This window comes from Triturus cristatus, chromosome 7 (genome assembly GCF_964204655.1).
Source record: "Triturus cristatus chromosome 7, aTriCri1.1, whole genome shotgun sequence".
Lineage (NCBI taxonomy): Eukaryota > Metazoa > Chordata > Amphibia > Caudata > Salamandridae > Triturus > Triturus cristatus.
The window spans coordinates 1,563,062,922-1,563,207,100 of record NC_140590.1 but is presented as its reverse complement, the minus strand read 5'-3'; the positions used below and the strand labels follow the sequence as shown (position 1 = coordinate 1,563,207,100).

Sequence of the window (144,179 nt, the reverse complement as noted above, 5' to 3'; positions counted from 1 at the left end):
TATTCTGTATTATTTAAAATGTTTTACTATGTTTTCACAAACTAACCTATTAGATCCCGTTTAATCTTAATTTCCATGATCAGCCAATGTGAAGTTTATCACTTCATTCCACCCCTTTTGTACCTCCAAAACGGACACACCCGTGTCTCTCTCGCACCTCCCTAAGACATCGAGCATTATCTAAATCAACAAGCATTTTTCAAACGCCCCCAGTGTTTAACCGCAGCGTCCTTCGCTTCCTCGGATCTTAATAGCGACACCCGTAGCTGTCTCCCCCCCCCTCGCCAACCATTACCCAAGCGATTATCACCTCAAAGTATTTCAGGCGCCCTACGCGTCTTTCATACAGGCATTATTTAACCCCTTTACTCACGCGCTGAATTGCCGAGGCATCGATCTCGCCTCTACTCACGCGCTCATCGCGCTGAAATGCCGAGGCATCGATCTCGCCGCCCTCACCATGAATCTCGGCTCTCCCGCGGCGGATACCGTCGAAATATTATTTAAACTGCCTCTGGCTCCCCACTCGAGGCAACATCGACCCGCCTTCTCCCGGTGCGGTCTCCCTTCTAACGCGACCGCACCGGGAAGAACAACAATTCCAGGATGCCTCCCATTAGAGGAAAGGCCCCTAAGGTTTCACCACTTTCACCGTTTGAGCTCTTTTAAAGCTCAAACGACGATTCCACTCAACTACGAAGAGCCTTTTCACCTCTATCTATCAACATTTAACCCCACATTTTGGACGCAAGTACCTACCTGTTACTATTTTTAACCCCGACTCCATCTTCATAACTTTATTTAAAAAAAAAAAAAAAAGGAGACACAGTGTCTCATAACCAACCTGACCTAGACTCTTTAGTACAAAATAAAGTAGAGGACATAATTAATATGGCAATAGGCAAATTGATGGGGTCGCTCGATGAAACCATCAATAAAAAATTAGAATCTCTTTCCAATAATCAACCTGGATGCTCTTACTGGCCCCAATCCTATAACAGAAAAAGAACATCAAGCGATTTACCCCTAAAAAAATCCAAAAAATCTAAAAGGGTCTCAGAGGATCTACCGGATAACGCCGGTGATAGAGCGAGTGTACCAGACACTGTGGATGGGCAAGAAAGAGGCCCCACTGTCCCCATATCTAGCGATTCTGAAGATGATGAAACCTACGAGCCTGAAATAGACCTATCATGCTCTACTGAGTTTGAATCTGACTGTGAAGATTCATCCACAGCCAAACAAAAAAACTCAAATGAAGGCTCCAAGACCTCTGGATCAAAGATGGAAATCCTCGACCCCTTTGGGGACATGATGTTTGACCCCCTCTTAATAAGACACCCATTATCACCTGAATGGACCCCCTCCCACCACGTTGCCGACTATATCACCTTCTGGCTCAGAAGGGAGATTCCTAAAGAAGTAAGATCACGCTTACGCTCAGAATGCCCCCGACCTTCCCTCCCAGACAAAATTACTACCACACCAGAACTCGATGCAAAAGTGGTCTCATTTATTAATAAGGTAGGTAGAGATCCAAGAAGAGGCCTAGACAGAGGCCTGAAATCCTGCCAGGATAGACTCCTGGATATTACTGGTCCCCTTACAAAGATATTTGAAATGGCAGAGACGGCCTACTTGAACGACTCTCAGGTCGACCCCAAAGAATTACGTGAATGGGTGCAAAGAGCTGTGTGTCTCCTTGGCAACGCCTATACGGCATTTTCAAATGAAAGAAGAAAGAGCATCTTTATAAAACCTGACCCTAAATTCATTGAACTTGCCAATAAAGAAGGAGGTCCTTCTTCACAAGGACAACTCTTTGGCGACGATTTTATTAAAGAAATGGCAAAATATGTCGGAGTTTTCAACTCAATACAAAAATCACAAAAAGATATAAGAAAATTCTTTCATGACCGAATTATTGCAAGGGCCGGGGGCGAACAAGGGGTCGGTTCCCCGGCCGAGGTGCACCTTCTTCCAGACCCTATATGGCACGAGGAAATAGGAGTTTCCATCAACCCTTCACATCCTACTCCAACTTCTACCCCCCAAGGCAGAGAGGGCGCTTTCGCAACTCCAGAGGCGACAGGAGACAAAGAGGCTTCTCTTCAGGTATGCTATTCAAAAGACCATTCAGATTCCCCCATAAAGGTGGGTGGGAGGTCAGCCCTATTCTCTGGAAAATAGAAACTCGTGACCCAAGATCCCTGGGTATTACAAACAGTCAAAGGCTACAGAATAGAATTTTCACACACCCCCTTCCAACACAAACCCCCAAGAGAAATCTCTTTCTCACAAGATCACTCAAAATTGGTAACCAAAGAGGTTCAAGACCTTTTATCCAAAGGCGCCATCAAAGAGACTACAGATTTAAATCAGGGATTTATCAGCAATATCTTCTTGGTAGAGAAAAAGAACAAAGAAATGAGGCCAGTAATAAACCTAAAAGAATTGAACGAATGGGTAGTCTACCGTCACTTCAAAATGGAGGGTATATACCTCCTAAGGGACATCTTAAGAAAAGGGGATTGGTTAACAAGACTAGACCTAAAAGACGCCTACCTCACTATTCCCATTTGTCTCCCACATCAAAAATATCTTCGTTTTACATGGCTAAACAAAACTTGAGAGTTTTCAAGCCTCCCATTCGATCTCTCTTCAGCACCCTGGTGCTTCACAAAGATTCTCCGACCAGTAGCAGCCTGGCTCAGAGCCAAAGGTGTAAGATTAATAATTTACCTCGACGACATACTTATAATGGGTCAGTCAAAGGACTTAGTATCCCTACACACCCAATGGGCAATAGAAATTCTACAAAAACTAGGATTTGTAATAAATATAAAAAAATCATGCTAACACCATCACAAGATACACAATTCCTAGGCTTCATCGTGGACACCCTCCAGACAGAATTACATCTCCCCAGAGACAAACTAAAAAAAATACGAAAAGAAATAAAAAAGATCCTATCAGAGAAGTCTATATCTCTAAAAAACGTAGCCAGAATACTAGGGCTCCTGTCCGCAACCATCCAAGCCATCTTTCCGGGCCCACTTTACTATCGGGCCCTCCAAAGACTAAAGAAAAGATGTCTGCACAAGAATCACTCATACTCTCAAATGCTGTCTTTAGACCAAGAATCGAGAGAGGAACTAGAATGGTGGCCCAAGAACGCACAAGCCTGGAATGGAAGGGCAATCTTCGGAGAAAATCCAGAACTGGTAATAGATTCAGATGCGAGCCTAGAGGGTTGGGGAGCGATATGCGGAAACTCTTCCACAGGAGGTCTATGGTCAGATCAAGAGAGAAACATGCACATCAACTGTCTGGAACTCCTAGCGGGCTCCTTTGCAGTCCGGAGTTTCACTCAAGAGAGAATAAAATGTTGTGTGATGCTTCGCATGGACAACATTTCAGCAGTCCAATATGTGAGCAAGATGGGCGGACCACACTCAAAAGACTTGGCAAACCTGGCAAAGGAATTTTGGGGATACTGCTTGGAAAAAGGAATCTCGGTTGTAGCCCAACACATTCCTGGTCTGAGCAATGGAGTAGCAGATTGGTTCTCCAGGAACTTCAGAGACTCCAGCAATTGGAGATTGAACAGACAAGTCTTGCTACACATCCAACACCTATGGGGTCCCTTCAATTTAGATCTGTTTGCAGATAGACTCAATACTCAACTAACACATTTTTTCAGCTGGAAACCAGATCCTCTAGCTGCTGGCATAGACGCTTTCCTTCAGGATTGGAGAGGTCAGAAACCATATGCATTTCCCCCGTTCGTCATGCTACCCAGATTTCTATTACAAGTCCGGAGACTCAAAGAAACCGTAGTCCTAATAACTCCACTATGGAAATCCCAAACTTGGTTCCCCATAGTGCTGGAAATGTCAATAGACTTTCCCCTTCTCCGACCCTGTTAGACCTGTCAGCCCTTTGGGTGGTCCCTCCTCATCATTATTTATTTTGTCCCACTTTTGCCTCAAACCCTGTTAGTATTTTTCCTTTTTGGGAACCACCAGACTTTTTAGTATTGATGCAGATTCAGGGAGCCATTTTATCTACCCCTGGAACTTCTGTCTGAGGGCCTGGAGCACAAAATGGAGGCCACCTGTGACATCATCAGAACCCACTGGATCCTACTAGAACCTTCTGCAACATTCTGGAACCCTGTGACAGTTGGAGGCGGTTTAGAATGTTGGGAAGCTAAGTCAGAGTTGACAGTTGGAGCTGGCAGTTGGCACCTGACTGGTGAAGAGAGAGCAGCAGAAACCTGAAGGAGGAAGGAGTGAGGCAGCAGGGGTGGAAACTTGTGCCTGGAGTGGGGTCCATAAACCCACCCTTGATACTAGTCCCTACTGACTGAGCCCAGCCTGGAGCCCTGTGTGGGAGAAAGCAAGAAAAACCATCTTAAGGACCTGGACAGCAGGAACAGGCCTTAAAAGTAAAGAACAGCAAGTTCCTGACCTGGTTACTGGTAACTTCCTGAAGTCCGACGTCGAGAAGCCTGGAGACCTGGAGCCCGAGGTGGAGAAGCGGCGCTGACTGGAAAGCAGACGTCGTACCCGGAGCCGCCAGAGGTCGAGAGAGGGCGCCGACGGAGGTCGTAGAGAGTACCAGAGGTCGAGGAGGAAGTCACCCGAGGTCGAGTGTGCGGCGTCGACGGGGGAGTGAAGTCCGCCCTCCGGAGTCGCCGGAGACCGAGGGGAAGCGTGCCGGAGGTCGGGAGTGGAGATCGCACTCCGGAGTCGCCGGAACCTGAAGAGAATCGTGCCGGAGGTCGGGAGTGGAGGTCGCACTCCGGAGTCGCCGGAACCCGAGGAAAGGAGCACCGGAGGTCGGGAGTGGAGATCGCACTCCGGAGCCGCCCGAAGTCGACATCGAGCCAAGATTGCCCGACGTCATCGAACCGGAGGTCGACATCGAGCCGAGGCCGCCGACATCGAACCGGAGCCGCCCGAGGTCGACACCGAGCCAAGACTGCCCGACGTCATCGAACCGGAGGTCGACATCGAGCCGAGGCCGCCGACATCGAACCGGAGCCGCCTACCGACGTCGTCAAGAACTGACATTGCGCCGAGGCCGCCGACATCGAACCGGAGCCGCCTCACGGCGTCGACACGACTCCAGCGGCGTCGGAGCTTCATAAAAAGGGCAGTAAGTGGAATAGAGGGCGCCTAAGGCCCTGTGAAGCCCTAAGAGACCATCCTAGAGGCTAGAGAGGTGCTGGAACCAGCTTGAGTGTGCCAGGGGTGAGCTGAGACTAATACAGAGGGGTTGTGTAGTGTGGGAGAGCCAGATCTCTAGATTCCCCCTTGATCTACCTCAGTTTAGGCCTCAGCCTTGTCCAAGCCAGGGAGTATACCCCTCAGGCCATCCAAATCTCTACAAGCTGGGATTGGGTCAAATCATCCCATAGTACCTCAGGAATGTGAACTGATTTTCAAGTGTCACTGTTGGCTTTTATTATTTATTGAGAGCACTGTATTTATTGTATTCATCCTATTTATTGCCTCACAGTATTTATTACCTCACAGTATTTATTGTTTCCCAGTATTTATTGTCGCACAATATTTATTGTCTCGCAGTATTTATTGCCTCATAATATTTAATTGCCTGTTATGTAATGCACTTATATTTATGCCTTGATTATTTATGATCTACCTTATTTATTGAATCGTTGAAGTATTATTTATTTGATGTACCCTTCCACAGGAAAAGCCTTGTGTACTGTGATTGTATTATTATTTATTTAATCAGCAACTAAGAGAAAAGAAGATAAAGAGATATATTTTCAGTATAATTTTTAAGGTGTAGTGTCGTTTTTGGAACGGATGCACGCATGGTTATTGTGTGGGTATGTCGTATGCTTAACACGGTGCCTTCCTTACCGCTCGAGCCAAGCTACCACAGCGTGTCTGGGAGAACACCACCACCACCCTTCCGGTGTGGGAGTGGGTTTTTCTAACATGATTGGTGTTCAGCGGTGGGATTGAGCTGTGCCTACGTATACTCGACAATAACTGTGGGTAGTCCATAGGCCTACACCGGGAGTTTTCTCAAAGCGGCCTTCCTAATTGTGAGTTTTTGTTTTTCCAAATTTACTCTGGTGGTGGGAGGAGGTATTATCAAAGGTACCCCCCTGCATTGCTTCTGTAAAAACCTGTCTTCTGTTCTGAGTGGGCAAAATGGAATTTGTCTTAGAAAATGTGGAAAGTTATACTGTGGCCCAACTCAGAGAGTTCTGTCAGAGAGAGGGGGTGTACTGTCCCCCAGGTGCCAAGAAGGCTGAACTCCAGACCAGCTTGAGGGCTTGGGGGAAGGCACGACGAGAGAGTAAGGCTGAGCAGGAAGACAGGGATGGAGAGCCTGACAGCGAGGGGGCTGGGATGTACCAACCTGAAGTGGGGAACCTAGTAGCGGGGCCCAGAACCATTTCCAGGAAGGGCAGCACTGTCTCTAGCGGTGGCTTATCTGAAGTGGAGTTAACAGACCGGAGGGAGAAAAGACAGCTCACATGGGACTTAGCAAGGCTGGAGAAAGAGAAGGAGGAACAGAGAATGGCTCACGAGTTAAGGCTGAAAGAGATAGATCTTCAGATCATAAGAGTCGGGGCACACCCTGTTTCTAATGGTGGCAGCGAAGAAAGAGAGTTCACTAGGGGACCCAAACCCTACTTGCCGAAGGACATAGTAGCTAGCTATGGGGCGGGTGACGATATCACCAAGTGGCTAGCGGCCTATGAGGTCTCGTTAAGGGCCCATGGGGTTCCAGAGAAGTACTGGGGAGGGGGATTGTACAAGTACATGCCTCCAGCTGGTAGGGATGCATTATTGGCCCTAGAGGAGGATGAGCAGACCCACTACCCCACCATGAAAGTGGCGCTCATAAGAAAGTTTGGACTAACACCCGAAAAGTACAGACAGAAGTTCCGGGGTAGTCACAAACTGGGCACACAGAATTGGGTGGACTTCCTGGACTATGCAAAGAAGGCACTAGAGGGTTGGATACAGGGCAGTGAAGTGAGGAACTACGAGGGGTTGTTTGATTTAGTACTGAAGGAACACCTGCTCGAAAAATGTTTCCCTGAACTGCGTCAACACCTGGTGGATAGCAAGCTGACCAGTCCCCGGAAGCTTGCTGAGGAGGCGGACATCTGGGCTAGTACCCGGGTGTCCACAAGGGGGACCGGAGGGGATACTCAAAAGGCCGGACAGGGCGCCCCCCAGAAGAAAGAGGGAGGGGAAAAGAAAAAGGAGTTCTCCAAAGGCCCCCAAAATAATTTCCAAGGAAAGGGAACAGGATTCACCCCTAGGGCTAACCCACCCAGAAACCCTAATCCTGGCCAGAGTCAGCAGCCAAGGGTTGTCCATTGCTTCGAGTGCGGTGGCGTTGGACACTATAAGGGAGATGCGAAGTGCCCGAAACGACCACCCCCTCCCATTGGAGGAAAGACCCCCGGAGTAGCTAGTGCAGTGCTCGGGGAGGAGATGCCCTTAACTAAGGGAAGGGAGTGGGCGGGTGTCACTTTAGTGTCCCTGGGAGAACGGGAGATGGTTCCTAAGATCCAGGTGCCCGCAAATACCGTAAAGTATGGGCAGTGGGTCACCATCAACGGCCAAAGAGGGGAGGCTCTGAGAGACACAGGAGCCAGTATGACTATGGTACGTAGCCAACTGGTGTCTCCAGAGCAGGTAATTCCCGATGTACTCCACCCAGCCGCGATGGCTGACGGCAGAACAGGCCACTATCCAGTGGCCGAGGTTCCCTTTGAATGGGAGGGGGTTGCAGGTTCACTTCGAGTTGCCGTAAGCCCTGCCGTGCCAGTTGATTGTCTGCTGGGGAATGACATGGAGCACAATGCTTGGAAGGAGGTGGAATACCGGACTCATACTGAGATGCTGGGTACACCTGACTGGGCCTGTGTGAGCACAGGGTCCGCGACTACCCGGAGAGGGAGTTCGTTCAGGCTGGAGCCTGGAACAAAGGCCCAGCCAGCTGCCAGTCAAGGGAAGAACCGAGGACAGGAGGAGCCTGCCTCGGCGTCCTCACCCCGTAGGACGGATAGGCCACCGGAGGTGGTGGACCAGGAGTCTGCGGTGGGGGATGTTACCAAACTGGAGGACCTACCCATCCCGGCCGAGTGGCACGTGGAGGGAGGCCCGACCAGGGAGGAATTCTGCCAGGGCCAGGAGGAGTGCCCTACCCTTGAGGGACTGAGGCGACAGGCCAAAGCCCAGGCAGCAGGGAACGTTGAAGGGAACTACAGTGTTTACTGGGAGGATGGCCTCCTCTACAGTGAACCCAAGGCACCCCTACATGGATCGTCACGAGCCTTGGTAGTCCCTCAACGTTATCGAGCCTTCCTTCTGGAGTTGGCTCACGAGATTCCATTGGCAGGACACCTGGGGCAAGACAAGACCTTTGCCCGTCTTGTCCCACACTTTTATTGGCCTCAAATGAAAGTGTCGTCCGATACCTACTGCCGGACATGTGTGTCTTGCCAAGCCAGTGGGAAAACAGGGGTGAAGCTGAAAGCTCCCCTGGAACCACTTCCTGTCGTTAGCACCCCCTTTGAAAGGGTGGGCATCGACATTGTGGGTCCGTTAGATCCGCCAACGTCAGCTGGTCACAGGTTTATCCTGGTTCTGGTGGATCATGCCACACAGTACCCAGAGGCAATACCTCTGAGGACCATAACAGCACCTGTTGTGGCTAGGGCCCTGATGGGAATCTTTACCCGAGTGGGTTTTCCCAAGGAAGTTGTGTCCGACAGGGGGACCAACTTCATGTCAGCGTACATGCGGGCCATGTGGAAGGAGTGTGGAGTGACCTACCGGTTCACCACTCCTTACCACCCCCAGACCAATGGTCTGGTGGAGAGGTTTAACAAAACCTTGAAAGGCATGATCAGAAGTCTGCCTGAAAGCCTGCGGAGGAAATGGGACGTCCTCCTACCCTGTTTATTGTTTTCCTACAGGGAAGTGCCGCAGAAGGGAGTGGGCTTCAGCCCCTTCGAGCTTTTGTATGGGCACCCTGTACGTGGACCTTTCAACCTGGTGAGAGACGGATGGGAAAGAACTCCCAGAAAGCTTCCCCAGGATGTGGTGAGCTACATGCTGGCCTTCCGGAGCCAAATAGCTAAGTTGTGGAAGCAAGCTTCGGACAACTTGGAAGCCAGCCAAGCAGTAATGAAGGCGTGGTATGACCACAACGCTCACCCGGTGGAATTGGAGCCTGGCCAGAAGGTGTGGGTGATCGAACCGGGAGAGCTTAGCGCCCTCCAGGATCGCTGGTCAGGACCCTTTGAGGTGTTGGAGAAGAAGGGTAAGGCTACCTACTTGGTGGATCTTAAAACCCCTCGTCAGCCCCTACGGGTGCTGCATGCCAACCGCCTCAAACCCCACCACGAGAGGCCCGAAGTCATCTTGATGATGGTGACTGACGGAGGAGAGGACGTGGAAAGCGAGCCTCTCCCCGATTTATTTGCGTCTCAAGAGAAGGATGGGTCGGTGGAGGGAGTGATTCTCTCCCCCTCCCTAACTCCTGAACAGCAAGAGGACTGCCGCCAGGTCCTGGGACAGTACTCTTCGTTGTTCTCCCTTGTTCCGGGTAGGACTCACCTGTGCGTCCATGACGTGGACACAGGAGACAGCCCACCTGTGAAGTCCAAGATCTACCGGATGTCAGACAAGGTGAAGGCCAGCATTCACAGTGAAGTCACTAAGATGCTGGAGCTAGGAGTAATCGAACCTTCCAGCAGCCCCTGGTCCAGTCCGGTGGTGTTAGTACCAAAAGCCGCACCACCGGGTGGCCAACCGAAACTGAGGTTCTGTGTGGACTACCGGGGACTGAATTCAGTAACCAAAACTGATGCTCATCCGATCCCGAGGGCGGATGAATTGATTGACCGGCTGGGAGCTGCCCAATATCTAAGTACCTTTGACCTTACTTCGGGGTACTGGCAGATCTCTCTGACTGATGGAGCAAGGGAAAGGTCAGCCTTCTCCACGCCCAATGGCCACTACCAGTTCTGTGTGATGCCCTTTGGGCTCAAGAACGCACCTGCCACGTTTCAGCGCCTGGTAAACCAGATCCACGCCGGAATGGAGAGTTTCTCTGCTGCTTATCTGGATGACATAGCCGTCTTCAGTAACAGCTGGGAGGATCACTTGCGTCACCTGCAAGCTGTTCTCCAGGCCCTGAGACAAGCTGGATTGACGATCAAGGCCAGCAAGTGCCAGATCGGGCAGGGGTCGGTAGTGTACCTTGGACACTTGGTGGGTAGGGGAGCGGTGCAACCCCTCCAGGCGAAAATCGAGGCTATTATGGCCTGGGAACCCCCCAAGACTCAGACTGAGGTCCGAGCTTTTCTGGGCCTCACGGGATATTACCGCCGCTTCGTGAAGGGGTACGGTACCATTGTAGCCCCCCTCACGGAGCTCACGTCCAAGAAACAACCTCGACGGGTAGTCTGGACGGAGGCTTGTCAGCAGGCCTTTGTGAGACTGAAGAAAGCCATGTGCGAGGCCCCGGTCTTAAGGGCCCCAGACTTTTCCAAGGAGTTCATTGTCCAGACGGATGCATCAGAACATGGCATTGGGGCAGTGTTATCGCAACTCAATGAAGAGGGTCTGGATCAACCCGTGGTCTTCCTATCCCGGAGACTACTTCCCAGGGAACAGAAGTGGAGTGCAATAGAGCGTGAAGCCTTTGCAGTGGTATGGGCTCTGAAGAAGTTGCGGCAATACCTGTTTGGCTCGCACTTCCTAGTTCAGACCGACCACAGACCCCTTCGTTGGCTGATGCAGATGAAGGGGGAGAATCCCAAGTTGTTGAGGTGGTCTATCTCCCTACAGGGAATGGACTTTCAGGTGGAACATCGGCCTGGAGTGGACCACGCCAATGCAGACGGTCTCTCAAGGTATTTCCGCCTTAGTGATGAGAACTCCCAAGGGGTTGGGTAGCTCTCCCCACTTTCAGCTGGGGGGGACGCGTGTTAGACCTGTCAGCCCTTTGGGTGGTCCCTCCTCATCATTATTTATTTTGTCCCACTTTTGCCTCAAACCCTGTTAGTATTTTTCCTTTTTGGGAACCACCAGACTTTTTAGTATTGATGCAGATTCAGGGAGCCATTTTATCTACCCCTGCAACTTCTGTCTGAGGGCCTGGAGCACAAAATGGAGGCCACCTGTGACATCATCAGAACCCACTGGAACCTACTAGAACCTTCTGCAACATTCTGGAACCCTGTGACAGTTGGAGGCGGTTTAGAATGTTGGGAAGCTAAGTCAGAGTTGACAGTTGGAGCTGGCAGTTGGCACCTGACTGGTGAAGAGAGAGCAGCAGAAACCTGAAGGAGGAAGGAGTGAGGCAGCAGGGGTGGAAACTTGTGCCTGGAGTGGGGTCCATAAACCCACCCTTGATACTAGTCCCTACTGACTGAGCCCAGCCTGGAGCCCTGTGTGGGAGAAAGCAAGAAAAACCATCTTAAGGACCTGGACAGCAGGAACAGGCCTTAAAAGTAAAGAACAGCAAGTTCCTGACCTGGTTACTGGTAACTTCCTGAAGTCCGACGTCGAGAAGCCTGGAGACCTGGAGCCCGAGGTGGAGAAGCGGCGCTGACTGGAAAGCAGACGTCGTACCCGGAGCCGCCAGAGGTCGAGAGAGATTGCGCCGACGGAGGTCGTAGAGAGTACCAGAGGTCGAGGAGGAAGTCACCCGAGGTCGAGTGTGCGGCGTCGACGGGGGAGTGAAGTCCGCCCTCCGGAGTCGCCGGAGACCGAGGGGAAGCGTGCCGGAGGTCGGGAGTGGAGATCGCACTCCGGAGTCGCCGGAACCTGAAGAGAATCGTGCCGGAGGTCGGGAGTGGAGGTCGCACTCCGGAGTCGCCGGAACCCGAGGAAAGGAGCACCGGAGGTCGGGAGTGGAGATCGCACTCCGGAGCCGCCCGAAGTCGACATCGAGCCAAGATTGCCCGACGTCATCGAACCGGAGGTCGACATCGAGCCGAGGCCGCCTACATCGAACCGGAGCCGCCCGAGGTCGACACCGAGCCAAGACTGCCCAACGTCATCGAACCGGAGGTCGACATCGAGCCGAGGCCGCCGACATCGAACCGGAGCCGCCTACCGACGTCGTCAAGAACTGACATTGCGCCGAGGCCGCCGACATCGAACCGGAGCCGCCTCACGGCGTCGACACGACTCCAGCGGCGTCGGAGCTTCATAAAAAGGGCAGTAAGTGGAATAGAGGGCGCCTAAGGCCCTGTAAAGCCCTAAGAGACCATCCTAGAGGCTAGAGAGGTGCTGGAACCAGCTTGAGTGTGCCAGGGGTGAGCTGAGACTAATACAGAGGGGTTGTGTAGTGTGGGAGAGCCAGATCTCTAGATTCCCCCTTGATCTACCTCAGTTTAGGCCTCAGCCTTGTCCAAGCCAGGGAGTATACCCCTCAGGCCATCCAAATCTCTACAAGCTGGGATTGGGTCAAATCATCCCATAGTACCTCAGGAATGTGAACTGATTTTCAAGTGTCACTGTTGGCTTTTATTATTTATTGAGAGCACTGTATTTATTGTATTCATCCTATTTATTGCCTCACAGTATTTATTGCCTCACAGTATTTATTGTTTCCCAGTATTTATTGTTGCACAATATTTATTGTCTCGCAGTATTTATTGCCTCATAATATTTAATTGCCTGTTATGTAATGCACTTATATTTATGCCTTGATTATTTATGATCTACCTTATTTATTGAATCGTTGAAGTATTATTTATTTGATGTACCCTTCCACAGGAAAAGCCTTGTGTACTGTGATTGTATTATTATTTATTTAATCAGCAACTAAGAGAAAAGAAGATAAAGAGATATATTTTCAGTATAATTTTTAAGGTGTAGTGTCGTTTTTGGAACGGATGCACGCATGGTTATTGTGTGGGTATGTCGTATGCTTAACACGGTGCCTTCCTTACCGCTCGAGCCAAGCTACCACAGCGTGTCTGGGAGAACACCACCACCCCCCTTCCGGTGTGGGAGTGGGTTTTTCTAACAGACCCCATTTCAGAACTCTCCTCCTAGGCCCTCGAGGGGAAATACACCCCCTCCTCGAACAGGGATCCCTCACACTGATAGCATAGAAGATTTCCGGAGACAATGGGAAATCCCTGGCCTTTCGTCAGATGCTTTCAGACTCATTTCTGAATCCTGGGCCTCAGGCACTAGAAAAGCTTATAGACTGGCATGGAATAAATGGATTTGCCGGTGTCTTCAATGGGGTATCAATCCCATTTCAACAGATGTAGTTCACGTGATTAACTACCTCTCCGAACTCTTTGAGTCAGGCTTGTCATATAGAACTATTAACGTCTACAGATCAACAATTTCTGCAGGCCACTGCCTCATAAACGGCCTCCCTGTCGCACAAAATTCTTTAACAAAGAAAATTATGAGAAGCATTAGGGTTCTCGAACCCCCCATAACCAAATACTCTTCCCTTTGGGACGTTAAATTAATTCTTCAAGTCTTAGAAAGCTGGGGTGACAATCAGACCTTACCTCTTAAAAAACTCTCCTATAAACTCACGACCCTCCTTTGCTTAGTTTCTTTTAGATGAACATCCGATGATAAAGCTCTGGACGTCACCAGTAGTGCATACCAACCTGAAGGAGTATGTTTCTACATTAAAAGAAGAACTAACACCCTTTCCTCGACCATCTTCTACCCTTATTTTCTGGGAATCCCAAGATTGTGTGTGGTGCAATGCCTAATAGAATATGAAAAGAGAACCAATATTATAAGAAACAATGTGTCTCAACTATTAATTTCTCACATAAACCCGTTTCTTCCCCCACCTTGTCTAGATGGGTGAAAGACGTAATGTATGAACGAGGGGTAAACACTTCTATTTTTGGGGCTCACTCCCTTAGAGGTGCTTCTGCCTCCAAAGCTTTTATCCTAAGCGGAAGTTTACAAGATATCTTAAAGGCGGCCGACTGGTCCAATGAAAGCATGTTCAAAACTTGTTATTTCAAACCTACATCTAATGCAATTGATAATGTATTAAATGCACTTTGAATTTGCATAATATTGGTCTCCGTGTCGTGCCATAAAATGTAGATTTTCCACAGCCTGATGAGCAGAACATCTGGATTTTATTAAGGGCACGGAGGCTAAGATTATCCCACCACTTTTTCCCACCCAGGTGGATTAATCTATCTTATATTTTTTATTTCAGAATGACGGAGATTCTATTTGGAAACTTCCTCCTGCTGACTCGTTCTTTTGCTCTTCAGAGATTAGTTTGAAATTTACCTTGTTCGCAGCGCACATAAAAGAAGGAAGATGGCTGTCTGTCGCTGGACTACATTAATGTTCAGAATGTTTTCAATGCTCTAAATTCTTCTCTATTGTTGCTGCTGTGTGAGCTGGCAATAAAAGGAGATTGCATAATCTTAGCCTCCGTGTCCTTAATAAAATCCAGATTTTCTGCTCATCAGGCTGTGGAAAATCTACATTGTTTTCTACCCAAATTAACCCTAAAAAACACATAGCTCTAATATATACCTTGCAGTTTGCATGCAGCTCTTTGATGACAGTCAATAACTCAATATTATATATTAGGATTTTGACTTATAAACAAGTTACAAAAGTAGCTCTCTTACAGAAACAGTAACACACTGATCTATTTACATAATATGCGCTTTGTTATCTGCATAGTACACGTTCTTAGCAGCAGGCATTTTTACCCTCTGCGCTACCTTAGTGTGAGTCAAAACTTCCATTAGACAAACCTCCGGTCTCTTTCGAGAAAGACGATTAATCACCAGACTTATCTTGACATTTTAATTGATGCCTGAAGAATGCTGGAGGCCAGGAACGCAGCAGCTGGGGCTTCCAAAATGATAATATACATTTTAAAAAATGACGCCCCCAAGTCAACGCCCGGTGTGGTGGCACCGATCGCACCACCCTAGAGCCGGCCCTGATTACGTGAGCATCAACACAAGAGGGGCTTTAGCTCCACTCAACATCTTTTCATTGGTCAGAAGTTGTCTGTTTCCACAAAAAAATACTTGCCCTCTGGACAGCATTTTGTGTATTTATCCAGCTGCCGAACTTGAAATTTCGGTGTCCCCAATTGACATTGTAAAGCTACTAAAGTATCATAGATAACTTTTCTTTGTTATTTTTATCTGGCAGAAGCACAGATGGGAGGAGGGCAATAATTAAGGTATATTGAGTTTTAGGACTGGCTCAACAATGCAGCTATCACCTGGCCTTTTAGCCTGCCCCAATCCTAGTCTACAGTTTATCGATTCAACATAATTATATATCCAGTCCCATACTATCTACTTGTAATGCTCATTGCTTCATATTACCAATACAACATTCCAAGCCAGATGTTGTAGTTACAAGGATGATTTCAAGACACAACTCAGTGAAGTAACTACTTTATTGGAGCGCAGAGACAGCGTTGACCACCTCACAGAAGTCAGCTCACAACTGGCATTTCCCCATACCATAGCAACCCTAGAACCATAAGAGAACCTTACATTTAAAGCCACAGAACATAAAAAGGGCTCTAGTATTGTAATCTAATAATCTAAGATTACAACACATCCTCCTTTCTTCATCTTATTTACAAATACTACCATTGAAATATCATGCTAAACTATTGTGTAACATATACAACAGACCTAGTAATAGTAATAAAATACTATCATAACCATAAGCCATTAATAAACAGAATACCCTAAGAAAAGATCTTTGGAGGTTCATTCAGACGTAACCTTGTAAATCCTAAGAAAAAACCTTAATTCCCATAAATACAGTGAACTCCTAAGAATCCCCACAAACATAATCTTGTAGGTATCTAGGAGTACATCTCGGTCTTTGAGGTCTTATTCTATTAACGATATTATCGCCACACCCACTCAGGGATGTGCTAGAAGAACCACCACTCGCCTCATCATCACTCATGAGAAAATGAGGATTAAAGTTCCCTTCTTCTTCACTCCTCTCATTCTCCTCACCCAATCTATTTTTTTTGTAGAGCGCTACTCTTCTAAGATTCCAACTTTCTCCATTATACAGTGTTACATGTCTGCTGTGAACCATCTTCACTTTATATGGACCACGAAATTTAGTAAACCCAGTACCCACACGACCAGGTTTAACTTTGACCCATTCATTAGGTTTTATCTTTACACTACATGTAGGAACTTCCCTATCTCCTCCCTTGTCCCAACTAAGATTTGCCAAACCTATCCTACCCTTCAACCATGCTGGAACCAATTTGGTGCCTGCAGAGCGTCCTCTCATTACCGTAAATGGTATTTTCCCAGAAACCGTATTTTCTGTTGTGCGGTATGCCCATACCAATTCATTCACCATCTTTTGTACGTCACCTCTACTTGCTACGGCCATTTGGATCACTCCTTTTATCATACGGTTTGCCCTCTCAACCATGCCATTTCCCTGTGGGTTATATAAAGATGTTCTTGTGTGTAGAATCCCACATGACTTCAAAAATGCGGTCATTTCACTCGAAGTTAACTGTGTGCCATTGTCTGTGATTAATTTGACAGGATAACCCTCTTCTCTAAAAATCTCTGATAAAACTAAAATAGTGCTTCTGGTAGTGATTTCTCTGACAAATTTTACAATCAACCATTTTGACGTGACATCCACCAAAACTACAAAGGAACAGTGGTCCCATTCAATTCGAGTAAATTAAAGTGCCACAATTAGTTCAATGAAAAATTGGGTTTTATGTTTGAAGACAATGCAGAAATAACTAGAAAATTACAGTAAATAGTGTGAAAAGTAAACCAGTGAGTGAGTTGGTGGCAGGGTAATAGGAAATCAGCCGATTTCCGGTACCCAGGCAAGTGATTTAAAAGGTGACTTTTTGGTGCTCAAAGGTAATTGTTAACAAAAAGTCAGTAAAACATTTCATACTCCGACATTTCAATTTTGCAATACACTGGAGTTTAGAAATGGTTGTCGACGACGTTTCGATCCCTTAACGAGTAGTGGGATCTCTTCAGGACAAGAGAATGATAATTAATTGCCTGGGAGGTAGCCTAGTGGGGAGGGGGAGAAAAATAACAATATGCAAAGTTAGGAAGAGAGCATAGGAAGAGTAAAGGAAGGCGAAGGGAGAGTGGCTTAAGGTAATATGCGAGAAGAGAGGAAAGTTAAGGGGGTGGTGCAGAGAAATAATTCAAATGGTGGTCGAAACTTACAGTGCCCGGAACGGGAAGAAGATGACCCAATTAAGTAGTATATGATGCGCAGCCGCGTCAAAACCAACACTAGACGGTCTTAGTGTTGTAGTCCGGAATACGTGGAATGAGGTATAGGCGGGAATTAGAGCCTGTAGGGGAGAGGGAGAGTCAAGGCGGGGGAGGAATGCGGGAGCGCAGGGTGCAAGTGAAGGAGAGTTGGGCAAAGGCTTACCAGAGATATGGCGAGACACTGATTAGATGAAGCGCCCCGTCAGAAACGTCTCAGACCGGGGCTCGACGGATGTCGCAATTCCGTGTGGGCGGAAAAGTGAGCCTGCAGGGGAATTGGAGGGTTAGGAGGAGGTGAGGAAGTGCCATGAATGTGTGGATAGGGGGAGAAAAAAGCGGGCTAGGGCTTACCAGGGGAGCGGTGAAGTAATGGGAGAGGTAATTTGGTCCGTAAATTGCGAGTCAGGTCTGTGTTGGAAAACGATGGGAATTCCGAGGCAGCCCGACCGGGCTTGTCGATGTGTTCGGAAACCTACATCCTGTGGGGAGAAGGAAGGGATAGTGAGCAAGGAGGGGGTGGGGGGTGGAGTGATGGAAACGGGACATGAGGAAATAAACTCACCGTGGGGCGGTAGTCCGGGAAATATAAGCGTAGAAGAATGTTGATAGTTACGATGCAAGCCGTATAATAACGCGATAACCTGTGAAAGGGAGGGAGGGAATTGAGTGAGGATGGGCGAGTAAAATAGGGGAAGAGGAAGTGAACGAGCGAGTGTGTCTCACCTGAGGAGCTTGCGAGGATCCGGCTAAGCGTCAGGGTGCGGGCTGTGTGAATGGAGCCTCAATGGGACGGAAGTGCACTGGGAATTAGAACCGCCCAGTAATCGACAGCGAAGAGGGCCAAGGTGGGGTGGGATGAACGTATCCCTTTAGTTCACCAATCTCGTCTGAAAATATGCCACCCATGCTTTCAACAATTGCTTCCGTGGTAACTTCATCCACAACCATCCACAACCATCACCTACTGGCTTGCTCTAGGATTTATAATAATATGTAAATCATATTGGTGTGCCCATCCTAAAATTGGTGGACCACTGCGAGCAACATAAACTTTACCCTTCACACTCCTTCCCTGAAAGGATATGTCAGAGATCATGTATCCGATGATGTCTATCTTTTCCCCTTGATACCCTCCTGGATTGATATCCTTTGGAAATAATTTTACACCTGTCCAATTTTTCCCAAATATGACTTGTGGAATAATAGTCCAAAATGAACCCGAATCTACCATAAGTTCTGTATCTTTTCCCCCTATCTGAAATATAGCCTTAGGTCTCATCCTCCTCCCAGGTGTCATTGTTAATTCGTCTTCCTCTACACACAATATCTTGTTTACTCTTTTTTCTTCACAAGTTGGCACAACATTATCTAAAACAGTTTGCACTACCGCCACTTTAGATCTATTAATAGATTTACACATTTTGTAAAAATGCCCTTTACGTCCGCACTTTTTGCACTCTTTACCTATAGCATAACACCTTTTATAATCAGCTGTATGATATGTACTCCCACATCTGGTACACATTCTTTCCTGCATCTTGTTGTGTTCTTGGTTTCCCTCCACATTGTTACCTGTTTTCCTAAAGGAAAATGGCTTCTTCTCCCCTGACTCATTACTCTTGTTGTTACTTAATGCTGCAACCTCTTCCTGGACTACACTAGCTGTGGTAAATTTAAATTACCTAGACTTAATTTATGCGGTAAAATTCAATAAGAATAACTCAGTAAAAATAAGAGGCAGAATCCGTGGTATTTGAGGTTCTAAAAGGGAATTTATTCCTTACAAAGGAATTATGTTTCGAACCAGGCAATCGGGTTCCGTCACCACGAAGGTTCAGGAAGGGATCGGCAATACATTATTGACAGGTTATCATATTTATAGTAAATGCATTACAGTAAAGACAGATGTAGGAGGCGTAACGGCTGATAGGAAAGATAAGAATACGCATACGTAATAAAAAAGGCGTTACAATAGGCGTGCATAAAGGCGTATACTAGAAACGTCATTGTGATGATGACACAGGTGGGTGGATCCATAAGAGAATACTGCAATGTCAGCAGAAATACATGGCAGAGATGCGCGCGCAGCCGCATGACGTGTGATTGACGTGTAACTAGAGGGTGAAGGGGACTTGACACTTAGCCCTACATGAGGAGACAGAAGTCTGGGATGTCAGAACAACCTAATCCCAAATCGTATCTAATATCTTGTGTTAAAGGAACTATATTATCTGGAAGGGAAGGTTTCTCAGGCAGAGGCTATTCTATACTGACTGCTAGTGCGTGTACAAGCGTCTACGTGTCTACATGAGATGCGAGGGGCATGGGCCTACCATGGAAACGAAAGCTATGAATTACTTGCACAGAGACAGTGAGGCCGGGCCCTTTGCTCTGTAGCTGGAAGAATGTTTACCTAAACTACTAGACAGGAATGCATTTCTCGAGGAGCGGAGCAGATAACTTGAAGGCTGAATACAGTTTTGGCAGGCAACAGGCCGGGCCAGGCACCGTTAGCCGCGCAGGAAGTAAGACAAAGGTCATGGATACAGATGCAGGTCCAGGCTGGAGCATTCAGAGGCAGAAGGCAGGAAAAAGCTTGATGGCAGAATTCAGGGCCTACCTTGCCAGAGCTGGAAAACGTGAAAAGTACACCATATAAAGACGGTGGCAAGGCATACTTAGGAACGGAATATCTGACCCATTCATGGCAGATCTGAAAGAGGACATGTTAACGTTGGACGCATATGTATTTGCGTCTTCATAGCTTGAAGTGGAGGGAACATACATGTACTTGTAGCATGTAAATGGAGCCGTTGGGGTCTAAGATAGGGGACACGATTGACCATAAAATTCATATTTCCTCATTCCCTCCTTGTCCCCTACGGACCCTTCATGAAATATCGATCCTCAGGAATCCATCAATCTGTTCATGTAACATCATTTGCTCTTCTTTCTTCTTCCGGGATTTTGAATGAGAACTTCAACGTGGAATACATGATGTGGCACACAGGCCGCAAATCGCTGGTCCACATTGTAGACACAGGCAGCAACTGAATATTATGAGAAGGCCAATACCTAGGAAGGATAGGATCCTCCATCCCCAGGCTGACAACACGCTCCAGAACCAACCGGACCATGTCCAGGTGCCTGGATTCTGATGTATCTGGCTTGCAATCTTGTGAAGACGAGTTATGGCTTTATATACGGATGGTGCGTTTTCTGGAATGAAAACACAACAACTCGATCCGATGACCCTACAGGCTCCGCCCCTATCGGCTAGGATGACGTCAAGGACAAGACGATTTTGAAGAACAACAATCCGCATCGCAGACTGCTCCTCTGTTAAGTTGCCTAGGGCGGAAGTAGTTTCATTCACTACTGCTTCAAGGGTTCTGGTTAATCTACGTATCAGTTTACTATTTGAGACAACACCTATGTAAGAAAAGAGACCTTTATTGAAGTCTGTATATTGTTCCCATGCTGTTTCAGTGTAGTCAACAATCGGGATATCTCTCTGGGATCTATTGTGTACTAGATGGGTATTTCTATGATAATCAGGAGGGGCTAGGAAAACAGGTGGCAGAAGGAATGCAATGTAACAGGTACCATCCCAATCTAGAGGTAAGCGTATATATGCGGTATGACCACAAATGAAGTAGGAATGACGGGAAGCTCTAAATGTAGACTTGCCTTGATCACTGAATTCGATCACAGTGGTACATTTACTATGACCCATGGGTACTGAACCATTCTTTCTTACACATAATTCACCTTTGACTGGTAATACGGACATAGCAGGCAAGACTAGTGCAGTTTCAGATTCAACATTCAGAATCATGAGGTTAAGTGTAAAATTACCTAATCCATATACTTCATTTTCTAGATCAGTTCCTGTTCTTTTGGGAAGTCCCTCCTTGTTAGGGTAACAGGTTTTAAGCAAAACTAAGTTCAGGTTTCCCCATACCCAGTTGCTCTGGTAAACTACAGAATTTGAATCTAAAGAATTAATCAAACTAAACCATGCGCCACAGGAACCATTGTGTGTGAACGGGTACGGAAAGAGAGGCAGAACTCCTTTGTATTTCTGATAGGGAGGGAGTCGGCCACATATCCAACAATTTGTAGCATTGCTGGCCTGATGGGAGTGATGTAACATACTAATGAATGTGTTGTTGCGCAGCGCAAGTCTATAGGGCAACTCATGTGAAGGTAATTCGCTAAAAGAATGTTCGGCAGTATCATTGTAAGCAGAATGAGCACGCTTGAAAATAGGATAGTACATGTGCAACAGTATACTTGCAGCAATAATCAAAAGACTTAGAAAAAACATAATTAATAATGTCGCTATACAGTGACTATGAAGTGATTTACAATATGCACGTTTCTTGAGCTGTTTCTGTCTATCTCTCTCTCGATTTCGGTCTAGAGGATACATGTCAGAGACTAATTCAACCGATTCACCTTGGAGAGGACTTAAACAATCGAATTGTCTGACTTGTTAGACCTTAGTTTCAGTTTATAGTTTTGTGATTCGGTTTTCTCAACCAGGGGGAGTTTTGAGTCAGTCTGTGGAAGGGGGCAGGGCTGAGAGTTCAGATCAGACGGTAGTCCATGAAATTTCTTGATATGGCTCGAGTGTAGCCAACCCTTGCGACCCTCGACCTTCACTGCTGTCCTCGTGGTCAGAAGTACCAGTTTTGGCGTTTGCCAGCGAGGCTCCAACGGGCTCCTCCTGTCGAAATTTCTTATGAAGACAAGGTCTCCAGGAACCACTTCATGGGGTTTCACCTCGGTGTTGTCGGGAAAGGCTGCAGCTACCTGTGAACGGCAAGATTGTAGTGCAGACATCAAGGAAGCAAGGTAATCTGTCAGCATATTACAATCAACATCAGTGATTTTACGAGGTATAGGCGTCCCCCACATATTTGGTGGCCTACCGAAGACCACCTCGTACGGGGATAGCCCTGTGCGAGAATGTGCTACCATTCTCATGTAAAATAGTGCAACTGGTAAGGCTACTATCCAGTCGACACCTTTCTCTCTACAGATTTTTGAAAGTCGAATTTTCAGAGTCTGATTATGACGCTCCACGAGACCTGCTGCCTCGGGAAGTCGGACACAGTGGAATTTCCATTGATAGCCTAACAAGAGTGAAATGTGTTTCATCAGCTCGGATGAGAACGGTTGGCCGTTATCTGAGTACACGATACGGGGCAAACCATACCGTGGGAAGAATTCACGAACTAACTGTTTGGCAGTAGTCGGGGCAGTGTAATCTGAGACGGGATATGCCTCTGTCCAACGGGAAAGAGCACATACAACTACGAGGACATATTTGAATCCTCGACAACGTTCCATCTGGATATAATCCATCTGGAGGACTTCAAAAGGGTGATCGGGAGGTTGAAATCCACCCTGCTCTACAGGTACGCCTTTACCTGGGTTGAACTGACAACAAATCATACAAGTTCGGACTTTCTGTTTGGCTGCAGCTCGTAAGTGTTTATTAAACCAAATGTTTTGAATACTGTCTAACATAGCTTTTTCTCCTAGATGTGCTGGACTATGTATTGTGTTAATGATAACTTGAACCATGGAGTCGGGGAGAAACCATATAGATTTTCCCTTCGTCATCCATCCCTGATCTGTTTGGATCCCTCCTAATTCAGTCCATTTCTTTATTTCTTCTGGTGTAGCATGTGTCTGTATGTCAATTACATCAAGGGCGGGATCCTTAACTGTCATGCAGTGTGTCGGTGTCGGAACTATTGTCTTTGTCAAGTCAGTTGCGTGATTCCGATTCTGAGCTGTCTGTTTAGCTGTTCGGTCTGCTAGATCGTTACCCTGGGAAATAATATCGGTGACTTTTGTATGGGCCTTACACTTCATGATAGATATCGAAGTAGGTAGATGTATTGCATCTAATAGAGCTTGAATGAGGGGACCGTGTTGAATGTTGGCACCGTGAGAAGTCAGATAACCTCTCTCTCGCCAAAGGACTCCGAAGTCATGGACAACTCCGAATGCATAACGTGAATCTGTATATATGTTAACTTTTTTATTTTTGGCTTGAATACAGGCTTGTGTCAGAGCGATGAGCTCTGCTGCTTGAGCTGATAATGTGTCAATACAATTTGTTTCAATGACTTCAGTGTCTGTTGTGACTGCATAAGCGGCCACTAACTCTCCTGTACTTGTTCTCATACATGAACCATCTACATGAAATGTCAGGTCTGGATCTGATAATGGAATGTCTGTCAAGTCTTGTCTGGGTTTCGTCGTAATAGTAATGACTTCAATGCAATCATGTGCCAATGGGTCTGTTCCACTTAATGGCAAAAGTGTGGCAGGATTTAATGTACTGCAACGTCTGATTTCTATGTGTGGCTGAAACAATGTTAGTTCATAACCCGTCAGTCGTGCTATAGTCAAGTGTTGTGTTTGTGTCCGGTTCAAGAGAACCTCTACTGCGTGTGGTACTTGTACTGTCAATTGATGTCCTAATACTATGGAATCGCTTTGTCTGATCGCTAAAGCTGTCGCTGCGACTGATTTCAGGCACGCAGGCAGAGCCTGAGCTACGGGATCTAATGTGCTAGAAAAGTAAGCACATGGTTTGTGTGATCCTGCTTGTTCCTGAGTGAGTACTGACAAGGCAGTACCTTCGCGTTCTGTAACAAAAAGTGTAAAAGGCTTACTGTAACATGGTGTCGCTAAAACAGGTGCTTGGCATAAGGCTTTCTTTAAGTCTTCAAAAGCTTGTGTATGTTCTGGAGTCCAAGGGAGGACAGTCGATGTCGCTGCCTCCTGGGTTGTCAACTGAATGAGTGGTTTTGCTAAAAATGCGTATTGGGGAATCCACTGCCTACAGTACGAAGTGAGGCCTATGAAGGCCCGTACCTCCTTTTGTGTCTTGGGTGGTGGCATGTTTACAATTAACTGGATGCGGTCAGGTGTGATCTGTCTCCCCCCCTTGGACAGCAAGTGCCCAAGGTACACAACTTGCTGGACACAGAATTGTAGCTTCAAAGGGGACACCTTGTGCCCCTTGTCGGCCAGAAAATGTAAAACCGTTAGTGATGCTTTTTCACATTCGGGTTCGCTTCGGGCGGTGATCAGCAGATCATCGACATACTGAAGCAGTGCGGTGTTAATAGGCATGTGGATACTGTCAAGTTGTCTTTTCAGTGCTTGGCTATAGATGCTAGGACTTTCTGTGAATCCTTGAGGTGCGCGTGCAAATTTAAAGCTTCGTCCATTTAAACAGAATCCGAACAAATATTGGCTTTCCGGATCGATTGGGACGCTAAAGAAGGCGTTCTTGAGGTCAATTACAGTGAAGAACGTTGCTTCTGAGTCAATAGCTGTCAGTAATGAAGAGATATCTGGGACCACAGGGTATTGTGGTACAATGCATTTATTCAATTCGCGCAGATCAATAACTAATCGATATACTGGGGGTGCTTTTGGATCAGTTCGTTTAAGAATCGGAATGATCGGAGAATTACATACATTGGAGTCGGTTTCCACAACCACTCCTTGCGCGATGAGCTCGTCAATGATTTGCAGTAAAGCCACTACAGCATCTGGAGGTAACTTGTATTGTCGCATTCGTGGTAATACCACTCCTGCTTTGAGTGTGACTCGATATGGTGTAATGTGCATACAACATACATCAGTGGGGCCTTGTGCCCATAAATGTGCAGGTAGATTCTGTAACCGGGGATCCATGTCTCTTGACACGTAGTGACCTTTAAAGTCACGCAAAAATAGTCGTACTCCGTCCGGAGAACAACATATTATAGCTCCTAGAGCTTTCAGTGTCTTTATACCTAACAAGTTTTCTGGACATGATTTAGTAAGCAATAAATCTGTAGTCCGCGTCAATGGACCAACTGTAAGTGGAAGCGGTTGTGATACTTCGTTAATAGTAGGCTTTCCTGAAAAACCAAGGGAAATATTTTGTGAGCCTGAGAGGGGTGCCCCTGGAACCTCGTCGTGACTTATAGTTGTTCTGCTTGCCCCTGTATCAATTAAAAACTTTCTGTCTTTCCCTAATACTTGACTCTGTACATAAGGACCCTCTTGATCTACGGGAACCTCAATAAGGGGTAAGCCAACTTCCCTCTCTAGGCTATTTCATGTGTATCGCTGATAATCTGGATAGTCATTTTGTGCATACTGGTACATCTGTTGTGTCGTGTTTTGTGTTGCGGCAATAGGCTGTGACTGTGGTACCGCTACGGTCTGTTGTGCAGCTTGCATAGGCTGTACATTCTGAGGTGTTTGTTGTTGGATCTGATCCTGTCTAGGTGGACGTGGTCTCTCCTTGGTTTTACCCGTAGAGATATTATGTTTCAGAACTGCACAATCGTTTATATAATGACCTGGCTGTTTACAATAGTTGCATGTCCCTTTAACGGGAACCGCTGAATTACTGGACTGTGTCGCACCCTTTTTATGACCGTCAGCTGGAACTGACTGGGCGACGAGCATTTTCATTTTTGTGTCTTTCATACGTCTTTGTTCGTGTTCTTGTTCTTCTCTAATTCTATTCTGGTGATACTGTAACATTTGTAACATTTGTGACGGAGTGTTAGCTTGCCAAGTGCTCTCAACTTTTAATACTCTGTTTTTAACCTGGGTCAGGGAATCCTCGACTAGTTTTGTTACAAAAAGATGTGGATATGAATCGCTACTTGCTTTCAGGCCGCTATTAATACCAAAACATTTTTCAAATCGGGAATAGAAATCACTAGTGTCTTCATCGGGTTTCTGTTTGCAAGCTGATATTGCTCCCCAGTCTTCCTTTTTCGTAGTTAATAAACGTGGCAATACTTGTACTAATAATCCTGGTAATGCTTTAGTTTTGTCTCCAAGCCCTACGCCTGCAGTTCGGGCATTTTCTTCGTTTTCTAATGCTGTCCAATCAATCTTTTGTTCTCCCACCTCCCACTCTTTTTCTTTGAGTTTCTCGTAAATACCGGCAGGCAATAATACTTTCAATATTTTCATAATGTCAGGATAGGTATAATCACCCATGAGTAACATGTCCTTTATTTCACGGTGAAAACCTGCTGGATCTTTGTCATGGCTGGGCACTAATTTTTTCATTTCCAATAGTTCTATTTTAGTTATAGGCGTGTACACAAACACGCGTCTAAAAGTATTATCATCATTCCTAACTGGGTGTACTTCGCGTAAGGGATTCTGTCTGTCTATGTAATACATTTTTCTTTCCATGGAGGGAGCTGAATCATGTTCTGGACACAAAAAGGCACTATATCTGTGTCGGTATTCTAGAATTTCTTTAATTAGATCGGTACCCATACCTCTCCATTTATTCGTGAGTAATTCTATCAGTATATCAGGTAGGGGACCAGGATCGGAGTGTTCGTTTTTATACAATATAAGGAGGTGTTGTATCATGTATATACCAGCTAAACGCTGTTCGTCTGGTGTGAGATTCAGAAACGTGTGTGCTAGCGCATCATCACTGTATTTTTCAGAACTGTCAGCCCATTGTACTGCTGACCTGGCTAATTCTTGTTCATCCATAGAATCGAGCACATGGTACCCCCTTCGTTCTCGAAGTAATTTATCAGTAGCCTGGAATAAGTGTTCAGGGGTCCTTGGATGTGAGATAGCTGCTTGAAAAGTTCTGTTACATTCTGGACGTATCGGACGTATTGCATTATTAAAAGATCTTCCCTTACCTACATAAGCTATCATTTCTCTAGCTGGTAATTCTAATTGTCCTGTGTTCATTTCTGACTGTTCCTCCTCCTCTCCCTCTGATTCAGTTTTATCTGCCTCTAATCTTCTTTCATGTATTCGTTCTACTTCTTTTCTGATGTTTCGGTGCATAACCTCTATACTCTTCTGTTTATCATGTTTTCCGTCTGCTATATTCTGACCCCATCTGGTAAGTACTTGCATTTCCTCCGGATCTACCTCAGGCCTATCTCTGTTTCTGATCAAGCAGTTTATAAAGAAGCGTAACAATAATTTTTGCATGTCCACTTTCTGGTATTCCATGGCCTCGCCAATACTTTCAGGACCTTGCCCTGTTTGGATAAAGTGATATATTTTGTCTAGATGACCAATCATTCCTGGTAGCGTCACTAGATAGGTCGAAACTCGTCGTAAACGTACTGATGATAGCAACATTCTGTCGTGTTTACCGGGCACTGGATCATATCTACAATCTGTAAGAGGCTCATTAAATATATTGTGATTAGCTGTTTGGGGTGTACGTTGGTGTGCTAAATCCCTATAAGTCAACCTAGGTGCTGGCGGTGGCGTGGAAAAACCTCCTGTCGCACCTCCTGTCGCACCTCCTGAGGTGCCAAGTCCAAAAGGATTTGTTGGATGTAGGGTAGAGAGTGTAGATGCAGGAAGGACTGTAGAAACTGGTGGAACGTTTAGAACGTGAGGAGGAGTTTGTTGCTGCGGAGGTGGGGGCAGATGATCTTGGGGTTGAGCGTTGTCAACAGGTGGTGCGCGTGGCTGCGCACCATTAGCATATTCGGGGGCGGCATCATCTAAATAGGAAGAAAGGAAAATGTCCTTTGCGGTCTTGGGATGTACTTTAATCGGGAGTAATGGAGGTGGCAGATCTTTTGGTACCTCCAGGGTGGCCTTAGGCAAACCCTCGGCCAGAAGAGGATACATACCATTCATAAGAGTGTTTCGTTGTCTGTCTACTTGTTCTGTTTTTACTCGGATACCTTCGTCAATTAATATGTTTTCTCGGGCTTTGTCTGAATTCTCTCTACTTTTCTCTTCTTTTCTGAACGCTTTCTCTGCGCGTCTATGAGATTCTTTACGCCATAGTTCAATGGCATCTTTCTGTGACTGTCTGGCTTTCTTTTTCCATAATACTTCTTCTACTCTTATGATGCAATCTGCATCCCATGTCCCAGCAGCGGGCCATCTCTGACTCTCTGCTAAATCCTTGGTATAGTCCACCCATAAATCAAGATATAATACGGCATCTAGGCCATGTTTGTGGTACATAAAGTACCCTGGAGTGTCCCTAGGTGGAATGGGAACGGCTTCTTCGAGTATCCCTTTTCTAGTTTTTATCTGTCTTAATTTCGAGAATAACGGCATCTTGAACCTTGCTACTTGATTCTTACTCGGACTTTTAACACTTGGACTTGAACACAATTAATACAATAAACACAATAATGAAGATCGAACAATCACTCATACCACGACATTTAAAACATATCAAAACATTTTAGAACGAACAATAATAATTAGAATAAAACTAGTTAACTGCATAATACTAGATATACTGCTAAACAGTACAGATACACTGCTGAAACAGTGCAGACCAGGTCTGTGTACCCAAACCCGTCTTGACCGGCACAAACCAATGTGCACGTCTAGATGCGTCCCCAGCAACGGTACTCACCGGGAAGCACGGAACGGAACAGAAGGCCTCGGAAGTCTGGACTGGACTAGACCAAACTGGACTGGACTCGACTCGTGACTTGCATACTTCGGAACTTCGGAATCTGGTGGGCCTCTGTATACCTCGGATCTTGCTCTCTCAGCTAGGCTCTGGTCGGGATTCTCCGCACTCCTCACCGCCTCGTCTGGGTGTTGATCGCAGCCTCAGTCGCCCCCGTTGGCCTGAGGGAGATACAGGAAATCCTGCGGGTACGCGTAGTTGTCCGTCCGGCTGTGGCAGGAGACCGGGTCTGCAACGCACCTCCGGCGCTTGGGGTGTGAGAGGTGTCCCTCTACGGGCACCAATTATGTGGTAAATTTAAATTACCTAGACTTAATTTATGCGGTAAAATTCAATAAGAATAACTCAGTAAAAATAAGAGGCAGAATCCGTGGTATTTGAGGTTATAAAAGGGAATTTATTCCTTATAAAGGAATTATGGTTCGAACCAGGCAATCGGGTTCCGTCACCACGAAGGTTCAGGAAGGGATCGGCAATACATTATTGACAGGTTATCATATTTATAGTAAATGCATTACAGTAAAGACAGATGTAGGAGGCGTAACGGCTGATAGGAAAGATAAGAATACGCATACGTAATAAAAAAGGCGTTACAATAGGCGTGCATAAAGGCATATACCAGAAACGTCATTGTGATGATGACACAGGTGGGTGGATCCATAAGAGAATCCTGCAATGTCAGCAGAAATACATGGCAGAGATGCGCGCGCAGCCGCATGACGTGTGATTGACGTGTAACTAGAGGGTGAAGGGGACTTGACACTTAGCCCTACATGAGGAGACAGAAGTCTGGGATGTCAGAACAACCTAATCCCAAATCGTATCTAATATCTTGTGTTAAAGGAACTATATTATCTGGAAGGGAAGGTTTCTCAGGCAGAGGCTATTCTATATTGACTGCTAGTGCGTGTACAAGCGTCTACGTGTCTACATGAGATGCGAGGGGCATGGGCCTACCATGGAAACGAAAGCTATGAATTACTTGCACAGAGACAGTGAGGCCGGGCCCTTTGCTCTGTAGCTGGAAGAATGTTTACCTAAACTACTAGACAGGAATGCATTTCTCGAGGAGCGGAGCAGATAACTTGAAGGCTGAATACAGTTTTGGCAGGCAACAGGCCGGGCCAGGCACCGTTAGCCGCGCAGGAAGTAAGACAAAGGTCATGGATACAGATGCAGGTCCAGGCTGGAGCATTCAGAGGCAGAAGGCAGGAAAAAGCTCGATGGCAGAATTCAGGGCCTACCTTGCCAGAGCTGGAAAACGTGAAAAGTACACCATATAAAGACGGTGGCAAGGCATACTTAGGAACGGAATATCTGACCCATTCATGGCAGATCTGAAAGAGGACATGTTAACGTTGGACGCATATGTATTTGCGTCTTCATAGCTTGAAGTGGAGGGAACATACATGTACTTGTAGCATGTACATGGAGCCGTTGGGGTCTAAGATAGGGGACACGATTGACCATAAAATTCATATTATACACATAGTATTCTCTTTTTTTTTCCATCTCTTTCATGCACGTTTCTGATTGTTCTACTACTTTAGCTATATCTATTGCATTACTTAACGTGGGATTTTTTGCAGCCCAGAGTCTCTCTTGCATTTTCTTATTTCGGCATTGTACTATGAGTTGATCTCTTATCATCTCCTCCCTCATCGCTCCGAAGTGACATTTAAGAGACAATTCACGTAATCTTGTAACAAATTGGTCTATGCTTTCTTCATATTTTTGAGGCTGTGTATAGAACTTGTGTCTACACATCACTATGTTTACTTCCTTTGAATACTGTTTCCTTAACCTTTCCTTCGCTTCTGTATAAACATTAGCTATTACTCTCTCTTCACCATCCGTACCTACGGGTAAATATCTAAACGCATGTTGACCCTCTTTCCCTAGAGTACTTAAGAGTAGTGCTTTCTTCCTTTCTGCATTGAAATCCTTACCATCCAATGCTATGATATAGTTCTCAAAAATTTCTATCCATTCGTCCCATTCAATAGGAGGGTCACCAGGTTGCTGTAAAAACAAAGGTGGTGGTATGACATTGGTGCTTTCCATGGTGTACACACTAACGTACTTAATGCCTTTATATAGTTGTTAAATTATACACCCTATAAATATATTCCTTTGCCAATGTTAATACATGCTACATTAAATCACATGTAATACAATTTGTACATAAATACAGCCTTGACTCGATTATCTAATGCCTAAAAGCGATGTTAGTATCTCTGTATTCCGAGATAGTACGGTGGTTGTGTGCTTCAGAGCGAACAGTTCATGCTTCCTGTACTGTTGTGAGCTTCAAAACGAACTGTCAATTAGTTCATCTTTACCTGTGCCTTGCTTGTAAACCTAATCGTAACTCACACGCTGGCACCACCGTTCACAATCAATGTTTCCCGGTTTCTATGGAAACCGCTGTCGACCAACAATATGTCCGCCGATGACGCATACACGCCGGTGCGCGCTGACGCTGCTCACGCAACGTTGTTCATTGCGCTGGTCACACTCGTTGCGGTCGTCTCGTTGGTTCGGACTGCGTCACGATGCTCTTCCTTCAGTCATCGCCGCCGAACTGGATCGCGTCACACCGGCTTCACCACACTCTGTCGCTGCCGAACTTGTTCGTGTCACTCTGGTTTCATCATGCTCCGGGCATGCGACTAGTAGAGTGGTGGGTTGAACACTCTTTGTTTATTTCCAAAACAAAAGTTGCGCATGTATCCGTACTGGTCAGCTCCGCTTGCACGTGTATCCGTACTAATCAGTTGCACCGTAAACCAATTTTCTCACAGTTTTCTTTTACACAATTAAGTTTTTCCAAAATACTTTACCAAGATAACGTCCTCCTTTGTCAGGTACTACACCGAACGTGATCAAGTGTTGCACCTCTCGATGAGTACAACCGTCATGTGGAAAGAATTCATAACCTTGGTTCCTCCGTTCCTCTGTTTCAATACCTTCTTACTGTTGCTTATATCTCTCCAATACTTTCTTACTGCTGCTTCTTACTTCTCGTTTTTTGCACGCAAATTGGGTTCTTTTGAGTCTCAAAAACAATCTTCACTCTGCGCTCCTCTTCGTTTTCAGAAGTCCTTTTCTCTTTAATAAGTTTCAAATCGTCGCCATTTGTTGTAGTTACAAGGATGATTACAACACCAGACAGATTGACATTGCCAGTGCTTGTTTTTAGTACTGGCGCCTATGTCACTTTCTCCAGCAGTTGGTGATTGTAACTCAAAGAGAAGAGTCAGAAAACTCTTCTGACTAGGAGCACGGCGCTCTCTGCTGGCTAATACTGTTAACTACATTAGCACGGCTTAATTCTGATCAAAAGTTCTCAGGCCCGTAGACATGACTAGTCCCTTTTCCATCTTCATGTTTTCTCAGAGCTGCGTCGCCCTGTAATGACGTCACACCTGTCTTTGCAAGGATGCTTTTGCAGACTGGGTTGTAGTTCGATAGTTCTGTTACGAGCCCGGGTTGAAATTTCATACAGTGGCGGCATGGGAGCCACCAGGGACGAAGAGCATGAACATGATTGCCGTGACGAGGAGGCAGGTGCTGAAGAGAACGGACAGGGGCAGCCTGCGGTGAGTGAACAGCAGCCGGTGGAGAGCTAGTGTGTGAATGGAGAAGATAAAAGTGAGGACAGAGTGAGAGACAGTTCAGGTGTGTTGAGAGGTGTGAGGGGGGATGACATAATGGGAGGAAGATGGAACAGGTAGTGAGAAAGGGACGAGAGGAGAGGGAGCAGTCGATGGTAGTGTTACTTTGTTAAGACAAGAATGGTGTAATAGAGAGTCCAGGATCGGGATGGGTGAAAAGAGAAGCTTCGCGTGGATGAAAGGATGGGTTGGATGAAAGATGCCAAACAAGTAAAGGATGCAGAACGAGAAAATGATTGAAAAGTCGGCATAAGTGAGGAGGGAGATACTGAAAGAAGAAACCGATGGCAGGGGTTGAGAGGAGAAACTGCTGGCAAGTTTTGAGAGGTAAAAGGTAAGTGAAGGTTTGAGAGGTAGTAGAGAAGTGAGGGGAGATTAAAAGAAGACGAAAACAATTAGGGGAAAGACGAAAAGAGAAATAGCGAAGCAAAGTCTGACAAGTGGGCTGATTGTAGCTTACTGGAAAGCAAGAGAAAATTAAAGGGTTTCGGGAGAGTAAAAAGTAACACAGATGATGCAAATAGAAGAGAGAAGTAAGATGACAAAAAGCAGATCAAGGAGAAAGTAACTTATAAAATGAGAAGGATGCAGTAAAGTTGGGAGACCAACCCTACAGCTTTTGAAGGCGTCATGTGTTTTAACCAGTGCTTTAAGTGGGAAAAAAACTGGGGGTGCTCTAAAAGGGGCGTGGTTAATGTCTTGAAGGGGCGTGGCCTATCCGAGTAGGGGCGTGGTCTAAATCAAAATAACTAGCACTGTGTGCTTAAGAAAATCATGAGTACCGGCACTTCTCCGTGTTCTCCCATTGAGTACCGGGACTTCTCCTTGTGTTAAGAGAGTACCGGTACTCCTAGTGGCATGCTGTGGTCAGTCTCTAGGTTATGGGTGCTTGACAGTTAATGTCGAGTGGATTCCGGCGTTAGGTTGCGGCTGCAGCCCTACACTCCGAGCCGGCATTTGATAAGATAGCGCCTTAGGCGGAGAGAAATTTGGCGCCCTTGCTAATAGAGACTAAAATGCGGCAGCAGGGGGTCCTTTTTGAGTTGAGCTAAGCAGTGACTGCCCCCTGAACCCAAACGCCTCGGGACCTCCCCAGCTCACCTAAATCACCGATAGTTTAGCTGCCTCACGGTGATGTGTATCAGCAGGGGTGAGACGGTGAAAGGAGCGCGAAGAAAGGGACAATGAGGTGTTAAAACAGGCCGGCCCTGCTCACACCCTGACAGCGCAACAGGACAGGAAGACACCTGTGTTTTTCTAAGCTAGAGGTCTCGACATTGGAACTGTCGCGCTGTGAGTTATAGGGAAAGTTTGCAGATCCGTTGTCTGTCAGAGTGCCTTGAAAAAAAAAAAAGTCTGCTTTCACGTAAAACTTCTGCTTCTCATGTTAATGCCCTCGGGCTAAGTTCACGCTATATATAGTTACAACAAACGCTAATTACACCCTGCAGCTATGGGCAGAACTTGGCCAAAGGCACTTTGAACATTGAAGAAGAAAATGTTGATAGTGTACAAGGCTGCCTTGAAGCCACGCACCCAGACACGCACCTCCCAGGCTCACCCCTATCAATTTGGTGAGTACCAGCACTTCTCTTTTTCCATTTAAAGCGCTGCCTAACAGTGCAGCAACAGTGGGCAGAGTCTGAGCACCGGCAGTTTTTTTTTGGCCCTCAAAACGGGTCCGAAAAAAAATAAATAAAGAACGGACTACCTTTAGTAGCCACGAAAATAGAGCCCGATAGAGACCCGTTTCGAGGGCCCCAAAAAAAAACTGCCGGTGCTCAGACCCGGACAGACCCGGCCCACTTAAAGCCCTGGTTTTAACCTACCAGCTGTTCTGGACCGCCTCAGGAGGTTTGACTATCTGGATTATTTTACTACTCGAAGGCTATGCAGAGGCGTTGAAAACTCTAGGGAGTGATTACCAAGCCGTTCTTTTTAAGGCGGCCTTGACTTTATATCTCATTCATTTTAGTGCTTAATCAACGATTCCCAGGATTATTTTATTATATAACAGCTATTGTGGGAGCAGATCTTATCATGGTCAGCAAATGCAAATTTGTTTGGCTGGAGATTTCAATGCTAGGTTACTTAGTTGTACAGTTGGGAAAGAGCCAGTGGCTCTTACAAGAACAGGCTTGAGAGCCAATGAGTTGGAGGTCTTGCTCACCTCCTCCCATATGCATAATGTGGTAGAGGGAGCTGGGCCAGGTATTCAGGGGTTGCCTACTTTTAGGGGAAGGAATAGTTCCTCAGTAATTGACTGTATCTTTATTTCCTGAACTCTAGCAAACTTCCTGCTATTTGACACCATCATTATTAGCAATTTGAACAATCACAATCCGATTAAAATGAAGTGCCTCCTAGAGAATTCCCCCAAGTTGTACCTAGCCTCAGCAATCTATTGCCAACCATGGACAACCTCAGACTGTACTGGTAATTGTGTGACCCGCCCTCCAAATCCCTGGTTAAAGTAGTAGCTGAGAATATGTTATGGGGTGTTTACTGGAGGACACTGAAAAAAAGGGCGACAGTCACCAGTTTCATGGATTTCTGTTATAGGATGAGGCAGTCCCTCACAAAACCTATTAAACCAGTGTATCAGCCCCCACGGTGGTTTGATCTGCTCTTTGGCCAATTGCCTTCTGCATAGAGCTCTTAATAAGCACCCTTGTGATGGCGCACATGTGACCACCCTGCAAAAGCATTATAAACTAGTCACAAGTAAGAGATGGAAGGTAGTCATTACCCAGCAGTGGATCACACTAGCAGACACTGCCAAGACTAAAGATAGTATGACCTATTGTGGAGGTGTATCAAACATGAGATCTCTAGATCAGGTTGGCACATCCCTCAGTTGCCATATAAAAAGTGAGGAATGGGTGGCATATTTTGATAATATCTATGCAGAGAGCGACTCTAATTGTGGCCAGTTAGCCCAAAAGTATCCACCCCCATTTTTATCTGTCTCCTTGCAGGAAGTTATGGTTGCTATTCAGGAGAGTGTGGGGGTCAAAGCACTAGTGCCGTATGGTGTTCTCATTGACATAATTACATGTATTATGAACCTTTGGACCCCACTGATGATTAACATCTACAATAGCTTGAGTCACAATTACAACCATCCAGGTCACCTCAGTCATCGTCCTAGTTTTCAAGAAAAGGAGCCTTTCTGAACCTAAATGCTACCACCCTAACTCATTGATTGACATCCCCGCCAAACTTCTGGGCAGTGTCCTGTACAATAGAATATTGAAGTGGTTTAACAACAACATTTTGGCTTCTGCCAGTTTGGCTTCTGTAATGGCATATGCATGGTTGAACAATGTCTCAAAATACACCTAATTATTGGGAAATATACTGTGGCAAAATAGTCTACATTACACCGTACTTTATGGACTTGTTGATGACCTTCGACTGTGTCTACCGGTAAAAGCTGTGGCAACTCCGCATCGAGTTTGGAATGGATTCAACACATTCATTAATATCTTTACACAGAGGTACAAAAGTCTGAGGTAGGTTTGATAACAATGGGGAATGAATTTAGCACAGGAAGGAGGAGAGGGTCCGCCTAGGGTGCGTGCTTACTCCGCTGCTATTCATTTTGCGCATAAATAACCTTAGCGCAGAGCTCACTAAGTGTGCCTTGAAGTACCAATAATAAATGGCGTCCCCCTTCCCGCGTTACTCTATGCAGATCATTCTGTGTTAATTCATCGCACTTCCAGAGCCCTATGTCTAGTCCATTCATTTGTGCATATTATGCTGAACATGACTTGTTGGCTAATGTTGCCAAGTCTTTTATAATGTCTCGTGGCCCGAAGCGCAGGCGATTTTCATCTATCACAGTAGGTTTGAATACCTTGTTAAGTACTAGCACTTTCTCTTACTTGGGGGTCACCTTTAGTTCCACTGGCTCAAGATCTCCCCATATTCCACAGAGCAGGGCTAAGCTATCGAGAGCAGTAGGCTCACTCCTCAGTTAACCATCTCCACCAGGGAGTAGGGCGCTCACATCCCTGCAACAAATATTTTCTGCCCTGTGTGTACCTATTGCAATTTACGGGGCAGAAATCTGGGTAATTAATGTCCCAAAGACACTTCAGAGGAAAGAAAAACGATTTTGCAGGAGAATTTTGACAGTCCCTGCATCAACTTCCCATTTTATTTGTCACAAGGAGTTGGGCCTAACTTATTTAAGTGAACGAATTCGCACCCGCCCACCCCTTCCTGTGGCTATTCATTTTGAGCATGGAAAAAGCCTAATTTACAAGGAATATAATCTCTGATTGCGTGGTCTGTGACAAAGGCCCTTCCATCCCATGGTTGGCGTACATGAAAAAATCTTTGGAAAGGATTGGTTTAACCAACATCTTCTCTGATATAACGCCACACCCTGCTCTAGGCTGGAAGCAAGTGCAAGCCTTATTGCTAGAACAGTTTCAAGTTAAGTGCAGAAGTCCTGAAACTTAATGTTATGAGTTATCTGCACTTCAATTCTGGATTCATTCACTCCAGTTACTTGTCAGTGGGAGCACTCCCTATTATTTCGTTTTAGAGCTATTACAAAGAAATGCCCCTATGTTTTCGGCTTGAGTACCAACATAAGCTTGACTCCAGAGTATGCCCATGTAAAAATGTCTCTAAACAATCAATGCTCCATTTTATCTTTTTCTGTGATTATTATACATTTTATACCAAAAAGGTTTTAGTACCTATTATGAGGCTTATACATTTTCGAAATTGCTTCCAGCCCTTCTGCTTTTTACAAGAATTTTAGGATGATGAAATTTGCCATTATGTAAATTTGTTTCTTCGAGCAGCAGTACATTCTAGGAGGACTGTGCACTTTGATTAGTCAAGCATGATTGACTTTTTAACCATTTGTTTTTATTGGATGATTTTATGTATTTTACCTGTGTTTTCATCGATATGGTGGGTCATTTGACTGGTTTTATTCTTGTGTGCATTTGTATACTTTTATGGCTGTTTTTCAGATGAATAAAGTTGATTCTGATCCTGAAGTGAGAAGATGAGTGGAAAAGATATGAAAAGAGACAAGTGAATGAAGGGAAGTTGGTAAAGCCAGGCAAGAAAGGGATAGGAGCTGGGAGGACGATTGGGAGAAAATATGTGCAAGGAGATGTGGGGATGAGATGAAAGGAAAGCAGTAATATGGGGAAATAAAGGGTGGGTAATGGTAAAAGGCAGGGAGGGTGTCAAGTTTTAAAGATGAATGTGACTTTGTGTTGAGAGAGGATGAAAGGGGGAGTCATCCAAGAGGAAATTTAAAGGTGGGAGGCAGAAGACCTGAATAAGAGTGCAGAAAAAGAGAGATGAGATGTGTTAGAAAAGGGGATTGGTGGCACAGAATTAATAATTACAGGAAGGAAGGTGAATTTCCAATGGGAAAGAAGAGTAGATTGGGAAAGTGCGTGAAAGGTGAGTGGATATCATCCAAGGAAAGCGTGAAAAGTGATCTTCAATTTTGATAGCTTCCAGCATAGAACTCCCCCTAATGTTATTTTTGCCTATAATTCCAGTCATGATGTTAATGTTGGGCAATTTAGTAGACTGCAATCTATAAGCCTCTTGATAACACTTGTTGTCAATTATATATTGTTTCATGATTCACTACACCCTAAAGATCTGAAGATAAAATAGTTTTTTGTGTAGAATCTTGATACATGGCTAATGATCACAGTTCTTTCAACTTCATTTTAGAGGCCAAACCACCGAGTGAGTTTGCTTGCAATTGCTGTCCTTCCCCAAGGCTATTTAGCTATTAAGGCCCCCTTGTTCTTGGCAGGGTCAGTTACCTTTATTTATGCTCAGTGACATTGGCATAATGCAGCTCTACTATAGAGAGTGCTTCCTCATGAAAGTGAGAATATCCTGAAGACCGAAGTCTGACCAGCGGAGTCCTTTCAATCTGTACTTTACTGCCATACGTCGGTTCACTGGAATTATGCTGCAGGGGAGGACTAAATTATTTGACAATTTACCAAAATTGTGCGGCTAGAGAAGGCAAATTATGCAGTGTAATGCGAAACATTTGATCAAAGAATTATCTCATTATGTTATCATTTTTACATGTTAACACTGTGGGCAAGGTTTTATCCTTTTAGTACCAATCTGACACCCAAATATAGCAATAAGCAACACAAAGATGACCAGTCAACCTTTGTGAAGGGCCTTCACCTGCGCATCAACCCATGCTGCTGCCTTTTTAATACCTTGATCTAGAATTTTGTTGTTGTTAACCCCTTCAGTGCCCGCCCCTTTCCCCGCCCAGTGCCGGCCGTTGCATTAGCGGGCGGGGTCTATGACGAGCTGGACTCGTCATGGGCACAGCGCCACCGCGGCCCATGACGAGTCCAGCTCGTCATGGGCACTGAAGGGGTTCAAATCTGCAGGTTATGCTGCACATTTTGGATTATGTGGCAATGTGATATATTCATAATTATGCAAAAACACTACAGTTGCACAGTTGCTTAATTCCAGCAGCGGTCATACCTAATGTCATTTCTGTCTACATTGCTCGTTTCTGTGTTCCTAGTGTTTGTGTCTTGTGTGTTCTTTGTCTTGATTTTCCGGTGTCTGTGTCTGCATCTCTTAAACCAGGTCTGTATGTCTTACGATCTCAGAATCTACCTGTCTGACCCAGAGTATGTTTAAGTCTCTGCAGCTTAGTTCCATTATTCTTGTCCTGTTCTTATTAGCCTCCTGTGTCTTTTTGTTTCTTTATGCAAGCTCACAGTTCTGTGTTTCTCTGTTCTCTTCTCTCTGTCTCACCATACATTGGTCAACACCTTACCAGGTGGTTATCCATTGCTGTCGAAGCTCATGCCTTGCTATTTGCCAAATTGTATGCTTCCAAGAGACTGGCAGTCCATTTATGCTTGATAAAACAATAAACTTATTTTCCATTGAGTTTGTCTGGTCTCAGGATGTGTGCCTATGAAGTTCTTCACTTTACATTGTTACCTTCTACCTGGGTGTGCTTTGCAAATATTACTTTACTTACCGAGTGCAAGAAGTAGCTATGTTTTTCCATTTAACAAGGTTAAACTAGCCACCACTCTATTAGCTTCTGCTTGCAAGGTAACTACTGACAGCGGTGACCAGATTTATACAGTTCAGTTCATACATTTTGTAGAAACCTTAGCAAAATCAAACGAGCAGTACCCATCTTGGCCCTTTTTACGTTAGATTTTCACTAGAGCTGTTATTCAATTGATTAATTAATTTCAACAGCAACTATTACTGTGTAACGTACTTAACAAATCAGTCGCCAATTGGCACTTTGAAAGACTTTTACGCCTCTTAAAAATATGCCTTTTGATTAGCCATATAATATGCGGTACTGCAGTTTGATTTAAAAAAAAAGTGTATAAGTTTTGATAACGCTTTGCTATGTATGTAATGGTTCTAATTAACTGAAATAAGAGGGTTGATTAATAAAACTGAAGCTATTCTAGGGATATAATCTCTTGGTTTGATTTACCAGTGATGTTGGATTCTCTGTTTTTAAGATGATGCAAATTGCAGCAACGCTGATTAATGTTTTTCTTGATTGAAATGCACATGTGCACCCATTACACCTACGTACTCCCTCGGGGTTCAAACGTCATCCCTCTTCTGTCCTTTCCCAGCCTACTGCTATTACAACCACTCAGAACACTTTACACTGTCACCATATTGCATAACCAAGATAACCAGCACATATACCTTATTTTCACCCTCACACTCTTTCTCCGACTCTGCCCCTTCGCCGCTCTTTGTTAGTCACAAAAACGTCTGCCAATTAATTTAAGGAATGCCTTCAAGCAAAATGGGCTAGTTGTTGTGTGCTTTAAACCCCCACCCACCCCTATCCAAATGGCTGGCTATAAAAAACTTTTTGTTGATCTCTAGCATCCACTCTGTTTTAGTGGTTGGAAATTCATCAAACCAGCAATCAGTAGTTGGTTATCTATTGTATTTTGGTACTCTTTTTATATAAGGTGTATGTAAAGCACAAGCATGACCAGAATTGACAATTGCAGCTCTATAGAGCACAGAGAACATATTCAAACCCATAAGAGTTGCAGCTAAGTTGGATGCTCATAAAATATTAAATGCTTTTCCGTTCTTGGAGAGTACACATGTGGAGAGAATGTTATCAGCACGGGTCTTTCTTAGATGTATGGAATCATCGTGCCTGGACACAAATAAGCAACCCATAAAAAATAAAATGTCACCACCCCTTGGGATCCTATATGTAAGCCCAACTGGGAAAACTATTCAAGATATAGGCAAAGCACGAAAGTTGTTGAAATTATTGCTAAAATTGTATTAGGTAGGCGATTGCAGTTCAAAGCCAAACCTTTATGAGGTTTGCCATATATATAGGATTCATTGTTCATTGGGTTGGGGTGATTTGTTTAGGTATCCCAGTAATCTTTGTGGGCAGTTTTCCTTTATGACTAGAACACACTGTTTATGGTTGTTCCCTCGTATGTGACAGCTGTATGACTTACACCCCAAGTGTGCTTTTGAAAATCGGAATATTAATCCTTATGTATGTGGCTTTGTTATTAAACTTTTTAAGAACAATGTTTTCTGTTGTTTTTTTTTTGTTTTGTTTTTTAAATAACAGAATCCGTGGAACATCATGATCAAACACAGACAAGTTCATAAAAGGGGCAGACGTTCCCAGATGGCAGTGAGGTAAGACATGGAAGGCACATCATAGAACTCTAGGTTTCCAGTTGAGAGAAAATGTAAGCATGAATCACATTAAGCATTCAGATTATTTTAACAGTAGCCACCTTTAGAGAAAACGGCTTCCCTTATTTATTGTATTTATGGCAGAGTTAGGGTCTACCTTAACCCGGATTAGGCATTTCTTTTGGTTCCATATTTAGTTTAATTTTTGATGAGGTAATCTAGGCTGTTTGATTTCTACCAAAACTGGCCTCCTTCTTCTACCCATGTGCGAGCATCCTAAAAACAAGTATTGACAAAGCCAATATATCTGACGTTTTAAGGGGATATTTGTTGATATTTGGGCAACAATGTTTGTTGCCCTGGGCAGTTATAGAAAGTAAATGAAGCATGAATAAATGAATCAAATCTGTAAAGCACAAAACAGTTGCTCCAAAAAGGAGCGTCCCGGCGCTAGGTGAAAAGTAAGAATCCGTAACAGATTAGATTTAAGCAGGCCCAACCATCAATTAGGTCTCTGTAAACAGGTGGGTCTTTAAAAGGCTCTTAAATTAATTCTCTGAAGTAGCTCCTCTAATGTGATACAGTAAGAAGTTCCAGAGCTTTGGGGCCAGGAAAGAGAAGGAGCGCCCACCTGCTCTGGCCTTTTTGATCTTGGGGATGCAGAGTAGGTGGTGACTGGCTGAGCGTAAAGCTATGTGACAAAGATATCTTTTGATTTTATCGCTGATGTACACATGACCTTTCAGTTGAGTGGCACAAAACGTTAATGTCCAGGCTTTGAATTCTATTCCTTCTTCGACGGGGAGCCACTGGAGTCTTTTTAAGCAGTTCTAAATTGCTTTCCTTTGGGGAATTTTTAGCACAAGCCTTGCTGCCGTACTCTGGACTCATTGGCGTCTGCTTAGCAATACATAAGAAGAACCTAGGAGCAACACATTGGCGTAATCAAATCTCTCTGGTATTAATGCATGAACGATGATCTTTCTAGTGTGCTCGGGCAAGAATTTGAGTCTTCCTTAAGGTTTTTAGGAGGGGAAAAACAGACTCCTGTAGTAGCATTAACAAAAGGCTTGAAAGTGAGGGCATAGTCAAGCTTGAACCCCAAGTTTTTTGCAGTAATGGATGGAGCCAGAGGAGTCCCATTTCAGAAGGCCAGAGGTGGGTCAGATCTGGTATGTAAGGGGATGTGAAAATAATAATTTCGAATTTCTCGCAATTTAGGCAGAGGCGGCGTTCATGCACTTAGCTAACAACTGCCGTTCCGTAGCCCGTCTGAGACCGAGGAATCAAGGTGTTTGAAAGCACACATTAAATGGGTATCATCGGCGTAAGAAACCACGTTAAAAATCCACTCTAAAACAATAGCAGCAAGAGGAGCTAAATAGATGTTAAAAAGGCAATGGCTTAAAGTGGAGTCCTGTGTAACACCACAGACGACCTCATGAAAGACTGATGTAAAAGGGGCAGAAAGACTGCTTGCTTGCGGTGGAAGAGGAAGGATTTAATCCATTTCCACAAGGTGCCAGCAATTCCTGCTTTTACCAGTCTTGGCTAGAGAATGGAATGTGACACTGTGTCGAAAGCCGCTGATAAGTCTTGCAAAACTACGATGGTGTTAGCACCACATCTAGGCAGATTTTGATAAACTCAATCACCGCTAGAAGTGCTGTCCCTGTGCTAAATCTGGATCTGAACTCTGATTGTTAAGGATGTAGCACATTATTCAACTCGATAAATTTTGTTATCTGATGATTAATTGCAGATTACAGCATCTTCCCATAAGCAGGAAGCAGTGAGATTGATATGTAGCTAGTAGGGCAATAGGGGTCCAAATAAATGTTTATTTTTTTTTATATAAATAAAATAGTGGCGCGTCCTTCCAACGCACTCAGCCAGATTCGAAGGAGAGGTTGAAGAGAGCAATAATCTGTGAATTCAATTACTGAAATGCCCTTTGTAAAATATGGGAAGGGCGCAGGTCAGGAGGTGAGCCAGAATGAGCTTTTAGGATCAGTCTCTCTGAGTCCTCTAAGGAGAGTTTTTCAAAAGAGGAAACTGGGCTTTAAGGTGTGTGGGAGGTTGGTCTAGGGGTAACCAGCCTGGTATCAGTGGTGTTGGAAATGTTCGAATAGATATTAAACACCTCATCATGAAAAGAACCTGATAAGTTGTCGACAAATTCTTGGCAGGCAGGAACAGGTTGATTTTAAAGCAAAGGTTTTGTTAAGGCCCTGACAATTAAAAAAAAATGTGCAAGGGGTGTTTTTTGCTTCATTGATTTGTTTGGTAAAAAGTGAAGCTTTGACTTTTTTCTTATATTTTTTCTAAACTGTTTATGGGTGTTTTATACCTAAGTTTGTCATCACCCAAGAAGTTGCATTGCCATTTCCTCCCAAGGGCTTTACACCTTTGTTTTTTACCTTTAAGGGAGGCAGAAGACCAGGGCACAGAGGAATCACTCCTTCTATTTTTGCTCATTCTCATAGCTAATAGGTCAAGAGTAGCCTTGAGATTCAAGATGAAGGACAATACTGCCAGCTCCATGTCCCTGGGATGGTTAACCACTATGTGAAAGCATGCCGTGTCTAAGTCGGCATCCTCAATAGAGGTCCATGGACGATAGAATGATGGCTTCAATGATTTAAGGGCCATAGAATTGGGTAGTTACTAGACTGAAGGGGACTAGAAAGTGATCAGTCCAAGCTAGAGTGACCAAAGAGCCAACATCAAGAGAAGGGGTATTTGAGAGGATGACATTGAGTGTATGCCCCCCCCCCACATGCCTCCCTATCCCTTGTGATTGGGACCCTTCACTTTGTGCTCGAGGCTAAGGTCAGACAAGGCTTCCATAAGCTGTTCTGCAGCTTTACATTCATTGTCATCAATGAAAGAGCCTCATTTGGTGCTAAGTCCAGGTCTGACTAGCGCAAAGGACCTTAGACCGTGGGATAATGGCAATTCTTCCCCCACCCCCTTTTCTCTACTCTGTCGAGATTGGAGATAGAGTATTCATTGGGGATAACCAAGGAGAGGTCATGCCTGAACAAGGAGTATGCCAAGTTTCTGAAAGAAAGCCAAAGTCCCAATAATAATCCATCAAAATGCTCCAAATCTCGATCTTATGTTTAGGGAGGGATCTGACGTTGACGAAGCACACTTTTGAGCTCCCTGGGGCTAAGATTTAGTGAAAGCTTAGAGTGTGGGTCTGCGCTACTCTTGGGACTAGGGGAGGGGTCGAAAGAAAAGGAAAGGCCACAGGAGGAGTAGAAATTAGGGCTGCTCGATTCGAGGGTCCAGGTGGTGAAAAGTAAACATCTGAGTGGTCACAAGCCTAGGAGGGCTTCTTTGTTGTAAGGAATCCGTCTTACCAGAATGAGGAGGTGAACTGGCAGCATGGCTGCCGCTGGACATGGCCTGGGCACAGACGGGCGTACAAGGGGATGCCTTTGACAAATCGACTATTGAAGTAACACCTTGGGCTAGGATTATGTGGTAGGACCCTTTTTCAGAGCACACTGCATTAGCAACCATTTGACTTAATGATACAGCTAAGCTAATGCTAAGTGTAATTTTAAATTTGTGTGTGATCTTAACATCATAGAGACTGTTATCAGGCAAAAAATATTAAATTGCATTTTTCCTAGGTCTACATTAACTCAACAAGTGCCCTCAAGAGTCGTAAACATTGAATATAAAGAACATTAGTGAGAGATGGCTGTACATTGAGGAGAAACGAGGGACATAATGGTGTTCTTGTCAAATAATTTCATTTCCTTCTCAAATGTTTAAAGAGTTAGAAGTGTAATTGACTCAGGTTGATGTTTTATTTGCAGGTAATGCAATCCCACATTTGGCTTTTAACTTGCTATTGTTAAAGAGAAATGAAGTAAGTTGGATAAGCAGAAGATATGAGAACTTGATATCGTTCTTGAGATAATGTGTCTATTGCAACCACTCTCATTGCGCTTTGCTTCCTGTTTGCAATTAAAAGCAATTCTAGATTTGTGTGATAGGTCAGTGCTGCATTCATGTCTTATGATGCATTAGCAAAGCTAAGAGGTCTGGTTTTAATGTGGTAACACATACAGCAGACTGGACAGAGCGGGGTATAGTACAGCAGTCTCTTGTGCAGTTTAAAGCAAGCACTCAAGTGGAAGCAGAAGGATACACTCAAACATCCAATAGCAGATGAATACTCCTCTGGGCTGAGCCAAGAAGTGATTAACAAAATCTCAAGCCAATGGATGAAATGAGCTTGTAAAAAAACAAAAAACACTAATTGAAATGGACAGACTCAAATCCCACTCTGTCGATCATAAGCAATATGCCTGACCGCTACACTGTAAAAATCCAGGCCTAACAAGCTTTGGCAAAACAAATAGGTCTCACCTTTTAGACCAATTGGCTTTGTCAATACTTTTTAGCCATGTTGCATCGCATCTCAAGATGCTGAGCATCATGGCTAAATAAGGAACAAAAAAAGCCTTTGACGCAATAGAAAGTGTCCATTTGTAGGCACGTGCACCAAGCTTGACTACAATATAACCCAGCTGCTTCATTTATTTCTATTTTCCAGTACTATTTGGATCGGCAAATAAAATGAAAAATAATGCATGAATGTGTTTCTTTGAAGCGCAGTTAGGGGAGCACGGGAGGAGAAAAGTTGGGGAAATTTGGAGGAGAAGCAACGGGAGACAGAAGGAGGGCCCTGGTGGGGGACTAACAATGGGAGAGAGCAGCGTGGAGCGAGGGGGAGAAGCACATGGCCAAGGAATCAAGAAGGGCCGGACACATGAACATGCAACATGGATGGGGTTGGGGAGAAGCACACATATGACAGCAAGTAACACGGAGTGCAGGGTGAGGAAGTACACAAGGGAGGTAGTAGGGAACATACGCACTCTTATGAAGTGCTTACCTGGAAAAAACTAGTTCTTGAAAAAAAAGCATTGGAAGTTAGAAGCCAGCCAATCAAAAGAGATGATAAAGAGGTTCCGTGGATGGAAAAACACACATTAGGCATGCACGGACATGAATAAGAAGCCGGCAAATGAGAGTGACAGGAAAGCCAACCAATGGTAAGCAGTGGGTGGACTCCAAGCCTATCTGTGTGCTTGGTACGAACACATGTCTTTTGTAGACAAAAAGCTATGCTGTCTGATAGACTCAACCTAAAAAGGGGGCATCATCAACCCACAAGGTTGCACATTAATTTCTTTTAGACATTCAAGGAAAGGAAAGTGCTAAAGTCATAGTGGATGAACTGAAATAATGGGTCAAGGAAGCCCAATGTCTGGCTTTTTATTAGGTGGTCTGTAGGAAAGTTGGTGAAGCTCTCAATATTTTAACTTTAAATAGGATTACCAATCGAGCAGCACTACAGCAGGGAAGGGGGCCGTATCACTGCTTCCAGGATTATTCAACTGCTTTTGACCGAGTCAATTGTGCCACTTTATGATGGAAACGGGGGATTCCACTATCTTTGCTTAAAGCAATAAACTACTCTTATTGGACTGTTTCGCATAATCGGTCATGAAGCCCATATACCAGCATATATCCACCAATCACGGACTGAAGCAGAGGTGTGTGCTGGCCCAACTTTTATTTAAATTATATACAGCAAGCATGAGTAAAATGGAGCTAGGAATTGCATTGCTAAATTTGAAGGCAAGCATATATTCCTGATACCATATGCAGACTACGCTTAAATCTTGGATACAACCCTAGTTGGGCTGCAAAGAACATTGGTGGGTAATAGGTGGATGATATTAATGATTAATGAAGCAAATGATCCAGGTCGTCAATATAAACCAAACCAATATAATTTTACATGGTAGGTACACTGGAAAAATTTGCTGGAAACTTGGAGGTTCATAGATTGAATTAGTCAATACATAGAACTATCTGGTAATGCAGCGGAAAATCAAGCCAGATAAAAAAAACCTTCAGAACCGCAGTGAAGATTAAAATGGAATGCTTGCAACACTCATTAACAAAGCTATTTTTAACTTTATAGAGTCCTGCAACCAAGTCGATTTTAATGTTACTAAAAGCAACATTTGTTTTGGCAGTCACTTATGGTGCATTACATTTTAAGAATAAGATTAATACATTGTTGGCTAAAGTACTAGGCCAGTTTCTGTGATTTATGCACACCTCCCAGTGTCCTGCTCATTATGAAAATTAAGATTTGAATTTGGTTTGGGAACAAATGGCCATTATACTAAATGCACCGTTTATGAAGTACTGTTTTAATTTATGTCAAGCCCCTGAAGAATGCCTTTCATCTATTGCTTAAGTAGGAACTGAAAGTCAAACAAAAATGTTTCCATAATAGTGGTCAAATTACCGGAAACAAATAATTGGTTAATTGTGGATCAAAGCTATTTGGAAAGTAAGGATACCTAAGGTCAATTTAAAAGTGTGGTCAAGGGCAATATTGTAATGTAATGTAATGTAATGTAATGTAAGTGCCAATTTGTATCGCGCGGCAATCGCTCCAAGGAGCATCTAGGCGCCCAGAAAGGACCACCAGATGTTAGGTAGTCCCTATGCATACTTGACCGAGAACCCGAATTACACTAGGCTTCTGGCAGTTATATCTTGGAGATTAAAGATCCAGGTTTTTAGATGTTTACGGAAGTCTATTTCTTTATCCAGTAATCTCAACTGGGGGGGAAGAGTATTCCATGCTTTTGCTCCCAGTACCGCCAGGGATTTGCCCCCTCGAGTTTTGAGTCTAAAACTCGGGACGGTAAGCAGGTTGGCCGTTGAAGAACGCAGTGCTCTGGTTGGACAGTATCTGCTGAATTTTTTCCTCAGATAGGACGGGCCTAGGTTGTGAACAGCTCTAAAAGTAATTAACAGTACTTTAAACAAAACCCTTTTTGTAATGGGCAGCCAATGTAATGCCTTGAGGGCTTTGGTTGCAGATGATCTTTTCGGCCATTTTAGAACCAGCCTCGCTGCTGCATGTTGCACCATCTGAAGTTTGTGTGTGACAACTTTATTTGTACCAGCATAGAGGCTGTTGCAGTAATCGATGCGCGATGTTACAAGTGCAACCGTAACTGTTTTCCTTGCTTCAAGGGGCAAAAGATCAAAGAACTTTCTCAGTCCCTTTATTACCCCAAAGCACATGCCTGCCACTCTAGCTGCTTGTTGTCTAAAAGACAGGTCAGAGTCAAAATGCACCCCCAGATTACGGGCCGAGTTGGTTGTATGAGGTGGTATTTCAGCTTTTTCTGGCCACCATAATCGTGGGGTGAACTCATTTTTTGGGCCTATAGGCATGATCTCTGTTTTACCTGTGTTGCATTTCAGGTGATTTAGGCGCATCCATTCAAAGGTGGCCGTTAGGCAACCTTTGAGCTTATCCTCCCAGGCTTGGTTATCCTTATCCATTACCAGGATAAGTTGTGTGTCATCGGCATAGGCTATAGCGTCTATGCCAAATGACGATATTAGTTTTATCAGGGGTGCAGTATAAACATTAAACAGGGTCGGGCTCAGGCTCGAACCCTGCGGAACTCCCGTCAACAGCGCTTTTTCACTGGAGCAGAATTCCCCCAGGGTCACCACTTGCCTCCTGTCACTTAAAAAGTTTCTTATCCACTCAAGCACTGTCCCTGTGACACCAGATGTTATTAACCGGTCTAATAGGATGGCATGTGAGACCGTGTCGAAGGCCGCCGATAGGTCTAATAAAATCAGGACGGCCTTCTTGCCTTGGTCTAGGGCTGAGCGGATAGTTTCTGTAGTGAACAGGAGGGCCGATTCGGTGGAATGTTGGGCCCTGAAACCTGCCTGGTTGGGGTGCCATACATCACTATCTTCCAAGAAACGAGTAAGTTGTTTATTTACAATTGACTCTGTGACTTTGCACAGAGCCGGAAGTAGTGAGATGGGTCGTAGGTTCGACAATGTGGTGGGGTCAGGGAGTTGTTTTTTTTGCAGTGGTTTCACCGCTGCCAGTTTCCACTCTGGGGGGACTTTGGCTGTGGACAGTGAGGTGTTGACAATGGCATTTATTATTGGATTGGCAATGTCCACAATGAGGTGTAAAAGTCTAACTGGGCATGGATCGAAGGGGGATCCGGATTTTGTTGCCAGAATTCCTCTTTTGGTATCCTCCAGGCTAACATTCAATAACGTATCTTCACTGATAACATTTCTACTTGTAACACACTTAAAGGGCACAATTTACTCCGTTCACCTACAACTATTTGGTGTCTAAGTACTACCTGACAAACCCCTTGAAATAATAACTATCCACCAAGTTTGTGTTTTCAACTCCTCCTTCCCATAGCTCACATAAGACAGGAATAGACTAGACAATCTAAATGTATTTATCAGTATTATAAGTTGTCCACTGTCAAAACCTAGTCAATTAACCATCTGTTAAATTTGTGCAAGTGAAAAACCTATATGTAAAAGCGAGCTAGATACAGCTTATTAGCAGACCAGCTGGGCTGGTGGACTTGATTAACAGTGACTTTAGTTTTTGTCACAAGGTCATTCTGACTTATAATGAGAAAAAGCATAATCTGAAGATTTCGTTAGTCCAAAGGCTTTTTGAGACTGTTGCAAAGTAACTGAAATGATGTTATGCATTCAATATTGCAATGATTTGAATATATATGCAATTAATGTTTATCATTAGTTAAAAAAAAAAAGATTAAAATTGTGTTTTTAGAAAAACAGTTGTGACTTTAATGTGAAATAACACGAGGTATGTGAAAACACTGTTCTGCGAAGAACAGACAGACAACTTAAACAACCATGTTTGCATTTTAGTGTCACGTTATATAAAGGTTTGCTTTGTATTCAAATATATTAGCTCAGCCCTCAAGGATGATAAGTAAGCAGTTAAGATGCACAATCCACATAACTTGTATGTGAAGTCTTCTCTCTACGTCCAGAGACATAGAGTTGTAGCTGGGCAAAATCTGCAATGGGTTCCTTCGTTAATGCATGGTTTGCTCCAAGACCAAAGACATTTTATATTGGTAGGACATGTGGGATCTCTTTCATGCATGGTGATGTGTTCTTACTGAGTTTTAACCTGTTTTTTGGATACTCAGTGGTGTATCCTTTGCAACCAGGGCCACCAAGGAACAAGGGCCAATGGAAACTGCACCAGAGGAAAGCGAAAGCATCAAATTATTCTTTTTTGGCACCTCTACACTATTGACTAAATGAAGTAAAAAAACTTCAGTGCTACATAGAATTTACAGACTGTTGAAGACACCATAATCCTTTCCCCTGGACTACAACATTTGTTTTATAATTATAGTGATGAGTGCACAAAATTATAGTAATGTGAAGTGTTGTATCTCAGCATACAAGCTGCTTGGACCTTTTGAGTTTTGTCTCTGTTTCTCATTCCAAGTCCTCTATCACTTCCTAGAGTAATCCTTGACCACTTGTCCTCACTACCCCCAGAGATTCTTGTTTTTAAATCAAGCAACATGGTTATCTGCTTGGGGTGAAATACGCTCTGCTAAAGCAGCACCTTTCGCATATCTGCCTGGTAAACAGACTCACCTCCGGCAGCAGGCTCTCTGGGTCCAGTGGTACCGACGGATAAAGCGGTGCTGCCTTCCTGAGCGGCTGCCAGGTTGAGGTGAGGTCCTGTACCCTACTTTGGCGGGTATCAGCAGGTGTTATGAGAGGCCACTGACAGTGTTCTGGCCCCATATCCTTCTCAGTTTCTTTCACTTCACTTTTTGCAGTAGCTTGTTTTGTAAGGTCCTGACGAAAGCCTGATCCAGTTTGGGTCTTCTAGGGCTGAAACATGTTGACCATCTAAATTTACACCATAGCGGTTTTAAATCCATACCGTAGGTGTATTCACTGCTTTTTTAATCCTGACAGTGGGCATTTCCTGATTAAAGCATATTTTTGATGCCTCCTAGCCAGTTTTAACCATCACTTGTTTTTACATATTCACCAATTTTCCTATATTGTTTGCGCTGCGTCCTCACTCGTACATCTTGGCTCATCATATGTGGATTTAGTCGATCCTCTGACACTTTAAACAAAACATCCCTGAGCTCCTCCCTCACAGTGAGGGGGTTGTAGCCCCCAAAGGAACTAGGATTTTCCTTTGGGAGGAGAGTCCCTATGATGAAGCATGTCACCATTGGTGAGTGAGGGATTACGTCCTAAAAGGGATTTGCCCTTAGACGCACTCTGTCTCCCAATTCTTACCAAATAGGTTGACCATCCCCGCACTGGTTTAGGTTACAACTTGGAGGTGGTGTTGTTTTGTTTCTTTTCGCTTTTCTGCTCTCTCGCTTACTGGTACTTCCGGTAATTGTATAGACCCTAGGATTTTCATTGTTTGGTAAACAGACTACCCATAGACGCAGTAAAAAGGCCTCATTTTGATATTAACAGTTTGTCCTATTCTTGCATTGTAGTGTAGAGATTATTGTGGTCTTTTTGTCTGTCTGTTTTTTCAATATTAAATAATTATTAATTGTAATGTAAACACATTGGTCTTCATTTATGGATTTTTTAATGATCTGTATAATCCTTTAATTGACCAATTCAGCTGCAAGCCATTATTCTCATCCATATTTAATACCTTCTGCCCTACATCCTGGCCTCCTTTTTCTGACCATTTTCTGTACATTAACTGCCAGCTGAATAAATCCATTGTATTGTCATCTTTTTAACTAGTGACATAAATGTTTGTCTCGAAGGACATTTCTATAATCTCCCCTCTTTCTGCCCTATCTCCATTTCTCCACCTGCCTGACGCATTTCTAGACTTTCTTTCTTACCTTGGCCTTGCCTGGTGTTTTTCCTATATTTTACAAAATGGAAGGTATCATGAGAATTACTGTGATAAATGATAAGTCAAGACTTACAGAAACATTTATTTTTCAATTGATCCATTTCACTTCACAGTATAATTCATGTCTGCAAAATATTCATAAGTACACAGATCTATCCACATATAGAGCATCCTGCCAACATATTTTACCAGTAGATCCACCATCAACGCTCGTCCTAGTACACAAAACTGAATGATTCTCATATCCTTCTAAAACATCTTGTGCTTCTATTCCTTTTTCCCTCTTGCATTAACTGCTTCAAGTTTATAATAGAGGCATAGTAAAAATCCATCATTTATCAACATGAGGAGATAAGAATTGATCCACTCATTAGCTATACACAGATGAGCTATTGCATTAGATATATAAATTGGTTGCACTGAGCGTGGTACATTTTCATCTCTATTCTGCATTACACTTTGAGCCAACAATACAATGTATAAATTGCAAACATTAGATAGACTTTTGAGTATATCAAATCAAATATAATTATGTTTCAGACAGTTCAAAAACCTATGCAGATCATACAATTCGGCATTCTGCTTTGTGGCCAATTTGAATACTTTTCCCCTACTTAATTAGTTTGTGTGGTGTATGATACAAGTGATTAAAACCTTGAACTGCGGCAATTTTAAGCTAGTATTTGTAAATGTTATGTGGGCTAATACATGTAGAATCTCCTTTGTGGAGATCATACGCTTAAATTCTCTGACCATTTAGCTGAAATGATCTCATCTTCTTTTACTCTGGTTTCTAATGCGTATGCAATAAAATTCTCTAATAGATATTTTAGCACAGCTGCACATAAACAGTTTGTCATAATTTGCACTCCTAGTTTGTGCCACACTTACCTGCATTTTCCAAATCTGTTAGTACGATCCATTTTGTTTTGAATGTTTGGTAATGGTTGAGAATTCCAAGGTTGAGAGTTCTTGATTGTGAAGTCTGTGGATGTGGTGACATTAAACTGAACCCTTTCTTCCCTCTACAGTAATAGGAGGGCCTTTATTACAGAGTCCAGTTGATTAATCTGTTATAAACGTTTATTTTAGGGGGTGGGAGGGTAGGATTTTCATAAAATAGTCCTTAATCTGCAAGTATTAAAAAAATAACTTTGGCAGGCTGGTACTTATCATTTGAGTTACCATATGTGTGAAATATGCCATTAATGTTTGAATGTCCTACACTCAGAATACCACATTGGGGCTAGTTTTGACTGACTTGATCTCAAAAAATGTCCTGTGACACAGAATTCCCCCATAACAGAGTGTGTGCATTAATTACGATAAAACTTGCACCTTCCTGAATATGCATCCATGTTTTATGTACAGATTTTAAAATCTTAATTCAAACTGATTGAAATACTTGTGGTAAAATATTCCGAGCAAAAATCCACTAGCTTCATCTCCTAATCCCATTTGAGACATCTATTGATTCGTATGATCGAATGTATTATTTATCAAACTTTGAATACGCTGGCACATGGTAGCCAAATAATAAAAGTTCAAATCTGGAAGAGCCCACCCACCTTTGTTCAGGAGAACCTATGTTCATATGTACTTACCTGATCATGAAGATCTTGTTGCCTAATACAATATAAAAATCTGTGTTTTTTATAAATTGGAGTTGGATTTCTTTATTGAATTTGTGTCGTGTGTGTGTGTGTGTGTGTGTGTGTGTGTGTGTGTATATATATATATATAAGAGAGAGAGAGAGAGAGAGAGAGAGAGAGAGAAGAAAGAACACACAACAAATGCTCAACCCTCCCCTTTGATTAGCCTTAGCTACACAACCACAAAATAGAGCACTTGGGATTATTGAAGAAAGCCCTGTAGACCGATATGGGTTGCCTGGACTCTCTACATAGTGTACCTCATTTTAGTACACTATATAGAGAGCCAGCATCCTGTTTCTCTCCCCCTAGACTTGATTGCTCTGTGGTGCACACTGCTAAATCGTACCCTAAATGCGTCAAGAATGTGAGTTGCCTGTATGTAATATGTTTCAAGTAGGCAAACTAAGTTCATCTTAGCCTGACTTTTTTCTTTCTCCATAATTTGTTGCTTTTTAAAATTGTTGAAACCACACACATTCCAACTAGTGATACTTAAGGTCATCATTGCAATATTAGGTTATTATCAGTTCTCTGTCTACCTGGCAGGATGCATCTCATGTCTTGCATAGGGAGACGCCACAAAGAGTCAAAATATGAAGAAGACAAATCTGGTTAATTCCTGTGTAATGCAGATTGAATTGTTGGCCATATTGTTATCCGTGTCCCTCTGCCCTTCCTTTTTAGAGATAATAAACCCAAAGTAGCCCACCCTTACCATTTCCCCATTTTTCCATTCCCTTCACCCATCCCTCACTATCTCATTATTTAACAGCCCTTCCCATCCCCGTTCCCCCAGACAGCAGAGTGTTACCACTTTTTGTGCTGCTGGGAGAGATGGTAGCAGTGCAAGATGAAACCTGGATGACTTACACCACCACCCTAGTCCTAAATAAAAATACCAAAAAGAGAGATTATTACAAACAAAGTATGATTCCTATGTTTATAAGTCATATAGAGTAACTGAAGGGTCACTTAAAATTATGATTAGGTCACATCAACATTAGAAATGGAACAGGTGGAGGAGCAGTTGTTGATCCCCTTGTCCATCATCACTTAGACCAGAAGTCATACCATTACCAACGTTTTTCTTTTCTTTTTTTCAAGACATCTTTAGCTGCACTGACAAAATCACATAAGTAAGTCCAACCAGCGACAGGGGACCGGGTGAGCCTGAGGCCAGGGAAGCGAAACCCCGCTGGGCACCTTCTTCCCACTGCCTTCATCACTAACCATCATTGGCTGCTGGACGGTGGGAAGCACGCCGTGAGCACTACGTCATACTCACACGAGGTCAAGGACCTATGGCCTGCACTTGCGCGGCTGGGCCCCACGCGCTTTGAGAGATCACTTCAACCTGTGCCGGCTTTGCTGCAGCGTTGTCGGCTGTGAGACCTCCCCCGACACGGTCACCGAGTGGAAGATTAACGACCCCGATCATTGGCAAAGTGCGTGACCGGAACACTTTACACCACAGATTCCTTTACAGATGATTAGCTGCATCACTAGCACCCTCTCATCCCTCTCCGGTCCATAGACGGAACCCCACTCCCAGGTGCCTAGGTGTCACTGATGGCCCCCCGAGCAAATATGGGCTGTAGTGACCCTAAGCAGAGAAGACTAACCTTCGACAGACCTGGCGTTCCAGACCGCCTGGGACAGACTCTTGACATAGATGGCGAGGTGGGTTGGGATGCGCAATTCCCTTCGCTTGAGGGAGCGAGGGCCATCATGGCAGAACTAAGTACAGGATTAAGAGCCATTGACGCTAAATTTGATACCTTGGCCACACGACTGGACAGCATGGGAGAGCGGTTGGATGGACATGGCACCCATTTGGACGCGGCTGAGGAACGAATGTCCTCACATGAAGATCAGACCAGGGACATGGTGCGCCGATTGGAAAAGACACAATGGCTACTTAAGGCGGTGCCAGTTAAAAGCAAGGATTTAGAGACCAGATCCCAGAGAAACAATGTGCGGATTCTGGGGCTAGCTGAATCAACAAATCTGGGGCGCCCAGAGCTGACTTGTTTGGGACTCTGCACTTTTCCAAAGCATTTCTTGTTAAGCGGGCACACAGATTCCTGAGCCCTAACCCCCCCCACCCCCCCGAGCCCCTTGACATCCCATCATAGCCCAGCTCTTGAATAATTGGGACTGTGACACTGCCCTCCAACTAGCCTGAGAGAACCCCCTGTTGCACTACCGGGACTCCACACTCCATCTATCCTGATCACATTGCCGCAGTCCAAGAAGCACGGCGAAAATTTAGCGAAGGAAAGGCCCAGCTCTATAACTAGGCCTTAAATACGCCATGCTATACCTGGCAAGACTGCGAGTAAGTGTAGACGATAAACCCTGCTTTTTGACTTACCCCCGGACGGCAAGGCCTTTTCATAGAAGGATCACAACCTTCGATACCCCCGTCCCTCATCTGGGCAGCCGTCGCCGGATAGACAGTGTCCAGTGCAGAACTCTTCCCCTCTGACTAGTGATGATTCTTTCTCACTCCATTCAGTTTAACCTGCTAAGAACATATAAACCGAACTCAGTATTACTATGAACATGATACATGACTGAAGATTGATCCTATGTTTAGAACTGCTACATAAAAGCTACTCTCCTTTAATACCTTTGTTCATAAAGATCTGTTCAGACCAGGTTTAGGTCCCCCGAGGCGTTGCTCGGCCCCACAGATAACTCAGATTGTTATGATGTTGGGATTTTGGTCTTTGGGAAATGGGCAATTGGAATTCGTCAGGTGTTCTCCTCCTGGTGTGGGTGGTGGGTGGGCTAATTGTGATGTGTTCACCTTTTTTTCTATTTTAAGTTCCTACCTCCCCTCTTGTATGTACCTACCCTCCCTGACATATAACACGCTCAGCAATCATATCCAGATCAACTTTACTCAGACACCTACCCCCTAATCAAAATGTTGAGGCACAGCTTCTGACCTGGTATGTCCGCAGCCTCAATAATCCCAGAAAATGTAAGCTAGTATTATTCTACTTGCACAGACATCATATCAAGATAGCTTTTTTTCATAGGAAACGCACCTCCCCATGCAGTCCGCCACTCCATTTGCATCCTCTTGGGTGCCACCCAGATTTTTAGCACATACTCAAGGGGAGTGTGTATACTCATACATCATAGCCTCCCTTTCACGCATCATACCACCACTGCAGCGATCAGGGACGATACGTTCTAGTAGCCGGGACACTTCTGGGCAAAAAAACCCTGTTTCTCAACATTTACGCCCCAAACACAGACGACCTCTCCTTCACCGGAATACTTATGCTACTTGAATGACAAAGATCCGACACCTTATTTATCGGCGGTGACTTACACCTATGGCTAGACCCCAACCGTGACACGTCCGGAACGGGGCAGGGTAACAAACCTCAGGCCCTTTGGGCTTTCCGCGATCCCCTGGACTCACTGGCGCTCCATTGCGCACGCAACACCCAGGGAACCCGGGCTATACATTCCATTCAGCCCCCCACTCTGTGTGGACACGCATCGACTACTGGTTTGTCGTCGCTTCCTCTTTTCAGTGGATACGAAATGTAGAAACGCTACCCGCACCCTCTCAGACCATGCGCCCGTGCTCCTTTACATCACAGTCCCCTACTCCACAGGCTGGGAACGCAGATGGGCATTCCCAGGTACAGCATTGTTGGATGAACTGTTTCCGTCAGAACTACACAATGCTTTCCTTGAGTACTTCACTCCTAATACAGGCTCAGTGGCACAGCACTCCGTGCTATGGGACGCCTTCAAGGTGTATATCTGGCATCTGCATTTCCAAACAGGGGTACAGCGGGCACTACGAGGCAGCCTGACCCGACTGGAGAACGAGTTGACGGCTATGGATAGTTCCACTGATGCCGCAGATCCATCCCTCAAACGGGAATCCCCGTTATTAGAATTCACCGATCTGGCAGACAGGGAAGCCATGTTGCTAGGCAAATACCAGGCGGCACACCGATATGGGGAGGGAGAACGTCCTGGTAGGACATTGGCCCACCTTCTTCGGCCCCCTCGAGGGGCTGTATACATCACATTCTTGTACCGGGAGGATGACACCGTCATCTCAAACAATGAAGACATACTAAGTGACTTAGTAACATACTACAAGACCCTATACACCACTAATCTCCCTGCAAACCCCACATCCCATTTGGCCTGTCTAGAGGAAACGGCAATGGTGTAGCTAACTACCGGACAGGCCCAATTCCTCAGCGAACCCTTCACTGCTGAGGAGCTTAGTCAGGCAATAGATTTGCTCGACGGCTCCAAGACACCAGCACTGGATGGCCTGTCCAGAACCTTCTGTAAAGCATTTAAACAGACGTTGACGCCTCATCTGCTTGCAATTTATTCCCAATCCCTTGACAATGGTATACTTCCACCGACAATGCTGGAGGAAGCAATTACCCTTCTACTGAAACTCAGTAAGGGTCCCACCAGATGCGCCTCATATAGACCTTTATCCTTATTAAACTTTGACAGTAAGATATTGGCCAAGATGTTGGTAAACAGGCTATCACTACTCTAAGGTCAGATCCTTTCACCGGTGCAGTCCGGTTTCATACCACACACATCAACCGCACTTAACCTCAGAACTGTCTTCTCGGTATTAAACATCGACTCCTGCAGCAGTGGTGCTTGATGCTGAGAAGGCTTTCGATTCATTGGAATGGCTATTCTCAACAACTTCATTGCGCTAGTCTCACTCCTATACTCTTCTACCACAGCTAGGCTTCAGGTAAAGGGCTCCCTTATGCACCCTTTCCCTGTGTCACGGGGTATGCAGCAGGGCTGCCCATTATCACCACTGCTCCTTATTATAGACATGGGCCCCATGATTAGGCATTTGCAGGAGAAGCACATGCACCGCGGCCTTCAGTTCTGTCCAGGCCCTCTATTAATATCCATGTACGGGGATGACATTCCGCCTTTTTTTAAGGCACCCCACTAAAAATCTAAACCCTTTTGTGGACGCGTTCGTCCATTTCGGAGACATGTCGAGCCTGCGTATAAATAGGGACAAATCCGAGCGTTTCCCCTTGACAGACTCAACAACTCCACTGTGCAGTGACAGCCCCCTACGCTGGGCGACCGATACCACCAAATACCATGGGATCACACTTCATAGAAACAAAGATCAGATAATCCGTCTGAATTATGGCCCGCCATGGATAAGCTAACCACACAGGTGGACCGTTGGGTCTGACTGCCGCCATCTATTGCCGGCTGCATAGCCCTCATCAAGATGAATGTCCTTCCCCGCTTCTTATATCTCTTTGTAAACATACCCATCCCTCCGACAAAAACATTTTTCTCGCAGCTCTGCCTGATATGGGCCAGCCGTAGGCCGCAAATAGCATGGGACACACTTACACTCCCCTATGAACGCGTCGTATTCTCGATCCCCGACTTCCACTTATATTACCTGGTCACGCATGTCCAGTGCACTTACAATTGGTTCCATCCTGATGCCTGTATGCCCTATAATAAGCCAGAGCGGGACCTAGGGGACCCTATCCCTGTCAATGCGATATTCCCACAGTGCATCCGGTTGGACCCCACTGACGTCCAACCTCTTTGCACTACGTGCTGGGCCTGGCGGAAACGTAGCCGACTTTTGGGCTCTGGCTCTTTGTACTCTGCTAAACTTCCAGTGCCTCACAATCAATGGATCCAATTAACGTCTGATAAGTTAGTACTAAGTACTTTACAAAAGCTGAGCCTCCACACATTCGGAGATCTTTTCCCAAACAGACATATTAGAACACTATCGTGTCTATCTAATAACACGGAATTATCCCACATGGACAGATTCATCATCACTAGATTGCACGGTGCCGTGCGTGCAGTAAAGCTGTCCTTCCTTCTCTCCCCAGTGGAATTTCCACCACTTACGCTTCTTATAACCGATAATGACTGCTCACACCTGATCACCAAACTCTAAGCACTGTCTCGAGAAGCCTTTGCTTCTATAACATTACCGACAATATCCTTACACTTTTTTCCCCTTTATTACCCTATTACCCTATTACCCTAAATGTCCGTTACACTGTTTTGCACTTAATTCCATTCCATTATGTAATAACTCTTCTCTGATTGGATAGCACCTCCAAGTCCCCCTGCTCTGTTCCATCTCCTGCTCCACCTGGAGTACATCAGGTTTGCTCACTTGCTGTCCTACCTGCAAGGCAGGATACATGCTACTTGTTCTGTCACCACCACTGGTGTTGTGTGTTTTGCTTCTGCATTCCACAGGGAGATGGGATACACAAATATAACTCTTGTTTAACATTACATCTTTGTATGTTACGAGGTCTACAGTGGCATTCTCACCAGCTCCAGCTCCTCCCATACTGACAGCTGTGTTGGGCTTGCACCTGCTCTCTGAAAATTTGTTCTGAGTCACAAAGCAGAAGACTCCATCTTACCCTTACACTGCCGGCATATCGCTCCTAGTCAGATCGAACAGCAGTTCTTCCAGGATGCTGTGTGAAAGATGGCACACTGTCATCGCTGCAGAGAGCAGCAAGTGTGTGCCTTTGAACGACTGGCATAACAGCTCAGTTACTGATCACAGATTTTCGGTGGTGCCTTTTCCACAGCTGAGGATCGCTTCAAATCCAGTATAGCCTAGTATTTGCGCCTGGGACTTAGCCGCAGCTGTTCTTCACATCCCTGTTTTGTCCCCCCACTAACAAGCATGGTCATCCCAAATGCCCTAGGAGATCAAATGTGGATTAGCACAGAAGTGGGGTAAGTGTTGATGCCTCTCAGCGTGAAGCATTTGATCCATGTGTTGAGGGAGTCAGGTGGTGGTGCACGTGGTTCAGCAGACATTGCATGCAAGCTGCCATTTTGCGCTCCTCGGCCTTGCCATGTCAGAATCTGTAAAAAATAGAACCATTATTTTCAATTCCACAGTGTTCCTGTGGATAAATGATGCAGCTTTGAAAGGTACATGGAACAATTTGTACAGTTTGTGAATTACATGTACATTTTCTGTAGTTTCACAGATCCTACTGTGTCTATGGATTTGCTACGAGCTGTGCTGCAACCCAGCATCAATGAAGAGATCCAAACTGTCTTCAACAAATACATGAAGGTAACAGTTGCATGTTGCCTTTGCACTATATTTATTTCGTATTTTACACCATGAAACTCTATACATTTGAAGCTTGGCTTAAACTGACCACAAAAGAATTGCACTGAGGTAACTTTGACACTCTCTGTGAATGGTTTACAAACGACATAGTATTAAATTTGATATTGCTGGCTGCTTATCAGAGGGTGTGTTTGATTTAACTAATAAATGCAGATCAGGAAAGGATGTCTCATTCTTTGGGTCAATTATGGCTGAAGTTCAAAGTACTCTTGACATAAATGTAGTTCTATTTATTTGTTGATTACATAACATGTCCACTGAAATCAGGGCATGAGAGATGTTCTCCACAGCCAGTTTGCTATCTGAAATTGACTTGAATAAAATTAATAGTCTCCGACCTTAAGTCTTTTTTTTTATGTTTTATGGACAGTTCTTTCAGAAGGCAGCCATAAATGTCAGAGAAAACGTTGGTGAAGAAGTAGATCCAGAGCAGCTCATCCAGGATGTCTGTCGCAGCACCCTCGAGCAGGTCAGCTCATACACCAACCCCTGGGCAGAAGTCACTTTTTGTCTATTTCTTTAATAAAATACCGTTACCCATTCTGTTTAGTGGAAAGCTGTGTGTGAATGTGCCTCAGAGAGGGGTGCAAATTTCAGGATCTTTAATGACTGTCGATGCTCTTGATATTTATGTAAAGCTCTTCTTCATTTCCTCCTTCTCTCAGGCCAAGCTTCTTTTCTCGAGCAATGACAAGGCAGTTGTCAGACCCTCCAGCGAACTTGCAGGGTTTAAGGTTGGTGTCTTCTCTTGAAGTGGAAGAGTCACTAGTGAAGATTTTAGCATTTGTGTTACTGTTTTTATTGACATCTGTATAGTGGGGTGCTGTCATTTGTGTGGCTTTGTGGCGCTGTGTGAACCTTGGCCAAATTTAGTGCAAACTTGAATGTTCTTGACAGATTTGTAGGCATATAACGCAGAGGTCATTTTTTTTCCATTAAAGGCCTCTCAACACTTGGTTTTCATTGTTTGGGTAAAGGGATGAAAGGAGAAGGGGAAGAAAAGGGTGTTGGGATAGGGCTATCTGTTGGTCTCGTTGCTGTGCAGGCTGTCCTCAGGACTTGTGACTAGCTGGTTGGGCCTTGCTCCAGTGTATTGTGGATGGATGTGTTTTCAAGGGTGTGAATGGAAGGGTGGGCTTTTGAACATTGCATCGCTTGGCAGGCTGTCTTGGCATGGTTATTTGGGTTTTAAGGGAGAACACTGGTGTGTGCACAGTGCCCAGGATGAGATTTTAGTTTTGTATGATATTACATTTTTGTCTACCATCAACTATTCTTTCTCTCTCTCAGCGAGCCCGGCAGGTAGATGAAGAATCCAGTCAGAGGGGAAGTCCTATTCTCAAAAAGGTAAATTCCAAATCCTGTGCACTTTGTGAAGATGTTTTGGGGTCAAGGACTCGTGTGTTGAGCAGAATGGTAGTTAGTATTTTTCAGTGGCTAGATGTATGTTGGTGTACATGTTGTAGTGAGTGGGAATTCTGTGCAGGTGTGTATGTGGTTTAATTTGTATTTAAAGCAGGAGTGTTCTGCAAGTATTGATGTTCCAGAAACTCAGAGTCTAAGAATGGAATGATATGTGCTGGAAATGGGTGCCTATGAGGCTACTTGTATGTTTGTTGTACATGGTCTGTGTCTTAGTACAGGGTCTGTTTAGTGCTAGTTGGAGTTCTAAAGTTTCATAAACCATTTTAACTTTTGGAAGTTTATAGCCCTGATTCGAATAGGTCAGATAAGGGCGAGAGATATACAACACATTACCATTGCAGTAAATTCCTCCTTTTCAAAGGTTTTCACTTGAAAATTGTATATAATGAGGAATCCGTATTGAACGCACGCTTATTCCACATGTATTGCCTTTTCCATTCAATACATTTGGCAGGTTTGACCTGCCGAAATCTGTTTTGGGGGTACCAATGGGATGCAATAGTTACTTAAAGTACTTTGAATTCCAGTTCTTGCATGCTGCTATTGTACACAGGAATCGGAATTCTACCTTCAATTCGAAATCAGAACTCAAATGTTGACCGCTTAACAATGAGGTTAGGCCCTTTTCTTTACATGTCCTGTATAATCATTGATGAACACACTGCATGGTAATTTCTGTGGTTTTGTTAGCTTAAAATGGAATATTTTAACTTTTGGTTTTTTTTCCAATGAATTCCTAATAACGTTATATATTATTAGAATTCCTAACTGCGGCTTCAAGCATTTGACTCAACTTTTTTCAAAGGAGATATAGTTATTGTTATTGTATTATTGTTGAGTATTCTAATATGATTGGCTTTCTTTTTTCATCCTCAAATTACCTCTGGTGCACTAGCAAATCTGTCATTGATACTAAACAACTCCATAGATGCCTTTACTACCCGGTGTCTCAATTAGTCATACGTGGACCCTGGTCGCCATATTGCATGTGTACAAATAGGTCTAATCATCGGACTTCATCAAGTATCCAAGAATCTTTCACTCTGAGGAGGTAACACTTAGTTTTCTGTTGTAGTAAATATTATATATATATATATATTATAAGTATATACATCTTTTAACCGATTTAGACCAGCCTGTATTGGTCGGTGGGTCTGTCTGTATCCATCTTTTGCATCTTTCCTTAATGTAATACCGGCTAGAACAATATTTTTTTCTGCTTTAAATGTTTTGCTCTCATTTACTTCGTCATTCCATAGTCTAAAAATTACTACATTTGGGGTTTCCTCTGTCTGCTACCCTAGAATCTTTGATATTGTCTTGCCCACATAATACAAGAAGAAGTGTAGTGATGGGTAATTATACTGCCTAGACACTGTTTGGGTACTTTACCTTTTTTCTGCTGGTAGGTATCAGTACTATGATGAAATGTATTTATTTATTTCTAAATTCTACTTAATTTGACTTGTTTATTGTCCAGTCCAGTCTTGTGTTTCAACCAGGTCAATTGCATTTATTTAGAACTAGACAGGTGCCGTCCTAATATTTTATTCCAGTGTTTCAAGAGAACAGTTCATCTTAGTCTATTAATTGACCTCATCTTCTTATTCCTTCACTTTAAAATGGATTGCATAACGGATCTTTCATAACTTCTGGTATGCCAGCGCAATGTTAAATTCCCGTTCCCATCACAGATCTGACCTCATACAATATGCTTGCAGCTGCTTGAAGGACCTGTATTCATAACTTTTTAAGAAATCTGGGTGACCCAAACTTATAAAGAAAACCCACCTTACAAATATCATTGATCATAGCTTTCAAGAAGCTTCCTATATTTGACTGGTCAGAACTTATCAGCACCCTGCAATGTTTTCGTTGAAAGGCCCAGCGGTATAGCTGCAGGTCCTGTAGCGCTAGGCCTCATTTAATTAATTTACTCCTCAGCTTCTCAATGAGATTATTACACTATTAGACCCCCCCCCCCCATATAAAACTGCAAACATTCCCTTGCACCTTAGCTTTCTTGTTTTTATTGAATGTTGCTGTCAAATAGAAAGGTGAACTTATGTAAAATTGACATCTTAACCAGATTTGCTTGGCCGTAAAATGTTAATGGAAGATTCTGCAATTTATTCATCAGTCTTTCTACTTCCATAAAGGTCTTCTTTTTTTAATGTATCTCAGTTATTTAATCAAGATTCTTAGCCACATTCATACCCAAGTATTTTATTTCTTCCTTGCTTTCTCTGCTTTCCCAAATGCAATTCCCAAGTCATGATCTCTGTTTTGGTGTTGTATACCTTATAACCTGAAAAGCGGCCAAAAGAGAGTATTTCCTTTTGTATATGTGGAAATGTTATAGCAGTATAAGCTGTGTAGATGATAAGGTGGTCTGTGTATAGAGCTTTTTTTTTTTTTTTAACATTTTAAAGGAAAAGTTACAATGTTGGTATTTAATCTACAACTCTGTGTAAACTGCTCCATATAGATCAAATACAATAGGGAAAAGTGGCCAGCCCTGCTTGACCCCTCACAATATATTGAACTGTGCCGTCCGACTGCCATTAACTAAGAATCTTGCCTTGGGAGAACAATATATAGAGTGTATGATTTAACAGATGATGTTCTCTAATCCTAAGTGTTTCAACACTTCCCTCAAACATTGTCATTTGACATGGTCAAAAGTAATTTCTGCGTCCAGAGTTATGACTCCTAGTTGGGTTAAATAGATAGAAGCAAGATCTATGGACCCTATCAGAGTATGAGTTAACTCATACGAGTATCATCCCACTTGAGCTAACCTGTTTGCTAGAATGCTAGACAATATTTTGTAGTTGCAGTTCAGAAGAGATTATAGGTTGATAAGTTTCACACTTAATTGGTGTGTTATTTGGTTTTAGGAGTAAACTGTACATTGCTTCCTGCCAAGAAGGTGGTAACTACACTCCATTTACTAATATAGTATTGAACAGCATCTTCCATATTGGGATTATTACTTCAATAAGTCTTACATAGAAATCATTAAGAATGCCACCTGGACCAGAGGATTTTCCTTTCTTAATCTTCATCATCAATCAATCAAGCAGTCGATTTATATAGCACAGCTAACCACCCAAAAGGGTACCCAGGCGCTTTAAGGTTCTATGTATTTCCTTCTGTGTCATTTCTTGACATAGTGATGATTGATGATCGAAATTCAATTTTGGCAGGCACTTTCCTTCCAATTATAATTTTTAATCGAGAAGAATACGCACATCATCTTCTTGATATGTTTTCTGATAAATGTCATGGCAGGCATACCCAGTATCTGTTTTGTAACCAAATAAGAGTTTGTATTTTGATCATATATTTTTCTGAATAGGATTTCTGCTAGTTTTCTGTGCTAATTTCTTGCCATGCTTTTCTCCATACTCTAAGATGCGAACATTCCTGACCCCCTATTGTTTACATATTTTCTCTTCCAAGTGAGCTCTCGGACTGCCAGCTCACTCGCAAGGAACGAACATCCAGTAAATTAAAAACTAAATGTAAAAAGTCCAACTAATCTGTGCTCATCAGGATGCCCCTTGCTTGTGCAGTTATATCCGTTCAGAAGAATCAGGTGGGGTTGGGGGTAGGGGGGGTTCTCATTTCCAACTTGTTTCTCAGAGGAGAGTTCCTGACTGGCTCCTTCAGCGGTCCACCAGGTTCCTCTGTGTTTGATTTCTTATATTAAGACGACTGTCTATAATTTTGTATCGGTATTGTATGCGATTGTAGTAATGATAACTGTTAATGTACACCTGAAAATTCAATAAAAAGTGGGTTTTTTTCAATTCTCTTAACGATAAAGATATTGATCCAGCGGGTTACCAGCTAGAGATACTCACTAAACCACTTACTCACCTGGGCCCAAAACACACACTCACATGAGCTAGTAATTACCCCTGGGGTCAAATTATTGTGCTAATACCTGTAAGATGAATTATCTTATCATATCTTGCCAAACCTTTTCATCCAAATGAACTTTCCTCTGGTCAATGGACCTTTTAGTTAACTTCGTAGGGAACATTTTCATAAGATAAAATATCTTTAAATAACCACAGACTCAGGAGAGTTTCAATTGTTTATCTAGTTAAGATCATGTGAGCCAAGAACTCAAATACAGTTCGCACACCGGTTTCTCCAAGAAAGAGAATCAATTTTAAGTCAAGAAAAAATCATCTTTAAACAAAGTCATTACGATGACAGTACCTGAATAGGGAGAAAACAGAGAGAGAAGTACGATGACATATTACACATAATTATAGTTACCTAGGATGGTGTGAAAACCAACCCCTTGGCCAAGGAGCTGGAATGGGTCCCCTGGGACAGATCAGGTGACAAAGGTTAAGGACAGGATTCAGGAATAGGATAGATGGCCTCTTCTGGATACGATGCGTGCGTCACACCCCTCTCTGACACTATCTTCCTCCTCGATTCTTCCGCGATCTTCTTCTATTATGTGCCTCCTCAGTTCTTCCGGGATCTTCCTCTAATTATTGGCTCAAAATCATAGTCTGGTATCTGATTCTTCTTCAGCATTTATTCAGCTCTTGGACAGCATCCTGGTCTCTCAGCATCTCAGCAACATGAGCCTAACTGACTAACTAAGCTACCTCAATTATATCTTCTAATGGCATGTACCACCCCTAAATATTTCAGATATATGAAACTCGTAATTCTGATTGGACAGGTAAGGGGAGATGATCATCACACCATGCTAAGTTTTAATACTTTTATTTTAGCCCTTTGTTCAGTGTTCCCGCTCATTGATTTATTTTCCCAAGCTTTATTTCCCACCCGCATTTCACATCTTTATCAATATAAAGAATACAATTTAAGATCTTCTCATCCATTCATACAGGATGTATGCTGCTTCCAGGGACATGTTGCGATTGAGTCCTTGGCTGAAGTTCAAGATCTTCATCGTGGTTCCTGGCGGGTTGCGAGTGCACATGTGTAGAGTACCACATGATGCATGGACTTTTGTATTGCTCTGAGGCCCAATTACCAACTAAATAGAAAGAGTCAAAGAAACATGTTAGAAATCAATAAAATAGTATTTCACTGTATACCACCTATATCTACTCTAATCCCATTTACTTATATAAATCTTTTGCAATAGCATTTTACTAAAGTTGCATGGTTTTGTTTTAGCAAAAGCATGCGCGCTAACATGTGAGTCCCAAGCAGCCATCATGAAAGCGACTGCGCAGCTGCAAAGATTTCCGTCCAAGCAAGAAATCGTCATTACTACGTAGATGTAGTTGGCGCATGCGCAGTACAGAATTTCACATTAGCAGCCATTTTTAATCACACTCTGGTTACTTATTAGTACAACACATAGACAAGCTTCCCCTAAGCTTAAATGTATGAACTGTAACGCATATTAGTATTTACAAACACAATTATTACGGTATTACAAGTTATTTGAGAGGATTGCATCCGAGCAAGTCTCCTTTTATACAAGTCCTTGCTCCATCAATATTGCAATCCCTACTGTCTCTGTGAGGATCACCATCTGAGTCTCAGAGATGATGTTCGCATCACAGGTGATAATGGAACAAACTTGTGAGGGCAATGCCATCTGGGAAGTTTTCATCTTTAATTTTTTTCAATGACTTTAAAGAAAATATGTGATTAATTGATAGGTCAGTAAAGGAAAATGAGAAAGCTTTCATGCCGTCTGGAGTTCATTTGTAAAATATGGCCCACTGCCAGCACAGAAATAATAGCAGTAAAATGCACATTTTCTAGCACATCCACCAATACCCAGCTGTTGGTGTCTCAGCAGGGCCACACTGCCAGTCATTGTTGGCATCTTAGATCTTTGTGCCGTCCAGCTAGACTCTAAAATCTGAACGCTTTTCGTGCTAGGTAAAATATGAAGTTGTACATGAAAGTTCCTAAATGACAGGATAGAATACTGCTCTTTACCATCCTTTAAATCTGTTTTTCAAAACAATTGTGAATTCCCACCTAATGTGAAAAAGGTATGATACTGCCAGTGATGAGCACTGTTTAGTTTGAGAGTAGCATGAGTGGGAAGTGAGAGTGTAATCTTGGTCACATCACAATATAACTGCCCGACCATGAGTCAATAAATCAGCAGTAGTTCCAAACGGTGGTTCCTTAAAGTAGCTCCTCTTCCCATGTTCCTACCTTGTCACATATCCTAGAGTTATATTATGTACCCTGCACTGGCTCCTTAAAAACAGGAACACTTGAGCTTTACTGTGGGATGTTTCTAGGTGATGCTGTGTAACCTGGACCAACCTCTATTATGATTTCCAAATATGTAACTGAAAATATTGGAAGAACTATGCGAGTCTCTTTGGATGTTTGAATTGACACTTCAAGAGATGCCTTGTGTGTGTCTATTCAGACTACGTAGAGCAGTTTGTTTTTGTGTTTGGGAATGGCTGATTTCTGCAAGTTCACGTGGAAGGACAATTGAGTTTATTTGGAGGAATGGATTAAAATAGGAATCTGTTAGGAGTTTGGTTGTGAGATGGGTGAGTCAGTGAATCAGTGTGACTCAAATGGCGCCTGCTTTGCTCATTTTGGTGTTTGATGGAATTGGTGAGTTTGCAGTGTCTGTGTGTGCTTTTAGGAGCGTTGCTCTAAGCATGCCGATGCATTTTTTGCAAACTGTGAGATGGAGCATATGTTGGGTGTGTGGTTAACTGGGGTTAGTATATTTGCAGGAGATTCTTTCAGAGCATGTGAGGTGCTGTCTACAAATGTGCATGTGTGCTTGAGACTTACTATGGTGAATATGTGGTTATTGCTGTGACATTTGAAATGTAACTGAGTGGGACTATCCATGAAGGGCAGGGAATACCTCTCCTTCCATGTTATGCATGTTGGATTGTGTTAAAAGTGTTGCTATGTCTGAGGCAGCTATCCCTCTCTTAATTCAGTAGGTACATGAGATACTGCTTACTGGGGCCAGGTCAGCATTAGACCCATGTTAGGGATTTGGAGGTGTAAGGATTGTTGTTGGTAGTCTTTATTCAGGCCTGGTGTTACAATATACGTACTTATAGGGGCTTTCATTCAACCCTCTTCATCCATTGGACTGTTACTGTCACTCACACTTTTCTTCCACCCTCAGCATCATACACCATGGCCACGTTGGCCTGCCCACTTTAGCTATTGGCTGCTCTCACTATGAGGAGCACATCCACACACAATGTAGTTTCCTGCAGGGCAGGAACCACTATGGAAATGTGTGCTTTTTATAGACCAAAATATTTTTTTAGACATTGCTTGTTGTTGTTGTTTTTTATTATTATTTTATTTTAGGTTGAGGAGGGTCCGGCAGCAATTTCAACTTCAGTTTTGACCCAAAAAAAACAGGCAATGACAAAACCAAATGGCTGGCAGCCATTGCCAGACCTATAGAATTTGTAAATTCGTGTTTTTTAAAACTTTTTAGGAACGCAATGCTTAAGACTCTTTCCTTTAGGGCAGACATTATTATTAATATTAGACCACCAATGAAACACGTCAAAAGGCTTGTATTGAACGGTGAGGACGATTGTTTGCTGTACTGTGTTGGAGGCTACTTTTTACAGCATACAGCTGTATTACCTGGTTCAGCCTATGGCTGTAATTAAATTATTGAGGTCCAAGGCCATGATATGGTTGGCTGGTGGGATAGACACAGTATTTAGAAAAATATGATGTTCTTTCTATTACAGAGAAAGGGACGCCCGCCAGGAAACATGTCTCAAAGTGAACGTGCTGCCCTTGGCATAGGAGGGTGAGTAGTGAAGCAAAAGGAAAGGAAGGTTGGCCCTAAGATCTTTGCCACTGAAGCTTTATGCCCTCTGACATGTCCTTGTAGTATTTATGTGCTTTATATGTCACAAAATTAGCTACAGCATAACGGAGCACTGTATATAGGTGTACAGTCCAAGAATGGATTGCACAAGGAGGAGAAGGAAGGTATGGGGTGTTAGCACTTTCACCATTTTGTTGCCTGTGCCTCGTCTCATGGATACAAATGCCACTACAGATGACAGGCTGAGCAATATTAACCATCAGGAGTAAACTATTCACACCTCTCTCTCCTCAGGTGGAAGATTAAATCTGAACCAATTCGTCGAGATGGCCCAAAGGTAAAGTAACAAAAGGGAGCTCATGCTTTTCTAATAAAAAAAAAGGGGATGGCTGGCTGGATGGGGTGGGAGGGGCTTGTGAGGAGAATGAGGTTTGATTTCCTTTGATGTGGGGCATTTCTGTTCTGGCAAAGGTGGGGGCAACAGTGGCTGTCGAAGATTGTTGGTTGCATGTTGCAAACTCGATAAAATGTTTTAAAAAACAAAAAAAGGGATGGAACCCTTTTTGTGTTGATGAAAATTACAAGTTTATTGGTAAGAGCATGGTTAGACATTTGTTGGAACCACTGGTGCTTCTGTGGTGTCTGCATAAGGAGTGTTTGGGGCAGAGCTGTGCTTGTCCTAAATGGCACTGCTTCTTTTCTAGTCTGTGAGTGGTTATTTGTGTTAGTGAGTGGAATTAGGTCTGCTTCTGTTATGTGTGGGTAGGAACAATGGTGCATGCTTTGTGGGGGAATTCATTCATGTCTTTCGTCTGGGTGTGGCTGTGAGCAGTGCTATTAACCTAATGTATGGTTGGGAAAAAGGGCCACATATACTAAGCCATTTTGCAGTTGCACACTCTGTGATTAGCATATTAGAGCGTTTTCAGGCGCAAAGTGGCTTTTTGATGTGCACTAAACCCATTTTGTGGTACTGTAACGGTTTCCAAATCATAAAATGGGCTTAGAAGGGCATGTTTCGGGACTTCCTTCCAAATTGCACTTCTGTGGCAATCTTAATTCCTCTTGCAAACTGATGAAGACGTACTGACACCTCAAAGGAAATGGTAACGCCTTCACACAAAAAAGGGATGCCCTCGGAAATGTTAAGAAAATATTCATTATGGAACACTACCAACTCCCGTACAAACGTAAAAAATTAAAAGAGAACAGTAAACTTCTCTTTTTAAAGCATCCCCATTTCATTAAGGGTAACAGGCTGCATTTCAAAAAAAGGTTTTCTTTATTTAAAGGCCATCATCAGCCCTTTGATAGCCACCAATTGGAGTGAGTCTCAGTTTGAGACCTACCTTGTAAATATTCGGCGGGTAGGTCAGATTGCATATCACTCCGAATGGGAATTTTGCAAACTAACCTACTAGTACATAGCTCAGTTCCCAACATTGGTACTAGTTTGCAAAGTGTATGTGCACAATTTGTGACCGTTTTTTAGAATAGATTTTTAGTACATGTGGCCTTTCTTGTGGTGTTAAACTCTTCTTTGAATAAATTATATTGGTAAATGTAGGGGGAAATTAGATCAAATATGTTTAGCATAATTTCTGCACTTTTCTTACCTTGAACAACAGTGGGATCCTGCCCGGTTAAAAGAAACCACCAAATTGGTATTAGGATCGCGAGCAAACAAGTAAGATATTTCTTCATATTTTTAACTTCATAACTTTCCCACCTGGTTGTTTGCTGGTTGATTGTCTACTCTAACAAACTAAGGGAATCTGTCTTCCTTTTTGCAATACCTGTAACTTTTTCTCTCAGCTGCTCTTCTTAAAACGGACACCTATGTGTGTTATAGCCAGTCTTCGAGTATCAGCTAGGTGCACCACCTCTGCACCCCCTTTATGCTTTCTGTGGCTATGGAGGTCAGTATTCTGAAACTTCTTTTCATATTAGCTTTCAAAGTCTTCCCCTTGCATGTTTCTTGTTTGATTATTTTGCTCTTTATATTGGAGGAAATAATTTATTTCCTTTTTTCTTCATTTTCGGCATTAGATATTTTTTTTATGCCACAATAGCCATCTTGCAGCTTTGCTATGTACACTTTAGAAATGTTTTCTTTTGCTGACCTGTGTGTTGCTTGCAGATTGTATTTGTGTATGGTATCTAATCAACTAGTGCCAGCTCCACACCATTAACACCCATCTTCTGCTGAGGAATTTCCTCTAGCTGATTAAAGAGCGAAAAGAGTTCCACAAACGAACAGCAGTCCCTGCTCAATGTATAAAACAACTAAAAAAGAAGTAAAAGTGAGGTATTACTGCTTTGAAGAATTCTTATAACATGATGAAAGTCCTTTCCCCATTTCTGGGATTCTTCTGCTGTTCAGTTAAGCCTACATCATGTGTGACTTATGTTTTCACATATTGATCTAAGTATTTGTTAGATGGGAGAGAAGTGACAGTACAATAAGAACAGTTCTGGTTCCCTGGCCTCGAAAATTATAAAAGGTTTACCAGACCTGCAAGTCTAGTGACTTGAATAAATCTACTCGATGTAACTATAATATATTGACCCATAAATTGATCTCCCGTTGTGTGATCTTAGGCAAATGTATTATTTTACAGAGCTGCCTTTTTCTTTATTATCAACTATTATACCACCTTAAGATAGGCGAGTCCACCATTTCTGTTGTAGAAAAACTTCTCGTTTGCTATAACAGACTAAACTTTTTCTCCATGTATAATGAGAATCTAGCCAACATATAAGGTACACATGACCCCTGACTTGCCTCTTAGGTCACTAATAGCAATGTCATCAGGGGATGGATAGAAATGTTTCTCAGTTCATGTTTAAAAACTCACTTGTAATACATGTATCACTAAAGCATGATGTGATAGTGTACTGTCCTTTACAAACAGCACATTTTCCATTGAAATGGCCACAAATGTTCCCACTAACATACTGTTTAACTGATAAAGCTTTATAGTGTATAGAGAATAATCTGTGGAAATTGGGTTTCAGCAAAAATATTAATCATTGACACATCACGAAGTGTTCTGATTTGTTTTCATCCTATTAAAATCTTTTTTATAATCACTCAGTTTAAAACAATTTGCTTTTATAACTACTGGAATATATTTTCAAATGTTTGTGTAGTTCATTTACAAGCTATTTCAATGTTGTGTGTTAGAAAAAAACGGGCACCCTGCAGCCTTTCAGTTCACTCTTTGTGCAGCATGATTGTCAGGCAGTTCACAAAATCCCCTAGCTTCACAGTTGGAGAAAGAAAAGTAAACATCAACCTCCAAGGTAAAATAAGTAGCAAATTGTAAGAAGACATAATCTATCATTTGACCTTTGGCTCTGAACGCAGAGAAAATGTGACAAGATAAAAACAAGATTTAAAGGCCTCTTACTGCCCGTCTTTTTTCTCAGCGAACACACCTGTTCTTTATCTACTCTCCATAACAGGCAGTAGGCCCTAAAAATAGCTTGCCCTGATAAAATCTGACTCGCCATAGTGAATGGGCAAGTAGATTTCTCGTGGCCTGAATCACGTGCCTGTGCTGGCATTTGTCGAGCATTGTCACCATGATACTAGCCTTACTTTGCTGCTGATTTACTAGACTGAGAGGCTCCTTCACAACTCCTTCTAGGTTCCAATATTGTGCAGGTACCATTCCCTTCCAAGACAAATTACCATTGTACACAGGTCTAAAGCAGAATTCCTTAGAATAGATTCCTACTCCTTCTGGACACATGATTGGCACTAGAGCTTTTCCCAGCTTGACCTCTACACACAGTATCTCCTAAGAAAGCTTTCACAATGGGGGTTTCCAAAAGCCCTAGCTGCTCCCCCCCTTCCCTTGTGAATCATACCACACACTTTAATGCAACAAATACTCCTGTTGCTATAGCCCTCTTATGATCCACATTGCTCTTCCTTGGCCTGGCATTATTAGTGACAGTGTGATTTTATGTTTCTACTGTGTTTTTCTTTTCAAAGGTTCTCTCTGATTTTCACATTGCTCTTACTGTGTGCTTATTCAAGGGACACTCTCGTCATGCTTAGGAAATGTTGCACATTATACATGCCACAAGAGCTCTCAAGTTTTACATTGGCTGAACCTAGTATCCTTCCCTCTGCATTTGTCACCACTCACTGTTTTAGTACGACAAACAAGTATCCATTGTGTTTGGACTTTTTCCTGTTTGTTGGATGACTCTGTGAGTTTAACGTTTGTAGCGCCCCCCCTCTCTCTTATCACTTTAATTCTATTCTACAATCACTTTTCATGACCATTTCCCACTCTATACACCTTTATAATTTCTCATCCCTTTTTAGGTCTCGCGAGCCAAAGGCTCGAAGAGACATTTTATATGTGGGATTTTCAAAGTGCTACCCACAGTTTTTTGGCTGGCCTAAACCTTGAGTGCACGATCATCACATGCACGTGCACAGCTGCTCCTCTGCTCATTGCATTCCCCCCTCCCTTCTCACCCAGCCCTTTGATGCTCTGCTCGATTACTTTCACTTTCGCCGCTTTGACCCTTGCATTCCCCCCTCCCTTCTCACCCAGCCCTTTGATGCTCTGCTCGCATCTCCCTCCTTCCTGGGCGTGAAGGGAGACAGAGCCATCCTGCTTGATTAATGGCTTTTTTTTTTTTACTGCTTCAACAGAACCAGCAGGCCACCAGTCACCCACTTCAGCTCTGTCAGTGCCCCACGGACTTTCGGTTTATGCTGCTGAAAGAGCATACAGTGAAAAGACTATGTGCCAGCTGATACGTTAAGAGCGTCTCACTCTGGGGCTCTGTTCAGTAATGATGTAGCTTTAAATTAATGTCTGCCTCAATGAGTACTTAATAATGATGAAATACAAGTCAGATAAAAAAACTACCGCATTTCGGTAGCAACATTATCTAAGAACACAGAAGATCGTATGGCCTGTGGAACAGAGTTGTTTTTGTGCGACTTCCTTGTTTAAAGCACATAGTAATGGGCTCTCAATCACATGCATGATCAAACAGGGACATGCAGCTGAAATGTGATAACAAGTTCCACACAAATTTCACAAAAGAAAACCACAAGGCTTGCGTGCAGATCAAAGACAGTTTATATGCAGCCAAAAAGGATAGTGCTGATCTCAAGGCATACGGTTATTTGGCCTGTGTGTGCTATACAAGGTCCTATCACCCCATGTCGCTGGGCTGAAGGCAACTCAAGATGCTGAAGTGCCGCCGCGAAGCCTGAACGTCAGTAAAAAGTGTATGCCTGTCAGTCATGATCCCATGTGCCTCATATGAATGTGACCACGGTAATCTTCTCAAAACAAGATTTAGTCGTACTTCGTATTAAGCTGTGTGTGTCAGTACAAGTACTCACCATGCGGCCTCGCTGGACATTAATCAATATAAAAATATGCAGAAGTTGCATGTCCATTTCTACACAAGCTTTCACAGCGCTCAGTTCCCAGGCACGCACATGCCAGTCCAAGGGCATACTCATGGGTTTGTCACCATTAATGTGAGATCCTGTTATACAGTCACTGAATTAGCATGTGCTCGTACCAGATTCTGCCAAGGAGTCTCTAAAGGCATGATGCACTGACACTGCAGGGTTGAAAGTCTTCACATGTTTGGGAAACTGTGTCGCTCTCACCTGGTTTGACTATCTGTACGTCATGTTTTTTGCCTATATTCGAAAGTAGACTAACAGGCACTACTAGCAAACAAGTACTCAAAACTTACCACCCCTTCTGCTATGGCGATTTATAGATCAACGCAAACTACCTTTTTTACCCAAACCTTTGTTAGGTTACCAGTCTTATCACGGAAAATCTGGTTGGTTCCCTATTGGGGGGGGGGGGTTCTTGCTTTACATCAGCATGGGGCTGTACAAAAACTGTGATCCCACTGCAAGTATCTTAATTCTTGTTTGTGTGTGCAGAGTCTAAATGTTCCAGTTCCTAAGCCGTTCCTCGGCCAGGTACACTTGCATCCTTCAATCACCAGCACTAAGCGGGCATTAAAGAATCGCCACACGCATGGCAGGCACCCCAAATGTCTATGGTCACAAAGCAATATGTGCTGGCCCCGTGGCACTCTATGTAGAAACGGTTGATCACCAACAAGGCAGAAGCCCGTAAATTCCGCTCAGAAGCTTCGGATTCCATACTCTTGTGATCAATAGATTTCTTTATTTAACCACCCACGTTGCGGTTAGTTTAAAAAAAAAAAATCTTTACTATGCTGTTCTTCCAAATTTCCATGAGCACATGAGGCAGTGTGCTTTTCTTATTTACTGCACACACCCACTTGTATAAACCCTCTGCCTTCACAGTCCTTTGTTGTTCTCCCCACCCCCTTCTGCTGCTCCCCACTCACCATTCCGTTGATTAAAGGGGGAAAAAAAATGCCCTGGATTGATGGATCCTAAAGAAAGTTGGTGATGTCAATGCTAACACTGCACGTTTTTTTTTATTTTAATTTTCCAGTGTTCTAGTAAAGTGAGTACACAGTCCTGGCTCTGCTCTGTAACCTGCACTTTGACATAAGCAGCTCCAACTGGAAGACATGCAGTGTAATGTATACTGCATATATTGTGATTAAAAATTAATTTATATAATCTATTCACATTAAGTGGCGATTAATGGTTACTTTAGTAACTCTTTTCCCTTGCTCCATGCCATAAGCAGTGACTTCAAAAAAAGACCACTTATGCCATAGGTTGACTCACTCACACTGACTCACTCTCTCTCACTGACTCACTATCACTAATTGACTCACTCTCACTGACTCACTCACTAATTGACTCACTCACTGAGTCACTCTCTCACTAATTGACTCACTCTCTCACTAATTGCCACACTCTCACAGACTCACTCTCACAGACTCACTCTCACAGACTCACTCTCACTCACTCACTCATTGAATCACTCTCACTGGCTCACTCTCACTGGCTCACTCTCACTGGCTCACTCTCACTGACTCACTAATTGACTCACTCTCACTGACTCACTCTCACTGACTCACTCACTAATTGACTCACTCTCAATGACTCACTAATTGACTCACTCTCACTGACTCACTCTCTCTCTCATGACTCACTCTCACTGACTCACTCTCACTAATTGACTCACTCTCACTGACTCACTCTCTCTCTCTCACTAATTGACTCACTCTCACTGGCTCACTTGCTCACAAATTGACTCACTCTCACTGAGTCACTCTCTCACTAATTGACTCACTCTCACTGACTCTCTCTCTCTCATGACTCACTCTCACTGACTCAATCTCACTAATTAACTCGCTCTCACTGACTGACTCACTCACTAATTGACTCACTCTCAATGACTCACTAATTGACTCACTCTCACTGACTCACTCACTCTCTCACTAATTGACTCACTCTCACTGGCTCACTCTCACTGACTTACTCTCACAGACTCACTAATTGACTCACTCACTGAGTCACTCTCTCACTAATTGACTCACTCTCTCACTAATTGACTCACTCTCTCACTAATTGGCTCACTCTCACTGGCTCACTCTCACTGACTTACTCTCACGGACTCACTAATTGACTCACTCTCACTGACACACTCTCACTAATTGACTCACTCTCACTGACACACTCACTAATTGACTCACTCTCAATGACTCACTAATTGACTCACTCTCACTGACACTCTCACTAATTGACTCACTCTCACTGACTCACTCTCACTAATTGACTCACTCACTAATTGACTCACTCTCACTGACTCACTCTCTCTCTCACTAATTGACTCACTCTCACTGACTCACTAATTGACTCACTCTCACTGGCTCACTCTCACTAATTGACTCAGTCTCACTGACTCACTCACTAATTGACTCACTCTCAATGACTCACTAATTGACTCACTGTCACTGAGTCACCTCTCTTATGACTCACTCTCACTGACTCACTCTCACTAATTGACTCACTCTCACAGACTCACTTACTAATTGACTCACTCTCAATGACTCACTAATTGATTCACTCTCACTGAGTCACTCTCTCTCACTAATTGACTCACTCTCACTGGCTCACTTGCTCACTAATTAACTCACTCTCACTGAGTCACTCTCTCACTAATTGACTCACTCTCACTGACTCACTCTCACTAATTGACTCACTCTTACTGATTGACTCACTCACTAATTGACTCACTCTCACTGACTCACTCTCTCACTCATTGACTCACTCTCACTGACTCACTCTCACTCACTCATTGACTCACTCTCACTGGCTCACCATACCACAGGAATGTTCCACAGGCAAATATAAACTTTCTTTACAGTATCCTTGTTGCATCCTTTTGTAGTGTGATCGAAGTATACTACAGTTACACATATAAAGGAATCAAGGCCGAAAGCAAGTACATTAAAATGAAGTAAATATTGCCTACTTGACACTAGAGATATGGGAAATAGTAACTGTGGTTCAAGCATGCAGACAGCGGGCTTCTTTGCAATTACATTAGAAATGCTAAATTAACAAGTGTCAGCAGGAAACAGACCAGAGGCGCCACTAGGGCAGAAGCCAGACAGAACCATCCTCCTTGATTGCTGTTTCCCCTCAGCGGAGTCCGTGCTGCATATACTTAAGGAGCCTGCGAGGTAAATAAGGTCACATTTAAAATTCTGCTTTGGCTTACAGCGCTTAATATTTCACTGCTCCCACACGCAGGGTGCCAGAAGAAACGGATATGGTGTGATACATAGAAGTAAGAGGGAACAACTGTCAAAATTGAAATTACAAAAAAAGGAGTTTTAATAAAGGCGCGTTGTTAGAAACCTGCATGCCACTGTACAACATAAACGTTACACAAATATACTAAGAAATATACAATTTTCTTTGTACAATATTTCTATAGTGGATTAAACACTTTAAAGTTTGGTGAATGGGAGCCCCACCATAAATCAGTGTGACTCTGGCCACACCTAACACATGGCTACCCTGCCTCGTCTAACATATAGGAAAACATCTACAAAAAATGCTTTAATTTATTCCAAATTATAAACGCTTAATTCTGATAACAGAAATCTACACATTTTTTTCATACGGTACCATACGAAAATGCACCTCCTTATAAACCTTCCGTTTTCCTTCTACCTAAATGGAATTCTCTTTTCACTGCTCCTATGGGACAGAACAGCAACTTCTCAAGGAGATAGCAATCTTAAGTGCCAGGCCACATGTCCTTTATTATGCTGCCACAGTCTAAACAATTGGAACTTTTGACACCACGCCAGACTTCTTGGGGCAGGGAGGAACTGATAACAGTCAACAGTTGTACACTGGCTCAGTTACTGCTCACACATTAAGCCACGGGTCATGACAAAGGAACATGCAGCTTTGTTATACCCTACATCCTTATATCCCAACTTTTAAGTGTGCTGCCTCAGTCTCTAACAGAAGTACATTTAAGAAACAATTGCAACATTTCACACCACGCCACACTGCTTGGCACATCTTTCTTTCTTGAAGCACAAGGTGTGAATACATTTAAAACAGACTGAACTGATAGAATAGCCTAAAGGCAGCATTACGTTTTTAGCCAATTACACCGCAGCTTTCTAAAACAAGCATTTGCAAAGCAATATGTATCGCATTTGCGAGAGTTTAAGCTTTTAGCATTGTAAATGGCAATGCTTTTATTTATGTTTTAAATACCAAAAAATAAATAAGAGGCATTTTCATATACAATGCCAAGAGCTCAAACTTGCGTAAGTGCGAGACCTATTGCATTGCAAATGCTTGTTTACTAGGCCATCTTCTCCCTCTTCTGTATTTCATCTGTGCCTGGTCACCACGGCCGTTCCTTTTCTCACATATACACTGTTGTCTTCACACTGTCATATGAGTTTTCATTCTGTCTTCTGTTACTCAAATCTTTTTATTGATATTTTGATATACGAAACAATACAATGACTTGTATAAAGATACACTCCCCTCCTCCCACTTCCCCGTATTTAGTTATTATGCAGTAGGCACAATAGTACCGTTCACATTTGTTAGAAATTGGATTTCTGGTTGGCTAGGGCTTGCGCTTAACCCAGTTAGAAACCACCATTCTAGTCAGGGCAAGGGAGTTACACACTGATGATGATCCCTGCTCACCCCCTTGGTTGCTTGGCACGAGCAATCCGCCTTATTCCAGAAGCAATGTGTAAAGCGTTTGCGCAACACGCACAGCAGCAACATACTAGGCACACCACAAAAGACTCCACACAAGGTTATATCAAAAATAGCCCTTGTATTATCATAAACACCTTAGAAACATAATCACACATTTACACTGTGCCAACTGGCACTAGGCAATATTCACAGGGGATTATTTACACACGACCGGGCCAATCAGGCCACTGTCAGAACCACCAGGATTACACAAATCACAAGTAGCAAATAACGCAACCAGTAACTACTGGTACAATAATGACCTCAGCATTATCACATTAGTCATAAAACACATTAAACCCAAACCTCATTAGCATAAACACATTATGCAATAAGCATCATCCTAAAACATCATAGCATAACGTTAGGCATCAGCATAAATACATTATGCAACATTACATTAGGCATAAACACATTACGCCACCTCTGTAGATATAAACACATTATACCTAAACCTCATTAGTGCACCGTAGGACCTACTAGCAGGGTGCACACTGTACAGTGGAATCACTGCTAGAAAAGGATCACCACATATGCAAACCGGAACATAGTCACAGTATGGCCCCCTGTAACATAGGGGCGACCGTCAGGCCGACTGGCCTCAAACTCAGGTGCCCCTCCTGGGCGTCCCCATAATGCTCTTGTCCCCCAAGTCAAAGTTCCCAGCGGGAGCCCTGTCCTGGGCTCGCCCCGTAATGCCAGAAAAACAAAAGGAGGGTGAAGGGATCACAACCCACCTCTGTCTCCTTCCCTGGAGACTGACCCCCCGGGGTTGCGCTAGCTCCCCAGCTGCCCGCGATCATGCGGTGCAGCTGCCATCATGCCAGGAATGTGGGGGAAGAGATGGTGCCACCTTAGCACCCAAGGGAAACTCTCCAGTGTCTCCTCATGCCAGAGACCCACAGTGTGGGCTGGGACCAGGGACACTCCGTCCCCCTTTACTCACCCGCTCATTCTGGGTTGTTGTTCTGGGGCCCCTGTGGTCAGTTCCAGTGGAGACACCATGCCCCTGAAGGACGCTCCGTCCGCTGCTGCTCCCCGTTAGACTGGAGCCAAACTCGGAGCGAAGTCTCCGGTGTTGATGTCTGCCAAAAACAGCTCCGCCCCCAACTAGGCATTGCTGCCTAGTTGGGGGCGGTGACAGGCCACGGTGACAGGTTCCTCCCTGCACTAAGGTTAGCTGGCCTGCGGGGCTCTCCCCTTCCATCTGGGAGCCCCGCCCTCGTCCAGGCATCTTCCTCCTGTTCTCTGCTTTGTGGTGCGGCGGTTCTCGCAGCCAGAGCCCTCTCTTTGTTGCACACACGATGTAGCATTTCGGGGCCACTCAGCAGAGCCTCGGCTGCGCACAAGCAGGAAATATGTGATATGCCGCCAGGGAAAGGGGGAGCACTTCTGGGTCAGCTCCCCTCTCCCGTCTCTCAATAGCCACCGGCTAGGGTGGCGCAGGCATGAAAATAAAAACGCTTCCCACGCCTTCTCTCACGACACGGGGGGATAAAGGACCGCGTTTCCTGAGCTCCTTCCCCGCTTTCCCCACAACAAAGTGGAAAAAAAGATCCCTGCCCTCCCTCGGGCCCACACCAAGCGCTCCCCTATGCTAAACAGGGGAGAGGATGCAGCGCGGTGTCAGAGCCAGGCACACAACGCCCAGGCAATAGTAAGAAAAATAAAGCGCTCGTCCTGCGCTAAGTTCTCCCTCCTACAGGGAAGACCACCCAGCCTTGGTAGGTAACAAGAAGGCAGGGACCAGGCACCACAGGCAGGCCAGCACACCTAACCCCTTAGCATGGGGGGGCAGCTCCCTCAGCCCCCCCAGTCAGCAAGGGCTTGGTCCCAATGGCGGTTCCTCCTGGCAGGGTATTCCTCAGGTCTCCAGTAAGCACAAGCACAGCATTTTTCATGGGGTCACAGCCTCTACCTTTATAGCACTTTTCCCCTTTGTCTGCAAAGCACAGGGCTTGGGGAAACCAGTTCCAACTGGTTCTGGAGCATTCTGTTTACCAGGCTCCTCTTCCCTATTGTGAGTTGGTGATCAGACACACCACAGGAGGGCGGAGCCAGCATTCACCAGGGCAGGCACCATCCTATTCTGGAACCAGGGACTTCTCCTCCCATCACTCCAAATGCAAATGTCCCATTCAGCCTAGCGCTGACTCACCCTGCCCCTCCTGGAGCCACACACACCTCACCAGCCCCTGTCACTCAAAAGCCAGACATGCAATTCACATCAGGCAGGCAGGCAGGCACATAGCACACAGAAATGCCAACTTCAGTGAAAGACCGCCACGTTCGCGCTCACACGAACGTGGCGGTCTTTCACTGACTTATGCGCCGGCAGACCGCACACGACTGTGGCAGTTCCACATTTTTTGCAGCACCGAGCCTCCGCCATTAAGGACGGACTTGCTCTGAAGTTTACACACCCGCTGATGTTCCTCCGTGACACGGCCACCTCCATTCCTTTAAACTTGGATACCCGCTGTACCAAGGAAATCTTTGACGCGCAAGACACCTTATTTCACTGGCTCACCACACTACTCCTGAAGACAGGACCGCGTCCCTCAAGCACCGATACAATTATACAATCCCGTCCTGATGATGATCCCGAGTAATTGGATCGAAACGTCGTCGACTCTTAAGCGCAACTAAAGGCGCAGCATCGGTGGTTCAACGAAATCATTGTCATTTTTCCTCCCATTTGTAAATCTTTGTCTGAAAGCGCCGTATTCACTGTATATATTTGCTCACATTCGCACATTGCGCAGTTTTCGTCCGCTGACCACACATTGTCAATTGCGTCACCACTAATTGTGTCACCTACACAACCAAGCACCAAGTCCAATTCGGGTTGTTCACGCATTTTTGCTTACAGTGCTGTTATAACTGTATGTTTATCTTTGCTTAATCTCTTCTTAATTACATGATGCTGAATGCACATTTAAAAAAATCAACCTAGAGTCTCCCAGTTTTTCCTTTTGTGTAAAGTATTGTACTTGCATGCCTAACCGTCCTCCTTAACTATACCAGTTGAGATGCTGTTGTTTGTTTAACGTACCTACCCAAATATCAACATGGTTTATGGGTTACACTCCTGTTGTTAAAGACAAACTTCTAAAAGTGGCATTTCTAAAATAGTTATAATAAATCTGCGCACTCCATAGGGTAGCATTTATTATTACTATTTCAAACCTACCAAGCTTGACCACGCTGCTCCTCTCATATCAGGAATTACCACTGAAACACTTATTAGGGAATCCCCAATGCATTCCTATGGGAGGGCAGCCCCACAATAGTGAGAAACCAAAATGGCTATTTGTCACTACCAGGACATGTCGCACACTTAAGGTAAATGTCCTATCTTTTACCTACAATGCACCCTGACTATAGGGCTAGCTAGGGCCTACCTTAGGGGTGACTGACATGTAGTAAAAGGGGTGTCACTGACACGGCACACACTCTAGGTGCCACGTCACAGCGGCAGTGAAGCTGCACGCACAGGCCCTGCAATGGCAGAGGCCTGAGATAGGTTTGCAAGGCTACTTTGGTGGGTGGCACAATCAGTGCTGCAAGCCCACCAGTATCATTTAATTTACCAGCCCTGGCTATCTGAGATACCACTTTACAAGGGACTGACAGGTAAATTAAATAGGCCAAACAGGTGTAGACCAATCTTACCACATTTAACACAGAGAGCATACGCACTTTACACTGAACAGCATGTGCCCAGAGTCCTAAAACCACCAACACCATGTCAGAAAAAAGACTAGGAGAAAGGCAAAAAGTTTGGGGATGACCCGGCAAAAAGCGCCAAGTCCAACAACATTAGATCAACGTTAGCTAGCTAATTTAACTAAGCTCTCCTTCAGTTTTCAGGACTCTCTTCCCCTCTGTATTTGATCCCTCACTATCTTAATCTTGGGGGTGCAGAACATATATATTCTGTTCCGAGTATGTACACTATAACAGGAGACCACGGTTTAGTGAATTTCTTTTCTGTATGATTTAAATCCTGTGTCAGTTTCTCTTATGCTAGTATTTGACACAGCTTCTCAAACCATTGTGCTATACTTGGGACCGCTTTCTTTTTCCAACGCAGGGCAGTTTACATTCTAGCTTCTCCTATCAGTTGCCATAACAATGCTTTCTCGTAGGAGCCAATTTACTCAGAGTTTTCATTGGACGGTCCATCTTAGAGCAGTCCCTGATCTGGTGGTATAAAACGACCAATTACACCTTTTATATTGCTTAAAACTAAGGGTGGGTGTAACTAGCGTAATTCTCTCTGGCATAGTTACTCGTAATAAGGAGTCATTACGTGAGAAGCGTAATCCAGCATTTAGCACTATTTTGCAACCTTGTGTCTAAAAAGGCCTTGAGGTTGCATTTTGCGCTAATAAAATATCACTAAATGCTACAGGACATAAACAGCAGTAGCCAGCAGCCTCTCACTCTGTCTGAGTGTGTTGTTCCGGTGCTCCTGCAGTATGATTATTACCCCAAATTACTCAAGCTGGCATAATTTCGGTAGTTTTGCATTACAAGATTATTTGTAATTACTGAAATTACTCTGACGCACCTAAAACCTTTATCCAGGCCTACGTAAAACATCTTTACAGAAAAGTGTAATGACAGAGCCTACCTACTAAATGTAACTTAGTGCCTTTTTCCCTTTAAATATCTCCAACATATATCAGGTGTCAGCATATTTTTTGTAATCTCACTGGTGTTTGGAACCACTGATACCGAATTTGATACGTTAATTCTCTGTTGTATTTTATATATATTTTTGGAATATCACATTATACCCTACCCAAACCTCTTCAACTATATATCTGTTTAAGTTTAGAGCCCATTTTCCGTGCAGTCTCCAGGTCGTTCTCCAGTTTTGTCTTTTATTATCGTTTTTTTATTTTAAATATTTTTATTAGAAGAGTTCAACAGTCATAAAAATTCATAAACCAGAAAGTCATGATTATTAAGACAATTCATCTTGATGAAATAGGACTCAAAGGATACTACAATTTTCAAACTGAACACAAATAAGCTACGATAAAATACCGACAATAAATGATTTTTTAATTGCACATTCCCCGCATTTTTCCTCTTGTTTGCCTTTAACTGAAATATTTTTGTCCAAACGCCTACCACAGTCTAAGTAACTTTGCGTAAGATCCTGGCCTTAATCCATATCTTTTCCTTGGTTCTACATAATTTAGACCACCATTGTTAGAATGTCTGGATTACTTCCGAACACCAGTTGAGAAGGATTATTGAGCTAGCAATTAAAATAAAAATAATATACACTCTTTCTCTTTGCAAGGGTCCCTTATTAATATCAGATGAATACCCCAAAACTGTTGTCTGAGCATCTTTGCGCTGAGTCAGTTCTAGAGTATGGAAGCAATATTATTCAATCTCAGTCCAGAATTGCATCATTCTTGTGCAACTCCAAATATTATGGGTCCAAGTACCCCCACCTTCCATTGAACACCCAAAATAGTCTTTAGATATCTTGTAGATAGGTGTTATTATGCATCTTGATCCCAGATTTGTTGTCACATATTTTTCCGTAGAGGTTAATTCTCTTTTGACTGCTGATTTAAATCAGAGTTGTACAAACATCTGTCCTAACTGAAATATGTAATTCTATCTTGGTCTTTTGGACCCCAAAGCCTTTTTTACACTGTTTGGATGATTTTTTCCCCCTAGAATAAACATGTTAGAAACTGTATAGCAACCCCCCTGTTTTCCACTGTTTGAAAGTGTCTTTATCCATAGCTGGATTCAAGGCCAAGTTATAGTGTAGGGGCTTGTTAGGAGATGCGAAAGTTGTTAATGCCACACCCCTCTTTACCTTGTCTCAAATATCGAGCACTGTTTTGACTGCTGTGGAAATTAATGCATTTTGGGGTCTCTGTGATTTTGCTAGCCATTGAAGGGCCCATTGTGATCTTCCAGACACAGCCCTATCCATCGGAACCTATTTTCTGTTTCTTTAGTGGTCCATTCAACATTTACTCTCAAATATGCTGCACTGCTATAGCTCATAATAGCTGGGCAGGCCAATCTACTATTGTTGCACGAAGCCCTTACCATTTTTAGGTCGAGCCTGAGCCAGCGCGCATGCGCTGCTCTGCGAGGCTGCTTGTAAGCACTCTAAATTTGTTTGTGTGGGTCTGACTCCCCACACGCATTGGGTTGGTTGTTGCCTGTGTCATTTTGTTATCGTAGCCTGCAAATGGCTAAAGGCGGGCGCATGTCCCACCTCTTTAGCAAAGGTTCACTCCCACAGCGTTTTGCTTGCGAGAGCGAGCAGCAGCGCGCATGGTGGCAGCTGCATTCCTCGTTTTTTTCTTCCTTGCAGCGCGTGCCCACCACTCGCGAGAGACAACGAGCTTTTCTTTTGGTTTTTGTAAATTAATTTTTGGTTAAGAGGATGACGTGTGTTATATACAAGTAGATGGGTGCTTTGCTGTAAGGTTTTGTTCAGTAATACGCCCAACATTTGAGAAAGTGGTGATTCTTGTACATTTCGAAGGTAAAATTTATTTTTCGGATGAACAAAACATGTTTACTTTTTTTTAAAACCTGCAAGGCTTGCTTCATAAAACAGCACTTTGTGCCTGACTACTGTGTGTGCTTCATCCATAAATCGGTAGTGGGTTAGTTTTTAAAAGCATGTTTTTTTTTTTTTTTAAACGGTGTTACATTTCTTTCCTCCTTGTCCTTGGACTGGCACCAGATCAAGAACAGTCCTCTGTTTATTCTCCTGCCGCCTTTCCCAGGCTGCCTGCTTACAAAGGCACTCATTCAGGCATCCGTGAACGATTTTTTGTGATATATGTTAAAAACCTGATCCAGTAAGTACTGTTATATTTCCTCTTCGGTTTGACACAAAGGGGTTTATGGTTATGCACGCCTGCCCTTTTTAGCCACGTGGTTGGTTTAAATAAAGATGTTAAAATACCAGCAGTTTGACTAACTGTGATTGTTTTAGTGGCCGTAAAGTAATGGGGCCCCTTTGAGGTTGAGCCCCATTGCTTTCTCATCCTCTCTGGCCCTCCACCTTTGCTTTTCTCTCTTCTTTAGTGTTGCTTCGGCGTAATCCCCACCCTGCCACTTTAATTTTTTTTTTTTTTTTAAAACACTTTTGCACATTTTCTTTTCTTTTTGGTTTTCGATCCACCTGAGATCGGTAGTTACAAAGGAAAAACAAAGCATTTTGTAGGCCGAATCAAAGGCTTTTATTTGTTTTGTGTGTATGCCCCACCTGCTGGCAGCTCACATGCGCTTTGCTATGGCGACGATCTTTTGTGTCTTTAAAAAAACAAGTATTTGCAATGCAATAGGTGTCGCATTTACGCGAGTTTAAGCTATTTGCATTGTAAATTACAATGCTTTGTATTTGTTTCAAAAACCAAAACATAAATAAAAGGCATTGTCATTTAATTGCCAATAGCTGAAACTCACGTAAATGTGAGACCTGTTGCATTGCAAATGCTTGTTGTTCTTACTCTAGCCCTTTGGGCTGCCTTAATGAAGGAAATCAAATCTCTTTGGACTAATTTTAGATCTTTTTGTCTTTCATCCTTTTTGAGTGTTAGGTTCAGCATCTCCACTGTTTAGATATTTATTTTCAAACCTGAAATTGTCTCCAATTCTCTCAGGAGTTCAGTTATTTTCTAGCAAGGAGGTTCCTGGGTTTGACAGAGTCCGAAGGATGTCATCTGCAAATAGCCATAATTAACGGTTTTCTACCTCAAACATTATTCCATGGATTCCCATATGTTTCTGTATTTTAATGGCTAGCGAATCTACTGGCAGGTCAAAGGACAGTGAAGAGAGGGGATATCCCTGTTGTGTACCTCTCTGAAGCTTGGATGTATTGGGAGGTGTCCCATTTACTTACACCCCCACTACAAAGGCTTTATAATTTACTATGATCTATCCCTTCATCTTTGGTCCCACTCTATTTCTTCCAGTAATGCCTCCAGTACCTCCAACTAACCCCGTCAAAGACTTTTTCAGTGTTCAGACACAGAAGAATCACAGGGATTAATTTACTTTTTACTTTCTCAACTAGGTGGGCTATTTGCCTTATATTATGACTTCATTGTCTAGTCTATTTGGTCTCATTCCACCGAAAAGGATGTCAAACCCGCAAATCTGTTAGATAAGACTTTTATAAAGGATTTGTTGTACTAACATTTAACAGAGCTATTGGACGCTACCCCACGCAGTGTTCCAGATTTTCCCAGATTTATGGATGAGCTTGAGTTCAGCTAATCACATTCATAGGGTGAAACCTGTTGCACAATCTGTTGAATTGAAAAGGAAAGTAATGTGTTTTACCAGACGTGGTTGAAAGGTTTTATAAAATGGTACTGTAAACTCATTCAGGCTTGATGTTTTCCTTGTTTTCATTTCTTTTACCGCCCTCTGCATTTCCACTGCTTCTTTGGGTTGGTCTAAATCTTCTTTCCTTGGGTAGGTATTTTAACTATCCCTGAATGTTTCACAAAGGTTTGAATTTCTGCTGTATTTTCCTTTTCTTGTGTTTCTGGTCTCTGGTAAAGTGCTCTAAAAGCTTCATGTTTATCATATTTCTGGTCACCTGTTTTCTGGGAGTCTTTATATTTTTCATATTTTTTATCTTGTTGTGTTTTTAGTTATTAGGGTGCTAAGTTGCCTATTTTGTTACCCTTTTTATATATAGTATGCCCTCATTAAAGTAGTGTTGCTTGTGCCCTGTTGGTTCCCAGAACATTTAGCGGTCCTATTGTTAATTACCTATGCTTTTCCATGTATGGGTTTTGTTGGTAGCTTCTAGGGCTCTTCATTCAATTGTTAACCTGTCTTTCATTAGTCTATTTTTTCTCCTATAACCAACTAATTATTTTCCTTCAGGTTATTTTGAAATAAATCATTTATGTTTTGAGTAAATTCCTGTTGACTGTTAGATCTCTGATTGTCTGGATAGATTCACCAGTATTCCCCTACATGTCCTAATGGCAGCTTGTCCTATATTATTTTCACATGTCCATGAGCAGATATTGAGACGCCTGGCATGCCTATTTTAACCTGTGCAATATAATTTGGGATCTGAAGACCTAATATACATGTGAACATATTCTATGAACATAGGAGAACATGTCTTTAATAGCTATATGCAAGGAATACAGGGTTTCTTGTAGCCTCTAGTCTGCTATTGTTTTCCTTTAAACACTGTGATGCTACTCCTGTTGCTTGATTGCCTGCATTAGGTCTGCCCAAAGCATGGTCCCAGGCTAAGTTGAAGTACCCCATTCCCCAAATATTAGTTTGTTTGCTTAACCCTCCATGAGCTTATTGAGTGTATCTATCAGGAATTGTGTTTGGGGAGTATACATTAATGTAGGTAATTGCCTTTTGAGCTTTTTGTACATAAACATTTATATAGCGCCCTGTTGTATTTCTAATTACATCGATTTTTGTCTCCCCTTCCCATGGCATGCTTATTTGGAGATAGTACAGGGCCCAATATTGTAAGTTGTATGAGTTGTATTTCATTCTGATTTGATCTCTGCATAACAAATTAGTTTCCTGCAAAAATAGAAGAGCGAGGTCATATTGTTTTATGTAATTGCAGAATGTGTCTTTTGCTGGTGAGTTTTTCCTCTGATGTTAAGTGAGATTAGCTTGCATGTGCCTAACCTTCGTTGCTACTCCAGAAGTCCCATTCTCAATATGCCTAGTGTTTTTGATAGCTATTTCAAATAGAGGATCCATTTGTGTGAACTTAGTGTAATTATAGCATTTTACAAAAAAAGTACTTATTTTCGAATGTATGTTCGAGGACTCTAATACTCCTGAATTAGTATATTCAGGCTAGTTAAGTATTCACTTCACGTCATTCGGTCCCTGTTAAAGATCCAGCCTGTCTGCAGAGTTATCGCTTTCACCCTTCGCTGGTTTTCGCTTCTCAAGTAGCGCTGCATTAATTTTTTTCCTTTTTACCACCTAAATCTTTCAATATCACTGCTCCTTTCTCCCAATGTCTTAAAAATTTAATTAAATACCTGTTCCTCCCTGTCAAGCTTCCCCTATCTAAATAGAATTGTTGTTATAGTTTTCATATATGGAAAAGCAAAGAAAGTCCACCCATCATGCATGAAAAACCTATCCTTCCAGTGATTGCTTTCAGTTTATCAAAGAAAACGATGAGTTTTCTTAAAATAACCCTCACCTGCCAAAAAGTCCCTTGGTTGCATGATTCATCATCTGGTTCTTCCCGCGCCGCTGCAGGAAGGGGCATGCTACGACTGATGAAGACGTGGGAGCACTTTTGTGTGGTGATTACTATGTGTTGTGAGAGTGAAACGGTCAAGAAATAGTTGTGAATTAAAACAAATTGGTTCGTCGGAGCCACGGGTAGGTATATAACTGGTGAGAGAGCAGCTATGACGATTGTGTGACTACAAGCGCCCCTCCCCTCCCGTGATAAGCTGATGGAGCGTAAGTTAGGCATCAAATTTATTGCTTTGACGGAGTATACCGATTAGGTATTGTATATATGCATGTCTTAATGCACATTCCACCTTGATAGTTATCAGGTAGACCTATTAGGTTATCAAGGAGTGGTTAAAGGGATCACTTCCTTTGGTCCTGAAGAAAAATCTAGGGGGATGCTTGGAACATATAGACCAGGGAAAAAACCACTCATTCTAATGTACATTTCTCCTTTCCTCTTTTAACAATACCAGCCACAGGAATTAATAAAGTTTAGGTTCCACGTGGCCAGGTGTTTTTTTATTTCACAATTTTTTAATTCACAACTTTTTCTTGACCCTTCCATGCTCATAACAACATTTCACAAAAGTGCTCCCACGTCTTCGTCGGTTTTAGCACGCCCCGTCCCACAGCAGGGCGGGAAGAACCCGATGATGAAGCATGCCACCAAGGGACTTTTTGGTGGGTGAGGGTTATTTTAAGAAAACTCATAATTTTCTTTGATAAACTGAAAGCAATCACTGGAAGGATAACTTTTTCGTGCATGATGGGTGGACTTTCTTTGTTTTTTTCGATTTCTAAAGGAGGCTGAGTCCAGAGCGAACCAAACCTCTCTCTCCCTTCCTTGTTCTTTATTATAATTTCCAAATAGTCATGGCTTCATTCCTCTGGTAATTCGGTTGGTTTGTGTGATGTCATGTCCATGTGCCTCATCTGCTTTTAGAGTCATTGGATCTTCCTGCTTTTGGGGATCCTCTGGTATATTCGCTATTGTGCACATCTTCTGAGTCAGGACTCTCAATGAAGACTATTGAAATGTGAAAGAATTGTGTTACTGTTGTGTGTGATTCAAGTTGACTTTCTTCCAATTCTATTCTCTGATTAAGATTATGCATGTCAGAATATATGTCAGCCATGTCTATTCCCGGTTTGTTCATGATCGGAAGAAGCCATCAGCTATAGTTGTTTCTAAATCTTAAGGTCTGTCAGACAGGCCTTTAGGTCTTCTTTGATCAGCATATTTTGCAGCTGAGATGTCATTTCTGGGGCCAACGTGGTTGCTCTGTTTCCATTTCTCATTGAAAGGTTTTCCTTGATAATGTCTGGGCCCTACAAGTTTTAAAGTTATTTATTTTATCACGCTGTCTCGGTCATCTATTCTACCCTCATCCAACCCTCACTATATACCGATGTCTCTTCACATATATCGAGGGGATTGGGGCAAGGAGAGCGAATCTCTCACACAGCTTTTGTTTTCACCTGCGAGGCAACTGCCTCCTCCTATTCCCTGTCCCCCTCAACTTTAAGTCCTTTATCTGCCTTCTTCACTTTGCCCTGGGTGCAGTGACTTAACTTATCCGCCCTACCGGTCCACAGCAGATATCCGAGGCAAAACCTGCCAACTGCTTCTCAGGGCTATCCTCCCTTCAGCCACTGCTCAGTCTGAGAATCTGCAAGTCTTTTTTACAAAGAGGAAGGCGTTTGCAGGAGCATTGGACCCAACCTTCACAGCCAGAATGGGTGTTCTTATTAACACATATCGGTTGGCGCCATGTTAGGAAGGCCGCTCTCCAATTTTATTTAATCCACCTTTGTTACAGTTTCAGACTAGGTGTTCTTTTGAATCTTGGGGGCATTGGCTGCAGCGATTCTTGCATCAGGAACGGTGTGGCAGTGTTACAACCTCACTGCCATCTTGAGGGAACATCAAGTTTTTTATTCTTTAACCATTGTCTTCTGTCATTTTCACTGTTCCGTTTTCTTGTGTGTTTCTTCACGTTGTTTGCATCCTTGAGATTGTCCATATCACAATTCTCAGTATTTTCTTCCTTGTCTTATTTATCCCCATTTAATCTAATTCACTGTCCTCTCGTTGATGTTCTCTGATTCTCTTTGGTATTTTATGGCCCTCCACTTTTGTTTTCTCTAGGGCTCTTGGAATGGGAGGTACCAGAGGGCGAATATACATCAAGCATCCTGAGCTGTTTAAGGTAATAAATCAACAAGTTTGGTAACTATTGCAAGATGTATAATATTTCTGGTGGAGGGATTCTTGTTACATGTGGCTTTTTAGCTGGTGATGGGTAAGAGTTGATCATATTTTTTGCTAAAGGATTTAGGCCCATGATTGCATTTTTTTTATTTTTTTTATTAAGGATTATAGCTGGTGGTTGGAGTAATTTTTTGTCTGTCAGTGGGTTTTGTTTATTTGTGCAGTTTAGTTTCTCTGTGATAAATCGGACTGCCCCACAGATTGTGCTGCTGAAGCATTGCTTGTGTTGCCTGTTTTAATACTGTTGTTGTATTCATGTTTATATTTGAGCTGAGTTTGTTGGAGGTGTTTGGTGTGGAACATGTGGCTTTGGCTAATCTTGTTTCTGTAGTACAGGTTTATCGATCAGAAACACATATGCTGAGCAGTCAGCATGAAGGAATAGCACCTCCCCTTTGTCCCAACAGTTTTCTGAAAATGTTGTGCACACTCTAATCCTTATCTACTGCTCCTGTATATACTGCTTAGCAGGACATATAAAAACACAAATATAGTGGTGCACCAAAAGCTACAAAAGTCAATTCAGATTGCTGACTTTTCCATTTCTTCTTTATTTTTAGCTCCAGACAGTCATGAATTTTAGTAATTCAAATTCCAAATGTTACATCCAAAACCAACATGTTTCATTCAACAGTTTGATCTTCTTCAGGGCATTTGCATTGTTTTGATTACTGTCTAGAACTAAAAATAAAGAAGAAATGGAACTGTCAACAGTCTGATAGGTTTTTATGTAGCTCTTGGTGCACCAGATTTGTGTTTTTTCAGGTTTATCAATGGTACACTGGTTTGCAAGTTTTAAACAGAGTCCCAGTCAAAGGTTGCTCTTTTTTCAGTGCTCAGCAACAGTTGTTCTTTTCTCTGAAACTGGAGTTAGTATTTGCATTGCAAGTTGTGTTTGTGATGAATTGAGCCACCTCTGTAGTCGTTTTTAGGTCTCGCCTAGGCAGCGCTTGCGCTGTCTCGTTGAGACATGCAGTATATACTATAGTGTATATAAGCTCCGCCCACTCCTCTCCACCCATCATTTTCATTGGCTGGTGTCTTAAGTGGTGCCTTCCGATTGGTTGTAGGATTGTTAGTCCCTCCTTATGATGGAAATGTCTTCATTTGAGTCCTTCCACGGCTATTGGCCCCTTTACAGCACCGACTACTTTCTTTCGATGCCTTCTCACACCCCCATACTATTGCATTGCCCCCATACTATTGCATTGCCAATGCTTGTTTTATTTCTCTCTCTCCACTCTCATCTGAGATCTCTGTTTAATTATTTATGATTAATACAGCCCAAGACTTGCTTTAATTATTAATCTATGATTAATACAGCCCACGCCGCGGACCTTCTTTGAATTATTTATAATTAATACAGCCCAAGCCGAGGGATCGAACTCTGCTTTCCAACTCCAACTTCGGCACCTTTATATGTTACGCCACCTCTCCTCGCTTCAAGACAAGCCCCCTTGAAGGGGTTTATCTTGGTTTCCATTGCGTGCACTTTACAGTGCCCCTGGGGCACAAGCAGGGACCTACTGGAGTGCTTCTCTATCAGAATGCACTTTGCGGTCCCCCCGGGGCATAAGCAGGCATCCACTTCAGCATGCCTAAGCAAGCGTGTGATGAGTGGATGCGTTGTTTTCAGGCAGCCTACTACTCTTGTCCAGTGCATAGTATGAATCGAGTCGCATCCAGGTGTTTATAATGGGGCACAATTGAGTTGAGGATCAGGTGAGTGTCGGTTTCTCTGAGTGACTGCCAGGGGCAAAAAGGTGTTGACAATACGTGGTCAGCCAATATTTGGCCTCTCTGCAAAGTGCACAGAGCACTGGCCACGTTTGACAATTGCACGGTGATTTTATGCAAATGTGTGGGTAGGTTGGCACTCTACGTGAATTATAGTGTTACTCGTTATGCCACGCCATTAATTTTATGGCCCCCTTCCTTTCAGGGACCCCCCCCCCCAGCTCCCCCCCCAACACACACACACACACTTTTTTCATCCCACTTAAAGCCCTGGGCGACAGAAAGCTAAACTTAAGGCATTTTCAGCTTTTTGGCGTCCCCCGCCTAAATTGGGTCTGTTGGCATGATGAGAAATCAATCATCAGGTCACGTCTGGCACCGAAGCACAACTAAGAGGCGGACACAGACTGAAAGTCTCCGCTCATGTTGAGCCAGCTTGGTGGCAATGACGTTCACAGTGTCACAAGGACATAACACAGACCTCTGTAGCCCCCGTGGCGTAAGGGGCCCCACCTATTTTGGGGAAGGGTGCCAGGGGTGCGGGGCTCCCATTCTGTCTAAAGCTTGAACCTATCTCTGAGTTATAGAGTTTGTACGGGCCCCATACGCTTGTGTTACGGCATTCCCAGGTGTGTCCCACTAAAACAGACAACTAATGCACCATGCGCCTCCTTCCAGCTGCCAGGAACATGATCCTGCCCTGCACGAGTGCTGTACAAGGGAGATGAGGACACTGTAGTAGAAGAAAGCTTGCTCTAGAAAACAAAAACACAAAAATGTGTAAATTGTTGATTAAGAGGTAAAGGGAGATGAAAGTGCAAGAGAGGCTTTGGTAGGAAAGTGAATTGTTAAGTATTTACATTCAAATGCAAACAATTTTGCAAAATTCCTGTAGCCAGTTGAAGATTCAGACTGTTTCTGCAACTCTGTTTTCGTCATGGGACCAGTAAGGGAGCATGTTGGGAACAGGAACGTTTGCATGAGAGGACCTGTTACCTTTAGCACGAATCCAGTGAACACAGAAAGCTAGTGCTGGATTGAATGGAATGAAAGCGTAGCCAGTGATGAATGTGTTTGGTTTTTTTTCTCAGTGTCTTAGCGGTTTGGGTATAAGTTGGCAATAGGCCCTGGTGTAGAGGCAACTGAGCTGTCCATTGAACCCAGCGCCCTACCAGGCAGACAGCAGATACTGAGGGGGGTGGGAGGGCATGTTACTACTCCCCACATTATTGCTGAGAGGTGCTGACCCTCAGCACTACTAATCAGGGCAGTAAAGCCCCACTATGTTCTCGTCACTCCTCGGCACCCCCTATGCGGTGATGTTAGACATAAAAATGTATCTTGGAAGGGGCGAGAACACAGGGCCCCAGTGAATAGCAGGCAGCGGAGAGGTACATTGAAGAAGCATGTCATGCAAGATTCACCACAGGGTCGCGATAGAGATTTAAAAACAAAAATGTTTTACACACAATATTAACCTGCAACAAACACATGAATTCAGTGTGCATTTTCCATGTCTAACTGACTATAGTTAACACAGGCCGCATTTTAAGATGGCCAACGTTAGCCTGCCAGATTTCTTATTCTTGTGTATTTTTTTCTTCCTTTCATTGAATGTTTTATTTAGTAATTCTTATAGTATGTGTTAATGAGCACCTGATGAGTACGGTTCAAAATTAATGTATGTCATTATGAAGGACATTTAGAGAGAGGGCATTGTGTTTATGCTTTTGAAACTGATGAATACACCTCATCCTTCTGTTCCTTAAACCTGATTGGGTCCCCTCCTGGAATCATGTGTAGGTGTATCAAAATGTTAGAAAAAAATGATTTAATTAATACAATATAGACTTAGAGAGAAGATGTCCTTTCCTTCTTGTTCGAAGAAGTTACCTTACTGTTAGAGACAATTCTCATTCCATTTGCTTGTGAGCAGATACTTTCTTTCTACTGTCTTTCAGAGGCTTTCATCCTAAGACGTATCATCTTTATTTCTCCCCACCCTTCCAGGCTCTTTCCTAGCTTAGCAGTGTAGGGTGTTCCCTTATTGGGAAAACTAAATGTGCTCTGTTTTATTTGAGACAACTTTATAACATTTTTTAATTGCTTTGAAAGTGAAGGTGTTCATGTATTCACTAACTTGATTTGAATTTGTAACTTTACTAATTTTTTAATTAACCTTCATTCTTCGGAAATCTAATTTTCTATGACGTTTTAGGGGACCCTAACATGCTTCATGTTATAAAAATGAATTGATTGTGATGTCAGCCTCAGTTGGAACTAAAGATCCATGGAGTGAACACAACCTGAGTTTGCACCAAAACATGCATGTTGCAATGTGCTGCATCTGGCATAGCTTACATTAGTGCAGCAGGAAATTTAACACCAAGACCCAGCAGCTTGAGGGGGCCCGCTGAACCCTGATTATTGCTGTATTTCAAAATTCAATAGAAGTTGGGGGTCCATTTTGTTCCTTTTACTAGGGCCCATGGCACACTGGCTATGCTACTGATTCACCAGGGAGCTGCAAAAGCACCGGGCTTAAGAGCTATGTACCTATCTCTTTGTTGCTGCCAGGGCAGGGACAAGCCATTATCACACACATTGCAGTGTGAGTCTGCCTCTGCCTGATGGAAAGCATACAGCAGACAGCATGTCTATATTGAAGACACAGACTGCCCCTTTTCTTAGTGTGCAGAACCAGTCAACATGCTGGGGACACTTCGAAGATTTGTTGTTATCAGTTACTTCTGCAACCATGCAAAGAAACACCTGGGCTTGGGCCGGAAAGGGGAAGGCTGTGCACCTGATAGGAATGGCGGGACCGCCACCCCCGGAAGGGAAGCAAGGAGTTCCAGTCCCCATAAATAAGAGCTGGTAGGGCCCGCCAGCACTGAGTGATTACTGTGTGTGCCCCTCTAAACCATGGACCCCAGCTCCGGGTCTCAATACATTTCCATGCAATCCTTCACCGTACATGTGTTATTATCATGTGCACTGAGGCTAGAAATCAAAAATATTCAAGAAAACTTGGGTCAGGGTTGCCGACTCTCCAGAGCCATGCAGAGGACATTTCCATCCCAACTTCCCTGTACGTACTTACTTTGATGATATGTTGTTTGTCGCTGTTCTGGAAACAACAGTATTGCAGGTCGATAAAAGCACTTGATATAAAGGTAGAACGCATTTTAGTCATGAAAGGTTCCCCTCCATTCTTTAAATGCTATATTAAAATTGTCCTTGGTTAACACCAATTTGGTCTTCATGTACAAAGCAAGGAAGAAGAGGTAAAAGTATTATTGCAATAAGATTAACATAGATACAAGTTAGAGTTCACCTTATCTTTTGCCGTATTGTAAATTCTGCATTCTTTCAAAAAAGGTTGACAGAGTGCACACCAGTTGCTTTCTTTTATCAATTTTTAGCAAACTTTGAGCAAACCTGGATTAACTTGCCGTATTATTGGTATATATTATTGCTAGAACGCTCGATGGCCTTTATCCCCCAAGCGAAGACAGCTGGCATGCCACCCCCGGACTCAACCGGCGCCAACAGCTCTACACTTTAGCCACTGAGATATTCCCAAGAGGATCCTTTACTAACTGAGTGCACACCAATTCACAACTCCTAACATTATTCAGGTGCAAATTTCCCCCCTTGGACCTCGGCATCACGAGCGCGCACTGCACCTCATCCTTCAGCCCTATCACTGTGAAATGCACTTGTTTGCGCTTGTGAACACAGAGGCAAGCACTTGTGAAAGCGTATTGTTCAAATTGGAGATATTCCCTTGAGAAGCAGGAGTCAGGCAGCCACATCATGTAGATACTCAGGTCGTAGGTTTATTGTAGAAGCAAATTTATAAGCAGGGCCACTGGAGTTATGTGGCAAAGGATGACCAAATTATGCAGCAGGTTGATTACACAGCAAGAAAAGGCAAATATAAGGAATAATGTGTAGTATCATTTATCTATTTTATCCTTTTAATGCACATGAATATTTTCAAAGTAAAGGTTTAACAGCAGTAGAGCCACTCTGGCTATAAATACGATGATCAGCAACGGAAAAAAACAAGGGTCTAAGTTTTCTCGTTTATTTGGAAACTTCATTTGTGCGAGCTAAAATTAGTTTTTGTTGACATTTTCAAGTTAGCAAATGGAGGGTTATGTGTCAATGTGGTAAATCCATTATCCATAATTATGCGGAAAATGCTGCATTTACAAAATTACATAATTCCAGTGGCGCTGGTTGTAACTTGGTTTTGGCTTTTCTTGCCGCATAATTTAGTCAACCCTGATGCATGCTTTGTTGCTCATAATGAAGGCAAAAGTAGGATGTCCCGTCTCGAGCAGCAATCGCCCTATGCAGCTCATTAACACTACATGCCAACCCAGCTACACAGTGGCACACCAACATGCCAACTGAGTTATTTACAGTGGCTTTGCATGGGTGTTCTCATGGCGCAAAGCAACAAAAAGCATTTAGTCGATATACTGACCATTAAAAAGGCCTAAAAATGCAGTATTAGTTGTGTATCAGTGCACAAGTGCTTGCGCAATCCTAGTAAATCTAGGCACATAACCTAAGAAGCTTGGCCGAGCAGAACAAGGAAGGCATGGGAGAGACAGGTGATTATACTGCACCTACTCACCTGTGAATGGACAGCTTTGCAATTAGGAATGCAAACCTGTTTGCTATATGGTAGTAAGTTGTCACAGATTTAGTCTTATAACGTGACTGATGATGGACTGTGTTCTTTCATAGTGCCATTTTGTTTGTTTATGGCTTTCAATGGTCTTAAGCACATAGCTACGTGTGAGGTTATGTCAGCACTGTGGACGACAGTGTAATAACCTAATGTTGTATTTTCAGCAGTGGCCTAGCAAGGGGTCAATGGGCCCTCCTGCAAACAGTGAAAATACTCCCTCCAACCACCCGCTCCGCACAGTTTGTAGTAACACAGCCCTAGTTGGGGCCTATAGCCAACATTCCTGGTCTCCGGTGCCACTGCACCTGCTGCACTGTTCGTAGATGCGCCCCAGATTCTTAGCTCAATCAAGGTAAGAATGGTGAAAGGGAAGTTAAGCCGGACATTTCAAGCACAAAAATTGGATCAAATTAGTGGGTGAGAATTAAAACCCAGCCCTGCATAGTTAAATACATATAAGATCCTAATGGCGAGACCGATTGGCATTGCAAATGCTTGTTTGTTTTAGCAATGTAGGATTACTCTGGATCAGTTATATACACTATATTTTATCTGGGCTGGCTATGGGTTGTTCTGTGTTTTTAAAGCAAAGTAGTAGGCGTAATTGGTGTATTTGGACTGTGGCTGTTGTAGTTCGTCATGGTACTCTTTCTGGACGATTAGGGATATTTCTTTGTTTCTTTGTATCCTGTGATACATATCTCATCTGTATTTTTTTCTAGTATGCTGCAGACCCTCAGGATAAGCATTGGCTGGCAGACAACCAACATATGAGAGCCACAGGAGGGAAAATGGTGAGTATAACTATGTCACCCAATATACTAAGAAGGCTGATGAAGGGGTGTCTTTGATTAGTATACAAAAAGCATCGCTTGGAGCTTTTAATTAACTGTTTCCTCAACGATATTATATCTTGCACTAATAAATCTGAGGCTCGATTCCCTAAACCAGCTCAAGCTGCACAAACTACTTACTTTCCTTATTGCTATGGAAGCAGATTTCCTGGTTTATCCAATTTCACAGTAGATGAGGGGCATGAAAAGTGGAATTTACACAATATGCAAAACTGAGTATGTGTATATTGAAAGACAGAAAGAAGTGTAACGGATTTAAATTAGATTATTTGAACCTATGTGGTCGGTGTAGAATATGTTGTAAACTCAAATAAATGCTTGTCTGATATAATGTGTAATCTTTGCTCTCCCTGTCCGAAGTACTGATTTAATAATTTTCAGATATACTCTTTACTGGTGAAACAGTAGTCTTCCCTTATGCAAGGATAAGCTGCTTCTATAAAGGGTGCCAGACTTTTCACTGCTTTGGTGATGGAGCTTCATAAGACCACTTCATCTCCTTTCAAAAAGAGTTCTGTCTCTGCGCCTGACCTTTCAGTGCATTCATTCCTCTTGTTCACTACATTTAGCAATTTGTCCTCATGTGAACAGGTGCCACTTTTTAAATCATTTGGTTAAAGCTTTTTGAGGGGCAAAGCCCCCAAAGAATTCTTGTGTTTCAGCAAAACGAAGACAGAATCATGGAAGTAGTTTTAAACTTGTATGTCAAGGTCCTTCTTTTTCCAGATTTTCATCTGAAAGATCGAAAACACAAGCTGCTTCTGGATCCACCTTTGGGTTTTATCTAAAGTTGTCTCAGCTAAAAAGCAAGGGGCATGAAGATTGAATGTTTACAATAAAAAAAGTTTAAATTAGGAGTGCACCTATTTAGTTTAGGGAATAGAGCCTATCAGGCAATCTTTAATTTCCTCTGCCTCCTCTGGAAGTTTTCCTTCACTTTTGTCAGTTTAAACTGAAAATGGTGAGACTTGGGTGCTATTGATGTAAGCTGCATTTCACTGCGAAGGAGTTTGCGCCTCCAGCTTCCCTTTAGCGCACTTCTCCTTAAAGTTGGTCTTGCAGAACAGTCTCTGAAGAGTGCAATGTGCTACGGTGGTTTTACAGCCACAATCCCAGGAGAGACTCTTATCTAACTCATATTGTTGATGTGAATGCTGCCTTGTGATTTGGATATGTGCAATTGAGGGCAATAGGGACTTCTTGTGACAAGCATTGCTTGTTCTTTCTCTCCACGCCTGTTAAGTAAACACCAGTGTACTCTTATTTGGGCTTTGACCGAGAGTGATTTAGCACAATTAATGCTTAGCCTTAAAGGTAAGACAGGTTTATAAACTCAAATAGGCATCCCTTCAGTAACAAACAATAACTTGAATATCCAATGAGTAGTTTTCGATTGTTGGGTGCTTCAGTGGAAGCTCCAGAGAGAGGAACTTTCCACGGCTAGTCCATGTATACAGGTAACAGCCTGCAGGGCCTCTAGACTAGGGATGTTGATACAAAAGGGGAATTCGGGTACACACCAGTAAGCCAGTTAGGGTGACGGACTCCAGGAGATAGCACTTAGCAATGTGAACTTTGCAGTTAAGCTGCTCTGTGTGTTTCAGCCAGCAGGAGCATGGTAGGAGTTACATTAACACCAGGACTAAGGGAACATTCAACAGGGAGGGAGAGCACAATGACAATGCCCTTAATTAAGGTTGCATGTTCTGAGTACATTACATCTCTCTTCCTAACTGACAGTTTTCTTTCTTTCTTTATATTATCATCCCAATCTCGTTATCACCACATGCAAAATAGAATCACATACTTCTTGTCTTTTCCCTCTTCAGTCTATTATCTTGGAAACATAGCATACTCACCGTTTTGCATATATATCTCCCACCACTTTCTGATACACCACTGCTGCAGATGGCCAACCAAACTTCATTCTGCAAAAGCAGTAAGCTCCAAAAAGAAGTTACAAAGGATGTCATCAGTCTAGAACGAACATGTAAAAGGATTCAGCTATATGGTAAGGAAATATCGAATACAGTGAAAAATCTGCATTACCCAAGCTGGCCAGCTTTTTCAAAATATTCGAAAATATCCAAATGGATTATTCAAGATAACACCACTACCACACAAGTTTTGATCCCTCTGTTTACGTCCTGAAACCACAGAAGCTAGTCACAGAAGCAAAATGACTTATGTAGTACTTTCTTTTTAGTAATGAATTGATTTCATCATGCAGTAGACTCCTTAAAAGATTTGGAACCAGGAAATATTTAATTTGTCTCTAAAGATTACTTTTCAATCGAAACTAGTTCTGGAGATTTGGCCCCATCAAAACTAGTTATGGCGATTTGGGGTCAAGCATAACGCATAGGTGTATTCTTACTTTCTTCAAAAAATCATAAATATATATTGTTTAGCAGTATTCATATTTCTTTGTAGTCTTCTTTTAAGTCAATTATTCATCCCCTTCATGCCAGTAATCTCAAAGTGTGTGTGTCTGTGTGTGCACATACAAACGCATCTTGTAAATATAACATCTCCATTCAAAACGTTACCATGTAACACTGTTATAAGTAAGCGTGTATAAACTGTTAAAACCTACTAACATGTTAAGCTCTTCCTCTCATTCAGACATTGCGTAATGCCTTACTTAGTTGTTTTGAACTCACTTATTTATTTAAATCTTAGAGAATTCCTTTACTTCTTTCACAGTTTTGAAATCTTTGAGTTTGTCCCTCTTGGCAAAGTGTCCTCTTTTGCCACATTACTCACCTCGTGCCTGTAATTCACTCATTCTTCTCACAGCCATAATGAGGGTTACTAATGCCCCTTCTAACCGTTCTATAAGGTGACCAAATATATTTTTACCTGTACCTCTAATGGGAAGGTGGCCTAACAGCTCTACTTTGTTCTTGTTTGACTCCTCCCCCATAATGAGGATACATGAAGACGGGTGGGTGGGTGTGTGTGTCTTGTTGCATTGACTGAAGGTATTTACAAACCTTAGAGTAAAACTGGAAGAGTACAGATGACTAGATGTTGCCCATATTGCCAGTATGTAAGCGAATACATATGTTTGGAATCATACCTCAACCCTAGGAGAAGCTGGTGCCTTCTGAGTGCATCTTATTTTTAACTACCCCTTTACGTGCCAGTTACAAAAAAAAATAGAAATCTAATTGAAATGATGTGTGGCTGTACTTTGAGATTTGTTTATGTTATTTATTGTATCATGGTGTAATTGAATGTATAACCTTTACAACCTAAAGTAAGCCATGACAGCAACATCACTAAGTAACCAAATGGAGCATGCAATCATATTGGTGGCCCTTGAACACCAGTGATAAACCACAGAACTCACATAGGACAACCATAACCGCTGACTGCCATGTGATCCCAAGAAAGCCCTCAGAATGTGCTGGAATGACGATTCTCCAATTATTATGCAGAGAGAATCTTGATTTCATTAAAGACAAACGGAGGCTAACATTATGCAAATACTTTTATTTGCTGCCCAAACATGCAGCCCTTTAAAGAATGTAACTACATCATAATAAGTAGAACATTGGTAACATGACAAGTAGACTGTGCAGGCTCCCATCTTCCTCGTGGGCTGCGATGACACATCTATACAACTTGAAATTCCAGTAAATCCAGTTAGTCTTTAACATTGTTACCTGAGAAGAAAAAAAACACTGTATAGTGAAATGTATAAAGACCATTGGTAGTAATGTACAGTAATGTATAATAATAATGATAACGATAACACATTAAAGCATTAACATTACCTAAACCAAACCTCTAGGGGAGAGGAGGGTGGGATAATGTTAGCCTCCGTTTGTCTTTAATGAAATCAAGATTCTCTCTGCATAATAATTGGAGAATCGTCATTTCATTACAAGACCTGAGGCTACCATTATGCATGTATAAAGCCATGTAACGCTGCACTGCTAACATGCTCTATTGGTCTCAAGTAAAACTTAGAGAAAGTACTTGCGTTAGACCAATCTGCTGCTTTAAGTATTTCGGGGAGAGATCCTCCTGCCCAAAATACTTTGCTAGCCATTGCACCTCTAGAAGAGTGAGCTCCAAATCTAGAGAAGTCCACTCCAGCCTCATGCATAATCAAGCGGATCCATCTGGCTAGGGTCGCTGAGGAAACCGGTCTGAAAGGTTTGACATATGATAAAAGAAGTTGATCACAACCAACAGGCCTAAAAGTTGAAATCTTATTTTCATAGCCCTTCATTCAATTCACAACACATAGTTTTTCACATTCATGAAACTTAGGATAGAAGATAGACTCTGACATTGTTTTCGTTCTTTTCCAGATGTCGAAATGGACGCCTTCACATGAGTAGAATCTATTAGGAAGTTCTAGTGCTCTAATGTCGGATACCCTTCTAAAGGAGATCAGACACAGGAGAGTCGCCAGTTTCATTGAGATTCTTTTAAGGTAGAGTGAGTCGTTGCCAGGCCAAGAAAGGAAGAGATTAGAAATAAGGTTAACGTCCCAAAGGGATTCATAACGGGCCTTGGAAGGTCTTAGTCTAATACCCTTCATAACTCTTTTGATAAGGGAATTGCTACCAATAGCAAGGTTATTAATGAGAGTATGGCCTGAAGAAATTGCTGAACTGTAGCAATTGATGGTTCTAAAGGAAAGACCTGACTCAAAGTGATGAGCTAGATAGTTAGCTACCTCTAGAGGGCAGTGAACGGGATCCAAATCCCTTTCCAAGCACCAACAAGACCATTTTCTCCAAACGCCCTTGTAGCTTTTCCTAGTTCCTGGTGCCCATGAGTCTTCCAATAAGCTTTTAGCTTCTCCCGAAAGGTCAGAATATCTGCCTGAATTCCTGATATCCTCCAGGCAAAAAGGTTCATCTTCCCTTCTAAGACTAAAGGGTGTTCTTCTCCGTCCGGACCCTGGAGTAGGCCTAAGGATGATAGGATCACCCGTGGAAAGTCCACTGCTAACTCCATTACCCCGGGAAACCAAGCCTGGGATTTCCAAAAGGGAGTTACTAGAATGATGGAGCACAACTAGAGTCTCACCTTCCACAGTAATCTCTGAATCATTGAGAAGGGGGGAAAGGCGTAACCCTTGATCCCTTCCCAAGGCTGGAGGAATGCATCCACTCCCGACGCATTCGGGTCTGGTTTCCAACTGAAATAACTCTGAACTTGATGAGTTAATCTGCTAGCAAAAAGGTCTACTTGGATCGGGCCCCAAAGCTCTTGGATCAGAGAAAAGGTCTGAGGATTCAATTTCCAGTCGCTGAAATCATGAAGAAAACGAAAATTCCAGTCTGCTCTCAGATTCTGGGTTCCCAGAATAAATTCTGCTCTGAGGGTGATCTTTTGATTCCAACAAAAATACCAAATTTGCTTGGCAATCTCTGAGAGGTTTTTGGATTTCACTCCTTCAAAACGATTTATATAAGAGACAGCTGAGAAGTTGTCTAGTCGGATTAGGGTATTTGAGTTCTTTAGAAGCTTTTTGAAGCTCATAAGCGCATTCAAAGCTGCTAGCATCTCCAGACAGTTTATATGAAGGGATTGTTCTTGTAAGGACCACCTCCCCCCGGTCTCCAGATTATTTAGTTGAGCGCCCCAGCCGTGGCTGCTCGCATCTGATTCTAAGGTGAAATCTGGAACATTTTCGAAAATAGCTTTCCTATTTCCCGGCTTGGAGATTGTTCAACCACCAATGAAGATCCTCTCGAGCATCTTCCGAGAGAGGGAGAGAGTCTTCGTACCAGAGGCCTTTCCTCAGGCCCAGTGTTTTTAATCTTTGCAAACCTCTGTAGTGAAGAGGACCCGGTGAATAGGCCTGAATAGAGGAGGAGAGAAGACCTAGGACTCTGGCTAGATCTTTCAGGTGAATACATTTTTTGGAAAGGATAAGAGAAACATGTTTTTTTTATTTTGGTAACCTTCTTGTGGCGAAGGATTAAGTTGGAAAGGATAGTGTTTACTTCGAAACCCAGAAATTCTATTTCCTGTGTAGGTGTCAGAATAGATTTTTCCATATTTATGATGAAGCCCAAGTCTCGGAGAAGGTCCATGGTCAATTGTAAATGATTCATAATTTCTAACTTGTCTTGAGACATGATGAGGATATCGTCTAGGTATATTATCTGACGAATCCCTCTCTCTCTGAGGTAACTGACCACTGGTCGTAGGACCTTGGTGAAACACCAGGGAGCTGACGACGGGCTGAAGGGAAGACATTGGAACTGATAAAGAGTTCCTTTCCAAGTAAACCAAAGGTACTTGCGACAATCCTTGTGCATGGGTATTGTAAAGTAAGCATCTTTGAGATCCAGTTTTACCAGCCAATCTTTGGTTTGGAAAATGTCCCTCAAAAGATGGATACCCTCAATCTTGAAGTGTCTGTAAGTTAAAAATTTGTTTAAATACTTTAGGTTTATAACGGGTCGCCAACCCTTGTCCTTCTTTTTGACTAAAAAAAATAGTGCTTAAGAAACTCTTTGGAATCTCTGATATAGGGATTTTTATAATAGCGCCTTTGTCTAACCTTAGTGATATTTCCAGTTCTATTCGTTTTGAGTTTTCCTTGTCCAGAGTAATCTCGTTTGGGATCTTTTCTTGGAAGGGTTCTTCCCAAAAGTCTATCTTGAAGCCATGTACCGTTTCTAGGACCCACGGGTCTTTGGTGATACGTAGCCAATTGTGTGCAAAAAGTTTTAGTCTCCCTGCCATCCTGGGAGAAAGGGAGAGTATTGAGCTTACCTTGATAAGATTGGTTGGAGGATCTTGATCTGCCGCCACAGGCTCTTGAACCCCTTCCTCTCAGGGGGTAGAAGTTTGAGCGGAAACCTCTATAAGGGAGTGAGCCTCTTTCTTCTTGTGGGAAAAATTGGGACCTGAAGTAGCCACGGCTGACAGGTTGCCCCTCCTGTCAGCCCTTCCAAAAAGTGGTCGACCACCAAAACCTCTTCTCATGTTGGATTGTGCCTTGCTAAAGGCATTGAAGGCGGACACGTACTTGCCCAAGGACTTTACGAAATTATTGCAGAACAAAAGGCCTTTAGTGTCGCACAGATCTTCTCTGGTGGAAAGGTACACCAGTTTCGGGTTCATTTTAAGGAGGACTTCCTTCCTCCGTTCAGCACGTTGAGACCATCCTCGTAGGTGTTCAATATCGACTGGGGTGTTATTAGATCACGCTTCTTCGGTCATGTCAAGTTTTCTGGATGACAGTCCCAGAACGTCAAGAAGTTTATCTTGACATTGTTTGAGGCATTTTTCGATCCCTTTTCTTGATTCCTTCCCCGATTTAAATAAGAAGGTGATCAGTTCAGGGTCGAGACTAGGTGTGCTACAGATCTTGTCCTCTGAAGAGGGTCAAGGGCATTCATTGCTCAATAAATTGAGAGTGTCTCTGTCCAGGGGCTTCCTGACCCACTGGGAAAGGTACTTACTCACTTGGGCCATAGGCCACCATTCGGTGCTGCAGGGGTGGCGAATGGTAGTGGGATTGAACATTTCCCCGCCGAGGGGGGTCTTTGACTGTAGATGAGGTTGAGGGATGACTTAGGTCCTCATCAAGATCCTCAGGGGTATCTTGGGGAACAAAAATAAACTCATCATCATAGTCTTGATTTAGTTGTAAGGAATCATCACTTAAGTCATAATCATTTGTACCGTATAGGATACCATCATCTCTAATGCCGCTAAGGGGAATTCTCTCTGTCCCAGCGAGCTGGGATCTTTCTATTGTGCTGCTACGAGCACCAAAACCTCTTGTAGCGCGAGGGCTACCCGTCTGTAATGCATTGGTGAATGCTTCCTTCAAATGTTTGCTTTTTTGGAGTACTTTGCCCCTTTTATTGGCCCAGTGGTATAGGGGGAGTCCCCGTCGGAGAGGGAAAAATAGATTTCCTCAGGAGGGGGCAGCCTCTTTCTTTTAAGTAATGCAGCGTCAACTGCTTCTCTCACAGAAGATTTAAGATCTTCACTAATTAGCCTCTTCAGACTATCCCCCTTAGGGGACTGGAGTGGGGTAATGGACTCAACAGTATGTAAATATAAATTCTCAGTACTAATTAGCCTTGTTAAGGCTTACTCACGGTTGTGCTGGGTAAGCACTGCAATCAAAATCGGGCCTGGTAAAGTTTATATTCCTTGAAGAATAAATGCGGGTTGTGGCGTGAGAGAAAAGCCAGCAGATGGCGATCTTCTGTATGTTATAATAATTTGGCAAGGGAAATAAGCAAAAGGACACCCGCTCCGTTTCGATCACCGTTACATGCTCGAGAGAAGCGTAACTATGGTGATCTGACGTGGAACCGGAGGGAATGAAACTGACTTCATGCTGCTGCGTGTATTGTCGCGTCCCCTAGCATGTAAAAAAATACCAGCGGCAACAAAGGGAATCAAGAGTGATTTAAATACTTACCGAGCCATAAACAATTGCCAAGCGATCGCAAGGCGAAAGAAAGCCATTCCCCGCCATAAATTGGACAGGGGAGATGGCCACCAAATTAAACCTAGAAGGAAAGACCAAATTAAATGTAGAGGAAAGGCGTGTGTTTTAAAATGCCAAACAATTTGTCAAAAATAATTTAAAAGACGTAGAGAGTATCATTACAACATGTTATAAGTTCTATCATACAATATATAAGCGAATTATACAATATTGTTATAAATAACACTTATAATAGTGGAGTAACAAAAGGTATACTTAGCTGTGTCAGAGCAGCGAATAAAAGAGGAAGATGGGAGCCTGCGTAGTCTACTTGTCATGTTAACAATGTTCTACTTATTATGATGTAGTTACATTCTTTAAAGGGCTGCATGTTTGGGCAGCAAATAAAAGTATTTGCATAATGGTAGCCTCCGGTCTTGTAATGAAATTCCTAATGCTCTGCAACACTCATTATATGTGTCGATACCCATTGTTGTGGTAGGTGAGCACCTTTAAAATTAAGGTCGTTCACACATTAGGTACTCACTCAAAAATTAAGAACCTGCCCATTAGAGCTGTTATCATTGCACACTATCCAAAGCAAAATAAATCTGAGATAGTAGCTGCATTCATACAGCAGGCATAGCACAAAAGGGAAAGCTAAGCACATAGGTAGCAGCAGATATTACAAAAAGGTGTAGGGCTAGGAAAGGGTAAGATGAACTTACACAAAGGGAAGATGGGGCAAAAGAGGACCCTGAAAATGAAAGTGAAGATCACATGAAAGGTGACACTTCGATCACAGCAAATGAATGGGCAGATAGGTCAGACTGGAAGCATAAAGGCCAGTGGGTGTAACTAGCACTGAAGAGAGCATGTGTTACTAAAGGGTGAGAGTAGAGTGTGCATTGCAGAAATGAATGTTGTAGACTGCATGAAGAGGGGCATAGATTGCACAATGGCAGGTGTCTAGGTTAAACAAAAGTAGTTAGATTTTACAAGAGTGTACTAGACAGCAGTCCTGGACTAATTCACAGATTGAGAGCTGGATGAGACTAAAGTAAAGCTAGAACAAATACATTGGGAGGTTAGATTACATGGGGTGCAAAGCCTACTGAAAGGATGATGCGAGTTAAAAGGAGGTGATAGGGACACAGTGAGAGAAGACCACTTAAGTGATTTAAATGACAGGACAGATATGGAGTTCCACACAGGAGTGAGCAGATGATTCTTCCAGCATGGCCGACAAACTGTGTAGCACTGTACATCGTTGCGCTCAAGAGACATTTATGAATCGACGGGTGTCTCTTATTTAATGCTTGTGCATCATATAAAACGCAATGTGAACTGAGATACGTCACTAAAAATGAGAATTCCTTAATAGTGGGTGGAGGTGGAAGAGTACCTTGGGTGCAAGGTATGTAAGAGATAACAGAATGAAAGTGCGAGACAGATGGATACCGGGCAACAGAATGAGAGAAATGCAGGGGGACAAGTGAAAACAGCTGATGAACAGCATAATAGGGACACTGGGCAGGGTGAAAGCAAAGAGCGTGCAAGGCGGGTAGAACCCAAGCAGGAGCGATTGTTACTTGCAGGGGAGAAGATGCTACAATGGAAGAGAGAGATCCCTAAGGAAATGTGACATCTCCACTTTTGGAGGCCTCAGCCTATATAGTCTCTAACCAATGAGTGATTGTGCTTCTTTGTGAGACTCCAACCAACAAGGTTTCTAGTACCTTTAAAATGGATGTGCAGAAGTAGTATTTCTACATAGACTATGTAGTCTGTCAGAGGGCAGGATTGTACTGTACGGAGAGTGCATGCATATTTTTTGCAACTGGAGCAATGGTGCTGATGCTCAGGACTCTGCCTTTGTTGTATTCCTCTAGTCTAGAATAAATTGAAAAGAGGTGAGGAGGGAGATATTTGTTGTATTAAAAAATATTCTCCCTCATGTCTTTGCAGGCGTACATTCTCATGGAGGAGGATATCCAAGATCTGGCTGCTAGCGATGAATATAGGTAAGGAAGGGCTATGTGTTTTATTGAGGTGGCTTTTATTGTTGGACCAATATTATCTAATAAACACTGACTGTGTCACTGATTCTCAGTTTCCACTGATTAAATATCACCACTATTTATCACGCTTGCCAGAAGCCACTGTCTCTGCCCCTTCACATGTCCGACATATAGTTGCTCCCAGTGACCTTTGCCAGAGGCTTCAGCAATCCTAGTATCACATGTGCTTATTAAAAGTTTGTATACCCTTAAAGTTACAGTTGCTGGTATACCTCAATAGGAATAGAAATTGCTGCTCACCTCATTGCTTCCACTGGCCAATGCCATTAACAGCTAGTATTGATTGTCTGTTATGACTCTTGCCTTTGGTTATGTAGCCCGTGTGTGCTTAGCATCGATAATCCAATGTTTGGCTCTCAGGCCAACACTATACACAAATATCTACCTCTGTTGGTCTTTTTTATGATTGATTCCTTAGGAGTTGTCCAGACCTGAAGATTGATGAGCTGAAGCCTTTTATACCGCCCCCGTGGATGATAGAGAAGATGCAGCGGTACATTGAGACAGTACGCACCGAGCATGAGTAGAACTGTCTGCATCAGAGATTTTTAGCAACCAAGAAGGTGTCTGCTTTTCAGGGGGATTCACTGAAGATATGAATCTTTCAAGGAACCTCTAACACTGTCCATTGCCCATATTTCAGATAACCTCTGAATCGCCAGAGTAATATGTAAAGTGGACCATCTGACTTACCAGGGAACATTGACAAGAACTCTCTCAAGAATGAAACAGTGATGCCCCTCTTCCTTTGCAGTGGAGATGGTTGAGGAATTCCTGTTTTATCAGCATGAGTTGTTTTGTTTGCACACTGGACTTTTTAAATTTAATTTATCCTATGGATTTGCAATGTGGACACTACTGCTTTTGATCTTTAATATCTTTTAGGAGGTGGGCTTACATCATCTGCGACAAAAAAGCTTGGGTTGTCCTCTTTCTCCATTTAATGCATACTTGGACTCATTGGTTTTATACTCCATTCCAGAAGTAGTGTACGTTCACCAGACCATTGTTTCTTCTGTCTGTGCATGGAAGCCTTGATCGCTGTTATTATTCCATCTGTGCAAGGAAGCCTGAATGAGCTGTCAGTGCATGAGGTTTTCCTCTTTGCAAAGTCTGTATCATTCGCTACCTTCCAGATTTACCTGGAAGTCACAGTTATTCTCTAGTTTTTTGCTAATCTGGGGGGGCTTTTTTTTATTCCCATGTCTTACTTAACTACAAGTTGAGGTTTTATGCTCTAGCATAGTTTTTTTGTAGCTAAATAAAATAATGATTTGGGAAACAAGTGCAAGATCTCGCTATTTATAAGCAAAAAAACTGTGCTATATAGGTGTTGAAGAAAATGCTCTGCAGACTATTCCCCGAAGCCGCTTTCAAGCTGGCATCCATATACCTCAATTTCCGTTCTTATAGGTAGGAGCTGCATTGATAATGCCATGTCCCTGAAACTTCCTTAAGTGTATTATTATCCAACAGTGTATTTTATAACTATTTTCCACATTAGCTGGTTGATATCTGAGCTGCAACGATCTATTACTGAACGTAACAGGGTCAAGACCCTAGAGTTTAATTTTACAAATGTTTGCACTTAGCTTTTTAATAAGCTACTATAAGCTTGCCTTGTTCCACATTGTTAATACCTATCTTGATCTATTCATGTGTTTACATCACTATTTGATACATTAACATGCCACAGACCTTTCAGTTAGTTATCTGCACATAGTCACCGGTAGCAGGGGAGTGGCCGGGCACCGAGCAAGATGGTGGTGTTCTAGTGCAGCTCCCGCACTCCACTTAGAATATCTAGGGTGACCAGGCGTCCCGGATTTGCCTGGACAGTGCCGGTTTCAACAGCTGTCCCAGTGAATTTCGGCATATTTGTCTCATGTCCCAGATTTTAGAGAGGGTCAGCTGAAAACAATGAAAGGCACTTTTTTAGGTGTTTCAAAGCAGGGCTAGTTAGCAGCCGTTATAACTAAGCACTTTTATTAACGGGTATGATGCTGGTTTTAAAAAATTACATTTTATTTATTTGCTTAGTGCCCCTTCTGCATTTCTATGTTGATGAGGGCTGTTATTTTTTGCCACTTTGTTGATGTAACATTGCAGTCCTTCCTCTATTTTTGCAAAATGTCCTGGTTTTTGGGTCACAAGATCTGGTCACCCTAAGAATATCCCCAGAAATCCTGTTGAATATACGCTCGCCCAGTGCCATTGACGAGAGGAATGCAGCAGAGGATACTCGCTGAAAGAAGAGAGGATGGGGTAGCCTCCAGTATCGGGCCGCTTGAATGGAGGATCCCTGTGAGCGTCCTTCTTGTGGCAGTGGCCGCGACATGACCAGAGTGTCTGGCGCCGCTGGTTGCTGGGTCAGGCATTCACACCCAGTAGGTGGAGAGAAGGAAGTTGTATGCCCTGTTGCCCCCCCCCCCGTGAGCCCTGGGCCTGGTGCAGGTGGAAGATTGTATGGGGCGCTCTCCGGAGCACCTCCCACGGGAATTGAGGCGAGCAGTAGGGGGCTGTGGAGTGTGGAAGACAAAGAGAGAGGGCCTGGGGGAACGAGTGGGCCTCTACTGCCTGTCTCATCAGAGAACAGAAAAGAGTCTTGGCTCCAATCAGTAAGGCTAAGCCTCAAATACCACAAAACAACAAAGTTGCCAGTACAGATACCATGTCAAGAATAAACACTTAAATAGTGCATAGAAGTCAAATCTATGACATTCTTATATTTCTTTCAATTAATTTGGCTTTATTTAACCATTTCTTTTATTTTTTTAATTCGTGAAAAATATATTGTAGAAATTCAACACTTTATACAACAATGATAAAAAACATTAATATTCTATGCAATTCAATCATCCTAAAACAGACTAAACATACTAAATTAAACACTTCCAAAGGCCACTTTCATACCTGATTCACCCCAAACACAATCATACACACATCATCGCCATACTTATATTTGTCAACCTGGTAAAGGACAACTAAGCAATAAATGAGAAAAACCAGGAGATTGCACCCAAACAAATGGAACTTTTTGACAAAAAAACGTCTTTCAAGTGCACAATAAACAATACACCAAGGTTCATTAAGTCATAAGCCGATTAATTAGTGCACGAAAGCAATCATTATTTTAGCCAAGTTTGTTGGGAATAACAATACGCAGGGTCGACGCGTTTCGAACCCTCTGTTTAAAGGGTTCTCCTCAGGAACAAAAAAGCTGCAATACAAAAAGAAACCAAATCTTAATCACTAAATGCAACTAAACTCATCCATCTAGAAAAACCTAAAAAGCTCCACCAGTGTTTAACTGATTACCTCTTATGTCATCTGACTGAATCCGACATTCAAAAGGAAAGATATCTCCAAAGTCAAAGAAAAAAGAAATACAATGTATTTAAAGGATAAACAAACAATCATTATTTACACCTGTACAACGCTGATGAATGACTTACGATATTGGCCGATGTTCAGCAGTTAAGTTGTTTATGATTGATGGCGAAAAACATTGGACTTCATGGAGGAACTATGAAAGAAAGAAACCTCCATTACTGCTAATTTTTATATTATATGAATTTCACCGCACATCCTAGGGTGCTGTCTGAAGTACCTTTGAAAAGACTCGTTGTTTCACGGTCCTCCTTTATTGAAAAACAGCTCTGTATTCTGTTTTTCAAGCATCGTGAATCTGAAAAGACATGGCGAGTGTGCGCGTTTTAGGGGAAAGTAGAATGCACTCGAGATACAATGTTGACAAGACGGGCCACGTCTTTTGCAGAGCACCAAACCTTCATGTGTGATTCTTTAACCGAAGCTCGAAGTGAACACTTACCTAATCACGAGCAGTCTTCACAAAGCAGTATTCATTTCCGCGTTGCGATAACTTCACACGCAGCTTGCCGTACTAATCCAGTCTGCAGGAGACTCTATAAGTCGATGAACTACACCAAGCGTCTCATGGGAAAACACAGAGTAGTCATGGGAAATGTGGTTTCAGTATGCCAACCACTCTGACAGACAGTTAATGCGCAAACTCGGTCATAATATTAACCAATGTAGCCATACCTTAAAATCATGTGAACAACTACGTACCTTTCTACAAAAATAGTGGAATAGGTGTTAACAGCATCAGAAAAACATCAAAAGACCACAAATTAGCAATTCTCAAAACTGACCTTCATGAGGGACCCTCACAAGCAGTAATCATAGTTTTATATAATTCTGAAAGCTCATTGAGCCCATTAGTTGCGGTATTGAATTTAACTATTAGCATCGCCTCCCGCTGAATTAGTTTTTGATCAAGGTTGCCACCCCATAGATCAGGGAATACCTTTGAGATCACAGTCCATTTAAGATCTCTTTCAGTATGTCCCAGTTCCCTCCAATGGTGCAGTTTCAACATTTTTTCGAATCCTCGATTTATGTTGAGTGATTCTTTGGCGAACTTCTTGATTACTCTTGCCCACATACAGTTTTAGACAAGGGCAGAGTAGTCCATAAACGACAAATTTAGATTTACAATTAGTGAATTTGTCGTGTTTCCAATAGATCCCATTATGGGGAAAAAGTACTCCTTCAATTGTCTGTTTACAGCATGAGCATGAGCCACACTTATGATGTCCACTAACCGGAGCCAAGCCCACATAATCTCTGAGTGTAGGTTGGGTCTCTTTAGGCAACATGGCACAAACCACATGGTTGGCAATGCTTTTATCTTTTATGAAGGCAAAGAGTGGTCCGTTAGCAAAAGATTGATCCAGGTTTCTGATCAGATGCCAATTTTTTGAAAATATTTGAATTGGGGCAGAATGTGGAAACACAAACTATCTTGTCATTTGGTGTTTGTTGTTTCTTTTGTAGAAGAGATTCCCGCGGTGTCCACCACGCCCTTTTCGTGGCATTTTTTAGTAATTTCCTCAGATAGCCTCGATCAAACAGTTTGTCATACAAGTTGCAAGCGTGCAGGAAATACTCCTCTTTAAAATGACAATTCCGGCGAATTCTTAAAAATTGGCCAAAAGGCAAATTTTGCTTCAAACTTCGCGGATGGTTACTCGTATAATGGAGGGCTTTATTCCTGTCTGTTGATTTTATGAACAGAGTTGTTACTAGCTCCCCATCAGAAGGATACACTTCTACGTCCAAAAAAGTCATTCTATGGCTTGAGTGATTAAGACTGAATTTGATGTCCTCTGTTCTTGCATTAAACCAATTATGGAATTGAATAAGTTGTTCTTGTGTTCCTGACCACACTAAAAAGACATCATCAATATAACGCATCCAGTTCGAAATGAACCGGTGAAAAGGATTGTTGTTATAGATGAATCTTTCTTCGAACATTGCCATAAACAAAATGGCTAGCTCTGGGGCAAAGGGACAGCCCATCGCAACTCCTTTAGTTTGATAAAAGAAATCATTCCCAAACATGAAAAAGTTATTTTTAAGTGCAAAGCTGGCCAGCTGCACAATGAAGTCCGTCGGGACCCTTACTGGTTTGGGTCTTGTTTCCAAAAAATGAGTTAGTACTGCTATACCATCATCCTGTGGGATCTGTGTATACAACATCAAGTGTCACCATGATGTCTTTGTTTGTCTCAAACTTAATGGAGGAAAGTCTGTTGATAAAGGCTGTAGGTTCTTGAAGATGAGCCGGGACGTCATCCAGAAATGGTTTTAGAAAAAAATCGACATACTTCGAAATAGGTTCAGTGAGGAAGTCGCAGCCTGAAACTATAGGCCTCCCAGGTGGATTTGTTTCATTTTTATGAACCTTTGGGAGGACATAGAAGACAGGTACTCATGGATATTTATTTTGCAAAAACTGATTCCTTTGGGCCTAGAAAACCTGAGTCAGAGCCTGCCTTTAATATTTCAAATAGTTGATTCTGGAGCTCAGCTGTTGGGTTACGAGCAATTTTTTTATAACATTCAATGTCATCCAACTGTCTCATAACTTCCCGCGTATAGTTGGTAGTGTTCCAGACTACCAAAGAACCACCCTTATCCGCTTGTTTTATCACAATTGTTGTGTCGTTTTTCAGAGAAAAAATAGCTTGCTGTTGATCCTTCGAAGTATTGTATTTTAAGTACTTTTTCTTTTTCTCCATCTCAGAGATGGCTGATAAGACTACTTTTTCGAAAGTCAAGACTTCCTTTGGAATTTTACTAGAGGGAGCACAAAATGACAATTTTTTACGAAGTCCTGTTGCTTCTAAGTTGGGAAGATTCATAGATTCTGAAAAGAAAGTCCTTAACCGGATTTTGCGGCAAAATTCAATTGAATTGCCTCTGTCTTCAATTTGATTAAATCCGTGGCTTTTGAAGGTACAAATGTCAACCCTTTTTCCAAAATACTTATTTCAGCTTGGGTTAGCGAGCGTTCAGACAAGTTAAAGATAGGGGACGGTCTTAGTTTTTGTAGTACTGTCTCCATGTCGTCATTTCCCATGGTTGATTGACGAACCGACTCCGTCCTCTTTGCCTCTGTTGGCCTCTCCCTAAAAAAGGGGCAGATTGTTGTTGTCTCTGTTGGCTCCTCCCTAAAAAGGGTGTCGATTGTTGTTGATAATTATTGCCTCTTCTGTTAGTACTAGAAGGACCTTCACTGTTATCAGTTTCGCCGCCTGAAGATGATGAAGATGTATCTGAAAATGTGATACATTTGTTCCTTGATCTACCCTGAAATTCTGGGAGATATCTACAGGAATCTGTCCGTGTGTAAAAATCAGTTTGTAGATAAGGATAAACTCGCCTTGTCTTTTCAGATTCACGACGCTTGAAAAACGGAATACAGAGCTGTTTTTCAATAAAGGAGGACCGTGAAACAATGGGTCTTTTCAAAGATACTTCAGACAGCGCCCTAGGACGTGCGGTGAAATTCATATAATATAAAAATTAGCAGTAATGGAGGTTTCTTTCTTTCATAGTTTCTCCATGAAGTCCAATGTTTTTTCGCCATCAATCATAAACAACTTAACTGCTGAACATCGGCCAATATCGTAAGTCATTCATCAGCGTTGTACAGGTGTAAATAATGATTATTTGTTTATCCTTTAAATACATCGTATTTCTTTTTTCTTTGACTTTGCAGATACCTTTCCTTTTGAATGTCGGATTCAGTCAGATGACATAAGAGGTAATCAGTTAAACACTGGTGGTGCTTTTTAGGTTTTTCTAGATGGATGAGTTTAGTTGCATTTAGTGATTAAGATTTGGTTTCTTTTTGTATTGCAGCTTTTTTGGTCCTGAGGAGAACCCTTTAAACAGAGGGTTCGAAACGTGTCGACCCTGAGTTTTGTTATTCCCAACAAACTTGGCTAAAATAATAATTGCTTTTGTGCACTAATTAATCGGCTTCTGACTTAATGAACCTTGGTGTATTGTTTATTGTGCACTTGAAAGACTTTTTTTGTCAAAAAGTTCCATTTGTTTGGGTGCAATCTCCTGGTTTTTCTCATTTATTGCTTAGTTGTCCTTTACCAGGTTGACAAATATAAGTATGGTGATGATGTGTGTATGATTGTGTTTGGGGTGAATCAGGTATGAAAGTGGCCTTTGGAAGTGTTTAATTTAGTATGTTTAGTCTGTTTTAGGATGATTGAATTGCATAGAATATGAATGTTTTTTATCATTGTTGTATAAAGTGTTGAATTTCTTTAATATATTTTTCACGAATTACAAAAATAAAAGAAATGGTTAAATAAAGCCAAATTAATTGAAAGAAATATAAGAGTGTCATAGATTTGACTTCTATGCACTATTTAAGTGTTTATTCTTGACATGGTATCAGTACTGGCAACTTTGTTGTTTTGTGATATCTCACCAGAGGGCATAAACATTGGAGGTGAGGCCCAGGGCCCACAACACTGGCCCATGAGGACTGGAGGTGAGGCCTAGGGTCTGCAACACGGCCATGAGGACTACGGAGGATCAACTCCTACTTTGTATGCGACCCCTTATTGAAAGAAGGGAGTCCTGGGTCAGTTAAAACTTGGTGCTGAATGTATTTCCCTACTGTGGAGTGCACGTCAGCCAGTGTGGTGTAGAAGAGGATACACATGGCCTCCTTGACGGAGGCCTAGCCAGACAGTTGACAGAGGTACTTTTGTCTTCCTGCAAGCGTGATGTGGCCCCTTTTCTTTCCCGCTGCTCATCATCTTCCCGCCCCTGTGGACGTGCAAGTATCGGGGCTACTCTGGCAGGGGTAGCTTGGAGGAGTACCCTGTGGTGGATGAACTGACCTGAAATGTGCTGCACCTTTCTCTTTGGCGCCCCTGGGGTGGCCCCCAGCTTTCTACCTCCATCATTGACAGACAGGCCAGACAAAAGGGTCCAGTACAACAAACTGGATGAAAAAGTCCCTGCATGGGAAGGGGAGATGAAACAAGAGCCGCTGCAGACAACAACCATAGAGCCTCAGGTGGATTGAGCAGAACCCACTTTAATGGACCTGATGCACGCAGTAAGAGACACAAAATCCACCGTAGATTCAAAAATTGACAGTGTGCCGGTTGAGATTGCCCTTATGCGTGCAGATCTCCGTAAAGTGACTGACAGGGTAAGGTCGGTGGGAACTATGGTTGTCACATTGAATGCCAAAGTAACCACTCTAAAATCGATGGTATCCACACTTAAACAGGACAAAGCCATCCCGCAGGCCCTTGTAGAGGATGCAGAAAGCCACTCGCATAGAAATGATCAGCGCTTGGTGGGGGTGCCTGAAGGTGTGGAGGGCCCTAGTGTTAACCTATTTGTGGAAGGCAGGTAGTGATGTGGTAAGCCTTTAAACCTGTATTAAGCAGACAGGTAATATCCTTAGCAGCAGCAAAACGTAGGGAGACGTGGGAACTAATGCAAAGCATTGAGGACTATCTTCCCCTTCTGGAACGTTTGGATGTGTCACAACCCACTGATGAGGTACGCTACCAACTAGATCTTGCCCGTGAGGAATACCATGACCTGGCTGCTAATGCAGCCCACAGGCACCATATAGCTGGGCAGCGGAGACTCTACGAGATTTTCAACAAAGTGGGGAAACTGTTGGCCTGGTTGAGCAGGACGGTTGAGGAGGCGGTGGGAGAGATACAAATGGAGACGGATGGGACAATAATCTGTAATGCTCGTATTGCCGGTGAATTTGCCTGCCATTACTCGCTCCGATGAAAGCCAGCATTGACTAGAACCATGGAGGAGATACAGGACTTCCTCCGATGCTGATTGCGCAGCACTGAAAGCTCATCTTCAGTAGCGATTTTGAGGAGACCATAGGAGCCTTTCAGTCTGCAGAGTCCAGGGCCCTAGTCGGCTTCCGATCAAGATGTTCAAATGCATAACAAGAAGAGTTTCCAAACACCTCCTCCATAAGTATCAAGCTGCACTTATAGAGAGTAGTCTGGCTAGAGAGATCCGCTTGATTACAATGATGCTTGTACACAACGCTGGTAAACTAATGCTTATCAAGCAGGCCTATCTCTGTCCTGAGCGCTGATATTAAAATACTGGCAAGGAATGAGCAAATCGGCTGGTGTGCGTAATTGTGACTCTCGTACATCCTGACCGGTCTGGCTTTATATCGGACCGGTGTAAAAGATGAACCTCTGTGGGCTATATAGCTGCCTGCCAGGACTACCGATATAGTGTCACCATCAGCTGTGGTGCCACTGGAGGCGTCCAACACATTTGATTCCATTGAACGACCCTATTTATTCAAAATGCAAAAGATGATGAGTCGAAGTCCACGTTACAGGAGATGGGTGCAGTTACTGTATAGTGACTCACCAGCGTGTATTAAAGTTAATGGCAAATGCTAAGTTCTCACTGCACTTGTAAACAAGACAGGGTTGCCCGCTGTCCCCTATTCTTTTTGAACTGGCGCTGAGCCACTGGCTTGCTGGGTGAGAGTTAATCCCCTGATACATGCTCTGCAATGGACAGCGAACTGGGAGCAGAAAATCTCCCTTTATAGAGACGACATTCTGCTGTACGTTTCAGACCCAGAACACTCGATTGACAGACTAGTGCAGTCCATACATATCTTTTGGACTTACAGCAGACTTCGTATAAATTGGTCCAAGTCAGTGGCCTACCCTCTCACGGCATGGGAGCCTTACCAGCGGATTAGGGGAGATCTGAAGATCTTCACGCAAGGTTTGCGATACTTAGGTATTCATGTAACGCTCATCTGAGCGCCTCCTTAAGTTTAACCTATAAGATATACTGGACAAATTGAAAAGTGACGTTGTACACTGGCAGACACTACAGCTGTGTCTGCTGGGTAGGGCGGACCTGTATAAGATGATGGTGCTGCCTAGGTTCCTTTATGTTTTGGAAAAACCTCCTTACATCATTCCTGAAAGCTTTTTCCAAAGTGCTGACTAAGAACTGCAGTGGCTTTTATGGAATGGTGGCACCCCTATAATTCTTTATCCAAGCTCACCAAGGGAGTGTATGAGGATGGGAATAGGCCTCCCAGACATTAGGAGGTATTACTAAGCTGCACAATTGTTTGTCAATGATTGGATTTTTGCAGACCAGATGGAGCCATCCGTGAGAAGGGATCGAACCTTCGTGGTTGCGGGTGGATATATAACCGCTATGTATGTCAGGAAGAGTAGACTGCGGTGGACAACCTATAATCAGAGTAGTGCTTAATATGTAGGACAGGGCTTTTAGGCAGATGGGGTGGTACACGACCAATACAGAGTATATCCTATCATGGGCTTCATGGCGACCTCCGGGGTACAGGGAGTGTCGGGATTTCAAAGTTGGGACCCAATAAGTATCAGTGCCCTTGGGAATGTGTGGACTGGGTTGACTATGAAGAGATTCCAAGTGTTATAGGAAAAATACAGGATGCCAGAGAGTGAGGTTTTGTGTAATTTGCGCATTCAAGATGCCCTGTCTAGAGACGTACCGGACGGCACTCCGATAACAGAGGCCAATCCACTTGAGGATAGGATACTTATTGAACCTCTGAAGCTCATGAATAATCTGCCTAATACCTTGGAGGCTTTCAGGGGACTGTGTGAGAGGGACTTGGGCAAATTCATCAGATGAAGAATGGACTGAGGCATTGTCTGGGCCTAGAGAGGTTGCAATTGAGGCGGGCTTCCATCTACTACAGTTAAAGGTACTGCATAGGATCTACTATACTAGAGTGCTGCTGGCTAGGATTGGCAGAGTAGACCATGATACCTGGCTTTGGATCTGTAGGCAGAGCGGTACCTTTATACATACCCTATGGGACTGTCCTGCCCTGGGATCATACTGGCAGATTGCGACACACACTTTGGCCAAGGTTGTGGGCCTGATACTGGAGGGAAAGCTCTGTGGCTTAGGAGTGTTGGGGTGATCAGGAGAGTACCAGCTACCAGCATCCTCTCTCTAATTCTGGTCTTGTTGTAGCCCAGCACAACACCGCACAATTGTGGAGTTCTTTAACGATGCATCACATGGAACTATGGACATGGACTGGTATATGAAAACCGAGCAATTCTTCTATAAAGGAAAGGGTTGTCTGGCCAAATTAAAAAAGATGTGGGGAACATGACAGAGCTATTATGGCAGCTTCTAGTTTTATGGATGTACTGATTCCTACCCCCATCCCCTTCCCCCTCCCCCTTGAGTACACGGTTCGCCTTCAAGATGCAACACCCAATATCTCCTGTATTACATCACTGGCATGGTTTTCATGAGAAGTCAATGCTGTCATATGACTGATGTTTCAACCATGCACTGGGTGACGCTTTGTGCTCTGCAGGATGTATTGATTGTCTTATTTTCTTCTATTAATAAAAAGAGCTTAAAACAGTAGCTAACTGTAATAGTTGCCAGCACCGGCTTGTTGCATCCTGTATTCTTGTTCATGTGTATATTTTGATGCTTCTCTAGATATTGCTGGTGTGAGGTTCATATGTTCCACTGTTGCCCTTTTCTTTTTCTTACAAATCCCTTTGATCGAACGTACAAAACTGGCGAATATGGGAACAGAATAATTTACTGGGCAAAGCTTTTTAGTGACTGAATAGATTAGTAGATGTCCTTTGAATCTCTAGTCTCCAAGTAAAGAAAAACAAAATGCAACAACCCAACTTTGGATCCAAAATAATCAGAAAACTTTGCATAGCTAAAAGTACTAGAGGTTTTATTTTTCCACAACATGGTTATAAAAATAATTTGTACGTTCTTACTTCTTCAAACAACGTCTTCATTCACCCTTCAATTCCCTGATTGGCTGTACCAGAGAGTGTGCCTCTCCAGTGAGCAAAGAGAGGCCCATGTCACAAGCCTGCACGTCCCCCAACTTAATTGCACTCTTTCAATATCTTTTTCACTTCCATTTTTTTTATTTATTTGAACAGTTTTAGAGCAACAAATTAATGTGCGTGTATATCAACAGTAATTTCCACATACACAAAGTTTTCATGTATTTCCCTCATCAGTTTGTCCAGTGCTAGTGATTATTTCACCTTTCTCTTGATAACTTCATATTCAGATGTGAAGAACCATCATTTTGCCTTCAGCTTTCAGTGATCATGCTGCACCCACTCAGCACAGCATATCTTTTCCTGTGACAGTGTCAGTCTTGCCACAATGCTCAGTGCTTTGTAGATATTGCTGAATAGCTTTAGCCTGATAATTGGCCAACATGCTTTCTGTGCATATTTAACTATTGTTAGAATGGCTTTCATTCTAATGACACTTTATGTTGGGGAAAAGAAGCTAGACAGCTATAAGTCTCAGTACAGGGCATTGACTGGAATCAGGTCAACAGAAATGTAAGATACATTGGTCAATTGGGTGATGGTATCGTGTTTCTAACATCTATAGCATCTTCTATGTCTAAACACTCCCTGACCTCCCCACCTCTATTCCCATAAATTACAGAATTACCAAACAATGTAAACAATAGTCACTGTTAGCAGCATCAAAGTAGGGTTAACATCGGAAAACTCTCCAGGCAGTTCATACAGATACATGTCTTATAACATCTGAAATCAACAAGTATAGTGCTTTAGACACAAATTACACTGTTGACCATATTTTGCCTTAAGCTTTCTTTTCTAGAAGCATCCCACAATTAGGTCACCCACCTCCTCTGATTCTTTCTTCCATAGGATTTTGAATGACCTGGAATGGCCATATAACAATTGCACTAAATTAGTGTCCCCAAAGACAGTTATATCTTAACCTTGTAAGATATCATTCCATATTGATTCAAATTTGACATTTGATCTTTTAGCTGGTGGATCCCTTTTTCATAGAATGCTATGAGGTACATTTCCCTTAACCTTGTTTCTGATAATGGGCCTGTATCTTCCCCATTACTTCAATATACTAATCTTAGCTAATGTCATTGCTCTGGCAAAGCACCTGTAATGTTTGAGTGTGATTTCTAGATATATTGAGGTATTGTGGAGTAATACTGCAGACCATGTTAGTCGTCCTGTCCTATTTAGAGGTGCTCACGTAGTATGTGTACAATATCACTGTTGATCTGATCACATCTCCAACAGCCATTTCTAGGGTGCAGATGTGCTTTCACCAAATCTCTCAGGGGTGTCCAGTGCCATCTATACAATATCTTGCAAAATTCCAATTTTAATTTGGCCTCTCGCAAATATTTATTATGTGTTACTAGCCCCCCTACTGCTCTGTATATTCTAATTGCAATCTACGGGACCACCATTCTTTGAGGTGCCCTGCACTGGGGCTATGCATTTCTTATTTTTGAATGTGTAAACTGTAAAGTTTAGGGACCACCCCCTTGTGTGTGCCCCAAGTTCGTAATTATCTCAAGAGGTTGTTTTCCTGAAGTGAGATCGGTTGTGGTCCTGGTGATGCACTGAGACAAAGGGAGAGATGCTGATATCTTCAAAAGTGGGCTGCACTGAACCTGAAGTCAATCTGAGCTTCTGCAAATGTTTTTCAGTGAGCCATCTGTGAGAAGGAGTCTACAGATTGAAGCCTTTCCTCAGTCCTGTCTAACCAAAGCACTGTTGGACTCCAAACTATAGTGTCCCATTACCTCATAGTGGTACCCATTAGATTGCCTTTCCATCTATCCTAAAGCACAAGAGGTACAGGAGCTATTTATTTCAACCAAGGTCACTGCAAAGTCAGCCATATAAGGATGGAAAGGTTAAAGCGATCAGCATACACTCTTGCCTACTTGCCCATCAATATCTGTATTCACTTTTTAGTTTGAAGATTAATCAGGGCTGAGTTATCACCCAAAACGACTAGTATTTGACACAGTGTGTCGCTCTCTATAATGTTAAAGCTGTTCCATAGGTCCACAAAACACCAGGATCAATTACATTTTTCAGCTCTAATCCCCTGGGCCAGTTAAGACCAGGAGAAACACTGCAAAGTAGCATCTTTGCCCATAGTCCCTGCCTCTTCATTTAGTGATTAAGTATCAGCATACCATATTATATCATGTTGTCGTAATTTCCTTCTTTCAAAGTGACCACAATTCTAGACCCCTTCTACCAGTCTTTTCATCTGCCCCATGTGATAGTGACAGGGTATCAACTCACTCTCCCAGAGATTCTCTAAAATTGTGCTTTCTCTTTTTGATTGAATTTAAAAGTATAACTCTCCCCTGAGGTCTGTGGGTTTTTTGCAGAACTTTCTGGTTTATCATTTAATGTGGCAAGCGATTGGTTTCAACCATCCTGGAGATGTATGGTTAAGATTCCAATGTCAGATCCCTGTTTTGTGGTATCCCAGCCATACTCTGAGTCACTATGATGGAATGACTTTAGTCCCTCAAGGTTCTTTAGAGTTCTTGACTTCCGAATACAGGTATTCACTGAAAACTTCTCCTCGTAAGAGGAGGCATCACTATGAAAATTCTCTTAGGATCTCATGCATCAACCTGATGGAGAAGTAAGCAGCACCGGAGATAGTGAAGGACTACTAACCTTCAGACAAGGTTGACACGTTTTGAAGGTTTCAACACTTCTGACATTCTGTTTGGATCCAACCCCTTTCTTGCTAAAACAGTCAATGGAAATTTCTTTTCATGGCATCTAGACATCTTTGGAAGAATCTCCATATTGAATTTGAGTTGGTTGACTGGTCAAATTTGAGTCTAGATGTTAATCTTTGCAGCATTCTAGCCCTGTTTTGTCAGAAAGCCAACAGCCTTCACAAGACAATACAGTTACAGCTGAAGTGGGTCTCAGCCTGAATTTAATCAAGTCATTGTTTCATGCTGATCTAGTTATGAGAGAAACCAGGGATGACACTCTGCCAAAAATGCAGACTCTTAAGTTAGAAAACTTACCTTCTGACTGCCAGCCGTTGGGTTTTAGCCAATTGCATCCTTGGGACTCACTGGAATCTACTTTAAGCATCCCACTGGCCAATAATCTTAACACTGTTGATACATGGGTGCTCTGGGCATTCTAAACAATACTCTTTGGAGGAAATCAAGAAATTGAATATCACCACATAATAGTGTTTCTTAGTAAAGTGGGTAAGACCAAGATTAGCATTGCAACAAAAGAGATTACCCTTGCAAAATAAAAGGATATCTACCCATGGTGTCTCTGACAAACGTACACAATATTCCACATTATTTCAGGACATCATTTTGATATTGACATTGGATATATGGAAGAAGCCTCAATACTACATAGTAAATACAGTTGACCAGCTGTGCATTTTTTTTTTTACTGCAAAGTAGTTCTTTGATGTTTATGACTTTCTCTTTTGCTCCTTTGGATAAAGAAGTGAAATATAATGCTTACATAGGCTAGAAAATGTACCAGGTTGACGCTCTCCTACACAAGTTTATTCTGGCTAAATTTAGCCTTCCACTGTTGACTGCTGTCACTTCATTAAATACAGAACTCTGACTTGAGTTTTTCACCAACGCCTGAAGGCCTAAAATGGCATGTATAAAAAGCAGAAAAATAAGCATAACCTGTTACCGGGTTGAATCAGTTGTTTGAAGAGTGGCACTTGGCATGAATATGAACTGCTTCCATGGTCTAATTAATTCCTTCTTACTCGCCTAGCTCAGGGTTTAGACCTGTGTTTTGAGGGCTATGTTGTCTTATTTCCCACTGTGCTTAATGCAGGGACTGGGATTGGAAAATTGTTTGGTGTTAAAATGTTACATTTTGCTGCAGTTTTTGACATTTCCTAAAGGCTGAAGAGGGGGCCTGTCATTTACCTTGTCTTTTCTCCGGCATGCTTTGTAAAGGAATACAGATCTCTGCTTCGGCAGCAGTGTGATTGCGAACTGCTTAAAGTTGTTGCTCGAATATGAATTTACCTAGCAAAAATGAAAGACAACAGGCGTTTGGAATAACAGGAACTATTGGTTTAATTCAATGCAACGGCAGGGTGAACAGTCAACAGAGTCGGGGTCTGAAGACTGTCTCAAAGCACATTAGTTTCGGCCGTCATTTTATACATTTCATGAGGTGTCATAAAACAGTTGTACATTCTTTTGGAGACAGAAATCCACGCGCGGATACAATGCGGGCCAGTGTGTACATATCCAGATGTCCGACATGCGGAGCACGTGGTCACTGCGTGTAATATGCATGCTGTGTTCCGATTGGCTGTGTATTCCTAACTTAGTGTGAGATCTGACTTTATGGTGTTTTGGGAACGCGTTCCCCTCCAGCCAAACGTGTTTTATTGGAGACCATTGTGGTGTTGCTGCCTATCTGTGGGATCGATCTGGGTTTTCCTGTTCGCACATTTGTCTAAGGGTTATGTGTCTCTCCCCCCACACCTGTGATCTTGTCAATCAGTTGCTTCAGGCCTAGGTCGCAGAGCCTGCCTGACAATGTATTTCTGACTCTGGGATGAGGGCGAGGTTATATCTGGTGAATTCAAATACGGCGGTGTACATACATATATCATGGTGTACATTGACATTGTATTTATCAATATTAGCAAAGGGCACAGACAGGTGCTGTGATGGCCGTCTTGTTTCCCGGCAGCATGGGGACTATGCTAAGAGCCTTCACAGGACTGAACTGTGGACACAAAGCTCTGAGGTGAAAGCAGCGAGGGTGACCAAGCGTGTGACGCATGAGTCAGGGGTCAGAGTTGCACTCAAAGCCCAATCACTTATGTACAAGAGGGAGTAGGTTGCATGTGGATGTCGAGAAGAACAGTTTCCCAGCAGGGCCGGCCCTAAATCAGATTGACCGGGGCAGTGCCCTGTGCGGAAATAAAATTTGATGTTTGTTGTGGAGGCTCCTGGGGATCGTTGTGGTGTGACAACAAGAGGTGTGAGGAAGATGGGAGGAGGGCAGGGGGTTGATGGGGTGCTAACAATTACACTGAGGTACGTTAAGGGCTGATTACAAAGTCTTTATCTGAAAGAAACATGTTAGTGATGGATTCCTTACCTTAGAATTACCCCTAGGCGTCAGACTGGATCCGGAAAGTTTTCGTCAGCAGTACCCCTGCACGTCGGAAGGTGGCGTCGTGCGGCTCCTTGTCCGTCGTCGCCGAGATGACGTCACGGCAGCTACTTAGACGCCGGCCTCGCGCGCTGTCAGTTCTTTCTTTTTCCGTGCCAGCAAGCGCAGATCCAGAAAGATCGGTACCCCAGTCACTTTTTGACAGAGATTTTTTTCGAGGCTTTTTGTCTCTATTTTTTGAGTCAATTGACTCCTGGTGCAGTAGGGGATGTCCAGCTTCAAGACCTGCGGGGACTGTCATCGCATGATGTCCGTGACGGACCCGGTCTTTACTGCCTGGAGCGTGACCACAACCCCAAGTCGTGCTCCGACTGCCGGGCCATGGTGCTGAAGACTTTTCGGGAGCAGTCAAGAAAGTTGCTAGAAATCCGACAGTCGGCTCCGTGCCGCTCAAGGTCCCGGTCTCGTGGTGAGTCGAGGGACCGGTCGCAGAGCCGCCGCCACCGTTCATCGGGATCGAAGTCTTTGCACTCGGGGTCAGGTAAGACGAAACATTCCTAGAAGTCAAAGAAGCGCCACTGTTTTCTGACTTCCCCACGCCTGTCGCAGCTGAGGGTGCGGGTGGTGCCTCCCCCGCGGCTCCGGCGGAGCCTACGCAGTTGCCCCCGGTCTACCCGCCCTTCCCGGGTCCATCGGCGACTCCGGCCCAGCTGCAGGAATTTCTGTCAGCCATGGCTCGCCACTTTGGGCCGTCGGGCCCCACCGGTGCGCCTTCGGGCCCCGTGGGCCCGACTGGGGGTTCGAGCCCTTTACTGCCGGTGGCTCCGGCATCGCTGTCGGCTCCGGCACTGTAGGACCCCCATGGATCCGGGCCTGTATCCCGGTCGACACCGGTTGACCTTGTGATACCTTCACCAACTTCGACCACACCGGCACCACCTCCAACGTCGCTCGGCCCTCGGGACGACGTCGCCCCCGGTTTCGGCCCTGATGTGGATACGGTGCCGCTCGATGCCAATTCCGACGCCGATGCGGGATTTCTATCCCTATATGTCCATCCTCCTTATTTTTGGCCTGTTTATCAGCCTTCGGAGGAAAGGGAGAACTGGGAGGGGTCTGAGGACCCTGTCACAGCACAATGTGAGTTTGACCCAGACTGGGCAGAGGAGTTGGGGGATGCCAGTGGACTTGATACCTCTCCTGACCTTGGCATGCTGTCTCCTCCTACCGTGGCTACGGAGGAGGGTGCAAGTTACGCAGTGGTGTTACGTAGGGCGGTCGAGGCCCTCCACCTCAAGCTCCCTACAGTGGCCATCAGGACTAACCTCCTGACAGAAGTGCTTCAGCCGGCAGCTACCTCTTTGGAGCCGCTGCTGCCTTTTAATGATGCACTTTCGGACATTCTTTTGGGCACCTGGTCCAGGCCCAACACAGGGGCTCCTGTGGATAGTAACGTGGCTCGACGCCATCACCCGGCCCTGGGCGACCCCCTTTTCCTTTGCCAACACCCCACCCCTGAGAACTTTGTTGTCCAAGCCTCTGTTTCCCCGAGCGCATTCCCTACCGCACCACCGGACAGGGAATCCAAGAAACTGCAGCATTTCAGTAAGAAGATTTTTTCTTCTGTCAGCTCAGGGCTGCGGTCTGTGAACACCGCATGCCTCTTAAGCCGTTATTCCCACTCTGTGTGGGATACGGTGGCGCGCGTGCTGCCTCAATGTCCAGAGGAGGCCCGGACAGTGCTCTCTCAAGCTATTGCTGAAGGGAGGGATGCAGCCAAGTTCACTATTCGTTGTGGCCTTGACACCGCCGACTAGCTGGGCAGGGCGATTTCCACTATGGTGGTACTCCGTCGCTACACCCGGCTGAGGACAACTGGTTTTTCTGGGGATGTCCAGAACAGTTTGATGGACATGCCCTTTCATGGCTATCGCCTTTCTCGGCGACAAAGCAGATAGTGCGTTGGAGCGCTTTAAGGACTCGCAGGCTACGGCCAAGTCCTTGGGCCTTTCTGCCATGCGCCCTCCTCCTCCTGCTTTTCGCTCCTTTTGTAGCCATGGTAGGAGCGCCCGACACGTTTGTTTCAGAGCCACAGGCCTGCACAGCAACAGTCTCAGAGCGGACGTGGGACCCGCCGAGCTGGATCAGGGGGCCAGCGAGTGTGTCAGTCCACCTCCACCTCAGCCACCACTGCCTCCAAACCTTCCTAGTCTGGTTTTTCAGGCCCATCAAACGCCAGTGGGCGGCAGAATTCGCCATCACCTCCCCCACTGGTGTGCCATCACTTCCGACAGGTGGGTTGTACAAATAGTCCAAAGGGGCTACTCCCTCCCCTTCGAGACAACCCCTCTAGCCATACCACCCCAGTATCACCGCATGTCGGGGATCACTTGGAACTTCGTCAACAGGATGTTGCGGCCCTTTTGGAAAAGGGGGCCATCGAGCGCATTCCTGCGCCAGAAGTAGGACGTGGTTGCTACTCCCACTACTTTCTGGTGCCCAAGAAGGACTAGGGGGGGTATAAAAGACGGGGGATAGATTCTATAAGGATTTCAGAGGCCGGAATCTGTTCATAGACCTTATAAACGCAAGTATGCCTCTGACACCATTAATCGCACTTTTTCTTTTCTCAGCAATCCTATTTATTGACTGTGATTTACAATTCAATTTCTACTTTTGACAATTACTTTGGACAGAGAAAACACTTCTTCATTTTGACAAACACATGTCCTTTACATAAAACGTGTAGAATTTTTGTACACTTTTTCAAAATTGTTACACATAACTTTATAACGTATCATACATACATAAATTGAGTACTTTAAACAAATGAGGGAATTCTTACAATACAGTACATAAATATCTGATTGGTTAAGCTGTAGGGACCCTGACTCATCTGGTCCTCAACGTGAACTGCTTTTTGTGGTCCTAAGCAGGGTCCGAGAATATTTTTCTAAATATTTTTCGGGGAGAGCGATAGATGGATTATTATTTCTGCTCTATGGGAAACACGAGTGCCTTGAGTTTGTTCCAAAAATGATCTGAATCGCTGCTTGCTTATTGCCAACGCGTTTCGACCTTTGATGTGTTGGACCTGTATCTTAACAGTAAGGTCTTCGTCAGGGCTTATCAAAAATTATGGTGGGGCATCTTTCGCCTGTAAGCATAACAGTATACCTAGTTTTGGTGTGCGCTCATTTTGTTTCTTCGTGAAAAATAAAATAAAGATTTAAAATAAACTTACGTACCGCGTTTCTAATGGTTTACGGGACTGTCATCTTCTTTTTATCTTTAAAGGATAATGAGTTTATTAAAGCAAAGGTTCCCTGGTGTTTTTATGGCTTATGCGCTCGTACTGGACTTAATGCACCAGAATTTTGTATACCTACCCGCTCTGTGGTTCGAGGGGTGGAGATGTTTGCGCGTGTTCGGTTCTGGTCCTGTTTGTGACTGCTTATTTCTCTGTGAATTTAAACAAAAACATGTAATGTTTCTAAGGGATAGCAAGTTTTGTACTTCTTTACTTTTTTGTTGTGTGTCTTCCGTGCTGGTCTTTGTGTGTGTTCGCAGATAGAGACCGCCACCTGATTGTTCTTAGAACCGCTTGTGTTCGAATTTTGGTAAATCAGTGTATCACTTTGTTAGTAGGACTTTGTGAAGGTATCAGACATTTCTTGCTCGTTATAGTGTTAGCGGGTGTGAATTTCCCTCTATTTATGACACCAATATATGTTTGTTAAATGAAAGTCATTGCGTATTAATTCTTCATACCTTGCTGATTCTGAAGCTGTTTATTCAAGCTTTCTTCCTCTCGGTGTTCTCTCTGTCTGCGTCCACGTTGTTTGGAAATTTCCTCCGTTTGTGTGTGGTGTTCGATTGGTGCATTTGTTTTTTGGCGTGGCTGCGTCCAACGTCATTTCCGGAACGATGCCATGGGAGTGTTTGTTGTTAGTAAGGCTAATATCTTCCATTTGCGTATAACGTTCTTTTCTATTGCCGTGCTTTGTTTGTTACATCGTGATTTGCTTTCATCTGTAGGTCCAATTTGCGGTTATTGTAATCGATACTGTTTTACATTCTTTTACGTGTTTAGCTTAATTCATTTGCATTGGTTGTGGCGTTACATAATTAGTGTCCCGTTCTGTTCGCGTTGCCATGGAGATGTTTTTTTGTTTGTGTCTTTGAGGGAACATCTTTCATAGCTTGTGATGGATACTGACTCGGTCCCTGTGTTGCATGTATCGTGCAGGCGTCTGCACGTTTTTGCGTGAACCTTGCCTAACCTGTGGCTCGCAGTGATGTTACAGGTTTGTCTGCAGATTCACACTATTGTCGTGTTGGTGAACAGTAAAGATTTTTTGGCTTATTGAAGAAACTTGACGTGTCACGTTATCCTGAATAATCAGTATCAGTGGGAGAGGACTCTTGTGGAGCCCTTTATCTATACAATGTGTGATAATTCTGTCATTTCATTTAACCCATTTTCAATAGTCCCCAGGAACATTATGGTCTTTGCTTCTATTTTAGATAGAAGGGCGTCGATATTTTTTCCTTGGATATGTCGTAGTACTGTCCATTTTAATTCATTTGGTCCATGATTTTTTTCAACACAGTGTGTAACCATTGGTGCATTAGTCGTCTTGCACTTGATTCTGGAACGATGTTGGGAAATGCGATTTTTTTATGGGTTGAGTGGTTTTCCCAATATATGCTAGTGAGCAAGGGCAAAGAACACAATATATGACATTGTGGGTAATGCAGTTTGTAAAGTTTTCATGATTAATGTACTTTGGACCATATACAAATTTGGTTCCTTCTAGTGTGCTATCACATGACACGCAATTTCCGCATTTTCTATGTCCTTTAATTGGTGGTAGTGACAGCATTGTACTCAAGGTTATTTCAGGTTTATTAATAGTTGTATTGGCACGCACAAGTTTCTCTTTTATACTTTTATTTTTTTTCAATGCGAATATTGGAATTTGTGTGAATGCTGGGATGCCTTTTATCGTGTTCCAATTTTTTCTGATGATTTTTTGCATCTCGGTGGTGCGACCTGAAAACGTTGTCACACATACCAAGGGTATATTATCCTTTTTGTTTCTTGGAATGAGAAGGGACTCACGTGGGGTGTACCATGCTTGTTTCAACGCCTTCTTCAAGAATTTTTTAGGATAATTCCTCGTTGCCAGTTTCTTCAAAAGTACTGTTGCGTTTTCGAAGTAATCTTCTTTTTTTGAACAGTTGCGCCTTATCCTCAGGAACTGGCTGAACGGAAGGTTTTCTCGCAAATTTCGCTGATGGAAACTTGAAAAATGCAGAAATGTGTTTGTCGGGTTTTTTTGTGTAGAGTGTGGTGTATAAATGGCCTTTTTCATGTTTAATTAAAAGGTCCAGGAAATTCATTTCTATTTTATTGTGATTTACAGTGAATTGGATGTTTGGATTCCTGTTATTTAGCCAGACCGCAAATGCTTCAAGCTGATCTTCATCACCTCTCGAAAGGAGGAACACATCGTCGATATATCGACGCCAGATTTTGATGTGTCCGTCGTGGGGGTTGTTGTTGTTTATAAGGTTTACAAGAAGGACTAGGGCCTGCGTCCTATCTTGGACCTCAGGGACGTCAATCGCTTCCTCCGGAAGGAGAAGTTCAAGCTTTTAACTCTGGCTCAGGTCTTGTCTGCCCTCGACCCCTGGAGACTGGATGGTAGCGTTGGACCTGCAGGATGCATACTTCCACCTTCCCGTCCTGCCGGCCCGCCGGCGTTACCTGCAGTTTACGGGAGGCCACGAGCACTTTCAGTTTACCCTGCTCCCCTTTGTCCTTACCGGCGCCCGTCGGTGTTCACGAAAGTGATGGCGGTGGTCGCAGCTCATCTGCGCAGATCAGGGGTTCCAGTCTTCCCCTCTTTCGATGACTGGATCTTAAAGGCGGGCTCGACCTGGACAGTCGTCTCCCACCTCCAGACTACAGCCGGCCTCCTGCATTTGCTGGGGTTCTCCATCATTGTGCCGAAGTCGCACCTGATTCCCTCTCAGAAGCTCCTCTTCATCGGAGCGGTTCTGGATACGAAGCACTTTCGGGTCTATCCTCCCAAACAGCGAGTCCAGGATATTCAGGCTCTGATTCCGATCTTCCAGCCTCTATCCTGGGTTTCCGTCAGGATGACCCTAAGGCTGCTGGGCATCATGGCCTCCTGCATCCTGCTGGTCGATCATGCCAGATGGCATTTGCGGGCTCTGCGGTGGGACCTGAAGTTCCAATGGGCGCATCATCAGGGGAACCTGTCCGATTACGTCCAGATCTCGGAGGGCTCTGCACAACAATTGCAGTGGTGGCTCACGAACCGGCATTGGGTCCATGGCAGATCCCTCTCCCTTCCCCATCCCGGAGCACACAGTGGTAACGGATGCGTCCCTCCTGGGATGGGGCGGCCACATGGGAGAGGCGGAGGTCAGAGGCCTCTGGTCTCCGGCGCAGTCCAGGCTCCATATCAACCTTCTGGAGCTCCGGGCGATCCGACTTGCGCTGAAGGCATTCCTTCCCTCTGTCAAGGGAAGAGTAGTGCAGGTGTTCTCAGACAACACCACCGCCATGTGGTACTGCAGCAAACGGGGCGGGTGGAGTTGTGTACCCTATGTCAGGAGGCCCTGCACATGGCTGGAACACGGGGCATTTCCTTGGTGGTTCAACACCTGGCAGGTTCACTGAACGCCAGGGCGGATGAACTCAGCCACAGGTGCATGATGGATCATGAATGGGGTCTACACTCGGAGGTGGCACAAGGTCTCTTTCAACAGTGAGGAGAGCCTTGGTTAGATTCTATTCGCCACCGAAGAAAACGCTCAATGTCAGCAGTTCTGCACGTTGGAATTTCCAAGGCGGCACTCGCTAGGTGACGCTTTTCGTCGTGAGTGGAGTTGCGATCTGTTGTACGCCTTTCTGCCTATACCATTTCTGCCCAGAGTGCTGAAGAAAATCAGGCGTGACTGGGCCCAAGTCATTCTTGTGGCTCAGGACTGGGCTCGAAGAGTTTGGTATCCCAAGCTACTCAGTATGACCATCAATCCCCCGATCCGACTGCCTCTTCGGGAGGATCTTCTGTCGCAGCAGCAGGGGATGGTCCTCCACCGGAACCTGTCCAGTCTCCACCTCCTTGCGTGGAGATTGAGTGGCGGCAGAGGATTCCTTTCAACTTGCCTCCTGAAGTCTGTAATGTCATTCTGGCAGCCAGGCGTCCCTCCACTAAGTTGGTATAAGCCTGCAGGTGGAACAAGTTTGTGGCATGGTACACAGCAAAGGCTGTGTGGATCCCCTTTCTGCTCCTCTTTCAGAAGTCCTTCTGTTCCTTCTTTCTTTGGCCCAGCAGGGTTCTGCCCTGGGCACTTTCAAGGGCTACCCTTCTGCTATTTCAGCCTTTCTTAGGCTTCCTGATCAGCCCTCTCTTTTCAAATCCCCTGTTGTAAATAGATTCTTCAAAGGCATTACTCATCTTTTCCCTCCTATTCTCTTCGTAATGCCACAGTGGGACTTGAACCTGGTTCTCACATATTTAATGTGCACTCCTTTGAGCCTCTTCACAACAGTCCTCTTCGACTGCTTTCCTGGTAGCCATCACCTCTGCTAAGAGAGTGAGTGAGCTCCAGGCTCTTTCTTGCAAACCTCCTTTTCTGGCTGTCCATCTGGACAAGGTTGTGCTCAGAACACGTCCATCCTTTCTGCCAAAGGTTGTCACTGCCTTTCACAGTGTCCCCTTACAAGACATCTGTCAGGCAGCTACGTGAGCCTCGTTGCACACTTTTACCAAGCGCTATTGCCGGGACAACCAAGTTCGGAGAGATGGCTTCTTTGGCCGTTCTATTCTCCGGGACTTCCTGGTGTGATCTTGGTTTGCAGACCCACCACCGGGGTTGGTATTGCTGGGGTATCTATTCTAAGGTAAGGAATCTATAACTAACGTGTTTCTTTCAGATGAACAAGTTACTTACCTTCGGTAACTAATATATCTGTAAGAAACATTAGTTAGTGATAGATTCCTTACCGCCCCACCTATCCTCCCCGTTCTGTGAACTGATTTCTAGGGTTAAGGTCATCCCTTTCAGGGCCCTAGTTTCAATGCACCAGTGGTCAGTATCTTGCATTGCTCTGTGTTCCTGGCGCGGAAAGTCGTGTACAGAACTGATGTCCGCGCACGAGGGCAGCGTCTAAGTAGCTGCTGCTACGTCATCTCCGCGACCACGACGCCAATGACTGACGCGGAGCCGCACGACGCCACCTTCTGACGCGCAGGGGTACTGCTAACGAAAACTTTCCGGATCCAGTCTGACACCTGAGGGTAATTCTAAGGTAAGAAATCTATCACTGACTAATGTTTCTTACAGATGTATTGTTACCGAAGGTCAGTAACTTGTTCAACGGGATCATGTGGGATTGATGCTCTGCTGTTTGCATGACATTGTCAGGCTGCGCCCCTCTGAACATTTGGTGACCAAGGCCTGGGCCCAGCTCGCACAAGGCCAACCCTGGCTGCCAGAATGTATTCTCTGGTCCCACCGCTTTGCTCTTTTGAGAAAAGTAACCGCCTGTTTACCCCGACTTCCCGCTCCCCAGTGCATTCACTGCTCCTTCTATTTCTACCTACCTTCTTTACTACGCTGCATCTCATGCACCTGTTACTCTCCCCTGTCCTTCTCTAAGCTACCTCTTAGCCCCATGGCTTTTGTTGACTTGTATGAGCTATAGAATTGTCTTAGAAGACTAACAGAAGGTGTTGTGCGGCTTTGGAACCTTGGCAGCTCAGGTTTGGACGATCCCCTGTTTGTTCAGTAACCTTTTTGGGGGCCCTGCAGCACTGCGCTGAGCCCCCTCTCTAATCCAGTGTTCACCCATCCATGCTCTGCTATTCTTTTCACATAGGGTTACAGCATCTCGCCTTATCGCCTGGACATCATATACATCCAGTACCAAACGTCATACAACAGGCACCGAGGACCACTACTTGCTAAAACAACTTACTACTTTCCAGTTCAAATCTATTTCCATCATGCTATCTCTACTGTAAACTCAAAACACACAAGAAATCAAGAGCGCTAACCTTACCCAATTGCTGCACGCAAAAACATAAATACGTACTACTAATCAACTATTAACTCTAATTTTGGGTTCCGGAGTAGCATGCTACTCGCCACAAAGCACTTCAACTTCTTGCCCCTTCCACTCTTGCTGCATTCTGAACAGGCCATCTTGAAGCACTTTGGAGGCAAATGCTGCATGGAGCTTGATGCCACCACAGTTAAAGAAATTGCACGATTACAGTGTGTATTCATGTGGTATTTATACACAACAAACCTACCCAAGGGGCAGCAGAGCGTTGGACAGGGTGAAAGCCAAAGACACAGTCAACATGTGGTTAGAGGAAGGGAACTGTGATGCTGCATGCAATGGGGATGGGGTCAGTGAGAATGGGGGCGGGCTCAAAGGTGAGCCTAAAAAAATATTCTGTATGTTTTTGGTCTTTCACCTTCAGGTAACTACATATAAAATAATGCTCAGCTTAAATGAAAAATAAATACCAGTTAAGTTAATCAGTGGTAAATGTACTGTACTACATCATAAAACCTCTATTAGTTATCGCACTGCTAAGGTCTGTGTGTGTAACCAGAGAGCCACAGACTATGGGCCAGATTTATCAATATTTGACGCGCGCAACACAACAAAAACAACTTGCTGCTCTGCGTCAAATGGAGAGGGCAGGACTGCACCATATTTACTAACATGGCGCATTCCTGCGTTAGCGCACTACTATGCTGCCTAGCACCAAGGTGCAGTGCAGGCACGATGTTTTTTGTGCACAACTTCTTGTACAAAAACAATCCTTAGAGGTGTTTTCCTCTGTATAGGTGTGCTGCAGAATGAAGCACACTTATAAAGAGGAAACAGCGAGGAAAAAAAAAAGCTCCTCATTGTGCCTATATCGGGATGGCATACAATTTTGACGCATTCCCAGGTTTACTACTCTTGGTAGATGTGGGAGTGCGACAAAAAGCATGAATGAATGCGTGGGAACAACCACTCCACCCATTTAACGCCTTCCTGTCGAAATGTAACGCAAAGCTGCGACTTGCACTGCCTTGATTTACTCCACATTTGCCAAGGTGGCTTTGCTTGGATCAGTAAATCTAACTTAAGGATTGTGTTGCCCTTGCGTCACCCTGCATGATGCAAGGGAAACGCAATCCTTCAGTAAATCTGGGCGCAATCTTGTTTGGTGCAGTGAAGAATAGTGACTTGTGTATGTTGAGTGCTACGAGGTCCCAGCAAGTGACAGTATGCGCTGACTATGCAAGTCACTATTTTAAACTTGCATTACACACAGTATAAATAGGCTGCTACAAAATGGTTTAATATAAAAGGGTATGTCTTACGGCCTGTACCTCCTCAGTAGAACTGTGCGTTTGATGAACAACATAAACGTCAGGATTGTGCCAGACTGATTCCATGCACCCCCTCAGGATATGTTGGCTGGTATCCCTGCTATCCCACAGTGAACCATCTGGACCCAAAACCCTAACAAATGTGTGTGCAACCTTAGAACATGACAACCCTGATCCCCCAAGGAAATCGTGGTAAGAGATCTTGAACATGTTCGTTTGGACTCTCATGTATACCCAAAGGAATATACAAGAAATGCTCAGCAAGGCAATTCAATATTTATTGCAGCATTGTGATTCTTGTCTAGAATACGTGTGCTGCGATAATCAATAGAATGAAACCGATTACCGTGATTTGCATTACGATAATAATGGAAAAGATTAACATTTTCACCATTGTGATAAAACAGTGAATATATGCAGGCATATAAGTACTATGTATAGTTTACTCCTACCTAGCTCTCCTTACCTAGACTTGTCTAGGGTGGGTGATCTACCAAATCCCTGCCCAGGTGGTCTAACTCCTCATTACCTAAGTGTCATCAGGATGTCCGTCTTGGTGTAGAGCTGGACATTCCTTGTGTCGATAAGCAGAAATCAGCCGAGCTGGAATTCTGACATGAAGTGACCTCGCCATGTCATTTGAGTGCTCCTCTGCTTGAACAAGGAAGGGGTTCAATATAAATCATAAACGGCACCCACATGGCCATGTCCCAACCCCTGTCAAGCCGCAATTGTTTATTCTAGTTGGATAGCATCATCAACTACCGAACAATAACATAAATAACATTTGCGCAGTGAACTCTATCCCTGGTACTGAATGTTCAAGGTGTTGTGATAGTGTGCCTACGAAGAGGAAATGTAAGCAATGCAGATTCAGAGAATGTTATCCTGCATGGCCATGCACGCAAATGTATGTCAAAAGTCACAGAGTTTAAAAGATAAGGCAACTTAAGAAACGTGAACATGGAAATGGGGGTGTTTCAAACCAAGCCTATCCTGACCACAGACAGGTCCTTCAAAAAATATTGATTTTAGTAATACCCAGACTGTATGTAGTGCAATTTATTTTATATAACTGTCCCTTAATACAAACCATGCACTTCACAGCTCAGGTGGTAACTACTTGCACTACCACTGAAAATTAATAAATCTGTGTTATCAGGAAGTTTCAAGTGTTTTTATCAATTAAAGCCAATACTGTCTTCCAAGCCCCTTTTACATTTGCAGATTAACTAGTTGCGCACATTTACATTTCTTTCAGGCAAGTAGGCACCCTGGCAAGAAGCCTTGTTTTTAAGTCGAGCCTGGACATTACATGCACTGCTCTGCGAACCATGCTGTATTAGAGTATGTACTTGAAGCCCCGCCGACTCTGCGCCCCTATTTTCATTGGCTTTTGTCATTGACCTTCCTAAATGCTGGCTTTTGATTCTTTAATAGGCTTGTTAGTCACTCCTTAGTACCGCCTTGTCGTCTTTTGTAACCTCCCATCAGGACTGGACCTTTTATGTGTATCCTTTCGCTACTGCCTGTATTAGCCCTTCCGTGGAACTCTTTGCCTAATTAAATTTAAAGAGCACTGATTGGACGCCAGCTTAAACAATGGTGGCCATTTTTTAATTTTTTTTATTGGTATTTGCAGCACGCTATGCGCACTTTCACTTTCGCTTAATAGGCGTCAGCTTAACTTTTACATATCACCTCCCCCATACACACGGACCCGGCAAGAAGCGCACCCTGTGTTAATTACAGAAATCTCTGGATTCTTCCTCCATTGTTTCCCCTCCCTCCCCCATTCATGCCCTTCGTGTAGCTTGTGTTTTTTTGTTGTTGTTTTATATACATGCGCGGTGTCCACTTCATGGTGTTTTGTATTTTCTTTTTAACGATATTGGGGCAGCCCTCACACTCTGTAGCACACATACAGCGCTGCCTCTCCTCTGGTTTCAGCCAGTGCTCCTGCAGCTGCCCAACACCCACCTTCACCACTTTCATATCGAGGGGGAGAAGAGGAAGGATCAGTGAACCTCCCCGAGCGGTGGTCACAACGTGATTAACCCCTTGTGTGCCCATGACGAGCTGGACTCGTCATGGAGCACAGTCACGCTGTGCCCATGACGAGTCCAGCTCGTCATGAGGCATTCCCTGGGGAATCCCTCTGGTGCGGGCACCAGAGGGATTCCCTTTTACTGCAAATAGCCTCGGGAGCTGGGGAAGAGCTTCCCCAGCTCCCGAGCCCCCCCCCCCCCCCTTTCACTGTAATGACGATCGGCGTGCACGTCGCGCCAACGTCATTACAGTGAAGGTGAAACTGAAATGAGCCAAGAGGCTCGTTTCAGGTTTCACTTTGTACGTGCTCAGGGGGCTATCTCAGCCCCCTGAGCACGTAGAAAGACGGGAGAGGTATCGTTGGAAAGGGGAGAATCTCCCCTTTCCAATAGTACCCCTCCCCAGTGGATCCCTGCTTGGGGTTCGCCACAGGAGGGCGATCCCCAAGCAGGGATCCACCCACTAGACACCAGGGAGGGGGAGCGGCCCCTTGGGCAAGGGCCTTTGCTCCCCCCAAATAATTTTGGGCACATTTAGTCTTTTTGCCCCCCATGGGGGGCAGATGGGGGCAGTAGCCCCCAATCTGCCCCCCCGGGGGGGCAAAAGGCCCACTAGACACCAGGGAATTTTTTTGACAATAAAAATAGGGGTGGGGACTGCCCAAAACGGGCAGGCCCATGCCCCCACCCCCCAATTATCACAGTCTTTCTGCCCCCCCCGGGGGGGCAGATGGGGCATTGGCCCCTAATCTGCCCCTTCGGGGGGGCAGAAAGCCCACTATACACCAGGGATTTGTTTTCAGGTTTTTTTTAGGGTGGGGGCTGCCCGAAACGGGCACGCCAATGCCCCCACCCACCCGCCATCATTACAGCCTTTCTGCCCCTCCTGGGAGGCAGATGGGGCATTGGCTCCCGATATGCCCCCCGGGGGGGAAAAAGACCACTAGACACCAGGGAATTGGAAAATAAATAAAAATAGGGGTAGGGGTGGGGGCTGCCCAAAACGGGCAGGCCCATGGCCCCACCTCACCCCCCAATTATCACAGCCTTTCTGCCCCCCCCTGGGGGGCAGATGGGGCATTGGCCCCTAATCTGCCCCTTCGGGGGGGGCAGAAAGCCCACTAAACACCAGGGATTTTTTTTGCGCAATTGTTTTTAGGGTGTGGGCTGCCCGAAACGGGCACGCCATTGCCCCCACCCTCCCCCCCACAAAAATGACAGTCTTTCTGCCCCCCAGGAGGCAGATGGCAGCTGTAGCCCCCAATCTGGCCCTCCCTGGGGGCGCAGAATGCCCACTAGAAACAATGGATTTTTTTGTTTTATTAGTGATGGGGTAGGGGCTCGCCAAAATGGGCATGACAATACCCCACCCCACCCCCAGAGAAATTCCAGTCTTTTTGCCCCTCCCCCCCCCCCCGGGAGGGCAGATGGTGGCAGTGGCCCCTGATCTGCCCCCTGGGGGGGCAGAAAGCCCACTAGGCGCCAGCGAGTATGCAGGCATTGTTTATGCATGGGGGTGGGGGCTGCCCAAAATGGTCATACCAGTGCCCCCACCCCCACAAAAAAAGCCACAGTCTTTCTGCCCTTTTAGGGGCATATCAGGATGAAACCCCCTTCCCCGATTCCCCCCCAGGGTGGCAGAAAGGCCACTGGGCTCCGGATTTTTTTTAGCAATGTGCATACCTGTGGATTTTGGGCCTTAGCGCAGTTGGCACGTAGGCAAACCTAGCAAACCTGTACATTATTTAAAACTAGACACCGAGGGGAATCCTGAATGGGGTGACTTTGCTAGAGCAGAGTTTTCAGTTTGAAAATTAACTGGGTTTTGAAGCTCTGGCATGTCTATTTGTTCTATTAATTTATTAATTATTAATTATTTGTCTTGTGTAAGTGTTTATACTAATCAACTCGTTTGTTTTAACAAGAGAGAATTACACGTGGGAACGCATAAGTGTGCTGTTTAATAATAATGTGCGTGTTTACATGTTTAAAGATTGCTGTGTGTTGTTTATTTTTAAGCACAAAACGCTTTTCGAATTAATGCTTTTCTATGTTGCAAGAGCTAGATAATTGCATACACATAAGGGTATTAGTGGGGTTAACACTGTTCAATCACTATGCTGTGGTAACGTTGTTTTTGTCTCTTTTAATTAAGATGGTCTATTGTGGCCTATTGTGGCCTAAATAAAGATGGCCGACATGTAGAGCCTGGCCTCGAGTAGAAAACTGTGACGAGAGAGAGCCTTGCTGAATATGGTCCTGAAGTCAGCTGACCACAGTCCTTGCTTTGCCTGGTTAAAACTTTCCGTGAGGACAGCAGCAGTTTTGGGCGATCTCCAAATGAAATGAAATGAAACGTCCTTGGCAGCTTTGGGAAACAAAGGAGCTTTACAGAAAGACTCTGAACTATGATCTCATTGCCGAGGAGACGTGGAAACTACAAGATACAAATGTATTTTTTGGTTCCTGTTCCGTTATGTTTATTTTGTGGTTTTTCCTGAGCGGAGATTTTCAAATGTAGCGATGCTACATCCTTTCCTTCTCGCTTTGCTCAGAGGTTTGACGGAAGAAGTCAATACAAATTATATTTTCCTTTGTTTAATTCACTATAAGAATTGTTAGCCTAGAGAGGGTTTTTGCCACTTGCCATTTGCCTTTTGCCGCGTTCCGAATCTGCGTTGGTGAAGATCGTTGCTGAGGGGACTTCGTCTTGAGAGACTTTACCGAGAGACTTGTCCTGACCCGTTCTGACATTTAGCTAGAATAGGTAACTATGAGAAAAAATGATTTATTCTGATTGATTTTCTTTGACTAATTTTAGATAAAGCAATATAATTTTGAATATGGTGTTGGTTATTATTTCTTGTCAATTATTGAGTATCATATTTTGATTATTATTGTATAGATTGTTTAGATTATGTTTAAGGGCAGTCTCAATAACCAGATCTTATCGACCTCGATATAGATGCAGGGTGTTTAGGAGTTTTTCTTTCCACAGGTTATTGCTGGTAGAGTATTTGAGCGTATGTTAGTGAAATGGGCCCTAGTGTATGAAGAATGTATGTGCGTGTAACTGTGAGATTACTCTATCCGTGGAAGTAGGGATATTATATACACCCAGATCTCTATCAACTTCACTGGCTCTCACCAGGTTCTGTTACCCAGAATCCATTGTAAACCTAAAAATGTGTCCAAAATAACACATTTTCCTCACATTTCTGTGGTGGAAAGTTCTGGAATCTGCGTGGGTCCACAAAATTCCACCCACCCTGCGTTCCCCAAAGTCTTCAGAGAAAAATGGTACCTCACTTGCGTGGGTAGGCCTAGTGCCCGCGTCAGGCAAGGGCCCAAAACCTATTGAGGAGACATCAAAATTACCTATCACAAAACAACCTGGTTTTGCAAAGGGGGTCCTATGAGTTTTGGGCCCCTGGCTTGGCGGCCACCTAGGGAAACCTACCAAACCCACACATTTCTGAAAACTAGACACCCGGGGGATTCCAGGGAGGTATGGCTTGCATGGATCCCCCAACGTTTCCTTACCCAGAATGCCCTGCAAACCTCAAATTTAGCTGAAAAAATCACCTTTTTCACACATTTGTGTGTGGGAAAGTTGTGGCATCACCGGGCTGACACAAATTTCCTACCACCCAGCGTTCCCCCGGGTCTCCCGATAAAA

General features: G+C 43.7%; 1 protein-coding gene across 1 annotated transcript; it reads left to right on the top strand.

Moving 5' to 3' along the window:
* Positions 1 to 32,180: 32,180 nt before the first annotated feature.
* On the top strand, positions 32,181 to 111,904 carry DNTTIP1 (deoxynucleotidyltransferase terminal interacting protein 1). The gene is made up of 13 exons (XM_085619388.1): positions 32,181 to 32,389; positions 41,106 to 41,176; positions 60,672 to 60,768; positions 61,199 to 61,297; positions 61,494 to 61,562; positions 62,119 to 62,175; positions 69,981 to 70,042; positions 70,358 to 70,400; positions 71,692 to 71,750; positions 92,686 to 92,746; positions 99,976 to 100,047; positions 110,507 to 110,562; positions 111,038 to 111,904. Exons 1-13 carry the CDS (start codon positions 32,204 to 32,206, stop codon positions 111,144 to 111,146), a joined length of 1,041 nt encoding a protein of 346 aa, XP_085475514.1. The 5' UTR covers positions 32,181 to 32,203; the 3' UTR covers positions 111,147 to 111,904.
* The last annotated feature ends 32,275 nt before the right edge of the window (positions 111,905 to 144,179 follow it).

Excerpts from the sequence above, each read along its gene's own strand:
- DNTTIP1 (XM_085619388.1), top strand. The coding sequence starts at position 32,204 with ATGACGTCACACCTGTCTTTGCAAGGATGCTTTTGCAGACTGGGTTGT. Across the intron at positions 32,390-41,105 it reads ACGGACAGGGGCAGCCTGCG|AATCCGTGGAACATCATGAT; the intron begins GTGAGTGAACAG and ends TTTAAATAACAG. Across the intron at positions 61,298-61,493 it reads GTCGCAGCACCCTCGAGCAG|GCCAAGCTTCTTTTCTCGAG; the intron begins GTCAGCTCATAC and ends TCCTTCTCTCAG.